Source organism: Cygnus atratus, chromosome 1 (genome assembly GCF_013377495.2).
Source record: "Cygnus atratus isolate AKBS03 ecotype Queensland, Australia chromosome 1, CAtr_DNAZoo_HiC_assembly, whole genome shotgun sequence".
In the NCBI taxonomy this organism is placed as follows: domain Eukaryota; kingdom Metazoa; phylum Chordata; class Aves; order Anseriformes; family Anatidae; genus Cygnus; species Cygnus atratus.
In genome coordinates, this window is record NC_066362.1 from 178,138,121 (window position 1) to 178,282,299 (window position 144,179).

The 144,179-nt window shown below is 43.3% G+C and overlaps 1 protein-coding gene and 1 long non-coding RNA gene across 12 annotated transcripts; one reads left to right on the forward strand and one right to left on the reverse strand.

Annotated features, from left to right (window-relative positions):
* Positions 1 to 2,379: 2,379 nt before the first annotated feature.
* On the reverse strand, positions 2,380 to 90,068 carry TSC22D1 (TSC22 domain family member 1). 11 transcript variants are annotated; one of them, XR_004779753.2, is made up of 7 exons: positions 89,491 to 89,995; positions 86,086 to 88,943; positions 60,031 to 60,137; positions 56,505 to 56,932; positions 55,847 to 55,942; positions 53,185 to 53,444; positions 50,177 to 52,194 (listed from the first exon to the last, which is right to left on the reverse strand). XR_004779753.2 is itself a non-coding variant. In XM_035553287.1 (4 exons), the coding sequence occupies exons 2-4, from the start codon at positions 88,908 to 88,910 to the stop codon at positions 3,578 to 3,580; spliced, it is 3,141 nt and encodes a 1,046-aa protein (XP_035409180.1). In that variant the 5' UTR covers positions 88,911 to 88,943; positions 89,491 to 90,068; the 3' UTR covers positions 2,380 to 3,577. The 11 variants fall into 11 exon arrangements, 8 of the variants coding, with proteins under 8 accessions (XP_035409180.1, XP_035409185.1, XP_035409182.1 ...); XR_004779752.2 differs by having other exon boundaries at positions 50,183 to 53,444; XR_004779754.2 differs by having other exon boundaries at positions 50,232 to 53,376.
* A 125-nt stretch (positions 90,069 to 90,193) lies between these two features.
* LOC118251313 (uncharacterized) lies at positions 90,194 to 111,413 on the forward strand. The gene is made up of 4 exons (XR_004779758.2): positions 90,194 to 90,890; positions 105,030 to 105,279; positions 106,795 to 107,106; positions 110,021 to 111,413. It is a non-coding gene; the product is annotated as an uncharacterized LOC118251313 (long non-coding RNA).
* The last annotated feature ends 32,766 nt before the right edge of the window (positions 111,414 to 144,179 follow it).

A 144,179-nucleotide genomic window follows, 5' to 3' on the forward strand; every position in this document is an offset into this window, starting at 1 on the left:
TCTCCAGTTGAAAGTCGGGAAAGCCGCCTTCCAGGCATTGATTTATTCCATAAGAATTAGGGAGAGGCATCTCTAAGACCCTGTGCTTACTGCGCTGCTGCTAGGAGGTTTCATCTGGATGCTCTCCGGACAGTTTTCAGATGCATAATAGAAGCCTATTTCTCTTTCCCAGCTATTTACAAAACCCTCATTTTGGACAAGCTGGACTTGCCTTAGAATTATTTGCCAGTCTCTCTTTTTTTTTTTTTTAAAGCAATTAGGGAAAAATAGCAAGTTGTGCTCTGCGATAATTCGCTTACATCAGTTCATCATGTTGCTGTTAAAAATAAAGCAAGTGTGCGGCTAAACGTCAAGAAGGTAAATGACAAACAGTTTGAATATAGCCTGAAGAGTTACTGAACGGCAGATAGGCAGAGATTAGAAAGCCTGACAGATTACATTTAATTTGATTCTCACTGTGGATGAAAGCCCGAGCATTTCAGAATTCTTACAAAAAAAAAAAATCTAGTGGGAAAAGAAAAAAAGGGTACTCTTGGCTACTGAAACCATTGGATTTAAAGTGCTCTGAAAAACGATTTGTTATAGAACAAAAGCAAAAATCAAAACAATTCATTCCAGAAGTATGACAGCACAAGAAGCTGAAAAGTCTACCCTTTGTTTTGGTCTCAAGTGAAATTTCGGTCAATTTCAGTCTGTTTCACAGAGGGAGCCTTCAGTTTTGACAGAGTGATTGCTAAAATAACCTCAGCAACAAAGTTTCTCTGCCTAACTTTAGCAATTTAATAAACAGCTCCAAAAGCTGGATCCATGGTTTTAAAGCGATTAAAACAATACTTCACCAAGGAATAAACGACAGGATTTGCCAACACTGAAGACAGCGTACTAAAATTATCAACGTATTACCTAACCTAAAGCCTTCAAATTTCCAGACGCTGTCTTAAAGAACAGTTCGAAAAACAACCCTGGATTTAAGAACATGCTCAGGCTGTTCTCTAAACAAAGAAAAAGAAATCAATCCAGAGGTCAACCTCGTTTTTAAACATAAAACAATTCTTTGCAAATTTGGGTGAGCGAAGTGGGTGAAAAAGCTTATCTGCATGTTAACGTTGGCTTTTTATACACTCAACATCACGGCCTGGAAGTGCTAAAGAGACATTCAGAATATAAAGGCAACTGGAGACAATTAAGCCACTTACAAAGCACCAAAATTAGCATTCCTTTTGTCAGGCCCAGATAATTCAAGTGCTGTTCTGCCACAAAGGCTATCATCAATTTCTAATTTTAGCTTAATCCATTAAAAAAAAAAAAAAAAAGCATCTAGCTTTTCTCTCTGTTGTTTCCTCATTAAGGATACTTTTAAATTATATACTGAAACCTTGAGAATGCAAACTACAAATTAAAGTTCACATTCCCACAGGGACACAGGCACTTGCTTTGATATACTAATCCCAGCAAGGGGAACTAACGCAGCTACTTGTGCCGTAACGCAGCCCAGCGGTGCCTGAACTGCTGCATGATCTGAACCCAAAAGCAAGATTTAGTTCTCTCAGTTCCAATTCACAGAAAGACAAGTCTCTCCCGCCTTTGAGCCCACAGCCTTCTTGTTTCCTCTGCTACACATATTTATTCACAGTAACGTTGTTACCCAGGAACTGTACCTCCTGATATTCACTACGTGGTATCCTGGAAAAGACTCCGTAACAACTTTGTAATTAACCTCTACATTTTAAGTCAAATTCCTGCACTCAATTTTTAGGATGGTGCTTTCAATGGCAAAGTACTGTCCTACCAGTCTGTAAAAGACTAACCATTCCATACTTCATTTCATCAGTTGGGAATACTGTAGTACCCAGGATCCACAATAAAACTGCAAACCTCTTTGCTACCCCAGTTGCAGGCTACAGTCTTGCTGTTACCTATAAGCCTTTCGCCAGTAGCTTTGTAGGTTTTGGTTCAGTTATATTTTAATCATGATTACTGAAGAGGAAATAAACATTTTTTCCAAACTGAAAGTGCTTTTATCTTCATGAAGAACTTGGAAATTCTCCTCCACAATCCCACAAGGCACAATTAATACCGAGTTTGCACAATTTCAACTTGCAGAAAAGCAATCGAGGTAAGAGCTGTGGGTGTGAAAGCGAGGTATTCTTGGCCATCCAACATTTCAGCCCAGTCTAAGCACCAAAAGCGCCAGAGAGCATGTCGCTGCGGCTCACTGCTGGGTCTGTGCTCCTGCTCTTCTGCTCACAAGGTACAGAAAGCACCCGGTGGTGCTCCTGGCAATTCCACCCCACTTCCTCATCTCTCCGCTCACGCAGAGCCCAATTGCAACATGTTGAAGTGACCGCAGCTGACATTATTACAATATGCAAACAGTGATTTATCAACATTGTATGCTTTATTGAAAGTTGACAAGTGCAACAGTTAAATACATTGACGTGTTACAACTGTTTAGAGAACATGCACAAAAACATATGCATACTACTATACAGATCATATGCAAAAATCCATACTGGGAAATCCTTTTTTTTTTTTTTTTTTTTTTTTTTTTAAATTCTTTGCTAGCAGGGTTTGATAATAATTTTTGGAGTGGTTTTTCCTGTCTTAAACCAAACTACAATGAACAAAGATTTACTTCAAGATAATCAGCAGCCAGGGAACTTCAGAAGTTACACAAACAGCATAAATCTGCCAAATTCTGAACAGTTGCGTAGGTGCATTCTTATTTATGTAGCATTAAAAAAAAAAAAAAAAGACTTTCCAAACTTTTTCAGATCAGCCAATGAAACAACTAAACTTCAATCTGTACAACCTAAATAGTTACAGTTTTTCTATTTTACAAAGTAATTACACTAAATACACAAATATACAAGTAGGCAAATAACCTTCATTGTAATTATCCTATGACCCAACTGTGTGTCACCTACCTGCCTTCTATATATAATACAGCTTTATGCACCTGTCCACTGCTGCAGAAAACGGTGCAAGTATTTGCACTTAAGGTTTCAGGTGACAATTAAGTGTTAAACACTGAGTTTACCTTTCTCCCTCTTCCTCTCAGATCCTATGCACCAGTCCTCACTTTGGAACCCCAGTGCTCTATTGGGATTGAGCCATCGCCTTTCTTTTTTTAAACTCCAGTCTATTTCTTCACACGTTCCAAGCTTGAAAAGCACTTGTATCGGTAGCATCACTGGATGAGTGGAAGATTTAAAAACAAACCAAAAAAAAAAAAATATTCAGGCATGCAGCTTCGTTCCTCAGCCATTTGCAGAAGCTGCTCCAGTCCCCAGTGTACTTGTGCTAATTTTCTGGAAGAAGTTTATTTTATTAAACCAACCTAAGAACAAAGACTCCTTCAAGCCAAAGGGGGAAGGGAGGGAAGAGAGGGAGAGATGGGCGCGTAACATGGTGGTGTGTGGGCGGGAAGCCTCTCGTAGTGATGCGTGCAGGGCACGGAGTCCTCAGTCCGGGCTGCGACACACGCTGAAATGGATGTCGGGCGGATTCCCGCTATAGTCCTCCTCGCTCCGGACAGTCCAGGGGCCGGCGGTCACGACGGCGACGCCAGGGGCGGCTACGCTGAAGGCCCCGATCCCTGTGACGCCGGCTGGGCGGGCTGCTGCTGCTGCGTCGTCCCTTGGGACTGCGAGGAGGACGGCGGGGACCCCGTCTGCAGCTGCGCCTGGAACTGGGCGAGCTGCTCGGGGCTGGCGAGCGTCTTCAGCAGCGTGTTCTCCTGCTCCAGCTGCGAGTTCTTCTCGATCAGCTCCTTGATCTGCTCCTTCAGCACCTCCACCTCCTCCCGCACGGCGTACATCAGGTGGCTCTTCACCAGGTCCTGCGGGGTGAGACCCAGGGGACGTCAGGGCACGGCCACACACGTGCGCCGGGTGGCGCGCCGCGGGCCACGCCCCCCTCCGTCAGGCCACGCCCCTCCTCCCTCAGGCCACGCCCCCGCCGCTCAGGCCACGCCCCCCCGCCGCGCCGGCTGCAGCCAGTTCTGGGCGCAGGTTGCCGCATTTCCCTCCCCTGCCGCCGGCCGGCCGCGGCCGCGGGTGACGTCAGGGCGCGGCGCGGCCAATGAGCGGCCGAGTTATTTATAGCCGGTTGTTAAAGGCTCGCACTTTGCCTAGCAACAGCCGGCTGGCGGAGCCCTCCCGGGAGAGCGGCGGCTCCCGGCACCGCTCCAGCAACAAAGGGAGAGGGCGGCCGGCACCGACACGGCTCGGGCCACACCGGGACGGGACGGGACCCCCCCCCCCCCCCCCGCGGGGAACCGCCGGTTCCGAGCCCCCCCCCCCCCGGATTGCCCAGGCCGGGCACGGGGGGCTGCGCCCGTTTGTACGGCGCGGGATGCCCCGGGAGAGAAAAAAAAAAAATAAGTGAAAAAGCAGCAAAAAACGAGGAAATAAGGCAAAACGCCGCGTCCTGCCCCAACCCACCGGCACGGAGCCGTCGCGCCCTGCCCGGCCGCGGTGAGAGACAGCCCCGCGGTGAGCCCCGGTGGGCAAAGCCCCCAGCCCCAGCAAACCCTGAACACGAAACCCTCAACACGAAGCCCCGCCGCCGGCCCCGCCGCCTCCCGGTGTCGTTCAGGGCTCCCGGCGCGGTACCTACCATCGCTTGCTCGATCTTGTTGTCGATCGCTACCACGCTCGCACCGGAGGAGCTGCGAGAAAAAGGAAAAAAAAAAAAAAAAAAAAAAGAAAGAGGAGAACATAAAAATCAAAATAAAGATCAGAGGGCGTCGGGGCGGCTGGATCCCTCCCGAGCCCCGGCGGGATGCTGGGGCTGCAGCGCTGCGAGCGGGGCGGCCGCCCCCGGGCTTCCCCCCCCCGGGCACGGCGGGGGGACGGCGCTGGGCTGGGGGGCGGCGGCCCCGCTCCCTGCCCCTGTCCCGGTCCTGATCCCAATCCCGGTGCCGGAGGGGGCAGGCGGGCAGCGGTGCGGCTGGGCACGGACAAAGGATGCGGCCCCGGGGGTCGTGCCGCCCCCCTACCCCCCACCCCCAGGCAGAGCCCCCCTCTCTCTCTCTCTTTACCTACTGTCGAGCCTCAGGGAGGAGCTGTCGGTGCCCAGCAGGGACGAGAGGAAGGAGATGGAGAAATGCCGCAGCTGATAGACCCCGAGATCCATCGCCACCGCTCTACAACATCGGGCGCTCATGCGAGCGCGGCCGGCAGCGCTCCCCGCGACAACGGCCACACGGGGGGACGGAGGGGGACGGGGGACACACGCGGGGACGGGGGCTACCGGGGGGGGGGTCCGGGGCTGGCCGGCGCCGGGCGAGCCGCGGGGCGAGCTGCGGGGCCGCGCCGCACAAAACCCGGCCATCCCGGCCCCCCCCAGCATTTATGCGCCGCCGCCGCCGCCCATTGGCTGCGCCGCCGGCTGGCCCCGCCCCCTTCCTGCATCTCATTAAGCCCCCCCCCTCCTCCTCCGAGCACCCCCCCCGGACCCCGCCGCCCCCCTCCGACCACCCCCCCAGAGAGGGGGGGGGGGTGGGGATGGGTGGGGGGGGGGGGTGCGCAGCCCCTGCCCCCCCCCGTCACTTTAAAATGAGACTCAGGGAGGTTGGGGGGGGGGGGGGGTTTCAAGACCCCCCCCCCCCCCCAGGCAAGGCTGACCCCCTCCCCCTCAATAAAAAAATTCGGTAGGAAATGGTGCAATTCACCAAAACCAACTTAAAAACGCGGGGAAGCGGCGGGCAGGAGCCCGGCCCCGTTGCCTCGCCGACACCGCCACCTGCCGGCCCCCATGCGGTGTGTGTGTGTGTGTGTGTGTGTGTGTGTGTACGGGGGGGGGGGGGCACCCCAAATCCACCCCAAAACGCAGCCCCAGGGAGCCAGCACCATGCCCCGCAGGGCCCTGCAGCAGGCAGCCCGGAGCACGAAGCCTGCCCAGCCCCACACGTGTCCCCGGGGGGGAGCAGGAAGGCACGGGGTAATCACCTTAGGGCTAAACATAGCGCCCGCGTCCCCGCAGCATCCTTCTTAGCCCGCTTCTCCTGTCCCCGGCCGCCAGCCCTCCATTCACACGGCCGGCGGCCTAATCCTATTCACGAGAGGTCACAGCTGACAACACCCCTGGGACGGCGCGGGGTGCTCGTCCCGAAGGGCACCGCTCTCCTCCTGCCCTTCAGGTACCCATTTCCCAAAAAAAAAAACAAAAAAAAAAACAAAACAAAAAACACCGACACAACCAAAGCAAACCACCTGCAAATTCACCAGCAGGGAAAGTGGAAGCAACGCATTACGACACGCACACCAGGCTCCAGCTTCCCACCTTGCCCCCGACACCCCGCACACCTCACAAGCGGTCCCAAGCAGCTCATCACCTGCACGGGAATCCCTACCGGCCCCTGGCCCAGGCTCGATCTAAAAATTAATGTTTTATGGAGGGCTGGGCTTGAGAATCAGGAACGCCTCAAATGGCTCCTCACCAGGGCAGCTACGCGGGGTGCCAGGATGAATAAAAGTGCAGCTGGACACCAGCTCGAGGGGCAACGGCGGTCCCCTGAGGCCCTGACTCCAAAAGATAGGTTGGGTATAAAAAGGGGAGCAGCCCCGTTCTCCTGTATTTAGATCCATACGGATCCATATAAAATAACTCACGTGAAGATGGCAAACCTGTGGGCTCGGACAGACATACCCTCGAAACGCCTGCTGTGCTGTTGCAGGACGTGCACCTGTATTTTTTACACGTGCAAATGAAAATCAAGTCATGGACGCATTCTAGGACTGCTGTTGCTGTCCTAATGACTGATAATTATGAAATCAGCAGAATGGTGACATTTAATAATAACAAAAAAAATGCTATCATCCTCTAAATCAACAAATAACACTGCCCTCTTCCAATCTATATTAATAAATGTCCATGAATAAGAGAGAGGATCCCAAGCCCAATCCCCACTGAAGTCCTTAACCATATTCCACCAACTTCAGTGTGGGCTTTCAGCAAATTCCTCCGCTTATTTTTAGCTGCCTACGAGCCCGGGTTGCGATTCAACAGAAAGCTGTCAGCTGCGTAAGCAGGACTGCGCATTAACATGCACCCTACGAAAAAAAGAAAGCTCGAAGTGTCCCTCTACGGCTGGGAGAGCGGTGAGCTCTCAGATCTGGGAAACAGAAAGCATGCCGTGCGCTACTTCCATCCCAAAATCTGGTGGAAGAGGAACGGGCCACCGCTCATCGTGGTGATTGCTGAGGTTCTTGCCTCAGCTCCCCTCCACCTGCCTGCCAAGGGCAGGCGTAATGCCATATTTAAAGGCCGTTTTTCCCCCCTATTGCTGTCGTTTACACATGAAATAAAGCAATCTGTAGAAGAGCCAAGGAGAACACTCCTCCAAACACCCCTTCTCCTCGCTTGCTCATCGATTTGTCTCCTCCGCTGCACTAGGAGGTGGCTGTTTGGGCTCGCTCAGCTCCCCTCCAGCTCTAGGAGGGGGTCAGGAGGATGACTTTGTTACTCAAAGAGGGGTTACTGAGCAGTGAGCGGGGTAATACAGGGCTAAGCAAGCAGCTCGCAAGCACTATTCAGAAATAAATCAGATGCTTACATCGAAACACATACCAGAGCCGGCAACTTTTTAGCGAGCTTTGGCTTTTGTGGTGTTTGAGATCTGAAATGCCGTTTCTCCCATTAAATAATTTCCTCTTGTCTCAATTTAATCCCGCTAAGCGCTCCTCTTTGAAGTGCTTTTCATCTTAAGCACATAATGACATAAGCTGCAGCACAGAATCGTTTTGTCTCTACGCGAGTCTGCTTCGGCACATTTCTGTGTGCTTGTTAAAAAAAAAAAATATCGCTTTATCTATTAAGTACCTCGTCAAGGTGGGCTTCCTTCAGGTGCCAGCACGGGAAGCCCTGGACAAGCATCTCCCGAAGTTGAAATGAATCTTATCTTTGGACCAGGTTGCACCAAGAGACCACACCAGAACTCATACTGGGAGACGGTGACTTCCGTCCCAGCCGCTTTCATCTCACACACTACAGACCCCGCTCCTGTGGATTACAGTTTTCAGCTGTAACAATGGCACAATTCATAAGGTTTTTTCAAAAAAAACCAACTTAATTGCTCAAGAAAAGGACTACAGAAACTGGATTCTAAGACACCCAACTCTGTGCTTCACTTGGAACATGAAAATGGTCAGTAAGTGACAAACTCTGCCTTAACAGTCAACGGCTCAAAGCTAGAGGTATCCTATAGGCATCGACAGCTATTTTCCCGGCATCAAACTTCTGTCAAACTGCTCAAACCTAACAGCCTGAAGAAACAACTCTGGCTGCACTTGAAATCAAAGGGCTGAAGGGTTACTTATTTCAATAGGCAGTGTTTTCTTTTTTTCCTCATTTCAATGAAGGCAAAAGGTAGAGAGAAACTGTATGATAATTTCTTTCCCCTCGGTAAGTCAGATTTTTCTATATACAGTAAGGACCAAGAGAAAAGCAAAAGCATAAGTTAGGAACACAGAATCTCAGCCACCTTCCTCCTCCAGCTTCAAACCTGTAGCCCTGATCTTTGTCTAAAGACCCCAAGCCAACGAGAACCCATTGCCCAGCTCCAAGGACTGACACCTTTTTTTATTTCTTGTCTGACTTCTGCGGATTTGTCTGCACGCCTCTTCTAAATCAACAGCACAATATCTATTACCAAGCCGTTTCGGGGTCTCGCCAACTGTGTCCTCCATCTCTCACAAAGCAACAAAATTATTTGCATCTATTAGTTTTGTTTGTGACGAGGAAGTCGTATTTATGCCTGTGAAAAACAATAAAGGGAAAGCCATGCAAGATGCAGTACACTAGCAGTGTTATTTTTTTTGCCGGATGTGAAAACAGAACTAAATATGCAGAGGACAGAACACAAGCACCCTACCGGGGCTCTGGCAATAGCCTGGCAGAAGCCGTAATTGCACCACACACACAGGTACCACGCTGTGCATTCGGCACGGGAAGCAGAGCGACGCGTTTAAAAGCAAGGAGATAACCGGGTAAGATCAGAAGACAGCCAAGGAGTGGTTCTCGCTGGCCCCTCTGAAGATATCCTCCCTCTTTTTTTTTTTTTTTTTACAGCGAACTAATTGTTAAGTCAACTCCAGTTGTTTTAATAAGAGAATTATAGCAAATCTACTCGTTTTAATGCTGATAAAATTAAAGATAAGGTCTGTATGGAGTACCCGGATATTAGCAAGCACAGAGAGAATCCCCTCTTACCGGTCAGAGAGCACTCCGCAAGGAAATCCGAGCCATCTTAAAGCAGTTGTGATGTTCGGGACATTTCTTTCCCTTAGCTCATCCTTAGATGACTATCTAGCGATGCGGTTGGGATGAAGGACCCTGCTCTGCGCACATCCGTCGGGTTAAGTTTCAAAGTCCCCTCTCGGAGTCGAGCAAGGTTTATCATAGCTCGAATCCTGAAATTGCATCCAGATGCTGCACCACCTAAATTTAAGGACTTGCACATTTGCAGTAACATCTAGTCGGGGAATCACAGGCTTCCCAGATTTCACAATCCAAGCTTAAAATGACAAAGTGTAAAATATTTGCCTTAATGAAAAAAATCCTCCTCGGTATCCCGTAAACTGCTTTTAACCAAAGACTGCGAGCAGGAAGAGATCCACCAAATGTGTCAGTACCCTAGAAGTTTTAAATGAGACCCAGGAATTGATTCGTATTTCTCACACGCACCAAAAAAGCTGCACACCACCTCACTCTGTGTGCTGTTGCTATCCCCTGGATGGCAGGGGAGAAAAACATTTAGTGCCATAAAACAGCGTATGTGGAAAAGCGACAAAATGTCACAACTTTAGGTCTCACTACCCACCCCAAGCATGGAGCTGAAATTCATTTTTCCTCTCTGGGAAATTGTTTAAATCATTCTAGATTTAACTCATAAAAAGAGCATTCTATTCCCTGGTCTTAAGTGCAGCTTTCATGTGCCATGCTTTTCTCAAAGCCGAGGAGAACACCTTGGAGTAAAAGCCACTTACGTTAAAATTTAATCCCACTTGTTCTCCTGACTGCGCAAGAGTGTTGTTTTTTTTTTCAACCATCTACTCCAAAATTAAATGAAGAAGGAAGGAAAGAGAGTCACCGGAGCATTTCGAGTTACACCTAACATAACAAAAGAAACACAGCGAGTATAGGAAGTGGTTTGGCACGGTGACGCAGCAAGCATTTGGGAAGCCCGAGTTCTGCACTAACCGGCATCTCTGCCCCAGAGGGCAGACGCCAGGATGGTGGCACACACACACCCCCCTCACCTTGCACAGCACGCAGCAGGATTTCATCATCAAATTAAAAAAAAAAAAGGTGATTTAACCCAGGACTGAGAGTCACCTTACTATTTTTTTCAACTCTCAATATCTTATGTGTCCCTAAGGCTGCCAAAGTCACCCAGCTACAACCAAGTCACACGAAGAGGGAGCGCTGGGTCTTACCTACTGGTGCTGAGCACGTGTGGGGCATGGTAGACCTTAAATCCTCCCCATCTGCCCTGTCCTCAGCCCCCTGTAAAGCCTGTGCCCCTCATGCATTTTTTCACTACTAATCTTTTCCTTCCCCCCCTGCCCTTTTATTTGTGCCCCCAAAACTGTACTGGGAAACTGGATGAGTTAATTTAACCACACGAGAAATTGTTCAGCACAACAGCAGGCGTATACTTCTCACCACACAGTGCTTTTCCTCTGTTTTTCCTCTTCAACTCAACGCATGAAAGCAAGCCTGTATTTCAGACAGAAGCATATCACACCAGAAGCCAGAACCAAACTGATAGGAGCAAAAAGTCCATACACTGCAATTAAAAAGCATCATCCTATGGTCTTCAGGAAGCTTCAAAAGAAGTTCTCTACTCCAGCTCCTACAGAAATGATTAAAAACAGTCAATGACGGTCAAAGGAGAAAAACGTGGGAACACAAGACCAACCTAAGATCACAGTGCCAGGGTGTAGTGCCCAGGACATGGAATCCCATCAGCCACAGACGAGGATGTAGGTAAGCCCCTACCCTACATCTGATGCAACATACCACTACCACTTTCGTGTGCAGAGCCATTTTTACGGCCATCCTGGTGAGTAATAATAAGCCCAGGACACTGCAACTTGGTTTCGTGTGTACTAGAATCCAGGAGGCCCAACCTGCAGGTGTGTATCTTCGACCTTCTTGAGGCCAGAGGTGGTTTTAGGGGCACTTACAGCTTTTCCTGCAACCTTTTTGCCGACTTTTCTGGATGCATCCCCTGGAGACAGTAAGGTGAGTTCAGTGTCACTTTCCTCCCTCAGCAGGTAACTGGATGCAAGTCTGATCAGCGTGCCTGTTCCTCACCCAGAACTTCAGTGTCTGTGCAGTCACAGCCAAAGGGCTTCAAAGGTGTCAGCAATATCCCTGGACAACTGAGGGAGTGTTTCAAATCAAGTCCCCTGTATCTCCTGGCTCTACGGCATGTACGTTAACCAAACCCCTTCATTTCTGAGCATTCAGGGCACTACTTCAGCTGTGCCTGGACTTACAGCTCATCATCTTTAGGTAACTTCCTAAAAAATTTGGAGAAAATTCAAGAGCTGCTATTCCATCCAAGCAGAAGCACAGGCTGTGTTCACTGTGGTGTATGTAAAGCTATGCTTACACCCGAGCGAAGGCTTTCATTTACAGGAACCAAAATCCACCTACCTCCAGTTATTCAGGAAGCAAGGGGGGAATTTCCAGAACCATGCAAGAACGTGACCCGATTTAGCAGGGTTATTGCACACTGCGGGGCATCCTGAAGCCTCCCTCCCTGACCAACCACCAAGTCAGGCGTTTGCTGGACGATGCCTTCATCGTGCCCAGCCTGTGCTTTTGCTTTCCCTTCCCGTGGAAAGGAGGAGGAGAGGAATCTGATCTACGCCCATGCCTCGAGCCAAGTGAGCCTGAGAAGCGGGTGGCACAGCTGAAGCCTGGAGCAGAGAAGTTCTCCTGGGCTCCTTGCTCTGGGCAGAGCTTCTGTGACTTAGAAACACACGTCCGCACAGAGCACTTCCATGTGAAATATGTTGAAATTTGCCTTGCTCAAGGAAGAAATTGTAAAGCCATACAGATGTGATGCTTGGTGTAAAGACTATGAACGGAGGTGTGCTTGAAAACTACTTAAAATTACCTAAAGATAGCTGAATAGGTATTTCAATCCGATCCAACTTCGCCTTAAGGCTCTGAAAGATGTACTACCCACTTTAACACAGCTGCTCTTTCCTGCAGCCCTGCCACACTGCAAACCAGAGAGCAGCCAGCACGCAGATGTGCAAGCTCAGCACATTTTGAACATGTCCCTGGAGCACCTTCCAGGCCAGAGACTGCAAACGGCTGGCAGAGCTCCATGTCATTTACAGGGGGGAAAAAAAAAAAGCCAAAGACCTTGTTCTCCTTTAAGCGGGGTCCAGCCTTCCCCAGCACCCTGCTACCACTCTAAAGGAGCTTTAGGGCTTTCTTTAGGGCTTTCTGTGAAGCCCTCGTTCTCCACAGGACTGCATCTCACCCTGAGACTGTTGGACCTGCGCTGGCCACGCCGAGCAGACAGCGCTGACATTTAGCCACCCTTGAGCCAGACGCTGCAAACAGCGGAAGATGTACTCTTCATCTCCTAATGCACAGCCTGCGAGGATTACAGCACGTTATTTCATAGCTGTTCAATACAAGGGTAATCATCTTTATGGGGAGCTGGCTGAGCTTATGAATGGGGCCCTGGTTATGACGCAGTCCAGTCCGTTCCCTCACACTGATGACGATTTCCTGGTGGATATCTACCTGAAATACATTTCGTAAGCTATTCCAAGAGCCTTTCGTACAAAGCAAGGTCTGAAGTCATTTACAGGCTGCACCAGGAACATAACGCTTCTTCAAAACTATTATCTAATCCTCCAGACACCACTGTCACCAAGATGACGCCTTGAGCCTTCACAGCTGAAAAAACAACCCTGGAAACAAAACAAAAACCCCACAAACCCCAACCCCGAGCAATTCCAGCAGCAGAAGCGTGAGATCAGTAACCTGTTTAGCAACGCATGGGAGTCCCAAACAGCTCCCAGGTACATTTCCTCATTCTCAGGCGAGGTGTTAGCCCAGGTGCCCAGCAGCAGTCGCACTGAGCTGCCACACCACAACCAATTTGGAAGGAGAAAGGGCCTCCGCAGCCATCCCGGGCTTAAAGTCCCTCCTCCAGGGAAGCACGGTGGCAGTGCCCCACCAAGCAAGGGACAGGCCACCTCTTCCAGAAACACCCCTGGGCAGCCTGCCACGGCGGAGGCATCGTCTGCTCTGACCCGGTACAGAGCAGGGGAATTCCTCTGACTCTTCCCGGCTGCTACCGATTACCGGAGGCCCTGGGCAGGTAAGAGGTAACATCAGTCAGCAGGTCAAGCACAAGCGATGGTGACAAGTTATAAACCAAAACATCGGTAAGTGAACGTTTGAGTCACAGGGTAGCGCTGGTGCGGCCGAGCCAGGCTCCTGCCTTCAGCCAGTTTGCCCGAACCTGTTCCTCAGCCCCGTTTCTGTAGCGCTGAGCGCTGTAAAGCAGGCCGCTGACAAACCAAAGCGGGCAGAAAACAACCACTGAATGGGTTCAGATATCGGAGGAATTTACTTGTACTGATGGACTGAGAGATGTCAGTGTACTCGAAACAGTCCGTGAAAGGACTGAGACCTGTTTAACTGGAGGAACAGTTACCTTTAAAGGAGAAAAGGCTGGGTGCTGTCAATTTTTTATTTCACTCAGAGCACATCTATTTAGTATTTTCTTAATGATGAATCAAAGCCTACCTTTTAAAAATAGTAGGAATGACTAGCCCACAAATCTAGTGGGCTTTCCATCCCTTGGTATCATCAGATAGAGCCCATCATCAGAGTGACTGGATGCCCTTCGTTAAGGTACCCTTAAACCAAGCTGAAGGTCTTCGAGTCCAGGACAGGATAACCTAAACACAAGGAAGTTTTTGTCCCTGCCTTCAGTATTGGTCACGTATTTTAAGCAACTACGACACACTTCAGCAAGCCAAGAATTTGGCACTCGCCCCCAGTACTCCTTTCTTCCAGCTGATGCCATAACCAACAGGCTGAAGCATCTTCTGGCTTTTTTTTTTTTTTATTCCTTCTCTTTTCCCAGAGCCAGGTCGTCTCCATTTCCAATCACGTCTCAGGAAGAAATACAGAGGACACCACAGCACTGTTCTTTCAGTATCAGGATGGAGAGGCATTGATATGCAACAGATCTCAAGCAGACAACTGCCTGCCTGCAGTTTGACTGCAAAGGAAGCAGGAGCTCATGCACACCCATATTGTCCCTATTTCCAGCTGCCCAGGAGCATGCAGGAATGCGGGGTCACTTTTCCAAAGCACTGTGGAAGAGCTCAAGTGCCTAGAATCCAGATCTTGGACTTCATTCATAGAATCATAGGATGGTTTGGGTTGGAAGGGACCTTAAAGACCACCCAGTTCCCACCCCCTGCCATGGGCAGGGACACCTCCTACTAGATCAGGTTGCTCAAAGTCCCACCCAGCCTTGATGGACATTCTGGCAGCTAAGCTTAAAATGAAAAAGTGTAAAACATTTAACTATTAAAAGTAAAAGCCCTTCTCAGTCCCCTGTAAACTGCCACTGACCGAGGACTGCACGTGGGGGAGTGAGAGGGGATGAACAACTGTGTGTTAGCATCCTGAAAGTCTGAAATGAGACTTCTGACCTGGGATTCGTTTTTCTTTCCTACAGAACGCTGCACACAGCTTCACTCGCCCTGCAAAGGCACCATCTCTCTAACCTGGAGAAGGCCAAATGCTTCGTTGGATTTGGCCTGTGCATTCAGTAGGGTCAGTCTGGGAAGGAAAATACAACCATGTGCAATATTAGCCAAGAACAGCTGCAAAAGCAGTTAAGGGTTTCTCCTTCACTTGTAACCCCTGGTGACGTGACAGTCATTCAATCTTAATTTAGAGAACAGCAACTAGAGCAAAACCGGCATCTCTGCAAGAGACACTGAAGGAAAAAAAAAGCAAATAAGAAGCAAACAGGAAGCAGCCTGCTGAAAACGTGCAGCAGAGAGCACCCAAACTCTCAGTATAAAGCTAACATGCAAATTGTGTTTTACGAGCAGAGGTGCTGCATCATACTGCTGCGTATCAGTAAAATTAGTTACAGCCAAACACCGTGACAACGCCAAAAGCTTAAAGAAAAAATTCACACACACCTCTACTCCATCACACGTTTTCACTACACTATGCAATACACTAATTCCTGGTAGGAAACTCTTCTCAGTATTACACTTCTTGTCCAGTAAGACATGACGACAGAGGTTATGGCTGTATACACACACTGCTCGAGTATGAAATACCTGTTGTCATCATTTTGAATCGCTATTATAGACGATTTCCATTACACTGGGTCCGCAGGTGTTAAGTTATACTGCGTCAGTTCACCTGAACACTCACGTGAAAGTTCAAGTGTATATTCAGAAACTCTCAGCCACCGAAGAGAATTTGAAAAGATTAAGTTTCTTTTAAGTTTTCAATGCATGAACTGAAAGTTTTTAAAAAGACACCATTCACAGAGGAAAGCTATTCTCCACAGGCACTAACAGACATATGACAAGGTAAAACGTACTAATAACTATTTGACAAAGAGTTATTTTAGGGCAAGATTTTTGTTTTAAGGGTGTGGTATAACAAAAGCACCAGTTCAGAGATCCGAAGCTATGAGGAACACGTCCCGTGTTTCCTGCCACTGAAGGCTATTTGTCTTTTGTGCACAGACCGATAACTAAGCAGCATCCAAAGTAGGGCATTTCCCCCCCTCTATCATGGATTTTCAATCAGCTCGGTAAAATAACTGTTCCCATTCACCAAATTACATGGTATTTCTTCTAAACACTAGGGGAAACAGATCAAAGTAAAGTGTGCATTGTGTATTTCCCTGTTTATGTGCAAAATTAGGTTAATGCATGCAGCTTGCAGAAGACCTAGTTGTATTTCATCACCTTTCCAAACGTTCAGCAAGGCTGAATAACTACACTTTGAATGCGTGTCAAGGTGGAAGATGCTATATCCTATTTCTGAAAAACATTTGAACACACAAAGTTGTTTGATAACATGATTCAAATCATGTTCAAATTCTCGTTTTTGGTTCAGCAGTACCTCACCTAAGTTTCAGAATGACTCCAGTAACACGTTTTTGAAAAGAGAAAAGAAAAAGCATGAATGGAAAACGTTTTATAATAGGGATTATTTTAAATATCGCAGTAAAGATTTTTTCAAGACACGTAGACTTTTAGTGAATGAGTAAACCACTCTGCATGACACAGTACTCTCAACCAGTATTACACTCGTAGCTTGAAATAGCCTGAAATGGTTTTAACAAGTGCCAAGTACTTGGGTTTAGGAGAAGCATTTAAGTACTTGCTCAAACAAAATAGTTTAAGAAACCCTTATAATAACAACACAGAGAGACGAGTAAACCAAGCATCGAAAAATTTAAACTTTCTAAATACCTCTTTAGGTGCTGTTCCAGTTCCAAGAATAACACTTTCATGGTTATTCCGTCAGAGCCCCGTTTCTGGAGAAATGTCACTTTCATTGATGTATCTATTTAGTACCTGCTGATTAGTTCCCCCAGACCGAGAGCCTGAAGAAATACCTTTCAATCCTTGGCAGCCGTGAGATTAGCATTAGCATTCCACTATTAACCGCGAGCCCTGAACTCCGCAGCACTTTCAAGAATCACAAAGCCTTGCCCGTTAAAGATTATCCACTTGCTCCTATTCAAAGTTTGCAGAGTTTAATAGTGGCTGGTCACGATCAACAAAAACAAGAAGGGCAAACGGTGACGACACCGAAGATCTTGGAATCACATGGTTTTCTGTTACATAAAGCATCAAGAGAGATTAAAATCTTCACGATTAGGTTTTCAAATCTCAAACAAGCGCATCTGCTTTCAGCAGCGCCTGTTTCTCTAATTCAGACTGCTCCCGCTTTTTGTGAAGCAGGGGATCATTGCTAACAGGTAGCTAATTCTGCCTAAGGCCAGCTGAGTTGTACTATTCCTCAGATCAGAGTCCCAGCACTTAGTGACAGCTGTAATTAGACACAGAACCAATGGCACTGGGTTAGCCCCCAAAAAATTTACACAGGCAAATCCTACCCCTGCCTGCTATCACCACAAGCACTGGTGACGAGTTACAGACATGATTGATTCATTTGAGCCTTCTCCTGCAGGCCAGATGAAGGTAACTCGTCTGTCCTCCTGAGCCCTGTCTCAATTCAAAGTTCACCTGAATGCCGTGTGTTCCTCCTCCCAAACACGTATCACCATAGGGAATTGTGCACTGTGGTATGCATACAACACATCTGATTAACTACAAGCCTACTCGCACAGGTCCCACCACCCAAGACCAATTCAACGTGTTCCTTACTCTATTAGGGTGAAAGCTTTCAGTGCAAACCCAAGTTTACTACCTACAGTGTGCTGTAGAGAAGCAAACAGGATTCACCTTCCTAGTCCATACGTGATCCGGACAGGCAGAGAAACCCCCTCCCCACGGCAGTGGGATATCAAAGCACCACTGCAAGAACCCCAGCCACACAGGGGGGCACGGGCATTGAGGTTACACACTCCCAACGGGCCAAGATCATAAAAATGCAGAAATAAAACCAGAAATTTAACCTAGCAAATATTCCTTGGGTGTATCTCTGACTGTTAAAGCAGTATCAGATGCATTTTCTCCGGTAGGATTCACCTTACAAGACTAAATAGGAAAGAAAAAGCAGAAGGGCCAAGCAAGGTGGCTCAGTGAACATCTATCTGTTATTCAGCTGCATTTCTGTTGCACCTTGCTATGACACTGATGTGACTGATGGCAGCAGAACCAGGTATTGCAGGATAAAAAGAAAATCTAGTCCGGCTCAGGGGAAGGAAGGCACAGGGCAGCAGAAAACCAGCCCCACCTATTTGAATCGACCAGTCAAACATCACATGAAGGGAGTATTTTGGCTAGGAGTCAGGAAGCAAACGGACAGAAATAATGCAATTTCGGGCAGAGGGGGAGTAGCTGCCCACTCCCAGAGCCAAGGGGGAGTTCAGATAATTTAGGCTGGGTATCAGAGCTGCCGTGTGAAGCACTGCATAGTGAGAGGCTTCGTACAAGAACAATTTCTAACAAATCCTACTGATAGCATCACCTTATCTATCACTTATCCTACAGCCTCCCTTGGCATCCTGTACACTCCACAGCTGACTGTAGGATTGCCATCAGTGGCAGCGAGGCTTGACTGAACCTATATCCCACAGAGCTGCACCAACACACGATGGCTTCAGATTTTAAGCTGCCCTTCCCGCAAACCTCTTTAACGTCCTTTTTGCCATCTGTGCTGCCTGTGTTCCCCTCTCTAAAGCTGCACCATTGACATCAGCGAGGAAGACAGCCTTTCTCCTTAGCTACTGTGCATACAGTGGTCACAGATGTCCTGCAGGGTGCTTGAGCCAACGAACACACGAGTATGTTGGCATGGGAAAGGACAAAAGCAGCGATGTTAACCTTTTACTTGGACAGTCTCTGCTTCCTCCTTTCCTATTCCAAGATGAGCCCCGTACAGGAGCTCCATCAGCTAGGGGCTGCGCCGAGGCAGTTAAGAACGAGGCCCAGTAAGTATGCACATCTCACCTACAGCATCACTCAGCTCCAGCGCTGCTCTGACTCAAATCTGGGATTCCTTTATAGTCAGAAGGATGATTAAATGTTAGATTACACAGGGAAAAAAAATTTCAGAGACCAATCTTTAAGCACTAAATATAATTTATGAAAGATAAATAACCATATGTACTATCAACTCATGCCCACACACAAATTAAAAGATACTGTAAAAAAAAGTTATCTTTCCATCCTCCTCCTCACAAGCTTATGCCAAAATCCTTGTAATTTGCTCTGATTATTAAAAGAAGTCATGACAGAGCCAGTCTGAAAAAGAAAGGTATGTGTATATATATATATATATATGCACATATGATGCAGCACTACTGAATACATTCAGCTGCTCTGTCTGGCAGAGAAGCAAGTATGCTGCTGGACTCACAAAGAGAAGCTCCCATCTCTGATAACACTGCGCCTTTCCTCATGCCTCAGCCCCAGTTCTGGCAACAACTTTGCAGTAAAAGCAGGCTTTAACACTCACAAGCTTTATTTAATGCTAATTCTCCAGTTATTATAAGTAAAGCTGTTTCCATACCACCGATCCAAAAGCGCATATTCATAACTCCAATGCATCCCCTTTTTATTTGGGGTGTTTGTGCCCCAGAGGAGTTCTATCAGTTTAATTTGTCACCTTCAAGAAAAACAGCCAAGGATTTGCTTTGTCAGTTACTAGGCTGAGACCAAATTAATTTTTAAAACACAACCACTTCAGAGGCAGGTATTCCGATAACTGCGTGATTTTGCTTGCAACCATGCCCATAAATGTGCCGGTTCTGGTTACAAAGCGTTCAAGTAATTAAAAATATTGCTCAGTTATGTGTAGGTCAACAACTTAGAGGTAATAGAAACCACAACTAAATTGTAAGTCAACTGGATGAACTAAGTGATGGAACATTTTTATTGCTTTGAAAAATAGCCTCTAGCTGCAACTGAAAAAAAGCCTGAAGTACAAGGATCTTCTTTCTTCTGCTGTCACATTCAAGAACTCAGCACCGAGCTATGCTTTCCTTCCTTTGTCCTGAACCATTCTGGCTGTTATATAAAGTGACAGATTGCGCACAGATGAATTATCACCGTGGGTACACTAGGATGTCAGATATGGATAAGTTTTAACATTTAATGAAACAAAAAAAAAAAACAAGATTTCATGCATCATCGCATCAGGGTACCTAGCTTAACCCCACCTCAAAAGCTGGGATGCCCAACGGGGGAGGGGGAGACCACTGCGAGACATTTAACTTGCTGTACCCCCCAACAGCTTTGTTTTTAAAAATAATAAAAAAAAACAACACAGAAATACACCAGCTTAGATTCAATCTAAGTGAATTAACCTGGTACCCAGCCAACAACATTTACTGCTCGTGTCAGTCTGAATGAAGTTCAGCACTCGAGCACCAGCTCCTGAGCACGTCACGCACCACCGAGGGAGCTGCCGCACCTCCGCGGAGTAAACACTTGGCAGGTTCATTTTCCGTGTACTAGAGGACTTCAGAGACAGCTTGAATAATCTCAACTTTTAACACAGGAAAAAGGCAAAAAATGAAAGGCAAGCCAATCTTTAGACTACAGACATAATAAGCCCTTCGGTAAAAATGCCTATTTTGCTATGAAGCAGCAACCTAAGTTAAAATTCTGGTGTGAATACCGGTGCTTGATGGAGCAGAACGTACACCAAAGCACTCAAGCCCTTTGCGAAGTTTCAAATTCCCAAGTTTGCAATCCTTCATATATTTCAGAGTTAAAAAAAATTACTAGAACAGAGATTTAAGACACTGGTACAATAACAGTCTCCAAAGACTACTACTTCAGAAGTTAAAAAACCACCCAATTTATATGCATTCACAGTGCTTACTGTTAGGGGAGACGCTCCAGACACCCTCTGCATTGTAACTTATGTATTTTTTATGCTTTGTTCCCACCCCCACCAACACACACACACACACACCTTGATCAATCTTTACGGTGCACTTGGCAAGGAGTGTTTCGCAAGGCTGCTCAGCAGAGACAGCAGCACGCGAAAACAAACCTGATCTCAGAAAATATTCATTAGAACTCAGCAGTGAAGCAATGCGTGCTGAAATATCAAAGGAAGTGAAACCGACAAGAAGGGGTGAAAAGAACTACAAGAAGCCGTACACAGACATTTGCACCATAAGGAAAACCGAAGCACCGAAGTGAAAGACAAGTATGTAGATGCCAAGCCTGGGAGGTGCCTCATCCCAAACGCTATAGCAGCAGAAGACACAGCTGGACATTTGCAGGACCTTTGCGATCTTTGTATTTTGGGCTGATGTTATAAATCTATCTTCTCTAGCTGCAATTTCTTTCAGCTCACCATTAAGCAACTCAAAAAAAAGACCATGTCTTTAGCTATGAACATCCCAGTTGTGCATCTTTGGAATATTGTTTGAAATCCCTCCCAATCATCACCAAGCAATACAGAAGGTAAGCTTTTCAGTGACAAATGAGCGTTACAATTGCACATCATTAACCTGCTGTTCTACATTTGCTTTATATTTTCATCAGAAATACCCATCTAGCCCAGGAAGTGGGCTCCAGGACAACCTAAAAAAGGCAGGCAGGCAAGTTTAACTTGCCTGCAGCATCCTCCTACCTGCCAATCTGCAGCTCCTGCACAAGAAGAGATACCTTAATGCTTAACTCGAGAGAATTTTCTTCTAAGAACTGGTTTAGTTGGTTTCTTTTAAAGAAATTACTCAGGTCACATAGCTGAGACTTTGTAAAACTCTGGCTAGTTAATTCTGATGAGGCAGTTTTGAAGCATCAACCACCCTGGCTGCTAAAGAGAGATGAATTCGAATCTCTGGAGCAGATCCAGGAGTGATTTCTTATTTAGAGATTTGGAAGACACCACAAGCATGACAGGGCAGCTGCAGGGAACCAGTCTCCTCCAAGAACCACAGTGTGCAACGTGAGTGAACGTTTTACCTGCCGCTAAAGGGAAATCACTGAGCTTCTAGCATTTCATCACAGACAAGAACAAAAGGCCTCCAAGCGTGTTCAGAGTGGAACTGTGTCAGTATGACCGATTTATGGCTTTTTACACTGTGGAGATGAGTAAAACCAGAGGCGTTCAGGAAGAAGAGCCTCATCTCTCTTCAGCTTCTCCAGGTAAGACACCTTTCCCCTGGCCACGCTACGCTGTCTTCTTCTAAAAAGCACCATTCCCTTTCTTTGCTATAGCACCTGTGAAATCCAAACGAGGAGAATGTGATTAACAAGGAACCTGATTAACGTGGACTCACACAGCACACTAACAGCGGCTCAGCACTTTTTGCTGCAAGGGGTTGTCAGTTTATTTCGTGTGTTACATCAGCTGAATACAAAACAAGTAACTAAGGATTCCTGGATACCAGCTGGACTGCAGGGGAAGGCATCCTCCCCCAGCACTCACGTACATTTGGTTCTTAAGAAAACTTCAGAGCGTGATGAAATTGCCAGTCATACAACCCATGAAATAGAGCCTCAAGGTCAACGGTAGATTAATTTCAACAAATACGGCACTAAGCAGGACACAAACCTTTCTATTCAGAAGGGCAGCTCCCTGAGGGAGCAGTGGTTGTACCCTCCATACCCAAAACCTTCACAGAACTACTAAACAAATCGGCATCCTGCCCAAACTGAGGTGCATCACTAGGCGGACTAGCAGTAACCGGTAACAAGTATTCCTGAACACCAAAAGCTCCTCATTAATACAGGAACTTTATGAGACTAAATCATATCTGATATTGCTTGGGCATTCAGTGATACCCACAAAAGCTTACAACACCGTAGTCCTAACTGAAGTTGGAGAAATAAGAGACAGTAAGAGCTTTTAAACTTTTCAAGAAAAAGGATTGACAATTAAAAGCTTTTTTTTGCTCAACATTTTCACAGGGCGGGAACCATCAGCAGCCTCCCCACAGCACTTTGCCATCCCGACCCCCTTCTTCATTTAGGGCAGAGGCTCTGCAAGGTGAGATGCAGCTGAAACGACTCCCTGAGGTCTAAACCAGAGTCAGTCTGGCTTCTCACCGGTGCCTCCAGGAACTGAAGGCTGCTGGTGCTGAGGCTGCTCAGCTCCTGGATGACAGGACGAGGGGGAATGGGCGAAAGTTGCGACAGGGGAGGTTTAGGTTGGATGTTAGGAAGTACTTCTTTACCGAAAGGGTTATTAAGCATTGGAACGGGCTGCCCAGGGAGGTGGTGGAGTCGCCATCCCTGGAGGTCTTTAAAAGACGTTTAGATGTAGAGCTTAGCGATATGGTTTAGTGGAGTACTTAGTGTTAGGTCGGAGGTTGGACTCGATGATCTTGAGGTCTCTTCCAACCTAGAAATCTGTGTCTGTGTCTGGCAGGGACCGCAGCAGGGACTTGCCCCACGCACGCAGAAGGAAGAAGGGCGTAACTCGCTGCTGAAACGGGAACTGCAGCATCTGACACGTGTTTTGCACAGAAACCCTTCTCACATAAATAACTTCCATGGTGGCTATGAAACTCACTAAAACATGCTGATTTCCACAAAGGTACAGACAAGTTCCTAGATAAAGGGATTTCACAGGACAACAGCAGCAACAAAACACCCCAGGCAGCAAAGTCAACACCTTGCCATTTGGAGCCACTGACATACAGCAAGTTTTTTCCCCCCCCATGATGAATGATTAAGCCCCAGTAGTTCATGTGTCACCAATACCCTACCCCTAACCAATACCCTACCCCTAAGCGTTTGTTACTTCAGCAGGCATCAGGAGACAGCACTAATCCCGTACCTTCTTATTTTTACCGTGAACATTTAATTCTTATGCAGTTCTTACCCTGTATTTATTTCGGTATTTTTGGAAATTGAATGCATTCAGCACTGTTTATTTCACAAGGACTAAAAGTCACAACCTTCAATTTTCTGATCTGGCTACGTAACAAAAGCAAGCCGTTCTGAAATTAGCTTCTTCTGACAAACCATTTTCTTCAAACACCTTCTGACTGTATATGTATTTCTTCCCCTATCAGTAAGGAGCACAGAACTGAAGAAAGTCCAGATGTACCAAAATGGCCCGCTTTTAAACCTGAAATTGTGACTTTGGCTCCACAGCCAGCAATTATCAACCCTTTTTCTTGAAAAGAATTGCTCAAATCGGGTAAATAAGAGCTACGGAGGTTATTCTGGGAAGCTAAACACGTAAAGGTTTGAAAGGGTATTACTGTATCTCAGAGGATGAGAGATTATTTTTATATACACTTATTAATGAGACTGAGAAATAAAAGGATGTATTTATAATGAAATCAAGTATTAAGTAACAGAATCATAAGAAAACCACCTAACTACAGACCTGGAGACTAGAAAAAACGTGTCAGTGAACTAAAGACAGACATAACAATGGAATAGAAAGAAGAAGAAAACAGAAATGAAACGGCAAGTGGATGCGGGGAAAGAACAGGGAGAAAAAGTAGCCAGAGAAAATAGCAAGGAGAACAAGGCATTAAAGACAGAAGGGTCAGGAACTGCATGTGGGAGTGAAGAGGATAAAGGAATTATGAGCTAAAAATATCCAAAAGAAAGGTAATAGCAGATTTTTTTTTGGTACCTTTAATACAACATCTGAAAAATAGAAAGAACATTTCTGGAAACTCCGGATTTTTCGGGGAAAGGCAAAACATAGGAAGGGAAGGATTAAGAAACCAAATCTATGGTAAGTGGTTGCTAAAGCCCTGCAATTTCCCTTGGCAGACCGGCACTTCCGATTCATTACCCAGTGCCATGACACCGCTGTCTTAGGATGACAGCTTTTGGAAAAGGTGAAAATAATGAAAACAGAAGTGTCCAACTCTTTTCTCTATATAAGTATGCAGAAATATCCAGCCTATTATGACTCTTCCCTTAGTTCATGCTCTAAACGCAGTAGATTAGAGAAACGCTTAAGGTACCCGCAGTATAACAGCTGTGTTAGCCAGGATCTTTGAATTGCTCGGCCTACCCCACTGGAACAGGTGAATGTGGCAGTGCTAGGGTAGCTCATCCCAAAACAGCTCACACAGCTCTGACCACGCTGCCCGCATTTCATCACCATGCACAAAACCCTCTCTCCCCACGCTATTCCTGCTGCCAGGAGCACTGCAGTAGCAGCCCTGGGTTCCACTGCTACAGCTGCTGTCCTTCGGTGGAGGTGAGTTAAACAGCGTGGCAATTAGAAGTAAAAAGCCTGCCTACACCTGCCCTTCCATGATCACAACTGAGTCAGTCACAGCAAGCACGGGGATTTTCAAGAGAACGGCTCTGCGTGAGCTCCAAATAATACAGCATCATTTTCGTTCCACAGGGAGGGAGGGAGCGAGCAGGCGTTAGAGTGGGGAGGACAGGCGGGCAGGCAAAGCTCGCTTACTGACACATTCACATTTCATTCTTAGTTAATGATAGCCAACGCTTGATAATGCTCAACAAAAAGAACACCAGAAGAGGTAAGGATTATAGGTTCCAAATGCGCTCCAGAAGTCTGTACTTTTGGCTTCTGAATATCAATTTATCAAGTTACAAGAACCAAGAGTTCTTGTTTCCAAGATGCCTGAAAAAAATCGAAGTTTATTACTTTCTCCTTCAGTGAGCAGTTCAATATCCCATTAAACATTTGTGGTGAGCCCTGTTGGTACATACGTACAGACCTAAGTCCAAGGATGTAATCTGCTCAGGCATTCATGTCAACAGGCTTTCCACTGACAGAAGCTGAACTCCATGTTTTAATAAGAGCCACGAACACAGCTAACAAGACAAGTTAAATTACATTCTTTTCCTCTCACCCCGTTAATGTATTCCACTATTGTATTTCACAACGGGCTCCAATTAATTGCTGCGAAAAGTTCTCCTACTTCATCCTGCCCACATGTTCCTGCCTTCCCCTTCGCATCGGATCTGACGGAAGAACTAATCTACCGAAGATTACCTGCTATATACCATGCGGACAATACAAAAGTGAAGGCAGAAATGAGGGGCTGACAGAGGGGAAAGAGGGAATATATTATTAACATTATTAATTCTAGGCTAATTTCCCCTTCCTCACACGTACGCACACCAACCACGCTATCAGGGTAAAGTCCTCCAGAACACACTAGACATGAAGCACTAGCACCAGAAAGCAAGCATGGATGATTTTTTGTCTATTTATGTGTAAGGAGGATTCGGGGGTGGGTCAGGAAGAATAAGAAAAGCAGATAAGGAAGGAAATATTTAGGACATTCTCCCGGCTAATCCTCTCTTCTAACGATACCCGCCATTGCAGGGGGATTGCCCTGTCCCAGTCTGCAGCTGAGTGTGTGCAACATCTGATTAAAGATTCATTGCGTGCTGCCAAGCAAAGGGTATGCTCAGTAAATATTGATATAAACAGACTGATATTTACCTGTGTCAGAAGATTATCAGAACAGTTGAAGAACCACATTCCAAAGAAGATAAGCAGGCAAACAGGCAGAAAAAAACAGCAGAAAAGAGAAAAAAACAAAAGTTATAGTCAAAGCTATAATATTGAAGAGAAACATAACAGCAAGCACAATTAACATGAAGCCTGTTGAATACTTCAGGGTTATTTGACAAGTGACTGAATCATCTGCACCTAGGAACAAAGAGGTATTGGCACTGACATTATCCAATTTTTACTCAAAAAATATAGTTAAGTCAGATTTGTCAGCTATGATACTGTTCAGTCCATTCAAAGGAACCCTTCAAGATAAGCCCATTGTTAAAAGGGAACAAAAAAGTCTGCTTGCAATATTACTGAAATAAGTCTGTGTACCGTGTGTCAAGGTGTTTCCTCGAGGTGTTTCCCAAAGCTTCCTTTAGCATAGGCAAGGTTCGGTGTCTAGAGGGCAGAACCCAGCCTAAGGCACTTTGTCCCTACCTCTCTCCCCACTAGAGAGAGAAGCAGCCCAACAAAATTAATCTCCCTGCACCAAAGCTGGCTTTTAGGAATATCTTCCCCTCCAATAAAGCAGTTTTTTCAGTGTCCAGCATAATCTAAACTCTGAAAGGGAAGACCTTAACAGACAAAAAAAACACCAAAAAATCAGTTCAATGGACTGAGTGAAAACTTTGGAAGGCAAAAGCCATTAGGCACAGCACCTAATGGCACTCCAGCAGGTAGCTACAGATTGTGCCACAGAAGTCACAGGTTTTCTCCTCCTATGCTTTGTTCTCCTCATTTCTAGTCCATCCACTTCTTCCCCACAGCATTTCTGTCCTTTCCCCCTTGATTTAGTAGACTGTGGCATACTAAATTTTCTAGGTCTTCTTCACATCCCAGAAGACACATTTGGTAACCACCTTACAAGCTTAAAGGAAACAAAAGACAAAGAGCTGAGGGTGAGGGCAATGGATACCAAGTGTACATAGTTCATCTGAGCTACTGATGTCACTAAAGAATGGAGAAAGTGTTTTTTTTTTTTTTTTTTTTTTTTAAACTAGCACACTGTATGAAAAGTTGGGACAGCCCACAAGAACAGATCTATCTGGTACCTTTAACAAAAGCCACAGGTAACAGGTAAAAAGAAATATCACTACTTGTTATCCTACACTGCAGACTAACCCTAAAACCATTTTAGGTTCAGATCTTTTACACTCAGCTCAGCAGCTCAGCAGTTCCAAAAAGCGCTCACAATTTTTTTTTTTTTATTTTTTTAAGGGCAACAGGAATTAGTGGAATAGAAGGATTCTGATTTTTAAATATCTGGACCTTTGTTACATTGCAGAACAAAAGCTATTTGAAGAATCTGGAACCTTACAGTCTTCATTCTGTTTCATCACTTGTCTCAACTATTTCCCTGACAACCTGAATTAAGAGGAAATTAGAGAGCTTTCAGTCTCAAATTGCTGCTCATGTGGTAAAGAAAGCTTTTACTAGAATTAAATGCTATTCCACAAAACACATCCTCACTTTTTTTTTTTTTTTAAGTGAGGCTGCTCATGCTGACTTGAGCCTCCCTGCATTCACCGGTCAGGTTGCTGCTTTTCTCCTTCAAGGCCCATATTATGTAATAGCTCAGCTGCCTACAAAATTATATACCGCCATACAAAAAGCATGAAAAAAAGTCTTTTTTTGCTACGCGCTCCTCTAAGTGTATAAAAACCAACTTTATTTTTATTCTTTACTTCTGCATCAGCTTGATCGCGTAGCAAGACGAAATTGTCACTGATACCAGCGGACAGAAAATAACTCAGCTTTTAAAATAAACTACCCTTTTACCACATGCACAACGTTTGAGGCAAACCGAGGAGGTAACACGCATATTTTTATGCTTCCTCACAGCACACTGCGCACAAAAATGGGAATCAGCAGTGCACAAGGCTTATGTAACCAGAAAGTCCCCAGCCTTGCTGCAGCACGGCTGAATGCTGTCCACTGAGCCTGCCCCTGAAGGCCTCCTTACAGCGCGCAATTAACTTCTACAGTCATGCTAGGGCAGCAAAGGCTTCTTGTTTCCAGCTGGGAACTCGAACAAGATAAAGAGGTGTTAAGTATAGATAACACAATTCACCTATTTTTTTCCCCCCAAGCATCATATAATTTGGGAGTGTTATTCAACTGCAACAATAATTAAGACTGCCCAATTAAGAGCAGCACACCTAAGAGAGTTCTGTTGAAATATGATACACTACTGATAGCACAGCCTCGGCTAAAAATAACCTGGTCCTGACGTTACTGAAGCCCTTTCTACCTTCCCTACCTCTTCTGCTTCCCCCCTGGGCTTGGAGAGACATCCGCTCCTCTCAGTGGTGACTTCTCACTGGGGGCTTAGCTCTGAATGACTTCAAAGTTAAAAGCTAAGTATAAATGAAATTTAAAATTGAAAGTCCTGAAGCTGGACTCTGAGGAATCATTCCACAGAACGGCGAAACAATCACCATCATACATACAAGCAAAATAGCCAGATTTGCTGCAGAGAAAAAGCAACATTAATGCCATTAGCTACCTCCTCCAGGTCCCTGAATAGAAGCCCAGGTATAAGGTCACCTGAAAGCTCCAGCATCCTGAGCAGCACGTCACCAGATTGCCACATGCTGGACCATGTATCCCTGAAGGTGACAGGGGCGCATTGCTCCCCACCAAACCCCGCTGCTGTCTTCAGTGCACGCAGGCACGGGTGACTGCTGACCGAAACCAGCACGGCTCCTCCCAGCTGTCAGATGCTCTTCGGCCTTAATCCTGTTTCTACCAAAATACATCATTTAAGCGTAAAACCTGAAACAACGGCTCAGAAAGCTAATAAAGCTGCTCTGAGGGACGAGGCCGCAGGGTTTTGGTTTATTTTCCACCGCAGCTCCGAGGCCGGGGGAGCAGGGCCCAGGCGCGGCCCAACCCCGCCACCTGGCGGCCGCGGCCGGGGGAGCCGGGGCCGCCAGGGAGCGCTCGGGGACCGGCCTCGCCTGGTGCCTGGCGCCCCTCCGCGGCCAGCCCCCGCCAGGTGGGAGGCACACAAATATTTATATTATAATATATATATTTATATATATATACATATACATACATATATATATATATATGAATAAAAATCCGCCTTAGCAGGAGGTAAGGAGAAGGGAGAGGCGAGGCTCAAGCCCCTCGGGTATCCTGGTCACCTCACAGCTCGCCGCGCCCGGCCCCTGACACTGCCGCCAGCCCCTCGCTGCCACCTCACACAGCCCACTGAAGCTGGCTCAATAGCAGAGGGAAAACACACAGAGAATATCCCAGTGGAAAACTGGCAGGAGAAAACCTGAGGAAGCGTTTAGGTGCCCGTTGGGGTGCCCCTGTGACTGAGCCCCTCTCGGTAAGGCACCGAGAAATAGGATGTGGGTGGCTGCAGGGCTCAGGTACGCTTTCCTACACTTTCAGGACTGTAAAACAGCTCAGGGACCAGAAATGCGGTGGCTTTCAGAGTAAATGTTTAAGGAGGAGCCCCCACAAACGTCCCCCTGGCTCTAAGGTTAGGAAGCCATGGCAGCTTCGAGTCCTAGGGGCTGACTTGCACAGAGGCGCAAGGAGAGTGATCTGAAACAGGCTGGGAGCTCACAAGGTTTTTCTTGGGTGAGTTGAACAAAGGTAACAAAATCCTTCCTTCCCTCAATCCTCTGATCCGTGACAGGCAAGGGGAGCAAGATACTGGTGCTGATGAAAGGAAAAAAGAGCATTTCATTTTATGGAGGCATAACCGAGTACGAGAGACCTTGTTCTCTTCCCCTTTCGAAATACTGGTGACAACATTTAAAACTAATTTTTTTCCCCCACTGCAAAGCCAATGTCCCTTCTAGACTAAAGTAACACTTAGACTAACTAAACTCCTCCAAACATATTACCTTCTATTGCTAGGAGGTCATTAGCTTACCCACAACAAAACACATGCCCACGGTGTTGCAGCTTTATTGAGAAGTGACCCTTATCCTTTGAGCCAGATTCACAAGATACGACAAAAATAACAACTCGTCATTTTAACAGAGGATGCCAAAGGGTCACTGTGCTCCCCGTCAGCACACCTGCACTTGTTCTCTGGCAGTTACCTCTGAGCAAATATTAAGGCTGCAAGATGTCATGCACTGGGACCCTGAATTCCTGCCACTATTCCCAGGGACGGAATAACTCTGAGCTGAACCCAGCTTGTGAAAATAAACACAGGTACGTACACACACAGGGCTGGTATGTCAGAACAGCCAGATTTTAGGGAATCTTAATTTCTGAGTGTCTACTGCTAAAATACCAGAATGCACTTTTACAACCAGATTTCACGTTTCTTAAAAAAAACACTTCCTTACAAAAAGCAGCATGCTTAAAAGAAGTACTCCAACACACAATCATTTCCACCATGCTGGTATCTATTCAGTGTTTCTCCCTTTACAAACACTGAAACGGTTGCGGGTATTGGTCTCCCCTCCCCTTGTTTTTTTTTCCCTGTTTATTTGTTTTAATAGAGCATCAGCCAACATGGCAAAGACTTGTTCTTCAACTGCCAAAAGCATCACTCGTGCAAAAGTGATGTCAGCACTGCTTTGTTAGGAAGCTGGCCTTCTCTCTGAAGAGGCAGAACACACACATTGCCAGGTCAAGCATTAATGGCAACTATTGCTAGTTTACTCAGCCCAGCAGGGTGACAGCTCGTAAGACAAGGCAGCATCATTAAAGATGATCTGGGATCACCTCAAACTGAATCACCCCACTCACTTCTGGAGATCCATATGCCCAGGAATCCAATTCACAAAATGCAAATGACTGAGGACATCACAGAGGTAACAATACACAACACGATCAAAACAAGACCTGATGGGGCTCCTGTACCCCCTTCTAAGCTGACTCACCTCTACACGCACAGAACATGGTATTCTGCAGAAAGCACTGCCCACAAGATTGTGAACTCGATGGAAAACAGGCATTTTATAAAATCTACACTTCCAGATTTAGTAATCAACTGTCATAACAGAATTTTGACACAAGAGTCTGAATCTTTTGTTATTGTGCCAAGCTACAGTTTTGTCTACTATTGTATTTCCAATACTGCATGTAGATTCCATGGGTTTTCTGGTCAAGACTGTATTTATCATTTTAATTATTAAATCAATATTTTATTCAATTATTTCAATGAATTGCCTTAGCTTCCCTAAGTACTCAAGTAGCTGAGTGCTCTGCTACCATCTGCTTTGGATGAAGTTACAAGAACACTCTGAAAAAAGACCTCAGCTGGGATACACTGGAAAACATGGGGCACAGGGAACAGGAATACTGAAGTACAAATATTCTTAATTGACCAAATAAATGCCTTTTGCTGGAGGCTTGACAAGTCAGAGAACTGAAGTTTATACCTTCAATGTATGGGAACAAGTAATGACATGGCAGACCAATTTAAAAAAACAATCATGGAAATTAGCTGAAATGTAGGCCTTTGAAACCACTAAGTGAAGTGCAATGTAGCACAAAGTAGTCTGGTACCACCAACCAAAGAATAACAAAAAAATTAGCTTGGAAAGGTTCTCTATCTAGACCAACCTCCTGCTCAGATGAGGGTTAACTTCAACATTACATCAGGCTGCTCATGGCCTTCTGAAGCAATTCAACAAGGCAAGACAGAACTCAGAATTCACAAGCACTACTGCCCCGGCAAGACCACCACAACGCTCAAGAGCACTCAACAGAAGAATGGTGCAGACCTTACAAAGGCCTTGCAATTTAGATCAGCAAAGGCCTCATGCTTGCGATCGCCCTCCAGGAACTAAAACAGAGTAAGTGATTTTCTGAAGCAGCAGAAAGAAAAATAAAACATAAGATGAACTTGCAACTGGTTCCCGAAATATTTTAACTCCAGGATATGAGAAGCAGGAGAGACTGTATGGCCCACGAAAACCAGTTCCAGGAGTACAGCAGACAACTCCTCAGAACATACCTTATATTAAGTTATATTTTAAAAATTACGTCACCTATTTGGCTTCTACACTCCTGGTTGGAAGCCAAGCCACAATCGCAGCTCTCCAACAGCAGTAGCCTTCAGTATGTGGCACACAGTTCCTTATACCAGCTGAAGCTCAGGCTAGCCTGAAAAATGAAAGCACAACCAACCCTTCTCCCTTCCTGGTTGTTTTTAAGGAGGAAAGCCACATTCCCTCGTTCTTCCACTGGTGAGGGCAAATAAGGCAACAGCTGAAGAGAACAAGAAGCTCAGCCCATGAAACCTTTTCAGACGGGTACAAATTGGATCTGAACTGCAGACAAAAATCAAAGTGAAAGATGACAGTGAAAGGAGTACCAAATACATCCATCATACAGAAGGTACTTGGTTGTACTGTACTGTCCCAGGTGACACCTTGCTTGTGTGCCTTACAAATGTAAATCCAACCACGTTCCAGCTCCAAACCACCCAGAAACCCCAAGAACTGAAGACAATATCACCATATCACCATCATGCTAATAAGGTCCAATTACATACGTAGGAACAACCGTCACAAACAGTTTTCTGGGGTGCAGACAGCATTAAAAGGAGGCTATGTTCAAACTGGCAAGAGATCCTATCAAAAAAGCAACCCCAAAAACTGAACCAAAACATTAATGCTCTAAAGACTGCTGCAGACTTAAGACTAAGTAGAATCCAATAAAAAAAAAGTCTGATTAGCAGGTAACTATAGGTAAAATTAAGAAAAACAAGGCAGGCACAGATAAGATCGCTTTGGCCTTCGCTTTACATTCAAAGACTGCCAATGAATCTGCATGAATTTCATACACTTCGTGAAAGCAGCCATTTTACCATCACAAGACTTGCACAAAGTCCAACAACTGCGTAACTTGGGACTACTTTGCTCATATTCTGCAACTAGGTGAACCACTGATTCAGTCCAAATGCGTAGATTAAGGCTGCCTGAATTAAACCACCGTTAACAGTCTGTTCAAGTGTGAAGATACATATTTAATGAAGGTACTCAGAATATTTACTACATATTTAACTCAGAAGGTACTGCTTTCTACAGTCACTTCTGGAACCTGAAAAGAAAATAAAGCAGAAAAGAAGAACAGAAACATTGAAAATTAAGATGTATGGATGAATGATTACTAATACCTATAGAGAAAAAGCACAGAAGAAGGCAGGGTAGATGCTACATTATTAAGAGTACAAGACAAATCCCCAGCTAATTTATAACCTTGTATCACCCCATTTATCATTATTCTCAAACTGCCTATGTTAAGCAACAACAACTGAGTATTTTTGAAGTCCATTAAGATCCAGGTACGGTTTGAATGCCAAATGCTCTTGCCTGCACTGACAGACAACAGTAACCACATGCTTAACTGAAGTATTTTTCTATAGTTTGAGAGTTAGAGGAGAATGATGTTTCCACAGTTTCAGTAACCTGATGGTCAGAAAAGTTATGATGGAAGGATATTTTTAATGCCAGAAACTGTACTCCAGACTGAACTCTAACAGCAAGGTTAAAGACATGCTAGAAATGTTTGCAATACATGTTTGCAGAGGTTAAGAATAGCCCAAAGATAAGCAGTTGCCTAAACTTGGCAGTTATGAACTGGGACTCTACACAGGCACAAAACATTCTTGTGATGCTCAGACTCCTTTGTTCTCAAACACTAACTGTCCCGGCTCCAAAGCCACACAAAAGTTTAATGAGGTGACAATCCCCTGTTGTAACAAAGTTTTGAGAGATTCAGGTCACAAAGGGAAAATAAAAGAGTCTTTTGACACAAGAGGAACTCACTGAAGAGACTGAGATAACAGGTGCTGGGAGCTGGGTTTTTCCCCCCCAACAAGATCAAAATTCCCCCCGAACATTAAAACAGAAGGCACATACACAATTTTTCTGATACCAAGTATATTTGACCCTTGAGTCTTGGGAAGGACTTAAAAACCTCTGATTAACCCCTTCTTTTCAGGGCAGACACCCCTCTCAATTTCTTTTCCCAAAGCTCTCTGGAGCTAAAATCATCACGAAGCAGCCTTACCTTTATGTGCAAACTGAATTAAAACCGCATTTCGAGGTGATGGCTTGGTAGAGAGTAACAGTGCATGTAACATTGGCCACAGCGATGCCTGCCTTTCATCAACGTGACTGGCACACTGACTCTGTCAACATTAAAAGCACAGAACTTCCCAGAGCATTTGTGGAAAATATCAACTTTTACAAGCCTAGCTTTTTTTTTTTGTTTGTTTTTTAAAAATCTCTAATGCTATCTATACCATTTCTCCTGAAGCTACTGTAATCCTACAGCTACTGGAAAAAAAACATTAAGTCATAGAACCAATTAAAGAATTACCTCTGCCCAAAACGACATCCACTTTATTTACAGTGAAACGTGCAGTTTTATTTGACATTCCCCTTTCAAAAGTAAAGTATACTTAAATCTGGGCTGTACTAGTACAAGCAAGCCTTATTTCAACTTAAAATTTGATCTAAAAACATCCATAAACACCCTGAATACAGACACACTAGCAATAATTTAAGTAATTGTACCTGCCTGTTCTTTATTCATTTTATCACCATGTAGCTTAACATCTAAAGGGCCACTTAGTTCAAATGTTCCCATATTAGAAAGCCGTACTGAATCATTTTTCAATCAACTCTAATTCAACAGGGACTCCTCCCTAGAATTGGTGACCACTCTCTGAAAGCACACCATGCACAAGTAACTGGACAGTCTGCACCTAGGTTAGTCAGACGCAATAAAATGCTTTTATTTTTCCTTTTTTTCTTTGTACATTCTTTGGAGGAAGTAACCAGGTTTCCATTAGTTTTAAAAGGAAACCCAGGAACAACAACAGGCTTTTTTGAAAACCAAAAATGATCTCTGAAAACAAAGAGGATTCTATATTCAGTAGAACAGTCCTGCTTTGCATCAAAATACGAGTCCATTAGATCATCATTACATTGCACAATCATCAAGAAAATGGAACTTCCAGATAATAAGTGGCATATGCAGACAACAATCTGGGTATTTCCTCACCGTGTGCAAGAGACAAAAGTTAAATGATCAAAAATTTCAGAGGCTGTACCTCAAAAACTGTCTCACGTATGGCACCCAGAAGAAACCGAAGACTTCATTCTCCTCTAAAAGAGCTCCATCTCAGAGTTAAGGTGGCTGTGGGTACCACCACAGATAGTGGTTTAGTTACTGGAAATAAAACATGGCATCTAGTTTAAACTAGATGGAAGACTTGTTTTATTCCTCATTATCTGTCCAAATCTGACTCTCAAATAATAACTAGCTATAATCCTTACAGATTAGCTAATAAACATGCCTACAGAAAACACCAGAATTAGGAAAATAGACAGCAAAGTTGGAAAGGCAGAGCTGTAAAAACATTCAAAAGACACCAAGAAGAGGAAACCATCATTGACACAAGATATTTAAAATTATGTTTCCAGAAAAAAAATCTCAAACTTTTGTTCTTTTCTTACCCTAAAGAACATAAAAAGAGAGCATCTCATTTAGCTTCCTCCCCCACACCCTGTATCATGGGATACAAGTTTCATGTTTTCATCTAGATAATTACTACTTTAATCTTTCTGAATAGTCTCATCCATTTCCAGCTGAAATTGATTCATTTATTAACTTAAGATGGAAGGATTTGGGCTTCGAGTCATTAAGTATTTCAGAAATATAGGTTAGCCTATCTATAATTAGCATTCCTGATGATTTAAGCATGGTCTGATGATTACTAAATTCATCATCTTTAAATAAACACTTCTGACTCAGCAACAGTAGAATAGAGACATTTTCATCAACTAATTTAGCTTAAGATTTTTTGGCAAGCAAGAATAGGAAAGAACTGATAGCTTTTTATATAAGATCAGCGAAGGCAGGAATAGGCACGCAAGTATGTTAGCAAGGAACAGGGAAAATATTATCATGGAAAGGAATCCAGAATCATCGCAGACAATTGTTCCCATACTCCGATGTTTTGCATTTTAAAGTGAGTAATCAGTAAGCAGACACTACATAGGCAAAAAAAAGTCCTTATCTAAATATTCAGGTAAGGGATCTACCCTTTTTTTTTTTTATGATTAAATGCTAACATGCCTTAGAAGTCAAGTTCTATCTTGTAGAAGCTATAACACAATATACAATGGAAAATACTTATTTTGGTACTTAGTGGTCAAAGAGGATGAGGCTAATGACTTCTGAATTAAAGATTTAATCCTATAATGGAACCACAGTGCTCAGTTGCTGAGGATGAGCAGGATTCATCTCAGCAAGTCACCTGCTAAGCAAGTCAGGAAACAATATAAAATTTAAAAGTGCCATGTACCCATATGGGAAGAACGGATAGAACAAAGACTCAAAGGACATGTACCCACGAAGATCCTCAGCAAACAGCCAAAAAAATCTGTTCCCAGAATTAGTTCAGTAGTTCAGAACTGGGACGTTCCCACACCTCTCAGAGATCCACCCCATATAAAGGCCAGATAGAGAACTCCACAAGACAGCTGAAGCACAAGATCATCTTATTTACAACACACTGTGCCACACAAGGCCAAATACCACGCTTTCTAAACACCCACAGAAAGGTTTTTCCCAGATGCGTGTGAACCTTCCCATCGGTGTATTGATAATACACATACACCCCGATAATTGCAGAAGACGAGCCACTCAGCGTATCAAGCTCTGAAGTCTGTTTTGTCTACAGACTCCTTGGAAACTCGGTTTGCATAACACATTCTTTCCAAAAGTCTCCTCTGCTGAAATAAATATATTTTTTTCTTTTCTTGAAGATAAGGCAGTTCACTTTTAGTTTCTAACTTTCAATTATTTTTTTCCATCTAAAACGGAGCAGATGGCCCTTCCATTTCTACATGGCATGCAAACACACGCAGCCACCCTACAGATTCTACCTGAAGGCAATTCTTCCCAGATTCAGGATCCCTCTCAGCTCTTGTGTGTCCTATCGATTTCTTTATTCCACACTAAGATATCGGAGACCTTTAACTCTCTTTTCTGGTATTACATCAGTCTCCAGCTACTAGGCTGCATACCATTCCTCAAATAGTACGAGCCATTCAGTTTTTGCTTGTTTGTTTTTTTACCAGTACATACACACGAAGCAAACACCATTCCCCTTTTTTCTACATCAGTTCGCACAAAATAGCTGGGACTCTAAAATGGTGCTTTAGTGTCTATCTTGAGTTTCTCCAGAGGACTCTGCTTTAAAAATAAAAAAAGGACTTCCTGAAGGTGACAAGTGCATCTGTACCAGGTACGAGGATATGGCTGCCTACAATAGCAACCTATTTACACAGTCCCTGTGACATTTTCAAACAGCCTTGCAGCAAAACATGTGAGGCTCCACGCAGCACAACAGCATCAAACATTTATTCACGGTACCTTTCCACTTTTCCTGGTTTTTGTCTGACGTTCCTATTTCCTCCAGCCAAATAGGTGGCTGAGAGAATTCACCAAAGCAAAACGTTTGAAAAGCTGTCAACTTGTGTAACATTAAACAATATCGCTAAGAACAGTTTAAGTATTTAGGCCTTATGAATAGTGGCTTTTGTTCAGATTAAGTTTTTGATGCCGTTAGGGTGATGCTTATTGCAGGTTAAATATGATTTGCAACCTGCACTAAGTCAGAATAGAAGACTAGCCCAGAAACTGCAGACACTTGATTGCATGCTGCTCCCACCTGGATTTCTGTATTTTTCCATGGGGGAAAGTGCACAGGGAAAAGTCTTCAAGGCCAAATTTGGGACCCTGAATTTTACCTAAGCAGTTTAAAAAATGAGTTTAAAAATAACAAGCTTTAACAATAACAACCAAGTGACAATATGGTACCAAACAGACCTCATTAACAGTTTGAAAAGCCACACAGAGGTCTAGCAGGGGAATGATGCTGCTGAACACAGCATGCCCATTTGAAGTGTTATTCTAAAGCAGGTTTTGAACATATGTAATTTATAACTAACTTTGTTTTCCAAATGGTGTCACCTCTGACTTTCTAAAAGCCACAGTGTCCGCAAATCCTTGCATTAAAATCGTTTTCCATTTTTCTACTTGTGTAATATTTAAAACACTACCACATTCCTTACTCTCTATGCTTTTTACCAGCACGGTCTATCTGAAAAGCATAGTCAGTACCTTCTGAAGTGGTCTCAGACATTCAGTCTGAGATTTAAAAGGCAAGAGACACCGAGCATCTCCTCTCAGACCCGCGTCCCTCCACGAGGAGCTGCTGACTCCAGCAGCTTGACACTAGCTGCTGGCACTCAGAGCCCCATACACACACAGGAGGCGGCCCTGTACCCAAGGAAGCAATTGAAAATGGTTTAACGAGAAGACAGGCCAGACTGCACTGACCAGGACACTGCGTGGCCAAACACACAGTCCAGCCACCCGCTTACACACAACCAGCCCACTTTCTCCCTTTAAATTCCCCAGCTGTCCCCAAAATCACCCTGATCCCTCCCTTTCCCCACCTTTGGTCCTTCCCCTCAGCACCCTATGCCGAGTCGTGTGCACCCCAAAACTTCTCCCCATGTCCCACAGGGACTCCCTCCCGCGGTGACCCCACCTGCCCTTCCCAGCCCCATTTACTCATCGTGTGGCTGCCACCCAGGTCCCTGGGGCTGACATCTCCGGTGGCAGCCCTGGCAGGACCCAAGTCAGGGGGCTCCTGCCTCCCACGAGGTTCCTGGGGTTCCCCTGCCTGCTGCTATGCCCTTGGGTTTCTCTGCGTGTGTGGACACAAGCCCTTCAGTGACATAACTCACCACCCATACATTTCCAGCCTGCACATCCAAAGCCATTCCCTGAGTATTTATCAAAGTCCTGAAAATAACATTTCGAAGTTCACAGCTGAGGCGTTCGGAAAGTCATCATGTTCGCCACTTGCCTCGAGCTGGTGGCGGCAGCAGATTAAAAAACACAAGCACATCATTTATCAGATTCACCTACTCGAGTTGTTGCTCTTAAGTGTCAGGTGCTTACCCATGTGTAATCCCAATAAGCGTTTTCCAACAGTTATCAGGACACTTAGGTAATACAAAAAGCACCGCATACCTCGTTGACCATATCACGTTATATTTGCTCTATAAACACTCAGGACTGTTAATGTTATTGCTAAGCAACTGGGCTATCTACCAGGCACTATTTGCATAGCGCTGTCTATCAGCGAACAAATGATTTTGAGCTGTTTTAATTCACAACAGAATTACACGTGTAGCTAACGCCAGGCAGATGTTTGGTTTTTAAGCTTTTGAGAAATTACCTAAATCTGACGACAAAAAAAACTCATTCACCACTAGTATTTAAAAGATTGGAACCATAAAAAGATGGAAAAATATGGGAGGTTTGCGTTGCATGGGAGACGACAGTTGAAGTTTTAATTATACAGCAGCCCTGCAAGGCAGGTAAAACAAAACTAAGACGACGTTACCTGGAATTTGCAAAGTACCATTTTATGCCTAGAATGCAAGACATGTCTCGCTTTCCCTACTAGCTTTCCTCATGGTTATAACCACTGCAAAGATGCAAATCTGCTCATGCACAAAAGGAAGAAAAAAGGTACTTAGAAAATGGAAGAGGAACAGACAAAGAGGAAGCAGGGCAGTGCTGCTCATGTTACAGCTGAGAAGCTGTTCCCTTCCATCACCTCCCACTTACTACTTTCTCCAGTATCCCTAATTCTGTCCTTCCCCACCCCAACACCTGAGGTGATGGCTGTGTTCCAAATCCCTCTTCATTTCCATGTTTTGTTCTGAAAAGCAGAGATAACCAATATAAAAAAATGCAAATCAATAACTTCAGTGTTCCCAAATTATTCAGTCCCAATGACATACTTAACACCTGGCGATACAGCTACTATTACTGAATTACACACACTAATGCTCCTTCCCCAAGTTTCACTGATGTGCAAGAAATTCTACCAAAATCCATATTCTGGGAGCAATGAGCTTGGCCAGACAAGCTGAACGAGGCAGCACCCTCAACATCTGTAGGGGCAAACAAGCCAAGCTCTTACAGTGCTTACACAGCGAGCAAAGTCTTCATGGTCGAATTTTAGCCCTGAAGATCAGACGTAGCAAACAAGCTGTGCTCTTGTCACCGCGATGATAAATTGAAACCCTGTCGGTCACAGCGAGGGAAAGGTCAAAGAGACACTAAGAGTCAGTGTAGCATTTTAAATGCCCCATTTTTCTGCGCCGAAGTATCGCCGCTGATGAATGGTGCAAGCAGCCGCACACTGGCTGAGCAGCACCGGGAGGAGCTCACATGTTCCTCTTATTGTCAGGTCAAAACAGTGGGTAATTTTAGAACTACTCCCTGAAAGAGGCATTTAAAATAGACAGCTGAATGACAGGGATCTGGAGCAGTGGGTGAGACTGCAGAAATTCTGATTACCAAGCGTCTGGAATTGAATGCTCTACTAGCGAGAGATTAACCCAAATATTAGTTAGGCAGGTTTTCTAAGCACGGAGCTTCGGAAAGTCTATGGCCGCCCACACAGCCATATGCTGCGATCCTATCAGACGTTCCCGATGCAAGCTGCCTGATTTTTCAGTTTGATCTTCCCCTCATCATGACGGATTTGTCACCTGTCGTGGTACCGGGGAAGCTGTGGCACCACTGTTGGCAGCCTAGAGCTCAACACGGAAACAAGTGCAAAGACTCCCGCACAAGAGGATATAGAACAGAGACCGTGCAAGAGGATATACAGCAGATTTAAGCCACTTTTGTGCAAACGCTGACCTGTCAGCATTGTTTCTGGGACGGTTTTAGGGCTGAGAACATCTTTTTTGGGTTAAACAGGGGAGAGGGAGCTCTAGTTCACTTGTAAAGTCAGCATTGTAACAGCTGAGGTGGGGGGGAGGAAAGCGGTGAGAAAGATGTCATACCCACCAAGTCGAAGTGGGTAGCCAAACAGTATTACTACCCTTTTAAAAAAGGGGAAAAAAAAGGGTTTTAAAGTTCTAAAACATATGGCTAACAGCAAGAATCACAGCTAGGCAGAGTAAGGCTGAGAAGAAAGGACAACTCCCTACTTCTCCAGCCTTAAAATGTCCTCTAAAACATTGCATGTTGAGTTTTAAAAAGCTCCCAGTAGAATTAACCCCCTACTTTCAAAAGTTTTATGAAATACACACATTTTGTATTAATATTATGACAGTACCTGGAGCCATACAGGGCTGAAGCCTGCTACCAATGCGCTACAAGTCAAGTCTGTATTTTCACAGGTGAAAATGTCAAACATTACAAAAACTACTTTTACTTACTCTGAACTTTTCCAGAGAGTGGGGGATACAGGAAGAAATAATACAAGGCAGACAAGACCCTTTTAAACGCATTAAGCATGCTCACTGAGATCAGCAGCCACAGGTCTTGGAATCATCATTAAAAAAAACAGATTTTTCAATAATAGCAGTAAGAAGGGAAACAACGCACATGCCATCAGTGTCAGTTGAGAATTACTCACGCTGATGAGGTTCAGGGATAATTTCGGTATTAGAAAGCAATCATGTCAAATTTGTACCGGTTTAATTCCATTACCAAAGCAGTATTAAATTTGGTCCAACTTGTCGAGAGCTGGCACATCCACCTATGACAGAACTCGGATATGACAGTAATAGCATGAATGCATGAAAAGAAGCCGTTCAAGAAGGTACCTGGATATTTACAGAGCAGTTACGCACAGCCTGAAATTCTCAGAATTAAATAGTACAGGAAGAGTTATGAGAACTTCATCAGTTTCACTGCTGCTGATTAGAGAAACATGAACTTAAAAACCCCTAGCAAACCACCATCGTTTCACCACTCAGGTCACAGAAGAGATGACTAACGCAACATGGCCAAGCATCCCATACACTTGTCAACTTTTTTTTTTTTAATTATTCTGTGTGCAGCTTCTCCTTTCGCATGAAATCAGAAGCACAGTGCTTAGTCCAAAGTGCACGTATAACACAAAAACAAAAGTCTTTAAGGCTCAAAGACCTAGTCTCACTTATACTTTCAGTCTTATTTTAAAAGACGATGAGAAAGATGACTTCAGTAAATTGCGGTTCCTTTATTGCAACAACTAATTTGCTAAGAAGTTTTCTTCGGTCTACATCACATCAAAGTAAGCTCTAGAAAAAGGACTGGTGAAGAACAAAAAACTCCAGCCTCGGCTGTGTCCGTGCAATTAAAAAGTTACAGCCAAGCCGTGTAAGATGTTCTCCGAGTAATGTCTCCGCAGAGGCAGAAAGCATGTATTTTTGCATGCTAAGCACCATCTGCAAGCAATAAGCTTCCCTATCTTCCCCTGGCCTCCAGGAACGTGAATAATAACCTTTCACACAGAATATACACAGCTAGGGAGGGGAAGATAAGCCTGGCGTACTTGTGTTTACTCCACCAAATCCTGCACAATCCTTGCAGAGTTCTTAGGAAAAGCCTCCCTGGGAAACCTGTCTCGCTTCTCCTTGCGCACGTCCCGGCTTCATCTCTCTTTTCTGACACACTGAAACAAATAAAGGTTTCGGTATGAAACAAAAGCTGTAACAAGCCACAGGAAGACAGGAGAGCCCCAGGATCTCCAGCCGTGATGTCAGCACAACCCTTCCAAGCAGCACGGGCAGGAGGACCGCTCAGCACAGCATCGGGGGAAAAGAGCTGCCCTTTGCACTGCCCTTCTTCTGAGCCAGCGATGCCAGAGAAGCACGTGCTTAGAGTCAGCAGGTACCCCGTAATCTGGGTGGCCAACACAAGTCAGCTCTGCCTACCAGAAGTACCAACGTGCCCTCCAAGAGCACATCAGCTGGGAGTATAAAGTGAGACGGGTTCCTGAAGAAGGCAAGACACCACGAGTTGGTGGCAGCGGTAGACAGAACCCGTTAATCCCCGAGGAGCACGATGCCCGTGAGAAGGTTCAGCAGATACGATGCACTGACGGGTCCTGTGCTAAAGCCGCACGGAGAAGGAGAGGTTTAGCTGCTCTTGTGCCCTCCCCACCAACAGGAAATTAAAGTGGTATTAACGAATCCTCTTGAGCTCTTAGATGAAGGAGAGATCCTTTTATGAAAATCTTTTTATAGATGGCTTCAGGACTCAAAAGCATCTCCTCAAAATAGAGGTCTGGAATTGAGGCTGTTGTAAATACAATAAAAAATAGGAGAGCCGCTTCAGCGTGCAAATCCACTTCTAAAGCAAAAGCATCTCAATATTTTCACTTTTTTCCCCTCCAGTGGGACCTTGGGTCTTATATACTACTATGGCTGTGACTGAGAAATACTCAGGCCAATATATTTGAACTTTAGAAACTGCTAAAAACAATTAAGTTGCAGGTCAGATAATTCATTTCATTGCCATTGTTAGCAGGCACGATTCAACCTTCCTCAAGTCCTAGCCCGCTTTATTCCAAGTTTTGCTGAGCCACCCTTCAGGTACTAGGTACTCAAGTACTAAGCCACTAAGATAATGAAACCTCTTATATATAAAAAGAAATGTACGAATCCTTGTTCTGAACCGAGCTTGCACACTTTTCAATATTCCTTAACAAGTGTTTCATCTCTAGTGAGGTATCTGCTTTTCATCGCCGCAACAGTTACCATGAGCAAGCTGATCCAGCACTGCTATTTAAGCTTCACTGTTTTAGATAGATGCAGAACTGCAAAATACCAGCCACCACAAAGGGGTTAAAAATCCACACTGCTGACATACGCCATGTCTTTCACTTAAAACGCAAACCAGTGGCCACCAAAACCATGTTAAGACTATTTAAAAATGAAAGAATTAAGTGACTTAATGCCTTGTTAATCAGTCTGCGCTCGGCATTTAAACCTTGTCAGGGCAAGAGCATTGAGGTCAAGTCAAAAAAGCAGCACGCAGGAGCGACAGATGGCAAAAAAAAGGCTTCCTACAGCCGTGTCTAATGACAAAGGAGTACCACTGCTGCAGGAACAGATCATCGCTCCTTGCAGGGACAAGACCACTAGATTAAACATCAGTGCAGAGAGTCTTTAAGGACTATGGACACGACGCATAGTTACAGTGTGAAATGATGGTAATTTTAAAGGCCTTATCTATTTAATGATTAGGTGCTGGTTTTGACGGAATTTCAAGTCGGAAGAAATTTAAAGAAATTTAAGTTGAATCCTCAAAGCTGCTTACCGAAGTGATATTCTGCACCAGCACTACATGTGTAGCTTGGACACAAAATATACCTGATGCTCCAATATGCTCTCACAGGAGCCTGAAGTCGATATAAATTCACGCTTAGCTTATTGAACACTTAAGTGTACACACAGGAAAGGTTTTGAAGCTGTAGGAAGCAGTCATCTCTCCCACAATGTCCTCACTTTAAAAATAGTAACCCACAGCCTTCCCCACAAACTGAGGAGTAACTCCAAGAGGAGTCCTCCTAGAATTTATCTCAGCCTGCTTTCTGCAAGCAATCACGTTAGTTGATTTAGTGTAAGTTTAGTGTGAGCTTTTGTTGGATCTACCTTTCATTTTAAAGGCCAGTATGAGCATCTAGTGCTATGAAGCAGCTCTTTAAGACATCAACTCTTTAAGACATCTTAAGGTGAAGACTTTATCACTTTTCTTTCACCCTTCAATGTGTCTCCCACAACACACAGTATCATCTCCAAAACTCTTCTTCAGTGTAAAAACAAAATACACCATAGTATTACTCAACAACAGATCCCTTTGTAACCCGCTATATACATATCAGTGTACATTCCCACACACATCCCTGAATAATATTCATGGATTAAAAATGGACTGTTTTGTTCTGTAGACAAGAGCATACAATTTTACATAAAACACTACAGGTATATATTTAGTCCCTTTACCTGTATGAATATTTTAATTTGGCAAAAGTGAACTCATCACTAAAGCTGTCACAAACAGCGCGGTAGGGAAAAATATGTATTAACACTTGTAAATATTTAGCTAAAAATCTATCTTTAAAGGAGTAAGAAAGTACTACTAACAGTCAAAAATAAGGTCAGCAGGATGAACAGTCAAACTAGGTAACAAGGGGACAGGGCTTATAAGCAGAAGATCTTCACTAACAAAGCTCCAGAATATTCACTAACTATTCCTTTTACAGAAGCTCAGCTATGGGGAAAAATGAAAAATCCCCAATCTTTGAAGATACTTACTCTTAGTCACATTAAAAAGAAATGTTCTATCTTATTTTACTTTATATTATACCTCTCTAACACCACCTTAATGGGATTTTTTCTTAATGAAACCCCTGCATGACAGCCTGCCATACCATCTGACCCAAGCCAGAACTGTGAGGGAACAATTTTCAACTCTAGGTACAAGGAAAGGCAAGCTTAGGTGGTGAGCAGATAAAAACCCTTGCATTATAAACCACGTAATTAAATATTTGTGATGAAACAACATCCATAGGACTCATTTATTAAGCAAGGCCTCCTCCTTTTTGGCATCAAGTAAAAAAGGGAAAAATGACATCCTACAGTACTTCACGCAGACTAAGTATAACTGTAGATTTGAGGGGGAGAGGTGGGAACAGCATCCACAATACATCATAGTCACTAATTCTGAGGAAAAAGGTAAATTCCTGAATTTTGAGATACGTTGAGGGTTGTTTTTTTTTTAGTATCACAATTACTGTATAAGTTAGATCATTGATCATACTGAAAACGATTAACTTTCTAGAGTTATCCAGTCACTGAGGATTCACTGAGAAGTGTGGGGAGTTTAGCAGGTAGAGAAAAACCTCTTCATTAGGAATGAGGAATGGCAAAAGAAACTGGGGACTGAGGCAGTTTTATTTTAATTCCTTTTAGCTAGAGCTGAAGAAAGTTCCTTCAGGCCAGAAGACAACTCGCAGACAGCCAGTCACTACACCATCTACTCCAGTGCAGTCACCTAAAGAGTTTTTCCAAGGAGTGTCCTGAGGATAACCGAGCATCACATGTCAGTCAAACTGGGGAGACTACTCACTGAACCAAGGCCTGGCACATGTGTGGCTCTCAAGCATCTTCAATTTACAATTCTGTACTCTATGCAAAGAAACGTGCAAACTGAACAAATACAAACAGCTTGTCAAGTCACAACATCCTGCATCTATTTCAGCATTTATAAAGAAGTTCTGCTCTCTACCTTAAAGTGCACCACACTGCAGAGTAAGGCTGATTTTGAAGCAGCAGGCACTCCGCGAGGGGAAAAATCAGATGGCAGTTCAGGGGAACGAAATGTGGCAATACAAACCATTCCCTGCTTAAGTGTACAAGCAAGTGGAGATCCTAGATTTATCTCACTGATCTACATATGGTGTTGAAGCTCTTAAGAAAATGTTTAACTTTAAGCAAAGTCATAAGGAATGGGCAGGAGCACAGCCCTCCTATCATTATTATGTCGCCACCAGGTTTAGAATGAAAAAAGTCTCTTAAGGAGACAAAGTTAATCTGAAGCGGTAACTTGAGTCCAACTACAGGCAGGAATCTGGGTGTTACGATTACCTGGAAAGACAAACAACAGGCCCTGCAGCTGCAGAACTGCCACGCTGGAAGCACAAGGGGATACTCGAGTCCTCCAAGCAGTTTTCTCCAAAAACACAACAGGGGGATTGATACAGGGAGGAAGTTTGTTTCCTTGATTTTTTTTTTGAGCATTTATTCTCCGGACAAGTGTAGTACTACTGTTCATCATTCCTATTTGCAGAATTGATTTAATAAGAATAGAAACAACAATTCTCAACTAGTTAAAGGAAGTAATTCAACACTTGTTTAGAGTACCCTTAATGAGGGGGATAGATGGAAAAGGTCTGCCAAGTGCAAATATAGAAGACAGCTAAAAATAATTACATTAAATTTAGCATTAACATAGAACATACTTAAAAGGTATCATTAATATAAACATAAAATGAATAGAAGTGTCAGGACAGAACGCAGCTCGTGGAACACTCCTCAGTACACTACAAAAAAGCATTGTTCCCCAAAATACTCGAAAACTAGTACAAGTTTGTTCTATGAGAGTCTTCATTCTTACGTCCCTATTAAATTTTTTAACCTATTTCTAATCCCAACCAGATCCAACAGAGGGCTACAGCTTCCAAAGTTAACGTAAATTCTTAAAAAGTTGCATAAGTCCAGAAGCCCTCTCAACTTGTGCCTACTTTCTCCTTAAAAAAACGCAGCATTGACTCTATAGTTTTAGACACCATTAGGTCACAAACAGTCAGTGACAAAGGCGTAATGAAGCTGCAAATCAGAGCTCACACTTTAGACACCACAAAACCTAACCACAGAAGCAACAGAGTCACAGGAACCCAGGCTTTGCTAGTTTCAAGCTTTTTTTCCCCCCCTGCCCTCCTGTAAGCAACAACTGCTGCAAGTTATTTTCTGCCTGACAAGGGAGAGCTCCTACAGTAGTTGATTGCATATTTAAATTCCTGTGCTATTCCACTACCCAGCTTAGCCAAAACTTCTCTGAAATGACCCAGAAGCATCCCGTCCTTACACAGAAGCTTATGCTGAAGTTACCTGTTCATTTGTTCTCATGCACTTCAACCTGGTTTCATCTCTTTTACACATTCAAAAAAGATTTTGCAAATTAATTTCTCCTGCTTTCTCATCTAATGCAAAGTACTACCACAAATCAGGAAGACATTTTAAAAGGTGTTTCAAGTTTCACTGTTCTGTGAAGTTCTACCCAAAAGAGCAGCAGCAGGTGTGTAAAAACCCCCATTAATCACTTCAGGGGATGTTTTCAACTCAGGGCTCACATGAGTTCAATGTAACTTCCAGCTTCTTAGAGATTTGTATTTTTGTATTTCACATTCAAATGCCACTTCACTTTTTTTTTTTCCACACTCAACTGTGCTTCCTAACCTTTCACAATACCCTCCCCTCCCTGGTCAATGCCAGGGTAGATAACTGCGTGACAGCACAAGCAATGAGAGCAGAATTCGACTGCTACCTCAAGGAGCTGGGATTTCCTGACTGTATGCCTTAAGCCTTCCCCTGTCCATAGGGAATTAAGCTTCGGAAAAATAGGCGATCTCTAATCTGTCAGTAATTTCTGTAAAATTACACCTCCAGAGAGCCTTCCCATTCTTTCTGTAGCCCATGCAACAAGTCCATAACAGTGTATTTTACTTTGCATTTTTAAAAAAATTCCTACCCACAAGAAGCTAAATGTTTGCAAACTTCTACCGCCTAGACAGTCAAATCAATTTTAATCAGGGTAACATCCTGAAAAAGTTCAAAAATACTAAGTAATCTTCTGTAGTTTATATCAGCATTGAAGCCATAAGAAAAAAAGCCACCCTGAGTCACATACCTCTCTAGCCATTTGTACAAACTTTTACAATCAACTGGAATAAATAAAATTATTTCTCCCCATAAAGGTAATACCCATTTGAACATGACAGATTTCTTCATTTACTATTCTGTAACAGAAGGCCCAAACCCACATACTTTCCTGATATCTGCTTGGTACTCAGGAAGAGCAGAAACATCAGTTTCCTTCTCTCGTGAGAGAGGAACAGCCACCCACTTATTAGAGTGGAACACAGAAATGAAACAATACAGGACAGTTTGACAGAACACTAATTTCATATTTCACTCAAAAAAAAGCGTTGGTAGTGATGCGGAAAGTATCACTGCCAGTAGTGAAAGAAACCAACTTAATATTGTCTTCAACACTTTTTTTTTTTAAATAGTTGATGTTTAATGCCTTCAATGCCATTTAGACAATCCAGCTTCTTAAGCAGCCAAACCCAGTAATCCCTGAAACAACCCGTCAACTCACCTCACTTTGTTGATAACAACCTGAATCATTTATGGGCCTGGCTTAGGAGCTGTGCAGCTGCCAATTCTTCATAAAGTCCATGCAAGAAACAAAACTGGAACAGTTCACCTGTTTGTTAGCACTGCTGTTCAGAGAACACCTTTCTCCAATTTTAAAAAAGCCCTTTTTTCAGTTAACCCCCAAATCACACACATTCTTTCAGGAATCAGTAACGTGTTTGGCTAATCAAGGTATCTATCTCCTTTCCTCAAGAAGAAAAAAAGCTAAAAAAAAAATATTTTCGTCATTTCTACTCAAATCCCAGTGCCCTGCAGACAGGGATAGAGAAGTGATATAGAGAACCTAACCCAACTTACAGTACACTACTGCTGATGGAACCAGTCTTTGACTTTCAGAAGTTCACCATAAACTGCTGATGGTTTTGTAACCCCCCCCCCCCCCCCTTCACTGTAAAAGTGAGGACAAACACCCCTGAATCTATACTGCTTATTCTCATTTTGTTTATAGAAGGACCACACTTTTGGTGCTTCCTTTAAAAAAAAAAAACTCTGAACTGACAAAGCATCTCATCTCACAAAAAAATAGGTTTAAAAAACAGTTAGTTCTGGCAGACGTAGTATTTAGCACTGTTTTCCCTGGAATTTCTCAAACTTTACAGAAGGCTCCATCATCTTCAAAACATCCCATAACAGAGAAAGTTGCAACATAAGCCACAAAGGGTGGAGAGGTGTGAAGAAAGCAAATCTTTCAGGTTAAACAAGATAGCTTTTCTTGGACAGGAGAAAAGATGTCAGCAGCCAGGATTTTATTGACTGGGTATGAAACAGGAGGGGCTGGCATCTGGTAAAGGAGATGTAAAGAACTACATGCAGTGAGTTACGTAGCTCTAATGCTCACGGAATCTTAAAGAGAGCAGAAAGGAAAAACAGGAGCAAGTTTATCTTGTGAAATTGTTAGTATTTGGGATTCAAAACCTAAAATCATACCATGCTTTTCCATGTTTCCTGACATTCTGGAGACAATCAGAAGAGAGTCACTCAATACTCATACAATTAAGTTAAGTACAATATAAACAGGAAGAAAATGGTTTTACACATCTTTATTATTTAATAACACAAAGGTAGGAGTTATTGCTCTAAAGGCGTATCAAGAATCCAGGATCCCAGCTGCAAAACCCAGAGCACGATAATGATACGCTAACAATGCTGATACACAAGTATCAAAACACTGACTTTATAAAAGCAACAGTCTTTTGTCTTTTTTTTTTAATTGTTACTACAGAGAGGAGGGGGACAAGTGAAGTCATTTTAGGTCTCCCAAGAGACAGCAACTGAGACAATAACATTAGAAAGTTCTCAGTGCCCCTGTTATTTCACCGTAAGCATTTCGTGTTCACAAGTATTTCATGGTCTTAAATTTACCTTACTCTACAGAACACAGTGACCAAGAACTGTGGCTGAGGTAAGTGTACCTATTAGGGAAGGCACAAAACATCATCAGACCTTAAACAGACCACAAGTTAGAAAAGCACAGGTATTTTCAACTAAAAGCACCGCTGGCAGAGATCTCAAGCCACAGATGTTAGTATTTATTTCTAAGACTCACAGATCTTCCGCTTCTAACTTCCAGATTACTCCTGTTATGCACACAATTCATGTCCAAAGGTCTGTACCTGTAACAACTACTCAGAGTCACCATACACATATGCACACGTTTCCACATTTTTTTTTAAATTAAAAACCATTGAATTTGATACATTAAACTGATTTCTTTAAACTTTAAAGTGCAGAAGTGTGACTGTGGTTGCATAGTTTAACACATGCATCAGTTTTCTAAAAATATCACATCATAAATTTAGCATTTTACTTGATAACCACAGAAGAAGCAAGACAAAGTAGTCTGATATTCATGGCAAAAAAGTTGTAAAGCCATCCACCAGAGCCAAATTTCAAGAAGTCCAATGAAAATGGCTCACTACATAAGTATGCACTTAAACAGCACCATCTGAACAATTATTTTTAGAATGTACCAAGACTGCAATGCATTCCAGCATAATAAGAAGTCACAACTGCCATGAAGCAGTAGCCTCGGGGCTACATTAAGACAGTTCAACAATTTAAATATGCTGGTGAATTTAATGAAAGTTCTAGGCATTAGTTAAAAACAATGTTTTCATGGTGACTGATTTCAGAAATTAACTGGATTCAAGCACGAGCGTCTACTTTCCTCCAAGTGCCAGAAGCAGAAAACAGGAAAATCAGAGTGCTCTTTACCTACTGCCAGAGGGTCCGGTCCACCCTCCTGCCACCCCTTCTCACACACAGCTTCAGAGCAAAGCTTCCCCCTCTCCTAATCTGAACATTAAAAGTCACTCTTATTGTTCAAAAGTCATTTCCTATAGTGAAAAGAACAGAAGTACATGGGCATGCGTGTGTTTGTCACTCCTGCCAAACATAAGGTTTTTATTTGAGATCCTGCAAGACATTTAATTTAAGTTCGACTGCAGAATCCCCTTAGGGGAAGACAATTAGAGCTTTCTGCTTTCTAACAAATAACTTTTCAATCCTCAAATAATTTTTAAAGAAAAATATGTTTTTCTACTTCCACAGCTCTCAGCACTTCCAATATACCTTTTATCTACAGAAAACCATAGGAAACCTCAAAAGATGCAGTACTTTTCACAATGCCATTGACATTTTTGGCTTTTTTTTTTTTTTAAACAAAATTGAAGAGGTGGAAAGCCTAATTAAATGTCATTTCCATAAGAATCTTCATTATGCGCTTTATCATCATTTAAACGGGCTATAAGTAGAAGAGGCTTTACAAATGTATCAGTCCGAACCACAGCAGAACCCTGTTTCACAGATTTCACGTGGCATCTCCCACACAGGGGTCAGCAAGATCTGATCACATTGTTAGACCTGTTAACTCTTAAACTTGGATTTATTGATTTCATCTTCATTAGATAGCAAGGTGCCAGGTTTAGTTGTTTTATAAAAAAAAACAAAAAAAACAGCTTTATGACATTGTAACAACAGGACCATGGGAGGCCAAACAAGTTTCCTAAGGAATCCCCTGTTAGAAGTAATTCTCTGCCTATGCTTCCATATCTAGGGTGGCTCTGTGTGATGTAAAAGGAGTCATTTCTTTCCCAATCCCATTTTTGCCAGCAGATCCTGCTTAAGGAAGGCCAAGATCCAAACCCAGTCATCTTCCAGCAACATAAATGGTTCTTAAGATCTTCTGCTGAAGTCTTGTGACGCAGTATAAAGGTTAGAAGGTGTCCTGAAGCGATTTGGAGGGAATGAAGAGGGAGAGAAGAGTCACAAGATGCACCAAAAGTAATAATGCACGTAACATAGTTCCAAATGACTTCACTCAGCATCAAAGAGGAACTGGTAAAATCTCCTTAGAATTATATTGCCACTTTTCAGGTGACACCTTTTGCTAAAAAAATCTAAAGGAAATTGGGAATAAATTTCCCGTGTCAGCAGTGACATAGCTGGAGAAAAAGAAAGGTCTGACTTTGGGCTACTGATGTTTGCACGGAAGAGGCTGTTGCTCTGCACAGCGTGAAGCAAGGAAGGCAGAATTTACCTGAACTGATTGGACTGATAGCCCATATCTGGGCCTTAGGAACTGCTGATTGAGTGGCTTAGCAGCACATCCCCTTCCTTTCTCAGAGCATTCCAGTCAGTTTCCTTCACATGGAGAAAGAAACAGGACAAACCCAGCAGCCACAGACTCCTCTGAAGGAAGAACATATTTACACGTTTAGAACTGGGGAACACTGTCACTGCTGGGAACCAAGGAGGATTTCAAACCCACCTGGTCGCCTCTACCTTTACTGCACATCCAAAGCTAACTAACATTGGTGTAAAGAGACAGGGAGGAGATGAAAATGATGTGGCTATGGGCCTTGTACAATCAATCACTGGCTTTACCTAGGCCCTAGCCACCAAATTCTACTTGACTTAGCTTCCTGTATAGAAGAGGGTCAGACGAAGAGTGCCATTAGAGCCTCAAAGAGCTCCAGTGCAAATGTGACCCCATGAACAGGAAGCTTATGCAGAGGTATAAAAACATTCTTTCCGAGTACCCAGGATATTTTTTCTCCTCTCTCTCTCCCCCACGTTTTTCGTTAAGCTGCTCACACTTTCTCTCTCTCAGCCTAGAGAAGTGGAAGACAACATCAACAAAAAAAAGCATAGAGAAACAGCATAAAGTCCATCCTTCACACCTGAGTGGATGGCGGTTCAAAGGGGCCCTACCTACCTGCAACCCTGTTGTTTGCTTCAAGAACTCTGTTTGCCCAAGGAAAAAGAGACGAGCAAATCCTGGAAGCAGATCCTTCCCCAAAGGAAGTTTCTTTCTGAGTCTGCAACCTGGAGCTTTTGCTTGAGACTCAGTCCTCTGAGCGGATTCTTTCTTCAAACTTTCACACTGGTTCTTTACTTTTGTGGGCAGCTGGAAAAAGAATGAAGCCGTAGGCTGAGGCAGGGACTCCATACTTCCAGGGTAGGGAGGCAGAAAGACTGGAGGGGAAGGAAAAGTGCTAGTTGGTAACTTCTTGGAAAATGATCTGCATTCCCTCATTTTCGGCCACACAGAGACATACACATAGTCACTGTAATAGGGGAGGATGACCAGAGATGAGTACTAGACATGCAGTTTTTTCATGCTCTGATGCAAAAAAAAAAAAAACCCAAGGTGTTGAACTGTGAACTTTCGAGACTGTTAAGACATCTACCAATAGATGAGATCAATAAGATGCTTTGTCCAGAAAGTTCTCTCAGTTTGTTACAAGGAGATGTAGGTGGGGAAAAGTGTGATTTTATTTCTGGGGGGAAAAAAAATCCAAATTTCTCCTCTGTTCACTCAAGAGAATTAAAAATGGCATCTATTGCAATGCAGTGAACAACTCCCCATGATCACAGACAGGAAGTCTCTTTAAGAAGAATTATACTTACCTGAATGTTTCCCTTACCAATGACTCCCTAACTCTTTACTTCCAGCTCCTCTGTAAAAGGCCTTATTCCAATCTCAAGTTCTCTATCCTTTTGCAAAATCAGATCGATCAAACACTGACAGCAGTTTAACTCTCCTGTCTCAACGTAGATACATTAGGATATAGCTGTGGAAAGCTGAGAAACTATCCAAGTTACTGACTGGGCTTCTGGATTTGTAGAATATTTCCTCTTTTTTTTTCTCCTGAGAATCTAGGAGTTGTTTTTTTTAACTTATTTTAATACAAACTATCAATGCACAAGAGCAGAAATTTTCCTCTTCAAGAATTCTGAAGACCGACAGACTCCAGTGAAGTTTTATCAGTAGCAAGGAGCCAGCATCCAACAGAACAGTACAGAATGGGACTTAAAGCACAATTATACATACAGTCGTGTACATGTTTACTGGCTATTACCCACTGCAGTAACTTCTGCACAACAGCAGCAGTCTGGTATTTGCATATGCGTAGCTGTTGATCCATATACCTCAGATGAGATGTTACCATTTTCTCAGCAGCGCTCTCAGGGCAGCAGGTAAAGCACAGTCCAAAAGTTAACCAAGAAGATGCATTTGATGCAATTTCTCCTATAATTAATTTGGGGGCAGTTTTGGTGGCTTTCTCCCTCCATTCTCTCCTTTAGACCCTACACCTAACAAAAGCACTTTGTATAGTTCGGTATCTTGAGTGTCCTTCAGTTATAAGCTTTCCCATCCTCACTTGATGCTGCTCCAGGTAACAGAGAGAAGCTGGAATGAAACCTAAGTTTCATCATTCAAACCACTGCAATAATACATTGTTAAAAAGGCACCTTTAACTTTTGCTGTTAGGGTAAAACAGGAACGCTTCGTATGTTTTTTACACAGATGACTGAAAGCCATCAGTAACAGGACCTGATATCCTGCACTAATTGAAACAAAAAAAATCAGCAAATCAGTTCCAAAGAAACTACTTGGGCACACAAAAAGATGTTCAGCCTCTTGATTCCTGAGGACAAACAAACAGGACAATACTACTTCAATTTAAGGTATAAGGTTTTGCTCTAAACAGACTATTTTATAGAAAAAAATGAAGATTCACCATCCTTTAGTGGAATTTCATGACATTTGCTTAGATATTTTCCTCTGAACATCATGAGACCAAGATGTGTTTCTATACTTTTCAATTTGACAAAATACTGACTTTTTGATTATTTAATATCAACTCAAAAGGTTAGGGATTCAGGTCGAGTCTTTTCATCCCGCATGCCTGTTTCTATGAAAAAGGGTCTTTCTGTATGCAAAGAACTGACCAAAACATACATAAATGTAATTGGCCATTAGATGTCTCTGGGATGATGTTTATGTTCTCCACTTCCAGTAAGGCAGATGATACAAGATAAAAGAAAAAAATATAAGAAACAGGATGTGTTCAAGGAAAGAATTTCTGCTGATATCTACTAGCTGGCTAAAAAAATGATCACAAAAGGACAATACAACTAGAAGCATGTATCTTCTCAGGTACCCTTGTGATTATAAAGTTCTTTCTTATTAGATAATTTGCAAATACTCTCGACTCTGCAACTTTTCAGCTACCAGTACCTGCTACCTGATAATACCTGCTTACTTGACAATACCTATCACACAACCACAATGCCATACACAGCATTCCATGCTTAGTTTCAGGTGATAGGTGTCGTTGCCTAAAATGCTATTAAACACTTCCTCAGCTGATATTCCTTCTCAGCTCAAAGCAATAGAACATATCAGAGCAAATCAACCCAGATGAAGCAGTGAGACCCAGCTTAGTATAGATTGCTTTCAAACAGCAATTTGTCTAGTGTCTCTGTAATATTAAGAAAAGGCTGCCTTTGAGAGGTCCTCTATAATGAGGGAAAGATCCTATTCACTGGAAAAAAAAGACTCCAGACCATACTGCCCGTTATGAAATCACCTATTCAGGCTTCAGTGGGTGTGGAGAAGAAGATTACTTGGTCATATTCTATTCATGTAGCAGTTCTGTAGAGGAGACAAAGATCCAACACAAAACCTGAGGAAAAAAAGCATCCATGAGAACTTGGTACACTGGTATTTTCCTCGTGAAAATAGAAATAGATAAGCAGCAAAACAGTTTGTGAGATCATTCTGAAACACGCTGTTAGGAATAACTTGTTTTTAAGTTCCTTTCTTTGCATCAAGGTCATACTATTTCTCCTTTTTTAAAAGGGGGGAGAACCCTTTATTTCCACTTTTTATCCTTTCATACATCTTTCTTCCCTTGTAGACTTGTTTTGAACACTAAAGAATTAGAAAATTGGTCATGTTTGTGTTCTAGCTATGAAAAATACTAGCCTGATTTCTATATGCAGATACGTATTTCAGGCTGAAACAACTAAACACTCCTTTGTTCTAAGATTTAGAAGAGCAGAAAGACCTGAAACAGGTCATCCAAAAGTACCTGGATTCCTCTTAGGGGAATTTTGGGAGAGGATTTTTTTTTTTGCCTCTTCAGAAGTGATTCCTGCTACAGAGACTGGGTGTTCGGCCAGCTTAAGGAATTGAACAGACAACAGCTCTTCTCTCAGTCACTGTACTGTAGTTTGCTGATTTACCTCAAGTGCAGGCTGTGATGGGATCCATCTAGTTGGAGCAGGGAAAAAGTCTGGCTCTGATGACAAGAACAGCATATGCAGATGATCTTCAGATAAAGATGAGGTCAGGAAGGCCCTGGTATGTCTGCTTCTGAGCATACAGAAGACATTAAGGAATCTTACAATAGACGCTTTCATCTCCTTTGTGGGAAGAAAGGGATCAACGCAGTGTCTTTGTCTTTCCATAGTGACCTGACAGTCGATAGAAATGCTGGGAGCAAAGCTCCCTTTAGTGTTTTTTTCTACGTTCTCTACACAGCAGGTTTTACTGCCACTAAGTAGATCAAGAGACAGTGAAGACTGATCCCCATTTTTCTGCAGTGTGGTTCTGCTCCATAGCCAGTAAAGAAAAGTCTAAACGACTGTGAGTAAATTCTGTGGAAGACCATCTGCAAAATAAGCAAAAAACTGAATCTGTGCATTTGGTAAGTGGTACAGAGTACAAGCAGCAACACTTATTTTTTCTTTTCTGTAATACTGCAGCTCCAACTAGTACAGGATCCAAGTGAAAGAACATGGAAACAAAAAGCAAACTGCTGCAACTGATTCACAATTCCTGCAGCTAGTTTAACTTTCTCAGCCCCTCAAACTGAAGTCTTGTAGCACCATGCAATTATTTCAGATTTGGAGTGCTAATCTGCAGCTGCAAAACCAAAACTTTCTAGGTTGAGAAGCATCTGTTACCCTGATGCCATTCACTGGTTTAGTCGTACCTCTAGAAATGTGCAGGCTGAAAACCCACTGCAGGATTTATGCACCAGCAGCTGGCTGAACTGTTATTTAAAATAAACATTACAAGAACAACAAATTTTAGTAAAGCACCTTCCTCCTGGAAGTTAGCACCAACATGACATGGATATTGAAGTATCAACAACAGTGATGTAAAGCTAACTGCTTACACTTCAAGCCACTGACACAAAATGTTTCCCAAAATTCGATCTATTTTGGTTTCAGGGAGTGGAAGAGGAGCAGGGAACTGAGGGGACAGAAAGGAAGAAGTCATTGAACATTACAATAGCCACATCAGGAAACATTATCAAATCTCAGGAAAGAGAAAAGACAGCAAAACTACAGATCGAAGTATTGATTTAAAAAATTAAGTGTCATGCAAGCCATCATTAAAAGCTAAACTTGCAGGCAACTGGGATGGCAGGAATCTTGACTTGCTGAATTTCAAAATGTCTTTGAAAGCATTTGGCCTCTTTCCAGAAATGTTTTGTGCTGAGCTTCTTGAACAGCCTACTACACCTTCGCAGGCCACAGATCTGTCTAGATTATCATACAAGGAGTTAGGACCTACTTGAGATCCACGTGGGTACTGCTCACTGAAAGACCTTTCCTATTTCCCGTTTAGGAGTGTTAAAAAAAACTACGGCTTCTCCAAATTCAGCAGGACAGGATTCCAAAGTTGTATAAAGCTGCCACAGAACGATACATTTGAGAAATACAGACAGTACTTCTTCAAGCTTATGTAACAGCAGGAAAATACTAGGGGCATAAAACTCAACAATTGGTTGATTATAGAAAAATACTGCCTTGTAAGAATAAATTCCATTAATAGATGCATCCATTTTATGAAATTAAATAAATGGGTACTTGTTAAACAATGTTATTTCCATTTTAAGAACACTTAAATATTCTTTCAATGTAAACAGTTTATCAGCATGCTTTGTTTCTTGTCAACTTTGTATGCCAAGTACTGTTGATAGCAAACCTTTTATGGCCTAATTAAAACACATTTTAAATCAGATTAACAGACTTTACTGGCACTAACAAATTTCTGCCAGAAAGACAGACCTTCATTCAGCCTTTGATTGGAAGGCTTATCTCTATAAGATTGGAAATCTTATGCTCTGAACAACGAGGCAGAGTACATGAGCTGATACGCAGTGTTTTTAAGAAATAACATCGTTTACGATGTCAGGTTGTTTAGCTTTTTCTCCCTTAAAAAAAGCCAACAATAGTGACAAAGGTTACAGTACTCCCAGTACTTACACGCACCTTGAACTTCAAGAAATTACACAAAACCAGCAGTTTCTTAACATTGAGAGGTTTTGTGCTTTCTTTTTCAGCTCTAAATAGATGTTTACTTGATTGAATTTGATTCCATGTACATGCAGTTAGCTTCTATACATTTCTTACAGATTTTTTTAAAGCCTTTTTTTTTTTTTTAAAAAAAGAGATTTTGCTCAGAGTTCTCAATCTTCACGTAATTCCTACAGTTCTCTGCTGAGAGTCTATCTGTAGAAACTAGAAGTTGAAATACTACACATGAGCAATGTTAGGAATGACCCCAATACAGCTCCAGAGCCACACCGGACTGGATGCCAGTGCTGTGTTTTGGCAGATTGTTGGGTGGTTGTTTTTTTTTTTGTTGTCTTTCTTCCACAAACTGAATTTTCAGGTGAAAACAGCTCAAAGCTTTTCTCTGTAGGTTCTAACCCTTGCTCATCTCCACAAACTCTCCTCTGATGCCTATGGTCTCTGGAGAACTCAAATACAGCAAAAATATCCCTTTCACAGAAGTATTTACTCAAATATATAGAGATTTAATGGGCTTATGTTAGTAAATGACAACATGGATGAACTGGAAAAAATGAAACCTAGACAATTAATTTGCTTTTTTTTTTTTTTTTTTTTTTTTTGAAGTCCTCAGTTTTAACAAGTGCTACTCTGGAAAGTACTCAAAACACACATTTCAGAATTCAACCCTTGCTATGTTTCTTTCCATATCAAATATTAATTTCAACATCTTTTATATTAAAATAAGTTACGAATTCTTGTCCTTCCTAATTTAGCACGTAATCTGACCAACAGGCTTGATCATTTCCTCAGCTATAGGAACTCTATGGCCAAAACTGGACTGTCTCCTCCAAACTTACTCTTCCTGCTGAGGCACAAAGTGATGTCAAATGCTATTGTAGGCTGCGTTAGTTCTCCACCACTATGAAGTGGCATGATGCAACTAAGGCTTATTTTTGTCTAACGTGAGCTGGTGAAAGTGGAGACAGAAACCAATTTAGAGTCATGACTTGCAAATGATGCACAAGCGCACCACGATACTTGTGCAACAGGAAGTCTGGCCATTGGGTTCAAAACTCAACTAAAGAATTCCCGTGGCAGTTCTGTTTTACATTTTTATTATTTTTGCCTACTAAGTAGTAACAGTACATGAAAAATGCATTCTAGATTATCTTGTACTGCTGCCACCACACAAAAAACACTGACTTTTTAAGTTTGCTGACTTAATAGTTTTCCTTACTGAACCACTGCCCCAAGTTCACCCATATTTTAGTATCAAATTAAAATTGCATGACTCTTCCCAAACATCATTTGAAGACAGACTGCCGCGAGTTTTATAGGCGAATACTCTGAAGTCAGCTGAGGTAAAGGACACCTGAAATGTTATTTGGCTCTGCTTAAGTAGAGCTGAGATTGCACTGAGCTCCCCTGTATCTTTATTCCATGCAAGCACCTTCACACCTACCTGCTTAGGTCAGCCAGAACTCCCAGCTTTTGCACTAGACACAATTAACTTTGGCAGTGCCTCTTCACAGGCATACCAGTGTGCAATGTTTGACTGCCATTCTGTATCTGTTGAAATATTAGCACTTGGTTTAGGTTGTGTTAAAGGAAAAAACTGCAGCAAGTCATACATAATGATAAAATAGATAAAAGCACAAAGATCTATTTCTAGCCCAGACTTAGTGGCTTGCACAAAATTATTCAGAACAGGGAAAAGAAACACCATACATCCAAACCAAATAGAAACTTACCCCACTAACTGATCTGGGGTGTTTAACCATACCCTGAATCTCACAGGACCCTCTCTTTCCTTCATTTAAATAAAGACTTCACTGACAAAAGTAGGTGCAATCCAGGACAGATAAAAAGAGCCTCCCACACAAATATGCAATAGACTAAGAACCCTTTTGATAGAAAACACCATTTGAATCATTACTGAACACCTCTACGTATGATCAATACATACAACATGCAAAGCTTATTTTGAAAGCAAGCCTGACAACTATATACAGCAGAAATTATTGACATGACGGGTTTTTTAGCATGGCATTAGTTGCCTGATCTGTGCAAAAATGTAAAAATCACCATTTCCTCAAAATAGCTGTTATATTTAATAAGATGCTTCTGCCTGTAAGTTCCTAAGATCAGCTCTCCTATAAAAGACCAGCGAGGCTCCTTTCCTTCCCTTCCATCACATTTTCTTTTTAAGGCAAGATTCTAAAATTAGTTTGCAGCAGGACCAGAGAGAGGTCTGCCTTACAGTTATCAGATCTTAGCCTCATGGTATATGTGAACAAACCAGTATATTTTCATCTGAGGGGCTTCCTAGCTACCAAAGAAAAATAAAAGCCAAAAATCTCACAAGCATTATTTCTACATGCAGGAAAGGCTGTAACAAAAGTATCTTACACATTCTCAAATTATTATTTAACTAGAACTCCGTCTTCGAGTCAACCAAAAATACAAAAAGGAAAGCACAGAACACATGACAAAGCCTGACATAGCCAGCTTAAGGAAAACTGCAACACTGATGCCTAATAAAGTAAAAGTCACTGTTTGCATGTGCTCAAAATCCCTTCTCTAGAGGCTGTAAAGTTAAGCATTACATAGAATTCAACTGAGAATGAGTTTGCATTAAGTGTAGTTACTCTTCCAAATAGCTGTTTTCCCAAGTTTTAAGTAATTCTTTGTCATAGTTTAATAGCTGCACAACTGAAATCCCTATAAGCATTTTGCAAACTGGACTAGAGTTTTATACAGCATAACTGTTTTTTTCCTCTCCTCCCTTTTTGGCTGGGCAACGATTACGTTGAGTATCTTTTACACAAACAATTCTATATATTAGCATCAAGTAACTCTCTATTCCTTTATTTCCTAAGTGTTTTTATTGTAGACTTCAGTCCAAAGGAAAAATTCTTCAGAGAGAACTGCCAAGTTCATATTTCAAGATGCAGCTTACTGCAACACTCTGCTTTTCCTAGCTCTGGCAATCTTTCAATGTCCTGTGTGGTGTTTTTTTTTCAAGTCATCAGGGAATTGCCTTTTACCAGTCAAGTTCTTGCACTCTAGCTTATAAAACACAACATGCATATATATTTAAGCAGCCTGGATGACAGAAGAATCATTGATGGTACCCAATAAAATACATTCTAATCATACTTGCATAGGCAACTGCACAACTTTGTTGGAGAGAAGCTGTACGAAGTATTTTGGTGAGCACTAAGTGGCATGTTGCAATGCACCATTAAAACATTCTTTATGACACGAACTGAACACAACTTTAAGAAATATGGAATATTCAAGCCTGTGCTAAGCAGAAGTCTTTTTTCCATCAGTGTAGCTTATGACTCAACATTCTGCTTCACCAATTCTTCTCTTGTACATTTAAAATATGTAGACAGAAAAAAGGGCATTAGGAAAAACAAAAGCAGTAACAAAGTATTGATAGCCTGTCACTACCACAAGCAAATAAGAATGTCTTCATACTTACTGCATTATTTTTTTTTTTTTCACAAAAAACACGCAGTGAAACACATTCTGAATTCAACAAAACAACAAGAGGGATGATTCCAATCTCCAAAGTGGGGGAAGAGAGAACTGGGAGATGGAGAGGAGAGGTGGGGAGGGTGGTACTCCACAACTGCAACAGAACCACTTAAACACCCTTTAGCAGCTTGTACATTGGCAGATAATTGTCAGAGCAAGTAATTTAAACATGACGACCCCAGTCTTTAAGGAAAGGAATCATTAAAAGGATCTCTCAGATTTTTGAGCTCTACAAAACCTGAAGCTGCTTAACTTCAGCAAAATAACATCGATTATACACTAAAAGAGCACACCAACATATGACGACTCTTACCCCTGCTTATTAAGTTGCAGTTAAAGAAACCATGAACTGTAAGCATTCTAAAAGGAAAGTCAAGAGAGAAAGAATAAATGCCTTAAAATTCTTTTCACTACAGAAAACTGGTCTTCTTTCCCCGTGCACTCCCCAGCATGCATTAACACAACACAAATTCCTTCCCTCTTCTTTGTCACTTAAGACCCACCATAACAAAAGCCTGCCTATCTCAGTAGCGTCCTAAATACTAATGTAAAACAAAATTTGTAAAATAATGCAATAATGTAAAATGCAATAATAATGTAAAACAAGTCTATTTAGCAGCCAGCAATCAGAAAAGTTAATATCATCTGACTCCCCTGCTTTCAATCTACCGTAAACTAAATTATACTACTGTCTGTTAATTTGGAGCATAAATATATAGTGTAAATCGTCTGAGGTAACAAGCAGGACATCACAGAAAAGGATGTCAGTTTTGAGTAACCCATATGGACTAGCCATAAAGCACACCTTTAAAGGGGAGGAACCTAAGTCACTGTGAGGAAGACAAATTCAAGCAAGCTTGTCAATCCACGTCAGAACTGCAGCTAACTTTAAATATAAAAAACACTTTTTTCTTTAGGAAAAGTAGGCTCATAGCTGTTTGAACTATTAGCCCTTCTACATATTTTATTAGAATTACTCGTTTTATTTAGCCAACGACTAAACATTACTAGAAGGTGATTTAGTTCACACACACAGTTTAAAACCCCATGAACTTGCAAATTACTAGTTACCACACTTAAATGGTTTGAAGGGATAAACCATTCCAGATTCCGCAAGATTACTGCCCATGTCGTTCTACCACAATTTTTATAGGGCCTTAAAAAAAAGAGGACAAAGTGTTTCTGCTGCATCTTCCCTACAAGACAACTTTTGAATCGATGGTTCAATGTAAATCCAGTTTGACACCTCCCCTGTTGGAGCAGCGAGGCAGCACATCCTGAGCTCAGAGAGCAGCAGCACCATGTCTTTTTCAGGCAGCCACTAAAAGGGAAATTACAGGGGGAGAGGAAGAGGAAAGAGATACAAGAACTTAATGTATCAGGGGCAAAGGGAAGGGAAGAGCAGCATGGCAATAGGAAAGGGATAACTGCAGTGCCAGAGTAAAAGGGATTTCCGATAGGAAGTCCTAGAAGGGCTACCTATTTGTGTTTTAACTCTAATACTCATGGAATATATTGTTTGTTTCTCAAATAACAAACAAAAACACCTGGGGAGGGGGGAAAACAGATACACGGAAGTCAAATCTTTCAGCTTTGGTTCCTACATCCTACACTCCCCCTGAAGCAGAGCCACTGGCTGAACTTCCCTGACTTGCATGCTGCAGGAGCAGCACTAACTTTCTGCGTTTATTAAGCCATTTGCAGGACCAGAGCCCACATTATGGGTATAACACTTAGGCTTGAACATTAACCTGAATATTGCATCAGCTATGCTATTTTTAAGTACAATTCAGCTTTTCTTTCGTGACCTGATGCAAGCCTCAGTGTTTTTGTTTCCAAAAAAAACTGTTCAAGTGTAGTTTGTTCAACATTTGTCTTACTTGCCAAATATTTAAGAGCCATTCTAATTTCACACAGCAACATCAACTAGCAGAAACGTTTATTAAAAGCAGTGACTGCTGTGCTTGACAAGAGAGCAGCTAATATTAAATTTATCCTTCTAAATAAACTAAAAAGTTTTGTCAGCTTTAACTTCCATTTTACTACGTTAGGCTGCATGAATGATAATATCAATGAAAAGAAGAATTCATCATGAAAAGAAGAATTTGGGAGTCTCAGGACTTCAGCTGAAATGCAATAAAAAAATGCATGGTTTTGCTGAGTTTTCTCCAATTTCTAAGCTGCACATCTAAAAAAGGGCATTCATTTCTTCCCTCACTGTTCAGATACAGTCTGGTTTGTTGGGTGATTTAACTCAACTGAGGCCACAATCACTGGTTTGTTTTTCAAGCTGACTTTATTCTTAGACTTACTTTCATTTTTATGTTACGTTCATGACAACATCTGAAGTCTAAGAGATTCCTCATCCATAACACTGGTATCTTAAAAAGGCATCACAGAAAGCCAGGGTTATCATTTGTGAAACTCCTGCTGCCACAGTGCTATAATGAGACCCCAAAATACAGGGCCTGGCTCAGTTATCTGCTCTCTCCTATTTTAATATTTAGCATTCTAGCATTTTCTAAAAGCTTCACAGAAGCTCATGAAAAAGTAGTCAGGCTCTAGACAGGGTGTATGAAGAGGCATGCAGTTGCCAATTCCTCCACCTTTGTTTTGCCTTGAGTTATCTGCCAAAGGCATTTAGCAATTTAACAAACAGGCAAAGAAATAGTTTGAACAAGGATTCAACAGCATATTCCGTTTTCTTGGCTCCATTACACCCACTCTGGTCTGCTCACTGGCCAAAGTGAAACCACAAAAAACCTAACAAGTTCTCAATTACTGGTGTAACTCAAGTCTGAGCATGTCATTTTCACCCAGTTATGCCACATTCTCTACAAGTTCGGGAGACACAAAAGGAGAACAGTGATGAACAGAGGCTTCTGATGCTGGAATATCTGCAATCAATAGGTCAAAAATACCCTATGTTAGGTCTAGTGATCACCCTAGGACTTACCTAGATGAATTCAGCAAGCCCAAAGGATCTGCCCCTCTGCTCCTACAGCTGACTTACACATCCCTAGCTGCAGCTTCCTCTGGGAGGAATTTCAGTGTCTGCACAGGCTGACAGCTGTCCAGAAACTTGCAGGCTGCTGCCTGAAGCAGCAGGGTAACAGCATACCGCAAAGGAAAAAACAGAATTGGCACACAGAGAGAGGCAGGTCAACAGGTTCCCCTTCAATACTGTCAAACTTTACAGAGCTTTACTTCAGGCTTCTGTTCTCTCCTCTGTAAGCATCAGTGAAAAGGAATTTGGAATGTAAAAAAATAAAACCAAGGCTCTTCTTCCCCACCCCACCCCCAGATGCCTCCCCCAAAAAGTCAGCATAAAAACACGTTAGAAATCCCAAGGCGTTGAGCTCAAGACAGCTTTGCTGACTGCGCTGTGGATTCCAAGACCAAAGGAGCCAGGAAGGGGGGCAAGACATGGCTCTAAGGATACAAAGGGTCAAACAGGCAAGCACCAGCTATAGATAGCAGAATAAACTTATTTTCCATATGGTCCTTCAAGAAAGCTTAGTTTACAGAAAGCTAGATGCTTTCTCTCTCTAACTGAGAGTAGTCAACTAAATTACCAATAACAACCAATGCCAGAACCATGCGCTTGTCAGATAAAATACTACAGTACATTTACCATACCTCCTTTCCCCTCCCAAAACATCCCATTTGAAACCTTCAAATAAAGCAAACCAACAGGTCAGAAAGGCAAAAATACAGGTAACAGAGAAAGGTAAAGAATGACCTTAGGAAGGAAGCAAGCAGTCTGACACAAGCCAACCACTGGAATTTACAGCAGTACCTAATTCAAGTTCCTTAAAAAGGTTTCAGTGCAGGTGTGTGTCAGGAATAAGTTATAGGTGCTCTAGAGAAAACAAGAATTAACTGCAAACTGAAGGGGAATACTACAAGTCAGACTTGCAGTCTACACATAGAACTAAGGTATTTGAGACTTCCAGTTTCAGCCTGATGAAGGAAGAATGCCATCTCTGTTTCAGGGAAGCACAGCCTTCATCAGTTCCTGTTTTAACAGGACAGGTCCCATTTTTGTTCATTTCTTTTCATAAGACAAAAAACGTCACGCCATGCATTCTTGTCCCATATGCAATATATTTTAAAGGATGTTTTATAAAGAATAAGAAGTCTGAATTTATCACAGAATCACCAAATAGTTGTGATTGGAAGGGAGGTCAAAGCAGGGTCAGCTAGCAGAAAGAAATAATAAGCTACAACGGGAACAATAAGCTACAAGATATTCCAGGGTACTGCCTCCTGAGACGGAAACAAGCAGGGCTGGGAGCTAGCCACCTCTCCCCACCTTCCCCTCCTCCTGCTCATTAAGGATGGGTAACAGTGGCATTTGTACTTTATCACTGAAAACAGAAGCTGTCCGTAAGGGACCTGTATACAAACCTTTGGAAAAGCAGGCTTTTTCTTTACAGGAACAACCCCACTCACAGTGGAGCACCGCGTGCCACAAGGCCATTTGTATAAGTAACTATATTTAACGTATCATTCGGACACCTCATTATCAAATCAGTAAACTTTCTTGTTTATATACGTGTCACAACTTGGTATTTCCCAATTTAGGGGAAGCCTTTTTCTATTTGTTGAGAACCTCTTCCAGGCAATACGCTGTACCTTAACTGATGGGAAGAGTCTATTATTGATTCCTAATTAAAATTCCACATACAGCAAAACCAGGGCATCACACAAAAAGCCTTCATCTTACAACTTTAGTTTCAAGGGTGTAAAAGGTATAGTGAAAACTAACTCCTTCTCCAGCTAATACAAACCTGAAGCTTATCAGTAACTTTTTTTTAACTGATAACTACTTGTTTTGAAACTAGAGAGCCAAGAGACAGCTACAGACAACGTCTGAACCTTTTTATCAGTGTGACTTAACCCAGAAAAACACCAAAAGACAAGAGAATCGTGAGCTGAAGCTTCAAAAGACCCAGTTCCAAAAAGAGCAAAGATAGTAATATTCAAGGACATTATTTTTATTGACTTCAGGTGAATTTCATCAGGATGGCTTGGGATACCCTGGTTTTAATGAGTACATACCACGACTACTAAATAAACTAAAAGAACCGGAAGCAAGTAATGTAACCCCTCTTGAAGCACGACTATTAATAATAATGCATCATGCTGAAGTGTTGTGTTTTTAATTACTATCAACTCAAACCCATAAGCAGAATTAAATGAGTTATATAAATATTACTAAATCACTCCTCCCTAGTTGTTAAGTAAACATTTATAGTCACTTGGGACCCTTTAAAGACAGTGATTTATTTAAACTGGGCCAAAGACTGAAATTAACATGAGCATTTTATGTTCTGTTTTTATATTATATATCATCATGCTTTAACTATACATCAAAGATTTGGAGTCAATGCCATGAAGTCTGTTTTAGCTTTTATAAACTAATAGCCACATCAATGACAGAAAACATGATACTGTAAACATGGAAGAAGAACTGTAATATGACTCATGAACAGTCCCACTGACTTCAATGAAAGCTCTTTACATGTACGATTTAAGCTAAAGCTACATTACTAAAATCTTCATTTTTAAGACAAGCTTTTTATATCCTTAAGTGTTAACTAAATGTAGAGTGAATAGTAATGAGAAACTACTCAAAAAAAAGTCAAAATTGTGAAAAAATGAGGAGCCTCAAGGGAAAGACATCCAAATTCTTACTTCTGTGGTTCGCTGGTGCAAAAGGTAAGCAAGAGGCTCAAAGAACAAATATAATCAACTCAGTGTTAAATTACAGCAATTCACATTTTCTCCCTTTCTGTTAATGTTCACTTAGTCAAAAGCAAAACCATAAATAAGCAGTTGCAGTACAAAATCTCAATGAATTAGCTATAAAGCAAATTCCAGTAGAAAATTCTTCCCTGGCTACATCATTCTTCCTTTTCCTCTGTAGAAAAACGGGTTCTACATAACTAGAAATAATAAGCATTTGTCAGAGTCCTTGAAATTCCTCCTGCCTAGACACAGCACAGAAATAACCGTCTTATCATAAACCCTAAATATGCGAACAATCCTCTTCCCGAATTTACGCAGGATTGCAAGAACGATCTAGTATCAATTAAAGTTAAGCAACAGATTTGTTTGTTGATCTCCTTTTCCAACCCAAGCTTTCGTGCATTAAACCTCAGGTGCTGGGATTTTAATTAAGTAGGGTTTTTACATAGCTAATTATTTGAATCAATTATATTAAACTTAAAAGGACAAAAACTGTTAGTACAAACAAAGAATTTAACAGCTTGTTTTGATGCTGGAACATGATGTAAGGCTCTTTTGTGCAGCAACTAAAAAGCTTAAATAATCTGGGAGATCAGATGGTCCAAACCAAAATAGAAAATGCTGTACACAATAACCTGAATCAGGTTCAACAGTCCTTAGAACAGCTCATGTTTTCCATATAAGTTTCAAACAATCCCCCAAAAATTTGCATTTCAGCCCCACTCCACTGAATAATACACGTACTAATACGATCACTGAAATTCTACTTGTACACTTTTCCATCCAATTACTCCTAAAGCTTCTGAATTTTACCAGTCTATTCATTAAATTAAGTCACATACCAGCAAGAGTAACAGGTTTTCCAGCAGAGCCATATAATATACAAGTGCTTCTATTTCCCTTTACATTCTTTGAGGGCACTGACATCAGCAGTCACTGTTTTCAAAGGTCTTTACACAGTATAAGAATTATGCTCTGAGCTGGTCTGGCTTCCTTATTTTTTCCCCTCTTAGCTTTGTCTTCATCCTCATTCTACTGACATAGTCATTTTTTTCCTTAAAAAAGCTTCCGTGTCATTGTGGTATATAGTTTTAAAAAAGCATCTAAGCCATACCATTTCACCAAACCAAAATATTTAAAGACCCAGATTCTAGAAACTGTGATCCTTCATTGTTTTCTTCCCTTAGTCTCAAGCCTACAACAGCACAATCATTTCCCAAATGCAAACAGTTGTGACAATTCTTCTCAAAGGAAAACAAAGCCAACACTTTTCAACTTACAACTGAGAAGTGTTATCAGGAGCACCTTGCCTTAAGTCCTCATCCAGCAGGAGTAATATTCCATCCGTCTCCACAGCCAGCACTGCGTTCTTCCAGCAATGCTATCTGATGAAACTGTAACCGACTGCGCAAAAGGACCTTCTGCAAAAGCCACCTATTGAAGTTACTGGCACTAAGTTATTAGCCTAATGAGGTGTATAAACTTATCCAGCCCAGCAGACAGCGTCCTACAGAAGCACTTGGCTCCAGGTGGCAGCAACTGATTCTGTGCTATAAAAAGTACTTTGAATAATTTAGCCCATTATTACTCTTGGACATCTTCAGACTTCCCCCAGGATGTTTTACAGAGATAAGCAAACTCGTACTAGACAAAAAGGGGTCACATACAGTTTCTCGAGAGTAAAGCCATATGCAAGTTTATAAATTTCTTGCATCCTTCTCCCCAGTCCTCTGCACCTAGTTTATCTTGCAGGAATGTATCGTGTTCACATCTGTCACTCTTCGTGTGGATACAAGCAAGTCATAAGCACTCGCCTAAGAATTATGGTTATTTATTTCTGAATATTTAAATTCACAGAGCGGAATCACAGAATCATTTAGGTTGGAAAAGACCTCCATGATCTTCACATCCAACCGTTAACCTAGCACTGCCAAGTCTACCACTAAACCATGTCCCTAAGCACCACACCTCCACATCTTTTGAATACCTCCAGGGATGGTGACTCAACCACTTCTCTGGGCAGCCTGTACCAATGCTTCACATCCCCTTCAGTGAAGTTTTTCCTAATATCCAACCTAAACCTCGCTGGAGCGAACTGAGGCCATTTCCTCTTGTCCTGTTGTTTGTTGCCTGGGAGAAGAGACCCATCCGTACCTCACTATATCCTCCTTTGAGGCAGTTGTAGAGAGCAATGAGGTCTCCTCAAGCCTCCTCTTCTTCAGGCTAAACAAATCCAGCTCCCTCAGCTGCTCCTCATGGGACTTGTTCTCTTGACCCTTCACCAGCTTCACTTCCATTTCCTGAGAAAACTGTACAATTACTTTTAACACATTATCCTTCCCATAACAGCATTTTACATCACCTACATAATATGATGTAAATTTCAAGACTATCCAGAAGGAGGAAGAAATAAATTTCCTGAACAGTAAGGTGTAAATAGAACACTTGGTTAACAGAGTTCTAGTTAGCTTTGTATACTTTCTAATCATATACTCAAGAATTTATGAGTGCTTTAAGTTAAGAATGCTTTTTAATTTTAAGACAAGCATTAACTCCCTTCAGTACTACCCAATGCTGCAGCTAGCAGGGGACATTTGAAATGTTTTGATTCTGATACTTAGAAAACGTTACAATAACTTACTGGCTTTAGTAACTGGGATTAATTTTTTAAAAAGTCTTTTAAAAAGTTTTGAACTTTTTATATTTAAAACAAGATCATTAGGCTTCCAGTATTTCTAAATTTATTACTCATTTTACTGCTAACTTGCAAAGTAACTGCATTGTTTTTGTATAACCCACATCCCACCGCATTAAAATTGAATCAAACACCTCCGAACACCAAATACAACTCCTGAGAAGTCTGCAAACTCCTCCAGTTTATGAAGTAGGATTCCTGGGAGAGGTAAAATCCAATACAATACTAATATGCAGCCGAGAGCCACAATACAAAGAGGGAATGGCAGACATGGTAGCTGGGGCTCATCTTAACCCAAGTTCTGACTCAGGACCACACCACAATAGTACTCCCTTCGGGAGCACATTCAGGTCTCGTTCAAGCACAAATGCATTAAGCAGAACATTATTTGCCCAGAATGACTGCTGAATGGATTAAAAATAAATACAACACAATGGAAAGAAAGCTATTCTCAATAGAGCTAGGTGTTCTAAATAAAGTCATAAAAAGCTTAAGTAGATTACTTGTCTCCTCTAGGGTTTAGTGACCTCTGACATCTGCTGATCTGCAGAGCATCTGATAACACCAGCAATTCTAGAAATTTGCAAGTCCTGAAAAACGTGTTTCAGAAGTTATTAGTAAAGTCCAATTCCTCCTCAGTGTTACTTGCTAGAATAAAGCATAACAAGGACATATGTATCTTTCCGCATGGAACAGCGTAACTGCATTTGAGAGAGGCAGCCCCGTGATGAAGAAGTGCTTTGACAAATGTGTATCAGATCTCACAGATTCTCAAAACGACCATTAGTGCTCTTGTTGCAACAGCAACCATGCAGTCGTGAATGGAGTGGAGCTGTCCTGTCCTTTTTCACTGTGAAGACAGTTCTCAGCAGCTTTGGTACCAGCACTCACCTGACAGAATTGGGAGGGGAAGCACAAGAAGCATTTCACATCTTTTATTCAGAGACCTTCGCAGGCAGCAGTAAAATTAAGAACCTGGTAATTTTTAATGCTTGCTACTTGCTTATTTATTCATTAGCAACAGCTAATGGAGTTGTTCACAGAAGCTTTGAGAGAGGGTATCATAAGAGAAGGCATCTTTCGTCCTGTGGGGGAATGTAGAACTACTAAGGATGACTTCGGTAGGAGCAAGAAAGGCGGCTGCTAAAGGATTTCCCTCCTCCTGCTGTGTAGCAGGGGACAAATGGCATGGCTCGGTTCTATCACATAACCACTAAACACATTTATGTAAAGATGAATTTGCCTAGAAAGGCCTACAGCGTATGCTGATAAGGCAACCAAGCATTTGCAAAACATGCAAGTAGGAAAAACAGAAGCATGCAACTGTTGAAGCTCATTTCTTTTGACCCTACTGATACAGCTACTGCTTCACTTCAGCGCCGTTAGCCACCCTACATGCACTCCTATAACAGAGTTATTTTTGTGTTGCCAATAAGAACTGTTTCTATGAAGAGACTCTTCACAGGGTTTTAAACTTTGCAGTAGTTTTAAGTAGGCATGAAATTTCAAAATTTCAGCGAAACTAAACATCAGAAGCTGCCTTATGAAACCAAGTTTAACACGTAAAGCATTTTTCTTCTTCGTTTACAGGGCTCTTGGATATTTGCCAATGGGGCTCTAATGTCAGTGCTGTAGCATCCAAAGGGCTATTTTAAGCCGTTGCTGTGCTGACCATTACATTTTTCAAGCACGAGAACAGCTTCCTGAAAAATAACGATTGTGAATGAATGTTTTTGTTGTTAATGACACTGTAAATATCTTGCTTCATGCTTACGTGACATCTTTCAAAATGCAGCTCGAATTAAGAACATGGTAGTAATTACACCTTTCCCTACCTCTCAACTTTTGTTATTCCACAAAGAAACATCCTCGCTTTCCAGCTTTTAGCAGCCCATGTGATCAATTGTGATCACTCACGCTTCTATAAACAGTTTGGGGTATAGCCTTCTTCTGTACCTCTTTTTCCATTTGACTCCCATCAGTTCCTTCTCCTGCCCTCATACTTCCAAACTATTTTCAACAAAAGTTTTTAAAAAAGGTATGAAGAAGCATCCTGTCTTCAATAAATGCCAGCACCAGATAACTCAGAAGCTGCTGCAGAAGGAAGCTATGGGTAACCTGTCTCAGAAAAAATACGTTTACCTGCACACTTACTGGTACCAGGTCTTGATCTAAACTAGTTTTCATTTATAACCTAAAATACAAAACAAGTATGTGTTATAGCTTTAGGCTCCTTCTGAGTCACGGTCTCAACCAGTAGTGAGATGGAGGTTTACCATTCAGCTTTAGAGATTGGTGTTTCTTGTTTTAGGTATTACTTTGCCATTTTATTTTGAATTCTTTCTAATCGCAGTAGATCATACTTAGTCATTAACTAAAATACAACACTAACTGAATTCTACAATGTCCTAGTAAAGGCTACAGCAACACACCAGGCCTTAACTCATTAGTTTTTTTTATTTTCAAAGGCTTGAGTTCGGAGCAAGCAAGCCTACTCCAAGAGAAGACAAAGGACTTCAGGTTAAATAAGCGAGACTCTCTAGGAAAACGAAGGGAAAATACAAAAGCAGGTCTTCCCACAGTGTGACATGGCGAACTAGCAGCACACAAACATGATATGGTTAATCACAAACACTATCCTTTATCTTACCCCTTCCACCACTTCTAGTCACCAGAGAGACTAGTTTTTCTGAACCCAAGTCATTATTCTTCCAGCGTTCTGAAGCAAAAACAGGAGATGCTGAACCAAACTCCAACAGAAAAAGCACAACACAGCGTCAGAAAATAAGAACTGCAAGAAACTATTCCAGGCTTAAAAACAGGATGATGAGGAATGAGGACTTCATTTTTCTTAATGAGATGCCTCAAGCAGCATAACCTAGCTCTGCAAGTGTTAAACTTTGCCATCGTTATCAGGGAAAGAGCAGAATAAAGTTTCCAAGCCAGTATTTAGGTAAGTATTCACAGCGATACAGAGAAGCTTCAATACAACAGTTCACATCAATCATTACCTACAACTCTTGAAGGCGATGGCTACAGCAATTAAAACAGCCACTTCCAAGAACATGGCATCCCCAAAACACTAGGACATACTTAGTCAGACTGTACAAAACCTACAGTAGGTGGCCAAAAGCTTGTCATCTTCTTCCTATTGCAGAGAGCCTGTGTCCATAAAGTACTGAGAGGGACTCGTCCTTCCAAAGAAATGATACTGAAGATAAGAAAAGCATGGCTGTTTCTAGATGCCTTCCTTGTACAAAGCTGAAGGTTCAGAAATCTCCATTGCACAAACCTCTCCAGAACATGAACTGAGAGTTTCCAAGCTCTCCACCTCACGTGCCATATGCAGCTCCCCTCTTCAGTGGATGCCTCCTCTACAAGTGTTGTTATCGATTACTCAATTAGATGGAATAACACAAGTCTGCCTTCAAGACAACCAAGACACCACGCCAACAGCAGCCATCCTGCCATTATGCCTTAGTTTCAGACAATTTTTGTATTTAGTTTTCAGAAAAGCCAAGATGCAAGAGACTGCCTTAATTTTCATGTTTCATGGTCCGTGTCTGTGCAATCTTAATGCAACCCACTAACACACTTACAGACAAATACTGCCTATCTTTTGAGACACTGCACTTCAAACCATTACTTACCCATCTGAGATTAAAAACAACCTTTGTTAGTACCCAAGGACAGTCTCGCAGGAACTGGTCACATTCACTGACAGACACTATAATTAAATAGTATTTAGCCATGGCTAGATTTTCTTTCATTAAGAAAAAAAGGCTACTTACTTTTACCAGCAATTATGTTTGGTACATTTCTTTCGTGGTCACTTTAGGCAGACTAGATGACCTATGGTAATTACTTCTTCTAACTCTTATTTCTGAAGCGAAACGTTTCCAGCACTTTTTTTTTTTTTTAAATATAATCATCCCTCTTCATTAGAGGCAGACAACATATGCCAGTGGCTGAACACAAACAACTGATAAGCACAAGTTGAAATATCCAGCGTTTGCCAGTCACATCAGAAGTATTTTGCACGGGGACAAATAATTTCATTAACTTCTTTATACACTTTATCCTAAGATATTAAATTTATATTTGGCATAAGAAGTGTTACAGAAAAATACTATTAAGCTATAAAATAACTTCAGTGCAAGTATATCCTGACGTACAGACTGGTAAGTCACTGAATTGAATATGTTAATTGAAAACATTGATGTTTTGGAGAAAAATGAATTGGAAGTTACTTTATTTCTTTTCCTATCTTGACATTCCTATAAAAATAGAGGTTCATACAGTGTGATTTTCCATTATGCTTACATTCTACGATGGGTGTTCAGGAAAGCAAAAGTTCTTAGTAGACTGGATAGGATTTAAGAAGTTCTAGCAACTAAAGATCTACATACACATACTACGATTCACTACAGAAGATTAAAACTTGCATTTGAACATTTCTGAACACAGACCTCGGTGTCAAGCTATCCATGCCAAATTGTGCAAAGCTACATGGCAATGTTATCAGACAAACGCAGCCTGCGTCACTGTTCCATTTTGAGAAGGCAATTTTAAAGAGTACCTATAATTTCAGTGAATTGCAGGTATTTTTAAAAGCCGAAGTGGAATAAGAAAGAAAAGATGTTTGGGATTTTGATTAACTGCCTGTGTCTTACATTGATCTTCAGTCTATATTTGAATATAATATACACAGGCCATTTAACAGAGATATCCCAATATCCAATGTACTTGTTGCTGTACATTTTAAGAATGAATATAAATATAGATAAATAATACACTATATATAGATATATAGTAGTAGTACGCTAGATACTTATATTTTTTTATGTTCCTGAAATATCAAGGGTAGTTTAGACTACCTTGTTTGGAGGCTGGACTAAGAAGGATCTCCTCCTAAAAATAATTTTAAAAAACATAATAAAAAGCTTCCTTATACATTTCTTCAATTAAGAGGTACTAAGATGGAAGGTTGCATGGCTTTCTTAAACATTATTTAGTTTCAACACATTGTTTAGTCTCAACACAGTCTTCTACGTGAAAATATATATGAACAATTACAGCAGAATTTCAATGTCCCTTAAAAAATTCTTTGGAGAGCTGTTTGTGACACCTTCAGAGAAAACACTTTCATCCAATAGCTTCACAGGCACTAAAATTCCATGTTTAAAGTATTTTAAGCATTTTGACAGCAAATATGCACATTAAAGATTCTCAGCGAGCAGATTCTCACAGTCAGACAAATGCAAAAAAAGATAACTACTGCTAGCCACAACTGTCTGCTATAACAACGTTAATATTTATTTTTCCACTTCCACAGATCTCAGTATTCTTCAGAAGCCAAAAATATCCTCATGCAAGTCATCAACTGCCATTTACATGTTAATTTCCAGTGAAATGAAAAGACTGCTCAATTACACTGCTGTGCTCCAGCACAAGCAAGCAGCACTAAGAATACACACATCCCAAGAGCCAAGTCAGTGAAACCTCAGAGAAGAGGCTAACCTATGCTTTCATGACAAAATGGTGACTCAGGTTTCGGTGCAGCAGCGTTGTAGAGCCTCCTTCGTTCCTAACAGGATGCACCTCTACAGGAATACACAGATTACTATCCTGCCTTGCTGCTCTGTTTTCATAAACCACTGAAAACTTGTTAGATTTTTCACGTTTTAAAGGACTGCTATCTTAAAATCATTTCAAAAATAGCACAGAAATCAGACAGCAAGTCTTTCAGGACCATCATATCCCTGCTCTTGGTTATAAAGCAGGGAAAGCAGAACCCCAACTCCTGACTAGGCCCTTTGGCTACTATCCCTCTCTCCTCTAAGAGGCTGAGTTGCCAACAACTGCGTATACTTGGCTCAAACACATACAGGCCTGACACCATTTCATGCCGACTGAAATCCCCTTCCCCTCTAAGAAAAGAAAGAAGGAAACCAAAAAACCACCATCATAAACATTTCACACCTCCTTTACTCCCTCGTCTCTCTCCAATCAAATCCACGCTCGGGAACTCCTCTTTTACAAGCCGTTAGAGTTGGAAAAAGCCCTAACAACTTGGAAAGAAAGAAGAGAACATGGAAGCACATGCACATCCTGCCCCATTCCCTGGGCACTTATGAGTAACTTGCCATTTCACCTAATTTAGGATATTAGGCCTACTAAAGAAACACTTGGCAGCACAATGCACTGATCCATTCTTAACATAATAACCTCATTCAATAGATTAAAGAGGTGCATTTATACCTTAAATTCATTTGAGTAGTACAGTAAATTATTTAACAAGTACTTAAAATATTAACTCATGGTTCATTTTATTTTCACTTGGTCTTATTTTTGTGTGAATGCAAGAAGTGAAACACCAACAGCAGCAATTGCTTCTCTTCTCACCAGCAGTTTTTGTGGATTTTTTTTCTTTAAAAAGAAGTGAGATGTATGTATTCTCATGGACATATACATAAACACACACACGTACACAGATAAGCAACATTCAGAATTTTCAGTCCAAAAAAAGTGAATCAAAAAGTTCTAACATTTCAAGTTAAGGTCAGGTCAATATTTTCACTGAACAGCTTGCAACATAAGCCATAATGCCGAATAGAAACTAATTACTACTCCAGAATCCTTCCTTGCCAGATTTCAGAGATGCTCAGAGTTCGTGAGGATCCAGCATTGCAAGTGACATCACGGGACAACGACAATTAATACCTCCTTAAATTCATGGTACCACCAACCGACTTCCTCAGAGAAATAAATAATCTCTTCACATGATACACCAGCACACTATTGGATGTGTGTATACACAACAGTCTCATAAAGCTACCAAGCTGAAAATAATCTCTCAGGAAATCGACAGAAGCTAATTTTTTGACGAAACTTATCCCAATTCAGTTGCGATACATGCCAAACAGTTCATGTATAATTTAAATCCTGCCTGGGAAGTTTTTGTTTCATCTTCTTTGAAAAGAGAGATTTCTAAACTGCGGTCACAAGAGCAGTCCAAACAACCACACATGAGTTATTGGGCTTTATCACGCTCTTGATTAGCTGTAAGAGCACTAAATATTTAGAAACACAAGCTTAGCATGGTTAAGTTTTGAACTGATTTCTTGCATGTAAGTTATGACCGCCAGCAATCATCTCTCTTTCATCCATACACAATTGTGACAGAGTTGGGTGAAGGGCAGGTCAGGGGAAGCTTAAAAGCGTAAAAGTTCTCTCTCATCTTGACAGGGATTTCATCCCTCTCCAGTGCATAGGGAGTTCAAAGTCGCTGGAAGAACATTAAAAGGTATTTCTATACCACGCATTTGTTTACAGCTATGTAATGGAAAAAGCCATTCCTAAACCAAGCACAAAACTCATCACAGGTACCAAGCACCAAGCTCCACAACGTAGCAGCATATGGAACGACAAGGGTGCTGACTAGGTACATCAGCACTGAAGATTAATGCTTGGTACCAATAACGAGCACTGCTACTGACCAACGACAATCGATTACAGATTTAAAAAATAAAATAAATCAATGCTTGCAAAAAAAATGGCCTAAGCTACATGTAGTTTGAACCTTCAGATCTTCCAGGAATGAAGCAAGTGTAAGGCTCAGGATACAGAAATAAGCATATACTAACAGCACTCTCAGAGCTACATTACAATATACATTTTTACTAAAGAGCTATTATTTAAGGCACAAAGACACTAAGACTGTTGTTGAACGCCTATCTGCATTTTCAGCTGCTTTAAGTTCTGTCCCTAATACTTAGCGCAGCACTTTCACACTGTTGCTTAAGCAACTGACGCAGAAGTCCAAATCTGCATTACACATGAAGAAAACATGAGTTGCTGCTGGATATCCATGCTAATTTAAACACCAACAACAGAAAGAAGGCTGGACAACTCGCACACAAGCTCCAACAGTTTGCCTGGCCAAGTGGTTTAGCACATTTAAACAGCACGTTAGAAAACTCCCTACAAACAACTTCCAGTTCATATCAGATTTCTAGTTCCTTACTAGAAATAGCATCTACATCTTTTTAACAGGTCCATTTCTAACTTTCAGTTAAACCTAAACCTACAGGAGATCTTCCTGAGTCTGTTTTTGCAAATTATAAGTGTAATTCTCCAATATAGATGAGAATGTAACGAATATAGAACAGATAACCAAGACATCCCTCATTTTATTAAAATATGATGCAGTTTTCTGAGAATTTCCCTCAGAAAAAACAATCATACCCACATCTCTTGTGCTTCGTGGATTACAGGCAGCTTCTCAGAAAGTGTTAAATTCCTAATCCCCGGTGATAATAAAAACCTCAAAGTGCTCTACTTCCTACTCTATTCTTCTACTGCACTTTCAGAATTCCGCACCATTGCAGTATGTACAATACCTGTAACCCCCAGCAAGGAAGGTTAAAATAAAGAGCAGTTTGTTTAGGTAACAGTTCTACGTTGGACAAAGAAAAATTGCTTTGACTCTTCTGGACTATTGCTGGCCCTGCACTGCAAGGAAAAAAATACAAACTGGGGTGAGAACTTCAAGCTTGAATGCCTGCAATACTTAGCTATACATCCTGACTGTCAAAGGTACTCAATATATGAAGTCTCATCAATACCATGCACCTCATAACAGTATAATAAACGCTTACTTAAAAAAAGAAAAAACATTTTAAAATCCCACAGAAGCACACACCAGGCTAAGTTAATTACTAACTCAACAATAAAAGGTTAAATTACCGATAGCATTAAAACAGCTTAGATGAAGTTAAAACCACTAAGTTAAAGACTGTGGAGTAGGAAAAAAATCATGAGTCATATCTGAAATACAAAAATCGAAAGTGTTTGCTCAGAGAAAAATGGTAAGTAAGCCTAAAGAGTCACAGCACACTACCTAATCAAGTGTTTGTGAATTAGGATGCAAGTATAAATATTTTCATAAAATGGAAGGGGTTCAGCTATTAAAGCACAATGCTGTATTTCAGCTGTGATGAGTCATTCTTAATCTCTGCAGCACCAAAGTGAGAAACCCTCATTTAGTAGGTACCAACAAGTCATTTAGCCCACAAGGTAGCTAACAATGATAAAACAGCCAGAATATCACGGCGAGAGTCACACATTTGCATGTATAAGATCACTAGGGTTGACAGGCAATCTCTGCCCGTCAAACACTAGGAACTACTCGATCTCTCGGTGAAGTCTGGCTTCAATAGAAGATGGAGACTTTTGCACAGGACTGCACCACAAAGCAAATCCTGCTTCAAACGCTGCTAATTCACACCAGGTGTTTGGAAGCTTGCACAACATGGGCTGATAAGGGTTTCTACCCCACAACTGACTACAGCGTAAATAGTATCTTTGTTAGTTAATTCCCCAGTACAGACCAAGAGTTAAATTTTTGTAAGACAGTAAAGCCATAAGGACAAGATGCCCCGGTTTGATGCCATATATTAATTACACTGTGTTTCCATCATTCAATTCGTAACTCTGTACATGTTTCAGAATAGGCTAAAATAAACCGAGGGATATCTCCAGTCACTCAAGAGGTCTTTCCGTCTTACCTTTAGGTTACGGTTTCTTGTACAATCACACTGAGAATAAACTAGTTCCTTATTTACAGTGATTGTTACCATGAAATAATTTACTTAATAATCTTGCCCATAATCTATGCTCTGTAAAGCATGCTTTTGCTTAATATCATTGCCTTTGGTGGCCCAAGTGCAGTAAATGACAGGTATAGGCCCATTTTTTAAGCAACTATCAATATTTGTTCAAGTAAATACATATTACACACACAGCACATTTCATTCTCATAAATTAATCAAGAAGAGAAGAGAACGAGGGCATAAAAATCAATGAGGACAAAGACACAGCATTCTTTTCGATTCTTATGGTTTACCTACACTGAACTGCAGACCCAGATCACAAACTATTCCAAAAAGTCATACCAAGAACACACCTGCTATTACTATACTGATATTTGGGCGTCCATAATTTCTTCTTCTAGTACTGTATACAAGCAGCACTATTTACAGCTGATCTACTTCCTAAGCCTTTTCAGATCTAATACCATATATTCATTATTATCCTTTGCAAAGTGAAGAGCATTATTAAAGCTCTCTTCATAGCATAGGTGTGCTATCCACATGTCTTTTACTTGTGTTTAAACAAGGTACATTTTAATGGCTCCCTCCCACCCACAGAACTCTGCTTACCAGGAAGCATTACAGGCATTGCTCTGTTGTGGCATTGCCTAGGCCACGGTGACTTGTGGAGGCCGAACCACTTCACTACCAATGCAGACTGACTGGCAGATTCCAATTTCCAATTTAACCTGTAGTTTAAGGAATGCAAATCCTGAGAAAGCAAAGAGTGCTTTTCAGCAATGAACACTTAACCTTTTGTTTGTCCGTTTTCACACATGCAGATATTTAGCCTGCTTACACACTGACGATTCCAAAGAGCAGCCAAAACTATAGTGCTAATGAACATTTTCTGGAAATCCCATTAAAACCCATCTGCTCTTCCTGTCTTTAATGAACACAATACCATGCATGCAGAAAACGCATCCACAAAAGACACCGGGAAGAGGTCCATCCAAACAGATATCACCACTTTTTGCCTGCATTGAGTTCACCCTTACTGCAACTACACAGTGCTGGCAAAGCAGCTGCTGTCATTACAGAGGGAGAAATGTGCTAACTATCCCAAGCTGTGGTTTGGGATAACCACAGCCCCAGTGTCACAAAACCCGACTGACGAGTTACAGTGAACCAAGGCTGCTGCAGACACGGGACAGCAGCACTCTTGTGCCTACAGCTGGCCAGCAGACACACAAGGTGCAGACCCTGAATTCCTCCTCCTTCACTTAGAGCAGAGAACTAACCAAGTCAATTCTGCCAGCGGTAGGCATTTTCTTGCCTCAGATGAAAAAAAAAAAAAAAAAGCTGAACTTGTCAGCACCACACAGCAGTAACTGCATTTTCTTCACCAAAGCACTCTTCACTCGCGCAATCTGTCATTAACAAGGAGGGTAACTATTTTTTTTTTCCAAGTTCCATAAATAGCCAAACTGAAAATACGAACAGACTTTTTAAAAAGTCAATATTCAGGAATTCAAGTTGTGTCATTTTCAAATGACACAACTCTAAAGCAAGCTTAACCTCTGAATAATGGAAGACGGTGACATTGCCACTAGGCTGCACCTAAAAAAAATAACGACCATAAATCCATGCTGAGCCACCACAAATGCTTTGTTGTGAAGCATCTTCTAAAGGTTATCTTCCTCCTTTTGCTCAAATTTACAGAAGCAAACTTCAAAGCAAATGAAGAAGTCCATATAAACTCTGAACAGCATGCAAAAAAGCAGTTATTGCATTAAAAATAACATTTAATTGAAACTTCCAGTTGTGCTTCAGTATGTTCGTTCATGCTGCCTACTAACAGCTTCAGCAAGAACCCAACTGCATCTGTAAAAACCTGACCAACCTTCCTACTTGTGCATATGAAACCTCATCCAGTTTCCAGTGTACTCTCGCTTTACAAGCCACTACTAGTTACTACTAGTAGAGATTCTACTACTAGAGATTCTTAAAATTCTGTTCACAGGTCTTTCAATTCTCATGCTCAGCTTTAAAATTCCAGTTGCTCCACGGATTTAGCAGGCCAGAACACATGGTATACAGAAAACATTTCCTCCAAAAATTTCTTTTGCTGTCTCTTCTGCTGTAAGGATGTCTTTTACTAAAAAAATTCTCTCAAAGAGAATTACAGGAGAGATTGTCAGATAATAAAGAATACTTCAAATACCTATGCCAATTTTATGTGTTTATCATCTCTTCCTCCTTCCTCTTTTGCTTCACTGCTAGATGAAATGCACAAACAGGTGAAAACAACTTGCATCAGGTGAAAGAATGAAAGCAACTCTACAGGAAATGTCAAGGACAGGGAGACAGTTATTAGTTCTCACATCTTTCATTCATAAAATCTGCTTTTGAGTAATGGTACTCAAATTCAGTTTTTTAAATTAATTTACAATAGCCCTTAGAAATGGTATAAATATGTTGATTTTTAGTTTTTGTTTAAGTTACCTCTGATTTGGAATATTTATATCTATCTGTACAAATTCTTACTGCAAGTGCCTATAACATAACAAAGCATTGTCTATAAAGATGTAAAATTGATATATTTTGCAACACTAAGTATAAATACTCAAAAGAACTTGCTGCGATATAAGTATGTTTTCATACTTAAAGGTTTCAGAAGCATCGAAATAAAAAAATCCCCTTCTACAGTTCTAGAGATTAAATACTGAGCTGAAAAGACCAATGTCTAAAATGGATACAATTCAGTAACAGAACTGAATAAATTGAGGTAACCACTGCAAATTTAAGGGTGTAACTCTATAAGAATCATATATTAAAACGAGTTCATACTACGGTTCAAACTAATAAAAACAAGGTATAACATCCAAAAAACTGGCTGGCATTTTTGTAGATTGAAACATCAGAAGAGAAGTCTACCAATATGTAAACATCTATGGCATACCTGACAGGCTGAAGAGATATTAGTCGGAAGAATTTATTATTATAAATACAGAACCTGACTGTATTATTTGTATCCTCCTTATTAAAGTTTGTAAATTAATTTTCCATAGGACGTCCTGCCAAGCAGATCATTTTTAATATCTCTTCGAGTCATAACGGTGATTAAAAAACCTGATCCATACTGGGGAAATAAAGGTTGCTGTTTTCAAAGCAGATACGCCCCACGCTGCCTAGATTTAAAAGGCCATGCCCTGATAACAGGCATCAAAAGAACTGTAAACAGCATCCTAAAAATGAGAGCTGAAGACTTAAAGATACCGGTATGTCTTTAAGTGCAATTATATTCGGGTTTAACGAAAGCTGGGAGTTAATCTAAACAAGGTATTACATAGGTCAGATGTTTCTTCAAAGGCACACTAAATGGAATTTTACAGCTTCTTCACTGGCCCAATTATGTCAGTGCTTGCTTGCTTTCCTCCCCTACCTTTTCCCTTGCCAGGTTTAGAACCACTTGGGATGTATTGATATAATTTTAAATGAGATATATGGGTGCACGAGGGAGAAGGAGCAATCAGGATTTCACATGCACGCACTTACATGTATTTATTTATAGTATAGCTCCTCCTTTAATGTTTACGTACTCTTACAACATACTACAACCTTACCTCTTGTAAAACAGGGAATAATCTAACGAAGAGGCAAAAAAACCTCTCAAGAGTACTCTAGTTACAAACATTCAATGGCCAGGGAAGTAAATGAGGAGCCAGAGAGAGTAACAGCACGCCCTGCGCTACCTGTAGGGAGTGACAAGATCTGAGGTCCAGACCAAAAGAAATTCCACGGTCAAGACAATACGATGCCTTGCCCTGAGACTCCCTGGGAGCAGAAACAGAAGCAATCTCACCAAGTTTTCAGTTTTACAGGCAAATATACAGGGAGAAGCTCCACCATAAATTATCCAAGCAAACTGATCACCCCTGCTATGCAAAACACACAATTATTTTTGGTCTCCATTTAATAGTCATATCCTGCTCTATGTAAAGCATCTAAATGATTTTCCAACTGCAGCTAAACAAAAGTATAGCCTACCTGGAGATGACAGATAGAACAAAGACACAACGTGCATGGGAGAAGAAAGGATATGATCTTTAGCTGGCCAAATAACAGAGGAAGAAGGCATTTCTGGCTATTGTTACCCTGAGGGATTTAAACATGCTGGGAAAAGCTACCAATCATGACAAACAGCTAACATATGCTCTTAAAATCAGGGTACAATCACGTGCTAGATGTGATTTTCCAAAACACTGAGTATCAATGAGCTTAAAATTCTCTTACTTAGCTAGGATCTCCTGAAAGCTTAGGGATTTTTTTTTGCCCCATTGGTTGGTTAAAAAAAAAAAAAAAAAAAAAACAGGATCAGTGTCCGAGTTTAGAAAGATCGAAGGAAGGAAGAGCAAATAAAAAGTTTGAGAAAATTGACTGCTAGTAGCACAACAGTGACACTGGGAGCTTTAACACCTCCATCTGTCTTCTACCACCTTCACGTATTTATTGACTAAAAAACATGATCAGAATCAAACAGTGTTGGAACTTGTCTTCCAGCACTCCTCGAAGACAAGCTGCTACTCATTATAGCTCTCTGGCATCTTAGAAAGATGTGATGAAAGCCACTAAGACAGTCAACACCTCATGATCAACATAATCAGAGACTGCTGATAGAGTTAGTATTTTCAATATTAAGAAGCCAGCCTCTCCCAGCAACCTTTTTTTTTTTTTTAAAATAGAGTTTGGCCACTGATATTTCTCTTATTTTCTGCCTCCCATCCCCACCTTGTAAATATTCGGTGTTTTATTTTGTCTTCCTCCCCAAGTCTCAGCTTTTTTTTTCTAGTGCTCTTTTCTGTCCTCCCCCCATTTTCAAGGTATGTTACTTATTTTAAAGTTATCTACTTCCCCCATTAGCGTAGTTTCTTCTTAGACACGAAGTTCCCTGGGAAACCACCACAGCCTTCCTGTCCATTTCTAAATGCGTATCACCAGAGGTCCTCAATAGCTAGGAATTTCCAGATATAATGAACATTAGACAATTGCACTGTAAAACTGCTGTGAAGATGGCTTTACCCTGCGCACCCAAGGGCCTTCTGCAACTGACACAGCTTCTTTGCACACATCATCAACGCAATGAGAATATTCACTAGCACACACCATTAAGATCAAGCAGTCTTCATTTCTTTGAAAAAGTGGAGGTGGGAGAACATGTGTAGCTTATTACTCCGACTGCACAAAATAGGTGCACCAGATTCAAAGGCTCGCTGCCCCTCCACAGGCCTGAGCGGCTCTCACAAAGGATTAATGCTTTGAAGCAAAACCACCAAGACCAAAAGTGCCCCAAGTTCAATTTGAAGAGCCACAACAGTGCTGCTGAATCTCCCTTTTCCCACCATACTGATTTGCCTAAAGCATCTCTTGGCTGTCAAAGAGAAGGCTTCTATATATACAGCACAGACTCACAACTGGTTCAACCTGAGCGAAGTCAATACTTGAAAAGAAAAGCTGAGGCAGGATGAAGTCTCGGCTTGTGGAGAAAAAGTCATCCACCGAAGAATAAATATTAATTATTTCAGTATAATAAATAATCTAAACTACAATCACCACTAGCGTACCCACATTCCACAGTATTCTTTTGTCTTCCTCTATACAATGGGAATATACACACTGTCACAGATTGTTAAACACAATTTACCCACGCAGTAGTTTCGGAGCATAATCAATACAACCCACCCCCTCAAGAGAAAAACAAGCGTTTTAATGTAATACCTACACGCGCTGGGACCTGAGAAACGGTATTTCTAATTAGACAAAGACACGGCGCCGCTTCACCTCACAGAACAGCTGGGAAAAGAGCTGCAAGTCAGCGCGTATCAAACTATCGGACGTATCTTTTAAATGAAGTTCCAGGCAGCCTTACCTCTCATCCTCACCATCTACGAGGGGCGTCGTCAGCGGCAGCACCTTCAGCGGGAAGAGGGAAGCAGAGGATGGCACGCTGCTGCTAGTGCCGTCGGAGACGGCTGGCGCTCCGACGCCGCTCTCGCCACTGGCAGCTTGAGGTAAACCAACGAGGGAAGGTTCTGTGGGGCGTCTGCCATCTTCGATTTGGCTTCCGACTGACTGAGCTAGTGATTGTGCGGGGAACTGGGCAGAGCTTAGCGGTATCTGCTGCGGCACACTCTGTGCCACCGGCATACCTATACTTGTTGATATCAACGGAGGCTGACTAACGCTCGGAGCCAAATTCCCGTTCTGCACAGCCGAAGCCTGCGCTATGTTCTGTGGCTGTCCCAAACCTATAGAGGCAGAAGGTATGCCAGGAGGCACAGCTGAACCAGCTTGACTCGGTGCAGGAACAGTACTAGCAGAAGGTATAGGGCTAACTGCAGGCAGCTGCTGGCCGGTCATTCCTTGGACCACCGACTCCACCGCTTGCGCCTGCGGCTGCACAGGTAACAAAGCGTTTTGTTGAGCAATGACCATTTGCTGGGGAAGGCCCGAAGCGCCGGCCTGTAACCCCTGCTGCATTATTCCTGTCTGCACAGGCTGCACCACTTGTGAAGATGGAGGAGCAGCTGTCGACGGCATGACCGGAGGTGGGATTTGGTTTGCAGCAGGCGGTGGTTGCACCACAGCGGCTACGCTTCCTTGCTGCCCGACGCTCAGCATTTGGCCGCCGGTACCTACGCCTGGTAGGGCTGCTGGAGCGTGCGCGACAGGCTGAGCTGGGGCAGCAGCGGGGTGTGCTTGTACCGCAGGCTGCATGCTCTGGGCCTGGGCGACAGGAACCGGCGGCCCCGCTCCTACTGCGGCAGAACTGGGCTGCATAGCAGGCGCCGGGGGCTGGAGGATCTGCTGATGCTGGATGTACTCCGGCATGGCCCCTGTAACAGAGTTTTGGTTCACCGGCTTAACGTGACCTGCGGCCATCTGCGTAGGAACCGTTTGTTGCTGCTGCTGCTGTCCGTACTGCAACTGCTGCTGTTGTACAACCGGCAACGTCTGCACGGGCTGCGCCGGCTGAGGGTACGGCAGCTGCTGCTGAGCCATGCTCTGAATGGCAGGCTGCTGGTGGCCCAGAGACGGGGTTACACCTAGGATATTAACCGGGGCTGGCTGAACCCCAGGAACAGTGGTTAGACTGGCCTGTGCAGGAGGCTGGACCCCTGGCTTCTGCTGCGGATAGTTTACCTCTTGAGAATGCAGCTGGACTTGTGCAAGCTGTGATTGAGAAACACTCTGTGGTATACTAGATGCTGGAATTGCCGGAGGAGCAGCGCTGCTAAAATCCATCTGCTGTGGACCCACACCTTGAAACGCTTGCTGCTGTACCACAGTAGGTGCTCCCATTTCTCCACTTCCCACACTTTCTGTATAGTGACTCAGTGTGCTTACATTGCTGCTAACAGAACTCCCACTGGTGCTCTCCCTTTCAGAAGTCACTTCAAGCGGGTTTTGTTTTATCGTCTCTACTGCTTTGTTTACTGCTACTCCTTCTGAAACTGCAGCAGTGCTTTCTTTATCATAGAATTCAGTGCATGTCCATCTACCTTTTTTGAAAGGTTCGGAACTAGAATCTAATTTTACAACTCTAAACCTTGATGTGCCAGATGCAGGCTGCTGCTGGCTTGATCCCACTGCCACTCCTGCAGTTGGATTAGTAACGTTGTTAATGACACTAGAGGAAGCACTCGTACCATTGCCAACACCACTCAAGATATTCACATTAACATTGCTGCTAGTTCCAGGCAAAGCATTTACATTACCAGTACTTGTGATGTTGCTTAAATTTATAGTACCAAGCATGCTGCTTGCCACACTAGAGCTACCACCGCCCATATTATTTAAGGTACTAGTTCCAGAAGCAGGACTTACACCTAAATTGCCAGGAGTGCTCGTAGTGCGGATATTAGACGCGACAGATGCGGGGGAACCAGTGGATGATGCAGCAGAACCCGGTGCAGTTGATATAACATTGTCAGAGCTTCCAGTTGTTGATAGTTTTCTAAACGATGGACTGGGTGGTGGTCCTCCAGAAATCGGGGTACTGCCCACCCCAGGATGCGATGGATGATGGTGTCCGTGGTGGTGGTGGTGAAGATGATGGTGGTGGTGAACATGATGGGGGTGAACACTTCCATTGATCACAACGCCCTGCTGTGGATGATGAGGCAGAGAAGGGTGCTGCTGAGGAAGGTGAGGCTGGTTTGGAGAAACAGCCCCAGGAGTCTCTGCCTCTTGGAAGTTATTTAAAGTCTCTTCAGAGGAGCTCCTCTCAGGTTCTCCTAAGTCAGTGGCCCTGGATAAAGAAACATCCAAGATTTCTGAAGAGGACAGGTCTTCAGTGTGGGACTCATCCAGGTCATCGTAGCTTTCGGTATCTTCGGCTATGCTGTTATTAGAGCTCATGCTAGCCGATATTTGAGCAGGGGTCACGCTGGTAATCTGGAAGCCACTTTTCTTTTTCATTTGAGCTCCAGTCTGCGCGAGAGGCTGTGGCTGGAGCTGAGACTGCGAGAGGAGGTTCAGGCTTTGTGGAGGAGGGGGTGTCGGCTGTGGACCCGCCGACGAAGATGCTGCAGGAGATGGAGGCGGCGGCTGGACCAGCAAGGGCGGCTGATAATCCTCGGCAGAGAGGGCAGCGCTCCCGACGCCGGTACCTGGTGCAGTGGGAGCAGTAACGCAGCTGCTGCCGCTGCTACTGCTGCTGCCCCTTCTAGGAAACATCGCCGGGTGCGCCATCTTCCTAGCACTAATGTCTGCGGCTGAGTCAGGCTGGTGCATTGTATCGGGCGGATTTTAAGAGTGCAGTCCCCCGGTATGGAGAGAGACAGACACACAGACACACACACACACAGTTAGCTCGGCAGCAGGGCACGGACACCGCGCACAACCCCCCCCACACCCCATACCCCCCCCCCCCAAGCTCCCGCAGCGCAGGGGCTGAGCCGCCTCGGCACCGCCGCTCGCCTCCCCCTCTCCTCCTCCTCCTCCACAGGGAGGGGGCGAGCACCGGCCCTCCGCCGCCCCTGAATGTGACACTTCCACCCCTCCGCCGCCCGCTTTCCCCCTCATACCCCCCCCCCACACACACACACCCCCTTTTCCTCAGCCACCCCCAAACTCCCCTGGCCCCTCCAGCCGCGCCTCCCCCGGGGCAGGAGGCAATGCCCGCCTCAGCCCGGCCGGCGGCGGGGCCGAGCCCCTTCCCTTCCCCTCATGGAAGCCGGCAACCGGCAGAACCGCCCTCCGCCGGCAGGCCCGGCGCCCCTCGCCATCGGGGGAGGAGGAGGAGGAGGAGGAGGAAGGCGCGGATACGTACGGGACTGGCGCACGGCAGGGAGGCAGCGGCAGGCTGAGCCGGGCAGGGACATCCCCGTCAGTGGCAGCCATGGAGCTGAATCATTTTGGGGAGCCGAGAGACGGAAGGAGGAGGGAAGAAAAGCGGCAGCCCGGCGAGGGAGTCCATGAAAAGGAGGGAGGGAGGCCGGGGGAGCCAGGCAGGCAGGCAGCCGCTCTCTCCTCCCTCCGTGTCTGGCTGTCTCTGGAGGAGGCTCCGCTCCACACGCTCTTCCTTCCCCCTCCGCCTCCTCCCCCTTTATAACAGGCGGCACCCGCTCTTCCTCCGCAGAGCCGCGTCCTCCTCCCGCTGCGTTCTGCCTTCCTTTTCCCTTCTTCCCTTCCTCCTTTCCCTTCCCTCCCGGCTCTCCCCCGGCCCCTCGCGGAGCCCGGCGGGGAGGAGGGCGCAGCGCGGGGCCGCAGGGGGGAGGGCAGAGCTGGCCCGAGGGGAGGGCAGCCCGCAGACAACGTAAGATGGCGGCGGCCGCCGCGCATGCGCGCCCAGCCCGGCAGACATAAAGCCCGGCTGGCCCGGGACGACGGAAATCGGCTCGGCTCGCCTGGCGGAAATTGCCGAGCGCCGCCGAGCCCTCGCCGGGGGGGGGCGGCGCGGCCTTCCCGAGCGGGGAGGGGGCTTCGGAGGGGACGCGAAATGGCGGCTCCCCCCCCGCCAGCCCGCCCCGCGCCCCAGGTGCCGCGGTCCCGCAGCATGACTGTGCCTCACATGACCCGCCGCCTCCCTCCCCCTCCTCGGCTCCGCCGCGGATTTATTCACGTTATTCACCACCTTCGTCTTCATCCCCTCCCTCGGTCTAGAATATTCCTGTCGCCCTCCTCCTCCTGCCGTGCGCGGGGAAGCCGGCGGCGCCTCGCCCGTCCCTTTGTGCCGCCGGGGGTCCCCTCACACCCCGAAATGGCCGCCGCCCCCCGGCCCTCACCCCCCTCAGGGGTCTCCATGTCCCCTAGGGTGGCAGGAGGTCCCAGGGCTGCCACCACTCGCTGAGGTGGTGTGGGCGCATCGAGGAGCTTGAGAAGGAATGTACTGAAGCACTCTTTCAAAAAATTGTTAACCTTCACAAGTATTTTTTCTATCATTAAGTGAAATTGAGGTCAAGTCCACTGCTCTTCTCTTGCTGTTTCAGTACTGGCGTTTTGTCAGGGAGGAAAGACCTCGTGGCCCTCCTCAGACGTAGTGAAGCTCGATACAGCCCTCAGCCATCTCCATCCCCTCGTGGCTTCAGCTGTCCCGTGGCCAAATCTTGGCTTCTCAACCTGGCGTGGCTGCTCTCTGATCCCTGAAGGCTCTCGGTGCTCATGCGTTGGCCAGGAGATTTTCCATAGCATCTACAAACCTGTTAGCATGCCTTGGGGAGCATCCAGCAGGTAGGTGGGTATCTCACTGCAACACAAACCCAACAAATTCACACCACAGTCATTGCTCCACCTCTCCTGTCCTAAGGACTCCCACCAGGAGCACTTTCAGAGCTTGCTAAATTGGCTGTCCTGCTTTCCTACAGAGGGGGAAAGGTTCACACCTTCTCCTCCATTTCTCCAGGTGGATGAAGTGTGCACCTATACCAGGAGGGGTGCTTGTGTATCCCATTTTCTGGCAGCACATCCTCATCTCCTAACGTAGTCTGTCATGAGCTGGTGGAGATGTCTCAGTCACCTCTTTGAAATTATTGTGGTTTTTGTGGAACAATAAAACGTTTGCAGGGCTTGACTGACTCGGACTAATTCTATAGCTTATTTACAAAAGCCACTGCTTAGGACAATCAACAGGACACGTGGGGGAAGCAAAAAAAAAAAAAAAAGAAGATTTTGGTGTTTACTGCAGTGAATATGTAAATATGGTGTGAAGAGTAGTAGAGCTTTAACAGGAGAATTTGGGAGAGTCCAAGCTACTATATCATAGCTGAGTCATTAGAGTTCTTTTGGGAGATGTAAATGTGAGTTCCTTCAGGCAGAGAGGAGACTTGAGTCTCCCATGTTCAGTGTGTGGTGTTTAATCACTGAGGTACTAAAAATGCTGTTTTTCTAGCTCCGTTTTGTGAAAAGGGTGAGGTTTCAAGGTCACGCACAGTGGGAGTTTTTGCTGCCTGTGCCTGAATCTCAGCCTTCCATCTTGTCTCACCCTGTTAACTAGATTATCCATCTCTCAGTCAGTGTGAGGGACAGGGGTAGCTTTGAGAAAATCCTGATTTTTGCATCCTAATTGCTTTTATGTGTGGAATGCAGACATTCAGCTCAGGTCTCTAGGTACCTGAAATGTAGACTTGCAACCGTTGCTCCTTCCATGGCTCTAGCCCACTGCCTGTATACAGACAGTGCTGAGCACTGTGAAGCGATTGGCATGTAATTAAATAAGATTCTGCCTGTTACGAGAACTAGGCAATATTATGTTTTAAAGCTGATAATCAGAACATATTGAAGACCATGCTACCTGAACGTGTTGTGAGCCCCATACCAGAAGGCATCTTCATGTGACCCTCACAGATTTCAGGAAAGTGTCACAAAGATGCCCATGATTTGTCTACATGGAAATTGATGCAACGCTGAGGCCTTATATGTGTCTTTGATGAGATACTCATATGCTGAATGCTAAATGTGTGTAAACATTTTTGGGATGAGAGCCTGAGGTTGCAAGCCAACTTCCATTATAAATTCCTGTTCTGTCTGCTTATAACTTTCCCAGAACAATTTCCTTGAGGAATTAAGCCTTCTATGATTAGTCCCAGCACAAAGATGATTTTTTGAATGTTTGAACAAAGGCCAACTACTTCTAAAGCACATAGTCTAGGAAGAGGGATGAATCTGTTTTTAACCTTAAAAATCTCTATATAAGTAACTCAGAAAGAATTTTGTATGCACCTAATAGGCATCAATCAGCTTGAAAACGAATTTAAAAAGTAGTATGGTAATTGGTTAAATGTCTGGTTTAGTACACTCCAACTAAATAAATTACATTCATTTCAAGTAGTTGGTAAGATACCTGTCATCCTCTTGGGCTATACACTTCTTAGGAGTGTATGTGAAAAATCTTTAGATTAGTTCCACACAGTTCTTCCCCAAGGGAAACTGGAGAAAAAATATGTAATTTAGATAAGTCGTAACTTACTCGCATAATGCGGTCACTAGTCAGTTAACAATCCAAACGATGGTCTAGGCTCCACAAAGCACATCTGAAGTAGCCTGATTGAAATATATTTTAAATACTGTTAATAAATATTAATGTCGTCATAGATATTTTTTTTCTTTGCTTACACCTTTTCACTGGCCATATGCTTACACTTTTTTTTCTTTTTTTTTTTTTTTTGGAAGCCTCAGTCTAAGAATGGAATTCTTGAATTAAAGATTTTAATTCCTTTTCATATCCATCAAGATTGATGAAATTAAAATTAAACTGTTGAAATTGATAATTTGTTTGGTATAAATGTTATTTAGTTGTTCAAAGTGGGAAAAGAACCTTCAACGTATACCTAGTTTAAAACACACCAAATATTTCAAAATTGGGCAATGACAAAATTAACCACCTTCATGTAGGGTGTGTTGGACTGTAAGGGAAATTGCTCCATAGTTATTCCAAACAAGTTCACCTCCTGTTTTATAATGAACTGTATCAATCTACTGGCTGGATACAGAGGTGCTTCTGTCATCACTGTCTGGATCCAGCACCTTATCCACTGTGGTCACTGCTCATGGCTACAGGGCAGTCCTACAATGGCTTCATGAACTCTTGGGGTCTCGGTTCGAGACGGAAGGGTTGCCAGCATAGAGGAATCCCCTTGGATTACATCTCGTACACGCATGCTTTCTGAACAGGCAAGTACAGATGGGATTGATGGAGCCCTTGCTGCCAGGTAGGGAGAGCGTGTGTCTGGAAGAACTCTGTTTCAACCTTAAAATCTTGTACTTCAGGTTAGTGCAAGAGAACAAGATCTTCACAGTATAGATATTTAGAGATCTGCCTTCCAAATTTGTAGTACTTCTTCAGACAGGAAACAAGCCTTATTGCCATCACAGATTCGCCAGGGATTCCAGAAGAAGTAGTATTTTAGTATTTTCTTTCTCTGGCTCCTTTACTATGAGACACAGTTGTATACATCCAGCCTACTATATGCAGTAGTTTGTATTTTTGTATACAGTAATTATAAAGCCAACAAACGGGAGTACTGTTGGTTTTTCACTCAAGACAAAGTCAGAATCAAGGGGGATCAATCTGACAGGTGTTTTAAATCCTGTGTGACTGCTCATAAATATTTTTTGATTTTTTGACTTTAATGAAAAGAAATTTTTATGATACGAAGCTGCCATTGTTACTTTAGACAGAAGGCTTTCCTGTGTTCATTAATATTGCTGACTGTAGTCTCTGTTGATTTGCAAAGGTGTATGCAATTATTTTCTGCCTTCTTAGAGAAGTATTCATAAGAAAACTCACCTTCCAGCTCTGAAAAAGTGGTAATTCTGCCTCTGTGTTTTCTTAGAAAGTTCAAGTCAAGTCTTGATCTTCCTTTCTTGTTTTGTTTTTAGTTGGCTGGTTAGTTGGTTGATTGGGTTTACTGACTGATTCCAAAACGCCTACTGAGACATTTTTCAGTCCTTATTTTAATTCTTATGAAATACTGTCAAACCTTATGGAAGGGGAAATTTTCTCACAAGTTTCTATTAAATGCTCGCAGAAACTGATAATCTTAGCAATCTTAAAAAAAAATGTTTTTCTTTACATTAGTCAGTTCTACTTCAATGCCAATTTTCTCAAAATCGTACATTTCTAGATCGTCTGGAGAAGTCATTTTAAAATATTCCTATACCTGCACTTGGGGAATGTGGCCAAGTAGGTAGTCTTTCTCTCTCTGTTTTTTCTTGGTAAGGATTGCATTCAAATTCAGAGTTTATGAAAGACTTGTAGAAACTTTTACCATCACTTTAAACTGTATAGACTATATTTATATAGACTACGTACATAGCAATGTAGTACAGAAGCCATGGTTAAAAGTAAACCCTCCACCATTCCTTGACAGATGCGTTATCAACCAAACCAACACCACGGTTTTATCAATATCATCTTTTTCTCCTTTATTTTCCATTTTCAACTGCATTTTGTAGACAATTGATGAAATTGCATCTCATAGCAGAGCCAAGTTCTGGAAAGGCTTTCTCAGGTACCTCAACCTCTCATTGTAATAGATGCAGTTCCATTGTAGTCTGAGATCATGTATTTAATTGTTTGTAGAGTACAGGTCTTAGATTGTTAACTATTAGATCTTTGATTAGTCAGCCAAGTGGTATATATAATTAAGCTGAAGATCAAACAAAATGATGATCAAATCATTGAAAAATGGTCCAGTTGTTAAATAGACCTTCCCTTTTTTTACCTCTGGAAAATATGAGCAAAGTGAGAAGTCAAACAGTTTTTTTTAGATTAGCTTTAGTTTTTACGGATTAATCAGAAAGATTTTTCACGGGACTCTTTAATAGTATTGGAAACCTGAGCTCTTTTGGGTTGTAGTTCTCAGTCACAGGGACTGCGTGGAATTGTTTTCTTTCTGCAGATCCTAACCCTGATAGAGGAAAGCACTCAGGAAAACGCTTTGTTTAAGAACGAACTTCTCTCCATTGATTACACTAGGAATTCTGTGGTGTATAAAAGTTCTGCAATTTATGTGTCTTCTTCAATGGTCAGGGTGAGTGGGTCCATTCTGATGAGGCAGAAATCTTTAAAATGTTAGACTAGGAGTAAATAAATAGATTTCTGGATTTATTTTTTTTTCCTGAACCACCAGCCTTGTCTGAATACAGAATTCTTTGCAAAAGCAGACTGTGCAGCTAGTTAGTTTTTAACACATCCACATAATTTTTGTCACTATATAATAATACAGGAACTGGAGGCAAATAGTCTGTCCTAGCTGTAAAGGGTACAGAGAAGTTCTCTTGAACCCATTCGATTTTCTGAATCTCGTGTATCTTAATTTTCATCTCCCTTTCTACTGTGTCAACGGTATTTCTTCCCATCTAAAACATATTCTGTGGAAGCAAATATTTGTTTGCGCATATCTAAAATTTTCTATTGGACAGTGCCTGAGCAAACTTAAACTTTGCTTTGTATATGCCTTAGTCGTAGTATAACTGGATTGCTTACTGAAAGCAAGCACAGACTGGTCATGAGCACAGCAGAAGTAAACATAACTTTTATGAGTAGTCACTTGGTAATTTTCCCATAATTCTAATAATAAAAATCACCTATTTCTCTAGAGTTATTTCACTACTAAAGGACATACAAGCCTGTTCACAGTAATAGTAAACAGTGTATATAATTCCTCCACTTACCTGAGGTCTTCAGTTTGTTTACCTGTTTTATAATTGTTTGGGCATCTTCTCTTTGACTACCTCTGCATTTTAAATTGCTCTCTGTGACACTTTTGCTCCTGCACACACTCACTGACAGGCATTGAAAAGCTGAATTAAAAGGTCCTGTAGCAAAATTCAGTAAGAAACAGGTTTGGAAATTCTGATTCAAGCACCAGGAAAAATTGCCTCTTCCCATTTCAGTAGAACAAAAGATATGAAAAAAAAAATGTCCTGACAATTTAAACATTGTAGTCAGAGGCTTAACTTAAGTCATGTGGATAGTCCCTTTGACTGGTAACTTTTAGTCACTAAACCCCTAAAAACTTAACATAAAATATGTAAATATTTGTAGACTCAGAAGACAAGAAGATGAGGTATGTGCTAAGGTGTGGTCTTTTGTAGCTTTAGGATTATGTTGATCTTTAGTTGGTAACAGTGTTGAGTCCTTTTCAAGTTACTCCATACACTGCTAGACCACAGATTCTTCAATATTTTTTTTGAAAGATGCTGGCTTTTTTGTCTTATATAAACTTTATGCATGAGCTTAACAACCAGCCCTGCAATATTTCACTGCTTTAGGATCAAGTCACACTACCTCATTGCCAGTTTTACCACTCATAAGGGCATTTTAACTGCTGTTAGTAAGAGGCTCAAAAATTATCCATTTTAAATTGTATTACACAAAAAAATGCTTTTGTTTATTAGAATGTGCTTTATTTCTGCTCAGACTTAATGCCTCTGTTAGTAGTTCAGCATGGAAGCACTGATGAGAATTTGAAACCCATCAGCATTATTTGCCATGTCTCTCTGCAAAGTGAATTCTTAGATAATAAATGAGCAAAGGCTCAAATAGTGTCAAAACACGCCTCTAACTGTGCTGATCGAGTAGCCCATCCTACTTAAATGAGGGGCAGTATGTCAGTGTGCCTGTCCTGTGGGACAAAATATAGCGATAGCTTAGCTGAGGGAAACAATTCTTTTTTAGGTCATGAATAGGAGAAGTTAATAAAAATTTGTTAATACAAATGAATTTACAGACTTGAAGATGGGAGGTAGTATGGAAACCAGACAGGAAATAACACAGGGACTTAATATTTCCAGAAGAAAAAAAAAAAAGTGCAATTGCTTAGTTCACGCATTTAGTAAATATGAAATTAAATGTGATTTTGTAATATAAAATGGATGCAAAGAAACATTTTTAAGGACGTTTTGATGACATTTGCAAAGATGCTCTTGCTGGTATACCTAGGAATTGTAATAATTTAAAGATATTATGGTACCAGAAGCGTACTGAAAAAACAGTAATGGTCCAGAGAAATGCAAAAAAAAATGATGTTTAAGTCAAATGAGTTTCAGTCTGGGGATAATGTGTGTTTGTTTTGCAAGTGTCTGCAGGTCGAGGCATTAAACCACAAGATAATAATCTCTGGCTGTTGAAAGGAGAGGGGAGATACGTTGAAGCAATAAGGCATTTCAGACCCAGATTCAGTTCCCTCCACCCCCTGCCAGTGAAGTACCCAATTTAGAAGTGTTGCTGTAAAATTTCTGGTAGGGAACATGAACCTTCACCTGCAACTTCTACGTCTTCTGGAGCTGCTCATTTTTATCCATTGACTGGTAGACGAGCCCGGGGTTATTAGGTGTTTCATGTGTGTGTCTCAGTAGGGACTAGATTAAGGTGGGAGGTATGTGAGCCAATGGCATGAGAAAAAGAATATTTTATTTGAACATTGGGACAAACAGTTTTGAACGTACATGGGACACTAACAGTGAAATATAGCCTGTGAGAATGTGATAGAAAATCAATTACACGGACACTCAAAATCAGGCAGAATGAAATACTTTAATAAGTGCCTGTAAAGAGTAATCCTACACTGACCAAGAGAGGTCTCGTATCATCTGTAAGATTAGTCGTACCATTAAAATATACAATACTCTTATCTGGGAAAGAACAATAATCTATAATTTAAGGCTCTTACGTGATCCTAGGATTACAGTGACAGGTAAGTATCCAGTGCAGGAAATAATGCATAATATAATTTCCTAGCATAATAATACTGGGGAATAAAATCACATTCTTTGTACACACGCACACACATACAAATATATAAATATGTACACATTATAAATATATTAAAATGTGTTTTCATATTGCATATATCGATATATCTACTTTTTATTTCCTAACTGCTATTTTTATTTCCTAACTTAGTGGTGCTTTCAGCATTTGCTAATTGTCGCTTCTGCAGCTTCCCTGCAGTCAGATACCGTAAGCTGAGGCTGCTCTGAGTCAGAATCAGACTCTCCTGGACATCTGAGAGCTCCTTCGCATGTTTTTTGTCTTCATTCATCCAAAACTGGACAGCTCACTACCATCCACATAAACAAGACCTCCCAAAGCAAACTCTACCAAGTAGATGAAAACAGATTTGTAGGCTGAGCCTGGCTTCAGTGACCTTCTCTGCTTTTCTTTGCTGTGCGTCTGCTGCGTTTCCATGCGGTGATGCTTCATGTTGATTTAAAAACTGTTTAAGACCAAAGCTGCGTTCTACAAACTTCTTTGTTGTTCAGCTTTTATTTACTGTCCTTACATACCTTTAACCTGTCATTTGTGTCATTTGCCATGTTCCTGAACATACTGAAATGTTACTTGCTTTGCTGTTTGTTTGTTTTTTTCTCATTTGTCTTCAATCCTATTTTTCAGTTCTCTTTTCCTTTAACTCTTTCTCATTTTTAATGCTTAGATTATTTTCTTTCTCTGTAAAACTTCCCCTTAGTTTAATTCACCTCTAGCACATGTACTCATAGCTGCCCCTGCTTTCAAAATACTGCTTTCAGACTTCCAGTTAGACCAGCTTCTTCTCAGATAGGGTCACAGAGAGGTTATGCTGCCTCTCGGCTTCTCAGCTAATCCTCTGAGGCCTAGAAACAGGTTTTTCTAGCAGAATAAATAACTCTGCTGAGCCATTACACTCGTTACAAAGTGTTAAATAGCTGATTTCAGTGTTTTTGTAGACAATGATGAGCGAATACTGCATTTTGTTTCTTTTTTTAGCCTGCTTTCCTAAGGAAACAAAGCTTACACAACTGTTCTGCCTGGCTGTCCATCTGCTTGTCTGTCAGCCTCTCTTTAATAACTTTGAACCTGTTGGCTGATTTCAGGCTGGGATACAGAGAGATCACAAAGGTATGCTCGCCCTGAAGTTCGTGCAGTTGTACAGTTTGGCAGAGGGCAAAGTCCTAACACCCCGCTCTCATGGGAGAACAGGCATCCCCGCAGCTATTCGGGGCAGCAGCAGCCACCGTGTCGCAGTCCAGACTGTTGGCTCTGGCCAGCCACTGCACGTCTCTCTCCTGGGGACAAGAGTTTCAAGAGGGGGGATAAACCTTCCCCTGACAAAGTGGGAAGGAAGGAGACCTGCTTTGTATGGGGGACAAGTCTGTAGGCCATCGAGCTTCATTGCTGCTGCTGCTGGAATATGTGTTTATGACAAAGAAGAAAGTGCGCAAAAAGTTTTCTTTATAGGAGTCTCTTTTCTTGGAGAGAGTGTGTGCGTGTAATAGACTCGCTCTGTGTGTTTGTGTATTCATTTTTCAGCTGGACGGCTCAGTCTTGGATCTGGGTCACTAGGTGCCACTGAAATATGAACACGAGATGTTAATAATACTGCAACAGGAGTGTTAGACTCTGTTCTTTAGTACCCAAGAGAAGTTGCCTACTGCTCGCAATTTTCAGAGTCCTTCCGGGCATTCAAGTTTCCAGCTCCTCTGTCTGTTAATCTTCTGCTCAGCATTGAAACAATTTTCAGCTGTTTATTCTTACAGCAGGCTAGTCTCCAGATATCCAGTATCCAGATATTCAGTATTTGTCCTCTGTCTCCCTTTGTGCTGTGGAAGATGAGACTTTGCAGCTGCTGGTTAACAGATTTCATAGTCTAAGATTTTAACATCTTCGTGCTTTAGCTCTGGAGGTCATGGTCTGAATTCTCAGTCCTGACCACAAATAGCAAATATGATAAATCATCCGATTCACGTGTTAAGTGATAAAGATTCATTTAATTACAGTGTCTGAAACACCAATCACGGTGGCAACTAATATAAACAAACTAGAGAACAAAATATGAACAGCTAAATGAATGCTAAAAAAAAAACAACTCATGCATCTGGCATCCAGGGCTGAGAGTTGCTATATTATATCTGAAATGGGTTGCTAGTGGGAGTGAATTCTAAATAAGGTGCCATCAGCTAAACAAGTCATTTTGTCAGCAACAGATCTAACGAGGCCCATTTCCTGTGGATTTGCACGTCATACTTGGCTTCTCCGTCGTCTAATATAGAACCAACCTTGATCCAAGCTTTTCTTGTGGATGGGCTACACCTAACCCATTTCCTGCAGAGTTTCTCTGCCAGTTTACTAAATTACAAAGTCCCAGGGAACATTTCTGGCCACTAGAGTTTGGTTGTCCATCCTGTTGAATTGCCCGCATGGTGCTTGGCATGCTGCTGGCCTGTGTCTACCAGCAGTCTCCCAAATGATTCCTGAACACAATTTGGGAGCAAGCTTAGGCCATTTCCAGCGAGCAGTTCACATTTGGCCCACCCTCTTTTGGAGAGCAAGAGCATTTAGGAGTACATGGCACAGGCTGTTCACTGCCAGCTACCCTTAGTGCCAGAGAGTGGTGCTGGGAATATTTAAGGTTGGGGTATAGACGTAGTCTCTGGTCCCTAACAGGAGATACTCCTTTTCCTCAGGACTACTGATACGCTAATTGGGCTTTTATTCATTAATTAACTGCCTGTTTATACAGACCTGTTGGAAATAAGTGTGTTAGAAATCTCTGCTCTGCTGCCAGATTTGGCTGGAATTGATTGAAAGCTTCACAGTTATTAGAAGGTGATGGACAGTGATGGGAAGGGAAATTCACAGACACCCAAATGTGCACAGCCATTTGTGTATGTACATGTTCTTGCATACAGGATGCAATCACAAACCTCTCATATGGAAATCGGGCTAGAAATACGGTGGACAGTCATAACATGGTCAAACCTGGCAGAGTACGCTCCGTTACCAATCTATTTTGATGGGGCTTAAGGTGAGCTTCAGTTTCTCAGGGCATCTTGCCCTTTGAAGCTCTGTGTTTGGTCAGGCCCCTTGAATTTTATCAGTTGAACTGAATTATAAGCAGAAAGAAGGCCACAGAGAACTAACACGTGCCTTTGAACACATACAACGTTTAACTATGTTGTGTAGCAAGCAATCTTTATGACTGTGAGTATGTGTAGATGTGCATGAGCAACTATTAAACCAGCCTGGGGACTCTTACAAGTGTAGTAATCTGAAGCTCAGCATTGAAGAGTAGAAGACACTTGAATGGTGGGATCATTTCTTGTTTGGTGAGCCTGTCCTGGGCTATGTTAGCATATGCAGGGTGGTGAACACGAAGTTAGGTGAAGGATGTCGCAATATGCCTGAACAACCTGCACTGAAACATTGCCATCCGTCTGCACAGTCTAAAGCTTGTGCTGTTGTTGCTGTCCATTTCCAGCCCAAAGTACCCTCCTGCCTTCTGAAGGTGCAAAGGAAATCTTGAAAATATGACCCACTGCAAACTTGCACGGCAAATCTTCCCAAGTCTGCAGGCTGCTGAACCAAAAGTTTCAAGCAGCAAGAAAATAGCTTGTATTTTCTGTAACATGAAAACCAGAATCCTCAAAAGGAGGGTTTAAGAGGTCAACAACATTAGCTGGTTCACATCTGGTCTTTTCAGTAGGTATAGTTTATTCTCACAGTCTGAACCTGCTTCTCACACTGCCCCTGGTACACCCTCCCTCCTTTCATCTGGCTCCCCCAGTGCCTGTTGATATGTCACCAGCTGGGACTGGTTTATTTGTCATGCCCAAGGAAAAGAAAAAACATGTCAACATGGTGACTTTTCACCTGCCTTCTGAGCAATTTCTAAACAATTTGCTCTTGAAAAAGGAAATATTCATCATGAATTTCCATAAGCAACCATGAAAATCCAGATTTCTCGTGACTGAGATGGTGATTTTTATTTTTATTTTTATTTAAAAAACAACCTCTGTCAATAAACAACATCAGATCAAAGTGACAGTCTTAAAGATTGGATGGTGCAGCTAGCATGGGTACAAGACATTACAGGCTGTCAAGATTAAAGACAATTTTTCCATTACAAGGGCAGGCTAAAACCAAGACCTTGCAACTACAGAAGAACCTAAACATTATAGTAGGCTAGCTGCTAGAAATATCTCATTGACTGAATGTTAATGCATCTGTGGGATTTTCAGGAGTGAGCTTTGAGGGCAGCAGAAAATGGAATGGAGTTTAATCTGGAAGGAGACATGAAAATGATGTCTTTCTCTGTTAGAATCAAAGCCAAGGAGAATTTGGACGCATTCCATTACTTAGGACTGACTCAGCCTCTTTTTTGAATTTAGTGTAGTGTCAATTGCAGAGATGCCAACAAAGCTATCCATCAAAATGCTTGGAGGAAAAAGCACAGGTGCTCTCCTGCTCCAGCTATTTATAGGAAAGGCTCGCAATCACATGTGATACAAATGCCCCGATTGAGTTTTTACATTCCAGAGCCCTAAATCCATCTCTCTGGCTGAAAACACAGCTCAAAAATTATAATTGGCTATCAGTTGTTGCTGTTTAGCAAAACTGAAAAAAGAATCGGGTAAGGCATTAAATTTAGCTACAGGGGACTAAGAAAGTAGCAGTAAATTTGGGAAACTTTGTAGGAAGCATACTGGTTTGGGAGAAAGTTACTAAGGCACAGGAGAATTTGCAAAGTATGTTAGCATATAATAATATTTTATTTCAAAAATTACATCCAGTCTTCAGCATATTTAGGATGCAGAAAATGCTCTGGCTCCTAGATACAGGCTAGGACCTGGATCAGCACATCTTTTACTAAACATCCTAGAAATTTTCCATTTCTTCTGCTGTTTGTGGAAATTTCAGGTAACCCAATATTTTTTCTAGGATGATTGGTGTTGCGGTGGGCTTTTGAAATTACTCATAATTTGTTAGGTTTTCAAGCCAAAAATTTGTAGTAAGTATGAGAAATGTCTGTGATTAAATCAGAAGCATTTTCAGTCTATCAAAGGAATTATTTAGACCTTTGCATATTTACGTGAACATGTTTCTTCTCTTCTCAACATGACTGCTGTTGTCTCAGTTGCCATAATAATTGTTTCAGTATATTTTTAACCAGTTCTTTAAATAAGCCAAAGCAGATTGCAAAGGCGGCAACAAATAAAATAATTTCAGATTCTTACCTCTTTCAGGAGTCTACCCGGAGTTCTGCTAAAACTGATGTGAAACACGTTGACCTACTTTGGCAAAGATCACCACAAAGTCCCAGAGGACTCAAAGTCTGTCTGTTCTGTTCTTTGTATATTCTTTGAGCCAGTAATTTGTTAGAAAGCCACATAATCAGTTGCTACATTTCCAGAGGACAAAAAGTGCATATTTAGAGGGGAAAAAAAAAAAAGAAAAGAAAAAAAATAGGCTCCACTCTTTCTCTGTGAGGGCTTTTGTTTGTTCACATGTACCAGACTCTATGCAGACTACCTGCTCATTTTAGTAGAAAAGACAGCAAAAACAAATGGTGTGGGCAACGAATCTCAGGATATTGATAATTTTGTGGGAATCCCAGACATCTTAGAGCCTCTGCCTCAGCTGAGCCAAAGAAATCATGTCCTAGTAGTACTCCATCCTGTCTTGTGCAAAGCCCCATCTTTCAGAAAGACACTTGAATAGCTTCAGGGAGCTAACAAGGTGGCTATGCCTATACTCAAGTTTTGGTGGCAATACACCTCAGACAGTGCTTAGTCCTGTGCCTCTTGTTTCCAGTGTGCTCAGTAACTAGAATCGTTACTGTTGGGAAATTAAGAAGATCAGCCTCCCACCAATGAAGGGGGCTCTTTTCTGTGGAGCACAAGTGCCCTTGCCAGTGGGGTGCCCAGCTGCATTGTCCTAGTGTTGTGACCATTTTAAAAAAGTGCTGTGACCACTTTACTCCTTTTGTTCAGCGGTATGGTAGAAAGCCCTACATCTAACATATTACTTCTTAAACCTACTTTCCAAAAGTCTTGAAATTTGGATAGTTGTCTTTCATGAATGCCTGTTTTCCCATTATCTTCTCCAAACCCCAGCAATTATTTCTGAGCTATGTGTGATTTCTGCCATATTTGACAAAAAGGTAGAGGTCCCAAATATCTTTGGTTTGAACAGGCTTTATGCAAGTAGAAGAGAAATGGCAGAGTGCAGCACTCAGTCCTGATTTAACATGGGGATGGAGAGAGGAGTGTAAAGGAAAGAGAGGGATGCTGTGGATCACAGAATCACAAAAACTCTACAGCCATATAAACTCCCAAATTTCACAGATGCAGCAGGAAGACACACAACCACAAGGAACTGGGCTTTCCTAGCCCTGTTGCAGACCGATTTGCAACCCTTCACTGCAGCAGCTGTGGAGGGTGGCCGTACAGCCATAACTAACACAATAGCATGTGTTGTGGTGGCTTTATAGTGCTGACGTAAGGTAGGTGGGGAGGTGACACGCCAAGCCCCACACCTACCGTAACGTCATATGCGGTGTCTATGGAAGGCCAGCACTAGTCTCCCACAAATCCAGGGGCTGTCAAAACGCTCCGTGTGTAATTCTGTTTAAGATAAGCAGTGTGTACATTGCTGCGATGATATCAGAAGTCCTCGGGGCAAGTCATGCCATCTGGGAAGGGCAATCTCGGGTGAGTTTAACTTCTGGAATGGGAAAGTAAGCCCGGCACTGCCATCCCACATCCAGACCATTTTTAAAACTTATGTTCCTGCAAAGATAGCACAGGTTTCCTTAGGTTGTTTAGTAGAAGAAAGGATCCTGTGAACTTCACTGGCACACGGTGAAACCCTGATACAGTCAGGTGCAATGGCAATTGTGGAAGGTTGGGGTACCAAACAAAAGAGCCCCCCAGAAACCAGCTGCTCACTAGTCTGGGCTTATTCTCTTGCCATCAACCTGACACTTCAGAGAAAGTTTAAGCAACAGCCTGGGCAGAAGTGGCTATCAAACATGCTTTAAGTTTCTGTATGTTTTTTGTTGTTGTTTGCTTGCTTGCTTCATTTGCTTTTATGCATTGCTTCCATAGCAATGATTCCAACACACAACGAAAGGTGCAAACCTTTGCTTTGCTGTGGTGAAACTAGCTGCTTCCATTTGGAGAGCGTCCAACGTGTCCAGAACGGATCCGAGTAAATCTGACGGGGTGTGACACACGTTGTTTTCCCTGGTGGAAGCGAGCCAAGCAAGGAGGCATTCGCAGACAGAGCCTGTGGGTACCTTCAACCCTCGAGGAGTTTGGCAATCCCAAGAGCCTGGGCACGTCTCTTCTTGGAAAGGTCAGTTTGAGAGCTGGCCTTCATTTCTGCTGGGAGAGCTGTGCCGAAGTCTGCCTGGCTGAGCTAGCGTGAGGGGCAAGCAGTAAGATGTCCCACGGCTCTAAGAAATAAATATTGGCATACCATATGTATCTCGAAATATACAGACCAAGAAACACATGGTTCTGAAAAAAGTACTAATACGTTGGTTTCTGGAAGTGCTGAAATAGCACAACTTCTCGAATAAAAGCCTGGCACAACTGAAATCAGTGGGAGTTTTGTCTGTGACTTTAAAAAAAAAAAAGTGATTTCACCATAAACTGGTTTATAGCTTTCACTAGGTAGGGACTACAAAGCGAAACCACATCCCCGTGCGCAAGATAGGTATTTGCCAACTGGGTTTGGGTCGGCTTAGAAAGGAATAAAATTTGCTCTGTTCTTTCCTTTCAGTCCTCTAATTAATTTGTGCTTAGCTCCACACTGCCTTCTTTTGCTGCGAAGAGCAGACATTAAATTGGGATTGTATGTGTTGACAGTCCTGGCTCGAGCCTTCACACGGGTTGGCTGAGATTTAACAATACATTTTTTCCCATGGTATTTTCTGTCACATATTTTTTAAACAAGCGCTATTCTGTCAGCTACAGAGGGCAGGAAGAAAAGATGTACTGTAAAGCAGCAAACAAAAGGCAATTTCAGGTTTAGCGTTTGCAAGATTGTATGATTATATTGGCAACTCTCCTTCTCTGTAATGTCTTTATGAAATGTATAGTCTGTTTGCTGTGCTATCCGGAGGAATAAAGGAAATTAAGGAACACTTCATTAAAAAGAATGACTCAATTTACCTTTGGCCACAGAAGCATAAGCTCTGCTGACATTTTACAGAGTCACTGCCAACAGATCTGGACTTTGGCTTCCATCTGGAGGAAATGGGCACCTGAAAACGAGCCCAACTGGGCACCTACCCTGTGCCACACTGGCTGCGAAACCCCCAGCTCCAGCTGGAAGTGTGCAGCACCGCGTGGTGTGTCACAGGGCAAATACTTGAACGGTACCATCACCGTGGTACTACATGGTCAGGAGCAATCTGATACAATAGCCCCTTTTTCCACGAGGAGACCAGCCTTATAGAGCAATTGCTGTTGACTCCGTCGGTTTGGGATCATTCCCTTTGGAATCAGTGATAAAATTCCTCGTCTTGAGCAGGAGCAGCATGGGGCCATGAAGCCACTGGGCTAAAACCCTACACGCTGCTTTGAAAGTTAAGGAAGCGTTAAGGTCGGAATAATAACTTCCATGAAGTGTGACAAAAACCAATGCAATTTGCACCGTCCAGCTATTCGGCTTGTACATGCAGATTATCAGAACCTGGTTATCACATTTAGTAATCCCAGCTTGGCACTGGCTGAAAAAGTGCTTTACAAAACATACAGCCCAGGGCAGGAGACTCCATAAAGTCAATGTTTTTATTGCTTTTTTTTAATTGATATAACAACTCGCTTGTCATGTAGCCTTTCTTTTCTTTCTTCTCATTTAAAGACAGGGGAAAGAGAAGTAGATGATACGAGATGATAACTTAATGCAACGATTGCTGGTTGTCTGCAGAGAAGCATAAACGTGACCCAGGGTCTGGAGTAAAGCCAAGAAAACTGCTGAGAAGACAGATCCTTGTTATCACGTGCTGCGGGTCATTGGGGACCCACTGCAGAGCCCAGCTGTGCTGTGGGCTCTGTTTCTGCAGGAACCAGTGTCTCCCTGTGTAGACGCCACGTTATGAGACACCAGGAGTCAGTACTTGGCAGCTCCTCAGTTGGGAGAAAGATTCTTGCAATCAAAAACTGTAGGCATGAGGTGAGTTTGTTTGTTAGTTTGTTTGTGTAAAAAAAAAAATAAAAAAAAAAAAAAAACAGAATGGGGGAGAGGATAGAAGAATCATCCTAAAAGAAGAACCTAGACTCCTCCTACTGCAAAGACTTACCAGAAACAAAACAAAAACAGAAAGAGCGGGAATAGAAAGTGCTGACCTTTCCTAGACCAAAAGGTCTCTCTGTTGGGGTGGTGGGGCTGCAGCTCTTGCTGCTGGTCCATTACCTCACATGCTGCTCTGATTGCTGGTGCCATCAGCACTTGGCTTGAGATGAAGGGAGGAGAGAGAAGGAAGGGGGGATTTTCCTTGCTGAAGCTTGCCAGAGTGCCCCCTATATTCCTGTTCTGCAATCCCAGTAAAGACCATTTCTTCCAGAAGAGCTTGCAGAAGAAATATTCCCAGAAGAAATTATTTCCAGAAGAAAGTCTGGGCTTATCCACAGGCAGTGGCTTCTAGGGTTGGACTCCTTCCTGGACAGGGAGGTGAGAGCTTTCAGGTTTTACAAGCTAATGCAGCAGAAGACCTGGTTAAACACAAATGATGAGGAAAGCTTGGTGGGGTGGGTCAGAAGGAAGAACAAACTTCTAAAACACATGGGGCAAGGCCTCACTGGCACCTTGGCCGGCTGCAAGGTGCAGCACACGCAGCTGGACTCCCCTTACAGAGGTGACATACCAAAATAGTTTTTTTGAGAGGATTTGCACAAGCTGGACAGACGTATTTTATTTATCTAATAATGCTGGTATTTGTACCCAACTGCCATAGGCCACGGAGTACGAAATGCTGAGGCACTTTACTCAGGGCTCATCGCAGCAGTGAGGCCATGCAGGCCGGTTACGTTTTTACGTGCTAGGAGCCTGCTGACTGTAGGATGTATTGAGTTTCAGTGAACATAATGAAATGTTATAAGGTACGAGCCTGGACCGACAGAGCCTTTTGAAGCAGACATCCCTTCAGCAGGAGGATTCGGGCTGCCAACAGGCGTGGTGGCACAGGGCCTTTTTATGCTCACCTAAACCCTGAGATAAATTACCTCGTTATTGCTTTTTCCCCAGGCACAGCAGACAGTTCTTATTGGGTATGTCTCTGAGCTGAATTAGGTTGGTACTTTGCCAGCCCTGGTCACAGACCTTTAGCGAAGACATCTCATGCTCTTGCCTGTATGGAAATGTGCTTCATAAGTGGGTGATCATTACTGAAATACATTTGATAATAGAGGAGTTATCACTCAAACACCAGGCTCAATAAAGATAACTGAACAAGCATGGTTATGGCATTGGTGTGAATAGGAAAACATATCTGTGGCAGGTTTCTCTCTTTCTATTTAAGGTTATAAAATATGAGAAGTAATCAACATTTATTTTCCATACCAGAAGTAAAATAGCTTAAATAGTAGTATTCATTATTTTAAATGAGCAATCAAACAAGCAAAAAAGCACCTTTTTCATGCTTTATTAAAAAACAAATAAACAACTATCTGTTATTTATGGTCCCACCAGCATTATGTATTATCTGACCATGCAGCACAGCTTGGCTCTAAAAGCTAAATTTTAAGAGGAATACTTCTACTTAAGAGGAATACAGTCTAGAAGGGTTCATACCCATAGTGTCCACATCCCAGCAGACTACAGTCTCTGGCCTTGCTGTATATGAGCCGTGCTGCCACATAGGGTCAGGGAAACAAGATGATAACACACCTGGAGGATGGCTCTGAAGGTGCAGCGTTTAGGAGCAAAGGATCTCAGGTTTTGTGTTCTACCCAACATTAAATGCAGGTGCTGCCCTGGGACTGAGGACTTGAACCTCACTCTCTCCTTTTCTGTGCTTTCCCTGCTCACCAGTGTTGGTAAGAGTGTACCTCCATGAGTTACACCATTTCACATATATCAGCAACAAAAAGACTTTCTTGTGGTCATTAATTACAATAGAGCCCAAACAGTTAATATTTTGGGGGGCAACTTCCTTTAAACTAGAAGGTGGACTTATTGAATTATACTTCTCCTAATTCCAGCTCCCAAGAAATGCACATTCAGTTCTCGATTTGGGGAAGCAAACAGCTTTGTTGTACCCTAAGCACCAGCCAGAGGTTAATCCATGATGTGGACCAGAGTATTTTCCATTTGCATTGGCATACTCCTGGAATTACTCTGTTAAGATGCAGCAACTTACAGTAGAGCTCTATGCTCACAGTTTTTAAGCAATATCTGCCTCCATCCCAGCATTTCTCTTTTCCCAGCAAACGTAATAGAAGCACCGTTCTGCACGAGCCTGTCTATCCTCCCTGCCAGCTTGGGGTCCAGCCCGCCGCTCGCTGCAGCCGCTGGGAAGTTTTCCACGACTTGAGGACGGGCTGGAGCTGGCTCGCACTCTGCTCCTTTAAAGCTGCAAACTGGTTGAGCTAGCACAACCAGCGCTTTGCAGACAACTCAGCAATTACGGGATCATATAACTACAGTAAGAGGCTGAGCTGCAAATTACTGTAATTATGAATATTTCTGTTGCAAGGCAAATTTACAGCCAGATATGTCATGTCAAAATTATTTCATTTTGTGGGTAATTCTAATTTTGCAATACATTTCTAGAACTTCATTTTCCTGTTAAACAGCATATTAATTTGAAGAGTCTATTACAGCGGTTATAGTGGATTATTGTTAGAATTCAGAGGCAGATTATGAAATGCAAACATGCTCCATGGCAGGCTAAATCCTGATCCCAGACAGAATAGCTGAGATGGGAACGGCGATTAATATCATCATAAGGGTGTTGGGCAGTGTCTCAGGAGAGGCTCGGTTCCCTGCCAGGGGACTATTTTTTAAGTACATCTTCCCATATCCCAAACCTTGCATTCAGACTCCTTCTGGAGTTCACCCAGGCATTGCTAACGATGATGTCTTGCAGGGGACGTGGTGTGAAGGAGCTCTTGGCCTCTCCCGGCCCCATCCGTGACTGACACGGGGCAAATGCAGCGATTTAACCCGGCTCTCCCTCCCGCACCGGCTGCCAGTGGAAAGAGCCGTGACTCGGGGCTGACCGGGTCACCGCCAAAAGAAGGAACGACCTTGTCAACTTTATCATCGTATCTAGTTACGTGGCGCGGGAAGAGGCCAAAATCACCCCCTCCCCTTGCCGGTTTGCTCATTAGTGGTTCACAGGACAGGCTTGACCCTTGTTTCCCCTGCAGACGCCTCTGCCACGGACCGAAGCGGGTCTGAGGCTCGCGTGGCATGCAGGGCCAAGCCCTGGGGCATGCTCCTGGCTGGGCCCAGGTGGAGCTGGTGACCAGGGTGGTTTTCTTGGGGAAGAGCTGCAGGCGAGATGCCTCAGCCAGGTCACCAAGCTGCTGAGATGAAAGCGAGAGGGGCTGCAGCCGTTCTGCCCCCCGAGATGGTGGTTTGGGGTGCTTCTGCCCTGTGTTATTCCCTGCCAGTTCACAGCTGTTCCCTGCAGTGTGTGTGGTATTCGCAGATTATTGTCACATAAATATTTCCCTCTCCAGGCGAACACAGATAAAGCCTCTGTGATCCAGGCTTTCATCTGCCACTGCTAGGCAACCAGGCTCTCCATTCCCAAACACTGAAAAGTCCAAGGCGCTTCACAGCGGAGCTGGAAGTGGCCACTACAGGGTCCTTCTTGCCCGCACAGACACTTTCCAAGAGCTGTTTTGTTCCAGCAGCAAAATCAGGAGACCCTCTCCAAGAACGAGCCTCGCAAGCAGGTGCCTGGGAGAGAGAGCTCTGCCAAGTGCAGTGGTGACTGGGTAGACATGATTTTTTGGACCCTGTAAGGGTTTAATGAAGAGCAGAGAGTAAAATGGTATATTAAAATATTGACATATGGGTAACTCCCGCGTTACACCCTAGTCAAAGCACTTAGCAGCAGAACTGCATAGAGTCTGGCATTGCAAAGGACCATCCCCTCCAAAGAGGACAATTCCCATCAGACCTTACAGTCCCCTTCGTGAGGTATCAGTTATTTATCCTGTGCACTCCAAAAGTCAGCGGGTCCTTCTGATACGCGAGAAGACTGCTAAACAAGCTGCTGATCAGGCCGGTGAGATGTCAGTCTTCCCCCATGGGATGCTGTCTGTGATTTCATCCAGGAGCTGGGCAAGGAGAAAAGGTGCTGGTCCTCACAGATTTTCCTTCTGATGCTCACCTGCACGGCCAGCTTCTCCAGGGCATCCTTCCCCTGCCGAGCAGCTCCACTCAAACGTAACTGCTGTCCTTCTTCCTCACGTACGGCAAACTAGATTAAATTCCTCATGAAATTAACTAGCGATCTCTCACAATTAAACTCATAATTAATGTAAATAGTCAATTTAATATATACCCAAGAGGAGATGTTTATTTAAATGCACTCTTACTGGTCATTTATATTCTATTGCATTACATTAGGCTGGAAGATCCATCTGTTATTAAGCTTGCCCGAGACTCCTCATTAAATAAAATTGTAACAGGAGGTACAATGCAGATTTTTTTTCATGCCAATTATCTGCCCCAAGAAAGATATCCAACTATTTTAGTTACCTGTAACAGTGAAAATAGAAAAAATACAGGTGATTTCTTGTGAAATAAATGTTCCCTATATTACCTTTGAACACGTGAGGGGAAAACCTATGCATTTGTCAAGTTTCAGATGTGAAAATGAGATTGATTTTCTTGCTCTTGTCTCAGACCTCACATTTGCACTGGACTACTCCAAGTAAGGGGCAAATATCATGGTAACTATTTTAGTTGTACAAAAATTACTCGTGTCAGGATATGTCCACAACACAGTATGTGTTTACACTGGGGGAGTGCTTCTGCATTTTAGAAGCTTCTGCATTTTCAGTGCTTCTGAAATGCATCCCCCTGTCATCCCCACTGACCATGCTATGGTCCACACAACGGAGTTGTCTCAGGGGCACCAGCTGGATCCCCTGATGATGAAGCTAAACCAAAAGATGGGCCCTGGAGACACACCTATGTGCAAATGGGATGAGACTAGAGCAAGACCGAAGTGACCCCTGCCAGTAAATGTCAAATTTTCAGCACCTCTTCTGCCTTTCACAATCTGCTCCTCATGCACTGCACCACTTGCTGAAGTGTCCATGGCATAAATCAGTGTTCATTGTCCAAGCTCACCTGCTCTCCATGGAGATGTCCGAATACCTCCTGGATAACTCACTTAGAAAAATCACTTCTTTGCAGCTCGGGTCAGAAGAAATCACTCCACCCCTGGGCATGCATCTGTCTGTCTTTCTATCTATCTGTTTACCAATGAACCTATCATCCAGGACCATACCAACCTACCATCTAAGACCATGCCTATGGAGGCAGCTTAACCTGCTTTCAGACTCCAAAAAAAGCACTTTTGCACATTATTTATCTGCAAGTAAACTCTCTGTTCTGAAAAGTGGAGTCACAGCTCCCAAGTCCAGGCCCTCTTGCATCCCGAGACTGCACAGAAACCTGCTCCTGGCATGGCACAGCATGTTGTGTAGGCATAAAAGTAGCCAGAACTCGGGACTTGAGCAGAAACACTTCCTAATGATGCTGTGTGCACTGGAAAGTAATTTCTGGAACCCAAACTATGTAAATAAAGTCTTCGTGTGACCTCTTTCTCCCCTCTCAGTTCCCAACCTTATAAATAACTCTTACTTCCACCTTCAGATTTTTTCCAGAGCTCTGCTGAGGCTTTTGGTCTGCCTATTTTTAGCTTTGCATTTATTGACAGTGGTTTCCTCCTTGTCTGCCTATTCAGGCTGCAGCCTAGAGAATGCAGAGGTTATTCTCTTTCCCCAAATTGGCTTTCCATGGACAGATCTGTAAAGTTTCTGAAGACAAAAAGAGAGGTCACCGTTTCTTTCCTTCACACCTGGCATACACTTCCTCTGTGAGCCACCACGGGACTCACAGACTGGCTGCCTCCAAAAACTTCCCGAGACATGAGAACATGCTCCTTGATACCCAGGTACAACCAGTCCTCTCTGGGGAAGGCAGCAAGGAAGACGTTAATGCGCATAACGAGGAGTAGGAGGGCAGGATGTATTTGAGATAACTCCAGTCGAAAAAAAAAAAAAAAGATATTATCACTAATGGCTGAAAATGTGTAGGAAAACTGCTAGAATAATAGCAGGTATTTTTTCTTGTTTCTCAGCAGACAGAATCAAATAACTAACTTCATACTATGCATGTTAACTAGGTATAAATTGCTGTTAGTTGGGCAAATTTCTTGCTGTGTGGTTGGAGGTAGTGCGTGATAGCCCGCGTGGGATCATGCAGGTTTAGCGTGCTTTAAAAGTGCAAAGGGTATATTCACACAGCTAACAGAGCCTGAGAAAAGACACAGACAGAACCCATAAAATGTGTCTTTTTCTGAATACCATTAATCAAAAGGAGGTTAAAAACCCCAAGGAGTCTTAGCAGCAGATTTTTTTTTATGGCGGTAGTTCTTCCGTGTGGGGTAATAATGCAGAAAAAATGGAAAATGATGATAGCATCAATTTAAGCCATAAAAAAAAAAAAAAAGATAATTGTTTGATGAACCTACTCATTTATATGAACTGTTCTGTTTGCTCGGTGCTTTGCTTCAGGCACAAAAGTTTAGACAAATCCAACACGAGGGCTAAAACGACAGAAGTTGTAAATTGTTGTAAAAATTGATTTTACAGAGGTACGTGCTGTAAGGCCCGATTTTCAGAGACATGCTTAAAGTAGGACACATGATTAAAGAACTTGCTGAATCAGAGACTTTGTGCACAAAAGACCAGTTATGCAGCTAACTGGCTGTGCAAATAGGCAGCGTGGTTTCCTTATGCAGTTGTAACTGCATACAGAAAAGCTACTTGTTCATCGCTGCTACAACTTGCATGAGCACTAATTGGGAAAATATGGTGTTTAGTATGGCCGTAGATGCACGGATTTTCCACTGTGAGTTGGATTTTGGCTTCCACCTTTTCTCTACCAGTAAGATCTGCTTTGAAAAGCCAGCAGGACAGTTGCAGTCTGTGGTAGATTGATCCTCCAAGACTTGAAGTGACTCAGACACTTGATCTGAGGAGTAATTGATAGCAGCAGAAGGTAGCTATCCAGTCCTTGGACCTGGATATGGTGAGGACGATGGTGATAGCACAGCTCGTGGGTGTGCTCCATGGCTGTGTCTTACCAACAGCGGAGCACCAGGATGGGTTTTGTCCCAGGGCCTGGTGGAGAACGTGCTCCAGCCTCTCTCAGCTCCCTGTTTTGTTTCTTTTCTAATCCTCAGTTTCTTGTTCCAGTCTCTCAACCTTTCCAGCCTTTGCTATATGCCAGCTTGTGAGCTCTTTACCCTTCGCCTGGCCTCTCCTCCCAGTCCTTGGTGCGGTCTCTGCACCACCCCAGCCTGCAGGGCCGCTGGCCTTGCTCCAGTCACAGCCTCTGTTCTTCTGGAAGGTCTCTGCCTCCTCCCCTTGAGAAGCTCCTTGGTGGCACCTTAGCCACCTTCTCACGCACAGATGGGACTCTGACAGTAAATGGATTAATACGATGAGTGACACAGAAGGAACACGAGGAAAGGAACAGACCTACCTCTGAAAACAACTTGGATGGTGTATGGTCAATGGGGTGTTGGGCTATGCATTGAGCAGGATGAAAAACCACACGCTGGGCAGCTGTTCACTTGGTGGGCACCATCCTTTCTGTGCTAGCAAAGAGGCAAGGCTGGGTGACTGGTGTGGGGATGGGGTATTGACAGTGGCTGGAGGATGTCACAGCGATCTGACTTTGGGGCCGTTTAAAGGATGAAGTTAGAAATCAAGTCAGCAGGGAGAGGTCGTGCCCATGTAACCTAAGACGGGAGGTGTGAATACTCCTTCGTAAGTGATCACACAGTCAATGAAGAGATTTCAGAGTCCACTTTCCTACGGGCTCTTCCTGGGTGTACCCCACTTTGCAACTCCATGTTCCTGTAGCATGGTTTTGTGTGTGCATGCACAGCATTGTATAGATTCAAAGCAACAGCTCCTACCACACCCTCGAATGAATAGCTTGGACAGACGATAAGGCAGATGTGTAAGACATTTGCGGTATGAAATGCTACTGAATAAGCAAGCAGCTGTATACTGATCTGGCTTCATTTTCCAGATGGTCACAGCAAGCAGCATCCTGCAGAGAGCATTATAATGGTCAAGTCCTGAGCTGACAAAGGCTGAGTAAGTGTAATAATATCTGTGACTTGAAAGAAAGGATTGTACAATTCCTGCCAAGAACAGATGGCAAGATAGTGTTCTTAGCCACAACTGATACCGACCTACTAGCAGGAACCACAGATCTTTATTGCAAACATATCTTATGACAATTGATGCAATCCCTTAATCAAAGAGCCTTGACTGTTCCTCTGGTTAATTCCCTCATCCAATTGACATTACCAGGCAGTGTCTGGTATAAGGCTTAGCCACATAAGCAGCTCCTAGATTCCTATCTCTTGAGGATGCTGGCTCGTATCGTGCATTACATCAGCCCGGTCAGATTAGATAGAGAAAGGTGCTTTATTCAGACTCCCTATCAGAACTGCCTCACGTAGAAGCTGTGATCCTAAAGGATAAAAGGACTGATGAGTGATCCAGATCCCAGACCTCATGGCATCAAGAGACGTTCTTGGGGCACATAAATCAGGCAGATCCTCTTCTGAAAGTCCCTAACAGGGCCACAGCGCCTACTTGTCTCATACATCTCAACACAATCCGTGGCTAAGACTTTCCATGAGGGTCCCCCTGGGAAAACCACGTGAGTCCAACGTCTTGATGAGCTCAGAGTAGGCACTCAACCAGTGTTGCAGGTCAGGTGGTGAAGGGCAACTTGATCAGCTCTTACAAACTGCTTCCATCCATGGACTCGTGCCCTTCATCCAGGCAAGGGAAACTATTTCAGCAGCCATTAGCCAGCTGGAGCAAAGTTGCCTCCTAATTAGCCTTCACTTCAGTCTGAGCTGTACCTTTAAATACATGATAATATATAACAATTAAAAATATTCTTTAATATGAATGTTAAAAGGTACTGGTTAGAACACGCTAAGTAATGCATTTTAGAATAATACCTTTTGTCTTAAACTAAACAAGTACTCCGTAGCCGTAAGGAAACCACCCCCAGTGCTTCATTCTCCATTCATTCTAGCTTTCCGTTTGGCTATATGTGCACTCTCCTTTCTTTTCCCACGAGATCTTCCATATTTATACTTGCTTTGGGAAGCTGTTGCCCTCCAGCCTACCATACGTAATACCCAGCCTGTGAAATCGTGTTTGCCCTTGACCATTCACCCTGAAGCCAGCAAAGAAAGATGTGAAAGGTGAGGAGGGAAGGGAAGAAGGAATGTCTTTTAAAGAGATGCACCAGTGCAGCTTTAAAAGCCAACCTCTACCTGCTGTTTCCAAGTCCACGAGATAGGACATGCACTTTGAAATGGGGATGGGAAAAACAGTCCTCCCCAAAGGGAAAGAAGGATCCCCATTCAGAGGGAATGCCAGGCTGTCCCAGTCTGAACCTACCCCTAAAAATATGCTTCAGCCAACCTCCGAGCATCCTCCCAGAACCCAGAACATGCTGGAGAGATGCTGGTGGCCCCAGGGAGAGCCCAGGGCTGCTGTCTGCTCTGGGGTCCAGCTCTCCATGCCCAGAGCAATGCCAGGCTGGGGGTGTAACTCCTTCATGCTGTGCCTGTCTGAAGGACACCATCAAACTGACCCACTCAGCAAAGCAATCTTTTATGGCATCAAGGAACACGCATTCATTTCCAAACCCCACAAATTTAAAAGCAAAAGCCGCATCCGAAATGCCAATTGCACTTTTAAGAGGGATGGCTGCTCCTCTTCCATCTGTGTTGCTTTTTGTCTTTTCTGCCATGCATTTATACAAACAGTCAGGGCTGGGGGGGATGGGGGGGAGGGGGTCATCATTGCTATTGTTTTCTTTTCAGATTAAAACCTTATCCTTGCAGATCAGGCAAAACATCGGCTCAAACACTCTCGGCGCCATCGGACTCCAAATCCGCCTCTGAGGCTGCGGACAGGGCATTCGCCTTCCCGTTTCTGTGGCTCAGCGGAGGCTTGGGTTCCCAAAAACCCCAGTGCCTCTCTTTGATCGCCTGCTCTCTGCTTTATTAAGATGCACAGACAATACTGCTGCAAACACCAGTGGGGATAGAAAGAGCCTGCACATACCAGCTGAAAAATAACAAAGTGACATTCACTCAGAAAATGAAACATAATACAACTGGGGAAAAAGCAGCTGAAACGCAGATGTTCAAGGGGACGAGAAACCTAGAAAGTCAGAGCTCTGGAGGAGAGCTGGGGGTGACAGGAAGCGAAGGATGCACCAAAAGGAAACGCTGCAGATGGTTTTGGCCCGGTGTTACGTGTCCCCCTGCAGAGACAGGGTGGTGGTGGTGGTACACGCTGGAGCTTCTTGCTCCTGCACGATGCCAAGACCATAAAGTTGGGTGAGGCTTCTCCATGCTGGAGCCAAGCTGCAGTCTGCTTCCCCTGGGGCTCTTCTGGATTACACACCTTCACTCCAGCAATCCAAGCACGTCTCTTTTATCCTTCTCAAAGGGTGCAAAGAGAGCTTAACTGGTCAAAAATGGTCAGGGAAAGACGTCTTCCTCTGTCACCTGCTTCTCTCTCCTACCCACGAAACCCAGACCGTGTGCGTAGGGCCTGCAGAGCTCTTACACGCTCCCTGGGGATAATTTATCACACCCAAATCTTCTGGTGAAATAAGGCTGCTGCTGAACCCTTATGACAGCTGCAGGAGTTAGAAAACATCAATGAATCCTAGCCTCAAGAAACTGCTTTGCTTTCTTCTGTGCAGCTGAGGCGCACGCAGAGGGTAAGGAGCCTCATTTCCCAGGCCTACTTTAGCTCATTGCACAAGAGTATGCTTGAGACATAATAGGAAAAAAATGAAAAGCAGTACTAAAAGGTAAGTGAAATGCACACTCCGTCTCTCTCTTGCACCCGGAATGCAATATAAAACGAAGAAGAGATTTTACACAGATCTTCTTTTAATTTCTCTTTGCTGGAAGCTCAGCCTCCTTTTCCTTGGACTGTCCTTGCAGGTTCCCTCTGTTCATAGCTAAGGATCTCATGTGACACAAGGCACTCCCTGTGCCCACATGTCTGGATGTCTTCCCTAACATCTTTAACTTGCAAGGGCTTTACAACAGCTCCGCTTACAGCCCTTCGTCTACATCTTTTGGAGCATTTCCCCATCCTGCTGCTGGTGTCCCTACAGCTGTGTGCCCATGCAGAGGGCTCTTGCTCATTTCAGAGAAGTTTTTGAATTGTTTCCCATCCTCATCTACTTCTAAAAGCAGAATGAGAAGTGTTATGTATAAATATGGTTTAAGGATGTTGGTGTAACTACCTTTGATCTCATCTTTTTTCATACTTTTCCAGAGGAGCCCGGATAATGTTTTCTGGTGGGTGTTTGCTGAGACTGTCAATTTTTTCGTTGCGTGGTTCTGTTTTCTGGATAAAGGCAAGAGAGATCCGTGATTTTCCCAAACTATTTTGATTTGCAGACATCTATCCAGGAGAGGTAGCAGCGCTGAAATAAAGAATTCAAGCCTACTAAGGGCTTGCTAGCCTTTGCTGCTTTCCATGAACTCTTTCAAAGCCATTCCCATGTCCAGGAAAGCACTGGGCTTGACTCTGTTTTGAAAAAAATATATATATATATCTGAAGACAGCTCCATGTTAATAAATGTCCAGGCCCAAGACGTTTGAAGGAACAATGTCTTCTTTCAGATTCCCACCATGGTGATCTCGCGTCCGGCTGTGCGGGGGTCTGAGCATCGCATGGCCCAGATTCCTTCCCTGACTTGCAATTGTTCTGCTGTGTGACCTATCTCCGTCATCGCTCCCCATAGCCCTGATTGCTGTCGCCCTCAAGTCCTGGGAAAGGCACTTAACCTCCCCGAGGTTCAGTTGTGACCTCTTTAAAAGAAATTGCTCCAGAGCCTCACGCGAGGAGCCCTCTGAAAGCTGGGAATGAGCTGCTTTTGCTCGTTAGCGGGAGCTGGAAGGAGTTAAAAGGGGAGCAAGGAACAGCAGATGACCCTGATAATGCTTTCTGAAGTCTGAATTGGGCCAGGCTGCGGTGTCCCGCTACCTGACCTGCCTGTTTCCTGAGCCCATGGCAGCTGCACATCTCCCCGCCGCGGTGGCTGGCAGGGTCCCAAGCGCGCACGAGGCATTTCGGCTCCTTGCCCTGTGTTCTCACACCCAGATGTTCGCGGGGAACATACCGAACATTTTCATAGCTTTTTTTTTTCGTTCGTCCTGAGGCTTCGCTGGACAAGCCAAGTTCTTCCCAGCCCTCCTGGTGCTGAATAAGCCCACCTTCTGGTGCGCTATTTCATCGTGTGAATTCGGCCCCAATTGTCCGCCCTGAAAATTTCAGAATTGCTGAATGAATTCCTTCCTCAACATGAAGGAAGTTCTCTCCTTTGTTTAAGGACCGTGGCACATTACAGCAAGTTTCCTGTTAAAATGCCTCTCTCATCCCAGTAACCCTTTGTGTTCTCCAAAACTCGTCTCACGAGCCGTGGAAGGAATGCAGTCTTACGTGTAATGCTTTTGAGCATTTCGTTAGTAACAACTCATTCCTCTCCAAAGAACAGGCTAAATGCAAACAGCAATTACCCTAAAATCATTTTCTACCAATAGTCTCAATTTCTGCATTTTATTGTGTCACATACAGATGTGCTTCTGCTTTGCTCTTGAAGAATGAGATGAATCGGCTCAGGGAGAGGAAGCATGGGTTTAATTTTAGCTCTTTGGTACATTTTGAAACTAAATGCAATTGCTTTTATCGTGATTCCTCATGCTCAGACTATTATTGTTTATTCACCATGTAGGAAGCCTTCCATAATGTGAATATACAGTGGTACATGACATAGACAGAATATTTCCTGAGAAGCGATCAATAACAATTTGTTAACACTATCACACTCTTTAAATGTCCTCATTTTTAAGAAGTCATCAATTATGTGATCAAGAAGTTCTCATTTATTTCCTAAATACCATTTACAGTAACAAGATGGTGATTTACATGTTTCTGTATGACAAAATAAATATAGAAAATAATTCAGCTTTGCTCGCATCCCTTCTATGTGTGCTATTTGGCTCACTGCACAGTATCATCAAAATGTTTTCCGATAATTCCATTTCTGGAACTATAAGTGAATGAGACCCCTGAATTTCTGAGAGTGTCAGCAAATTTTTGCTGTACAAGCAAAGGAAAAAATAACAATAATTACATTAAGTGTCACTGAAACACAAAATTGTCAAAACAAGAGCGAAATCTTGAACAGAGATACAGTTTGGAGGGGGGACATAATGGTGCTGCTGAAAGACAAGTAGCCAACATATATATGCAAGACTTTTCTATTTCGATTATCTTTCTCTTACTCTTTCCCACTTTGTTATCCAGCTTCAGTGAATGTTAAGGATGCAGCCAGTCCCATCATACATGCTGATATAGTATTAGGTGAAAGGTACCCGCAATATCACTGGGAAAAAAAATAATAAAATAAAATAAAATAAAATAACAAATAAATTTGCTTCCCACTTGAAATACAATGAAAATGTTGCATTAGTGAATAAGCTGGTGGCTTATAAATATGTGCTTCTTAGCATTAAGAGGTAGAAGAAACATGCAGCATAAAACAACTTGAGGTCAATAAGGTATTATATTGCAGCTTATGGATGAAATTAAGTCTCAGGCTCACAGTTTTTAAATGGTGGTGCACTTAATAAAATATGCTTATTTTTTTAAGTTATATTGCCTATTATGTTTCAAAGGCAGAAAGACTCAAGTTTTAGAGCATCTCATTTCAGCTTGCAATCTGCGTATTCTCTGCTTTTCCACTTTCATCCTGATTTTTGATAGCACTTTTGAGAAGACAATTAAAAGATCTGAATTAGCTGAAGGTGAGCGTTATGACCAGAAAGCTCGCTGAAGGAAGGTCTTTAAAATGACAAGATGGATGAGAAGCGATACGGATGCATGCTAGCATTATTATTCTTTCCATTAGGCCATTTACTGCTCTTGATCTGTGACAGAACTCCCACTGATGTCGAATGAGGATGTACGCATTGATCCAGGGGGAAGAAAAGGCTCTTGCAGGAGGAGTATATTTTTTTTTCTTTCTCCCTCTGTGACAGAGAATTGATCAAAGTATCAGCTCTTGGGCTGCAGCGTTTGTCACGGCAAACTTGAGGCCTGATCCAGCTTGAGGCCTGATCCAACTTGAGGCCTCCACCAGCCTTCACTCATTCTGATGAGAAAAAACATGGCCACCACGGTGGTGGATGGCTGAAGCTGCCAGGATGGAAGCGCTCAGGGTCTGGATGTGGCCCTCGGGAGGCTGTGGTGATGGGCACTGCAGGGCCTGGCGAGGAGGTGGCACGGCAGCCGGCAGCCACCACCAGGAAGGGCAGGCTCCTCGTGCCACACTCTGGGATGCAGCAGCAAGGAGCATCGTGGCCTGTTGCACAGACTACACGACCCAAAACATATCAGATATCCCGAGATCTTTAACCACCAGTCCAGAAGGCTTGCATGGACTGGAAATCTGGCAGTATTCAGCATTGGGCATGGCCAAAAGGGCAAGGTGGGAGCTCAACCACACCCCATGCAGCCCTCAAGTTCCGGAGGTTTCCAGGCCCAGCAAACTCTGGCCATTTTGCCCTCCAAGTAAAGTCTGATTTATACTCATCCCCCACATGTATAGCATTTGTTTATTTCTGTAATATATTAAAATACAGCAACATTCCATACTTGGGGGGGAGCTTAGAGGGAGAGTAATGACTTACACATGTACTGTGCTACGTTGGATGTCTTCCAGTATCATAAATAAGAAGGAAAGCAAGATTTTACAGCTCAGCCATTAATGAGAACAGTCCGCTATCACATATGGAAAAATACTTTAGTCAGTAAAAGCTGAGACAACACTGATGGCATTTAGCTGTCCGGCATGAATCATCTTCATAGAATAAATTCCAAGATAAAATAGTATATCTTTAGTTGATTTGTAACCTCTTTGCAGTCAGATGCAAATAAAATGTTGGCATTGGTATGTTCTGAAACTGGCTAGCACAGCTCTAGAAATAAAATAATTAAACTGTTATTAATTATTAAAAATAATTTACTGGACAAGCACACTGTTTCAAGTCTTAAACCTTCCAGGTATTCTTTTGTGTTACCTGCAGGTGCTTTTTTCCCCCCTCCCCATGCTAGGTGGTTTGCAGAACGGAAAACTGAATGAACTCTGCAGGTGAGTCCTAAGGAAGGCATTTAAGCACTGAAGTGAAAATAGTCTGTAAGGCAGAAATGGAGATTCGAGAGCCATTCACCTCCCAGATGTGAGTTACACCAATGCCTCCATCTGCCACCCCCAGGGAGTGAAGCACCATACTTTTTCACATTTTTTGCTGCTAACAGAAGCGTTTTCCAACCTCTCCCATGAAATTCCTCTCCAGGCTTGTTTATGGCCCTCACTCTCCAGGACACCGATTATCTTTGTCTGCCGTCTCACACAGCACTGAACCTGCTCTGAAAGCCTGCAGGCACCCACAGCTGCTGAGCTGGGAGCTTTATATATGAAGCAGGCTCCCTCCATGGAGATGTGTGCCTCTGAGGGGTGTTTTGGGTCTGAACCATGCCTGAAAGTGCCTCTTTCTCCCGTGCATCTCCATGATATGCTCACTGCTAGCTGGGGAGAGCCTGGCCAGCAGTGCCTACGTGGGCTATAAGTGCCTGAGCACCTGTGTGGATCCGAGCCCTTTGACCTTCCCAAATGAGCTGGTTGGGCTTCATGCCTGCCTACACATGCAACGCTGTTAGTAAAATAAGAGCTCACAGTCATCGATACTTTCTGCAGCTAGTCATTAACGTTGCTTGCATGTGTTTGCCCATGCCTCGGGAGAATCAAAGGACAAGTTTTGCATAAAAATATTAGCACAGCCATTGTCAGTAAACTGCCAATTTTTCTTAGCATTCAGTGCATGCCTTTAAATATTCTCCAAGCTGTGCCCAAGCTGTGGCCAATGTGTGAGCAGGTGCCAGCACACTCCTCTGAGTGCAGTAACTTGCACCACAATAAATGTAAGCAAAGTCTGAGATCAGGTTGCACCTGTGGCTCAGCCTTTTCTCACTAATTTAATCTTACAAAGATATTTTATTTCCTTTTCTTTAAATATTAAAGAGAAAAAAAAAAAAGTAGGTAGTGGTGTGCTGTGAAGTGCTTGTACTAGGAAATAACATGTAGCTTTTAGAACCTGAAAAATCTGAATTCTTCCCTGGGCTTCCACGAGGAGCTGGTTTCATACCCTGCAAGAACTGATCTTCAGTCTGCAGCGAACAGCAGAGCAGGCCTTGTGCTCCTTACCCACTAAGTGTGTTTTGGTGATACCTCAGGGACTTTGAGCAACCTGGTCTGGTGGGAGGTGTCCTTGCCCATGGCAGGGGGGTTGGAATTAGATGATCTTTAAGGTCCCTTCCAACCCAAACCATTCTGTGATTCTGCGATTCTATGGCTCCAGGCCTGGGGCCTTTTTTCATTAAGCTTGAAGAATGTGTGAGGTCAACTGTTCATTTGCTGGGGTATCTAGGCTCTTGGGTTCCCTAAATGGTGGAAAAATCCAGAGAACATGGGCAGAATGGAACAGTTTGCTTGGAGATTTGAGCTTTATATAGCACAAAAGCAGTTCTCAGACATGAGCTGACCTTAATAGCCCATTTTCATCCTTTTTCACATGATCTATTTAGCCCAGCTGGGTCCTACATGTAGGAATGAACTTGTGGCTGTGTGTCTAACCTGCACCTTGGACGAAGCACCCCAAATCAGAGGGTGGCGCATGTAACAGGACATTCCCTCTGTGCAAAGACCTAGATGTGTGGGGAGTAACAGCAGATGGTGGAAGCAAAGAAAGGGAAGAGACACAGCAACAAATCAAAGATACTCCTGCACAGCAAGTACCAACCCTCCATTTGTTCTGAGTCCATCAGATCAGGAGAAGGGCTGTTCTGCCATGGACGGAAACCGTGGGCTCTCAATAGAGATTCTGGGAGCAGTCACTATACCCAGGGCAGAAGCTCTCAGCAAAGCCACGCTGAGTATTGCTAAGTAAGCACGATAAATATGGGAGAAGGTCTGATTCTGGAGAGCTATATGGGTGAGAAAAAGCAGGAACAGAAACAGAAAGGTTAAACATATAGACAAAAATAAATGGGTCAGTGTATTGGGCCAAACCATCTAATTCAATACAAACTCGTCTGAACCCACGCCAGGAGACTGCAGCGTAGTGAACCTGATATATCAGTGAGGACAGGCATGCGCTCAGCCACAACCCAAAAAAGATCATTCTTTTTCCCAAATAGAACCATAGAACCATAGAATCATTAAGGTTGGAAAAGACCTTCAAGATCATCTGGTCCAACCATCCCCCTACCACCAATGTCACCCATTAAATGATGTCCCTAATAGCTGCTTATGCTAAACAGAAGATTTACAACAGCATTCTAGCCCTGCCATACTCACTGAGATTTTCATCTGCACAGGGACTGTAGCATATTTTGGGTATCTGAAGCCTCTCAGTTCCTTTTCGGTTCACAGCTTTGCTCAGCAATGGTCTTAGTAAGAAGCACGCAACAATCCATTTGCTTGGATACATAATTACATTCTGACAAGATTTCCTTATAAAGCCATATTATTGATTAAATTAAAAGTATTTTTCTATAGAGTCATTGCTATATGTTATGCCAGACCTCAGATTTATTTTGGATACTGCCAGCAGGAAACTTTGTTAATGGAATAGAAAAGGGAATTGCACAAATTCTTACTTTATACTATAGAAAAAGATTTGCATCCAAACCATATTGGATTTCAGAGAGATTCAAGCACTTCACCTCTTTTTGTTCTTTATGAACAAATACCAGGAAGGAGCAAATTACCTTCTTGACATGATGGAGCAGAAATTGCTGGATCGTTTTTATACCGTCAACGCCACGAGGAAATGTCAAGTAAATCAGTCAAAATACTCCAAAGGAATTGCTGCCTGTGAATCAGTCTGCTGGATACTCAGCCCTCCCGCATTCCACTTGGTGAGGATGTAGGGGCTTGGGATTGACAGGGAAGTATGTTTTTCACCCAGCCATTTTTCTCACAAATGTTGCCTAGCTAATTCATCGCGTAATTTCTACCCCTCTCTAGCCTCTGCAATTTGTTAGGTGCCTGAATGCTTTCCTTCTTTGATTAAGAGCACAAACTTTGGGAGACAAATACAATATTCCCTTTGTTTTTGTGCAGCACCACACGCAAGAATAGGACTCAATAGGTAATTAGAATAATGATGTTAATGGTCTAGCAAACAGGATGAGCTCTTGACTGTCATCTCGAAGTATCACTTGCATTAGCTATCAAGGGGGTACTGCAGAGTAGAGGTCATTGTCTCTGCAGGTGATCAGCAATTTAACAATAGTACATTACACTTTTCTTTCCATCTCCACGATATCTAGGCATGTGGTATATTTTTCATGAATCTCATTGGGGTGGCTACAAATCTGTCTTTCAGATCATTCAGATAACAGAGATGTCTTGGTCTACCAGGAATATATTCTTTTCTCCAGCCAAGTAATAGGTGAGGTGATAACAAGGATTCTTTTAGGGTCTTTGATCTGTAATCCATTCAATACAATTTATACCTCTTCCTTAGTGAGAATCATGGCTATAATACCAAAAGGGATGGCTTCTGTCACATCTCTGATGGCATTTGCTGTTTCTCATGGGATTGGCGGTTTGAATCATTTTACATTTTACATAGTGGAGGAGAAGAGGGAAAACTTCACACAGGGATAAACGCACCCAAAAGGAATGATTATTTTGAATTCCTGACCACAGTGGCTTCATCTGTAAAGTTAATGCTTGATAGGACCTGCCCCGGTTATCACGATCTGAATGTAAGGTGGGTGAAAAATTAGCTGGATTGCCAGAGTCAAAGGGTGGTGGTCAGTGGTGCAGAGTCCAGCTAGAGGAGTTTGTCAGGTTTTGATTCAGGACCCAACGACAGGGCGGATTGCCTCATCAGTGGGGTCACCAGTGAAACCAAACGGGGAGAGCAGTCACTAAGCTGAAGAGCAGGGCCGTCATGCACAAGGGCCTCCACAGGCTGGAGAAATGGTCCAACACTGATGAAGTCCAGCACAGAGGAAAGCAGACCTGGGGTCCTGGTGGCCAGCGAGGTGACCGTGAGCCAGCAGCACCTGGTGGCAGCAGCAGAGCTCACCATCCCCTTGGGCTGGCATGCAGCCAGCCCTCTCCCCTGCTTGTGCCCCACGTTGGGTGACCGGCCGCATTGCCCGTCGGCTGGGTTGCCACTTCCAAGTGTGATAAATATTTGCCCCGTCCACCGTGTGCTGCTCTGTGCGTGGCAATCCCCTTCCAGCTTGTCTAGGTGCGGTCTCCAGGCGGGCTGGGGTACGTGACTCGTCCCGGGACAGAAGGAGGAAAGGGAGCTGCAGCAAACTGCGCTCGCTCAGCCCGCAGATTCCTTCTGCACGAGCTAAGTTTGGGCACGGAGCTCTTAAATAAGCTCTTGAACTTTTCCATTCCCTTTTTGGGCTAGATTATCCGAGAGGCTGAGGCACATAACTACCTGGCTGCTCTCATCAGCAGGGGATGTTCAGCATCTTGCAGGCTCTTCGGGTACACATCTCGCACGTGGAGGGCAGGCCAGTTTTCAGCAGACATGGGAATTTGTGCCTATTGCTCATGTGTGAAACGGGGGGGGGGGGGGGAAAAACACAAAACACTTCTATTCATATCTACTACCAATGGGATGTCACAAAAAACATCAGACTAATGAGGCACTTTATAGCAAAACTCAGCCGAGACTTTTGTTGCAGACAAATCAGTCTCCGTTTTAACAATTCCCCGTGGCCTGTACATGCTCACGATTATGTGGGTATGAGTGCGGTCACTGACTCCAAACACTGCCGTCCATCTGAATACCCCAACTTGGAGGCATTCAGTCATAAACCCCGGGTCTGCTGAGAACCTGCAACTGTGAGTTGGTCACTTCTCACATGCAAATGCAGGGAAGTGGAAAGCATTCAAAGCCACTTGGGTATGCTTGCATAAACCTTTTATGGCATACACTAACAGTCTGCAATTAAGTGCAAGGAGGAAAAAATAGACTGACCCCATGATTCAACAGTGATGGTGTTTTATAGAGTATAAGGGCAGTTTCAAAACTGACCTTGAGATGTGGGTAAAGAAGTCACTCACTTTCCGCATACACTGAAGCAGGAGGTAAGACCCTGTCAGTCCGATTTAAGCACTTAGCCTGTGCCTAGGCACCAGGTGTATGGTTTTGTTTGATCAAATGGGCATTGTGGATGCCTACGTCTGGTTGTCTGGATTCACAGAGGAGAGAAATGAGCTTTCTTTAAGGCACGGTTGCCTTTGTACTAAGAGAGATGTGTGAAAGAGCTGAGGTGAATGGCTTTCTGAATGTGCCCAGTCTTGGCCATCAACTACAAAGGGTGGCTAGGTCAGGCACAGATGTCCTGGCAATAGATTTTATTAGGATACAGTTAAGAAAGATGAATCAGACCCGGGTCCTACAGTGTCAGCTCTTGAAGGGTTCCAGCACAGTGGTCTACACTTAGATGAGATGTCCCTCTTGCTCTCAGTGGGAACCTTCAGAGCAAATTCCTCCCTCTGTTAACTTTGGAGGACAGCTTCAATGGGTGCCTGTGATGCTGACACAAGCTAAGGGCCAGAAGGAGGCAGCCGGCTTCCCAGGCACTGCAAATCCAGAGTGACACAGGCAGGAGATCTCCATCAGCTGTTCCCTTGTATGAGGGGTTTAACTGAGCAAGGGAAGTTAGGAACCAGAAAAGGTCAGAATTGTAGCAGGAGTTATTGGAAAAGCGCTCTGTCAGCTGAGGACCCAGTCCCCTAAAGCATTTGCCACACATGTAGCCTTTATTTGTGGGGCTAAGCAGTTTCTTTGACTGTGTGCAAAGGACAGTGTTTGCTGGATTGGATCCGTGTTCATAGAAAGATTTACTGTACTCAGCAGTTTGTTACAGCATCCTCTTGAGTGCAATCATACAGTAAAAGTTGCAAAAATGGCTTCTCCTCTAAAGCCTTGCCTTCACGGCATGCCAGAAATGTTGCCTTTTCAGATGGGACGTTCCAAGGTTGATTGCGATCCAAAGGTCACTGCTGAAAAGTCAGGGCAAAATGCTTTCAGCTGGTGATGAACAGCGATTGTCCCTGCATGTGCATGAAATTCACTCCTTTGCAACTTCCTCCACCATCCTCTGGAGTATGTGCCACGGGACAATGTGGCAAAGCTACGGGATGGGGTAACATGAACCACCAGGATGAGCCATGCTCTCAAAACCCTGTTGCATTTATAAGCATTGCTGTGAACCCAGGACCAAAGCTGAAGTGACAGGGAAATTAAAGTTCTAGACATTTTTCATTTTTTCCTGGTAAGGTTGAATATGAGGCATTGGCTTGTCTGACAGCATGAACTTTAAGAGGACATTGGGTACAAAGTGTCTATCAGCCTTACACCCTTCCCATGGAAATCAGAAGTCATTCTAAAAAAGACTTAAAAATGGCTTAAATCCTTTAAGCACCTAGAAGACTTAATAAGGATTTAAGTTGGCTTTAATGCTTACATTGTGCTACCTTAAAGATTTGAGAAAGCTTAAATGCTTATGTACCTTAAGAAGTTAGGGTAACAATCGTTTTGTCTGCACAAAGCCCAAATAATCAGGATTTATTGGGTGAAACCCTTCAGGGAGGTCTTCAAACCATCTCTTTCATTATTAAAATCACAGAAAAAAAAAAAAAGGCTGATTCTGGCAGGGAGCTCTGGAGGCCCTCGTCCCCAAGCCTCGCTCCAGCAGGGCCCCCCAGCGCAGGGTGCCCAGGACCCCGTCCAGGCGCCTTGTGCCGCTCTCCCAGGAGGAGACCCCACAGCCTCTCTGGGCAGCCCGTGGTAGCACCTGCTAGAGGTGTGCTCTGTAAGGGTGACCTGAAAGTGCCAGCTCTTGGTTTTGCCCCTCTACCTAAACATCCACTACTTTTGCCTTGCACCCACTGTCTCAGTATTCAAGGTTTATCCCATCCAAGTGTGTGCGTTGCTGAGAGGTCAGGAAAAGCTTTTATCTCCATGTGGTGTTTTGCAGGACTGAAGAACCATTTGGCTGAAAGGCTTGCCCAAGAAGATATAGGAATGGACACTTGAACCAAGGTCTCCAGGCCACCAGGCCCTTGGATGTTGGATCAGTCCAGCCACAGCACCTGAACTGGCTTTCCCGCATTAGTTTCTTCTCTATTTCAAGGGCAGCCCAAACTGCTGGCACACCTGGTGAACCCATCTATTTCCTTGCAGCCAAACCTATTTCCACTTCAGCCCCAGTCCTCTCTCCTCCCCCTCTCTATTTTTCTATAGAAAAGCCATGAAGGCAGTTTTTGCCATGTGGCTAGGGTAACCTCCAGCATCTTCTGAGAAGTCTCCTCCCATTCCCTCCAAGGAATCCCTCCTCGGGACCCATTCCTGCTGCCCAAGTTTGGGGTTGTAGTCTGGGTAAGTCCCACGTGCCTTCAAACTCTGAGGAATTTGCAGCAATTACAGAGGAAGCTCATTTCCAGAGTGAAATTCCACGAAATCTGCCAGCTAATGGTTGCGATCAGCCCAGAGAGCAGAGCTTACAGCACAAGATAGAAATACAGTGGGGTCCAGAAGGTACTGCTCTGGGAGTAATCACTGGCAATCGTCAGCGTGTCAGGTAATCACTGGCTTGCTCTTCTTGGAAATATCTTTTATATAAAACAATAAGCCTAGCCCCAAAGAGTGGGACAAGCTCTAGGCACAGGCAAAGCAGGCAGCTCCCCATGGGGAGGGAAGGGTCCAGGTCTGTGAACCTGCTCTTTCCAGAGGCCTGGGAAGCCAGAGACCACTCTGGAGTCTATGGAAGGAGAGGCTGGGGTATCACTCTTTGTGGGGGCACAACCTCCCCCAGCAGGAGTTGTTCTGACCAGCTCTGGTGTCCTACAGGCAGCTGCAGCAACCTCAGCTCTCCATCAGCCCTGATATTTTTCCCCTTGACATGGCAGGAGCCTCTGAGCTCAGCCTGGCCTTTGTCCCTGATCCTTGGGATGATATAACACTGCATAGTTTAACCTCAAATTAAAATTACAGGGCCAGATTCAGCTCTATCACCTGAGCACTTTGATCCCTACATTGCTCCTCCGCAGCATTTCTGCTTGAGGCCAGCAGAGCCACACCAGCTCAGCCCCAGGTGCACCCAGCACCCAGAAGTTCATCCATCAGCATTTTATTCCTCATCCTTGCCAGGCCAAGTGGGGGGACAGAGAAGCCCTTGGCCTTGTGCAGCCACTTTGCTGCTGACAGCAGACACCCCAAACCAGGGGCTGCCAGCATCGCTAGGGGCAGGCTGAGCCAACCCATTTAATTTGCACAGGGTTTGCTTTGCAAATGCTCTTTTGAATATGCTACTGAGAAATGCCCCGTTTCTCTGGCTTTTCTTCCAGGGCCCGGGACACGTCCTGTTTCCCAAACAGGCCCCGAACGGCGTTACCCAGCAAGCGTCAGCACCGTGAATAGTCGCAGCACAAATTCCTCGTGTCAGCTCTTCTGTAACTGATGTCCCCGCCGCGCCAAGCAGCGCCAGGACCTGCTGCTGCTCCCAGCCGAGCTTTCCAAGGTAGGACAATCGCCCTGGTATGTAAACGTGGTATTTACCAGCTTTCCATATTTAATGTTACAGCTAATATCTAAGAATGGTCATTAGCTATAATTGTTACGAAGATGTCTTTGTCTTTTCTATTAGTACCTCTGATATAACTAACTTTTCATGTCTCTCTTTTTTTTTTTTAATAGGCAGCTTCAAAGAAGCAACAAAGCGATGAGCACTTCTGTTCATACCAATGGCCTTATTTTGTGTGTTTTAACCTGGGAGATAGCCATCCACTGTGTGGGCTGGGTAACAGGTGATGTACGCTCAAGTAAATATATACACACTGAAGAGGAATGTGGAAACCCTTCTAGGGTTTATTTAACGTGGTATGGAGATACAAGGTTATTACTCTTCCAGAAAAACTAGAGAAACTAGCTCTGAACCTTCAGAAAAGAAAAAGGGGCTTTGAGTAGTTTACAAAAAATAAAGGCAAGAAGTGAGGCCTCTAAATATCTTTTATCACCTTCAAATACTGTGGCTAAGCTGCACGGGTTGGGATCCAGTTACACCCTGAACATTGCCTTTCATGCAAAACCCATCTCCCTATGCTTCAGGGCTCTAATTAGGGTGTTATGACCAAGAGAAAAAGAAAAAAAATCAGAGATGTGAGCAAGCATGGGTTCAGATAAGCTTTGAGTAAGATGGGAGAGGCAGTGAAGCGGAGAGCTAATGTCATCTCCCGGTAGGGGTCAAGAATTTAAGCCCAGAGTATGCAGGATGGGTGGGCCCAGAAGGAATGCCAGATGACTTTAAATAGCAGAAGGAGCTAATGTACAGACGAGCCGCCATGGGGGAGAACACAAGCAGCTCGTAGAGCAAGATTTCTGCCGTCTTTTTATAAAAAATGAGTTACAGAAGGCAGGGAAAAATACTGCGAGGTGAATGCAGAGGGGGCAGATTGTGCAGACTCCTTACCTCTGTCATTGGATGGGCTGTCTCCCGGAGCACGCTACCGTATGATTAGTTCTTGAATTAATTAGGAACATAATGAGCGGCCCATCCTCCCTGTGGTCAGTGCTCTGAACCTCATTAGCACCAGCGCACAGCCCATTAGCAGAGGACTTGCAACATCAAACCCTCCGTAGGTTGGCTGGTGAGCAGGACAGGATTTGGCAGCCTCTAGCAAGTGCATCCCCGGGGATAAAGACCTGCGCATGCGAAGGTCTGACAGCGTGGCACACAGGAAGGACCTCAGGGACCATCCAGGCCCATGGAGAATACCAAGCATTTTTTGCAGGCTTTCTTCTTTCTGTCATGCTGGAGAGTGCTGGCATCTCTTTGAACTGCTTGGTGCTCGCAGTCTCGGGATGTGTTGTTTACCAGAGGCCAACAAGAGAGAACTTGTAAATTGCTGATAGCCAAGCAAAAAAAAAAAAAAAAAAGGCATACAGTAACGTTTGGCTTTGCAGCTTATTTTCTGAGGAAGGTGGTTTGGGGTTGCATTTTCCCCCTGAATCTTCACACGTAACTACATTAGTATAATCTGAGTCATGTCTGCGTATTTACAAAGAAACAGATCCCCATGGAGTTTATGGATTTGTCATCCCAGCTCTGAATCCCTGAGAATGATCCTTCCAGACCATAATGAGATATTGTGTTTGCTTCTGGAGACAAAGCTTGTCTTTGGATGCCCGTCCAGCTTTTTCAGAGACGTGAATAAGAGTCATGTGTACGTAACCCTTCTGCCAGGGCTTTGGGCAGCAGTGAGGGCTGGGTTCAAGCACCAGGGCATCAGTGCAAAACCTCTAGCTTGAGCTCACACCTGGGAAAAACAGGCTAAGCTATCTGATGGTCAGTCATCTCTCTGCTTTCTCACGCAGGAGTCAGATGGGCAGCACAAAATATGCTTACTAAAGGGAGAAAAGAATAGTTGAACAAGATAAGTAAACAGTGTCACAATAATAAATTCCTAAACTGTATCGGTTTCAATTTCTCTTCCTTGGGGGTAAAGCTGCTTGGCAGCTTTCCTGCTGCTGCGTCACCTTCGCTGGTGGTTTGAGAGTTGGTCTTGCAAAGACATGAGCCTGTGCTCTGCAAACTTGTCTCCTGCTGCATGCTGCTCTGCTGAGGCTTTCTGTCACTGCAGCTCCTGGGAAACTGCACGGAGCACTGGGAGCTGATCTCAGAAGCTCTGAAGCCACGTCTACATGTCCCATACCCCTTTCAAGAAATGGTCACCAGTGGTCTCCTGCAATTGCTCTATCCAGAGCTGTACCTTCTCTTTGCAGCTCAGATGCTGAGAGCTGTGGGTTTAGGCTGAGGGAGCCACTCATCCCAGGCTCCTTCTGCAAGATTTTGTTGGCCATGCTTGCGCACATCAGTGCAATCACCAACTTTCCTGCATGTAATGCTATTTAAGCAGGCGCACCTCTCAGGCATAATAACGCAGCACATGCAAACCAAATATGCTCCAGTCTTGGCCTCTTTGTTTCATTTCACCTGGTTTTGGGCACTTTTGTCCAAAGGACAAGGAGAAGCTTTTAAAATTTATTTGGCTTTCTGTAGTATGTGTATTATGTGCACTGCATCTCCACCTTAGACTGGCTAAGCACGTAGGACCTGAGCTCACTAGCTGAATCAGTTGAGTTATTTGCATTCAAAAATGACAAGAAAGTGCAAGGATCCCAGAATCAGGTACTTTTGGAGCACAGTGTCCATGGGATTTATATTTTTCCCTAATCTTTGGCAATTACTGATTGGATCACCCCTTGAAGTGGCTCACAGACCATTTCTTTCTCTTGATGTTCCTGCTGGGCCTGTTAGTCATGTTACTGCCCACTGTCTGTGGAATCAGGCTGAAATATCAGTTCCAGCACTACCTTATGGAAATCACTCTCATGAATGAAGCACTTGCTGCTACTGTCTCAGGAGAAACAAGAAGTCAGATATCCATGGCCCTGGTCCTGTGTGCAGGCACAATGAGAAAACACTTGTTCAGTCATGGCAGTCAAAGTCTGCATTATTCTCCAAAAGTAGCGTTTCACTTTTGAATGTTTATACCTGCTGTCTTTCATTTCCATCTGATGTCACTTTGCTCTGGTGTTAAATAAAAGCAAATAATGTGTTCAGCTGAAATTCTCTGTGTTACTTCAGCTGACATGTTTTGTACTATCTCAAGTCATTCTGTCAGGTTCCTTCATATTTGCCATCACTCCCACCTGAGTCTTTTAATCTTTCAGTGTCTTCCATGCCTCAGATCTTTTTATTGCTCTTTCTATAACCCTTCAGGCCTTTTTGGCCTCATCACTGAAGTACCTCATGGATTTTTCTAGTTTCAGTTATCCTGGCCAAATTGATGTCCTCACCATATTTTGCCATTGCCTGGTTTGTCCTCTTCTCTACCTCAGTAGGAAGCATTTTCTCCAAGCCTTCCTTCATTCATGGAAACAGCCGAAGAGCTACCTATTTCTTTGAATTATCCTTTAAAAGTCTTCTTCAGCATCATGGCTGCAAAAATCGCTATGAACTCCTCTGGGGCTGCCATGTGCTGCCTGTTGTGCTGACCAGGATCTTCCTCCTGCTCTGCCCACCAGTACATCTGTAGCCATTTGCTGTCTTTGCCTTATTGAAAGTGAACTCTTGATTTACTCAATCATAGGCAATTTTTATCCAGGACAGAATTTTACCCACATCGTTATTCAGTTTTCTGAGGAGCACTTTTTAAATACCACTGAGTATGTAAATATATATTTTTAATTGCCTCTGCTGTTTACTGCAGGTGACCTAATAGGACCTAATCTGATGGGAGAGGCAGAGTCCATCCTTGCAGAAGCCCTGCTGCTGTCCTGCTGTACTCACCGAGCTGTTTTAAAGTAGCATTTCGGTTATCAGTTCAGCCAGTGCTTCCTGTTCCTGATTCGAGACTTCCCGGCCCACAGCGTTTATTTTAGAGACTGCTACAATCACTGTGCTTTGGAGGGTCTTAGCAGTCCGGAGGAAAATATCCCAAATCCTTTAGGATTTAGGGGGGATGTTTTTACTGGCAACTCAGCCTCACGTCGGTTCCAGTTCTTGCTCGTTTCATACACGGAGCAGGAAGGAGGAAAGAAAGGAGGTCTCTGTGTAACGAGCCTCCAAAGTGCTCAGGCTTTCAGGCTGGAAAACAACATCTGAAGTTCTGCCTCAAAGGCCATCCCCTGGGAGCACAGGGTCACGATGGAGAGCATTTCTGAAGGCAGAGGCGGCTGCCCAGAGAGCTTCTGCAGAAGCAGCATCTTCTGGTGATGATGGCCTGCAAGGACCCTGGCCAACATGGAGGTGACAAGACAACTGAAAAGTCACCATGCTTCACTGGAAAGATGGGCCACAGCTGCTTCATCCATTGTGTTCCCTCTTCCATGGCCCATGACAAACTCTTACCAGTTCCTCTTGCATTGCTTCTTCCAGCCCACCAGTTCCCCTCGAAAAAACACGCATCGTGATTTCTCGATGGGTGCACACAAAGGACGTAACATCCGGGAGGGAGAAGACTACTGAGTGTGGCTGGTGGTTATGTGCATCGGGACTCTGTACATAGGCACAAACACGGACATCTGTGTAACAGCTGGGATTGCCCAGCAGGAGACTCTCACACAGGATGGTTCAGCGCTGTGAAACACTCTAGGACAGGGCACAGTCCTGCTGAACACAGCACAAGGCATCTGAGGATGTTCCTGCTCTTCCTTTATCATTTCCTTTAACATAAAAATAGAGCCAAGACCACAGAGCACTGAAACAATCACTTCAACACACAATTGTCCATGGGTATGTGCAGCTGACACGATTGCCCTTATGCTGGGGTAATGACAGGATTTAGCCCTTCTTGTAAACTCTTGTTAAAACCTAAACCCATGTGCACATCCTGGTTATATGGTTGTTATAGTTCAGTATCTACTGTGCTTGTCTCATCTTGAAAGCCATTGTTTTTCCTCTGTCTTGTGAACAGTCTCTTCTGTTTTATAAGATACAGAGGAGTAGTAGAATGCATGCAAACTCCTCATTGCTGTAGTATTCAAAAGGTTTGGCTTTCCCGCATCCCAATAAATAACTAAAATGTTCCATCAGTCCAGTAGCATGGGGAGTGAGAACAATGTATGACCAGATAATTAAATGTCTTGTCTTTGAATGAGAAACAAAGTCATTCTCAATAGAGGCTGTTAAACCAGGCACCCTTGCTCATCTGACATACTTTCTGGCCTGTGTTTGGTGTCTGTGACAAGTGATTGTGTGGGGGGATTTTGCTGGATGCAAATGATGAAAAAAAACTTGTTTATTTTTCTGTTCAGACTTACTCATCCCAGATAGGACTTTTCCAGTCCTGTTGAGGACCATGGGTAATCATGTTAGAGACCATGGGTAACCCCGTTCAGCTCTGCCCTGGGTCCACACAAAGCAGAAACAAGACACAAGTGGCCCTGCATGGGCAGAGGCATGCCCTTGTGAGAAGGCAATGAGCCACTCTCCATCCCCTCTAGCTGTTGCAGGCCACAAAGAAGCATCTCCTGGCCTGGCTCTACCCTATAGGTGCCCCCACTGAGCAATGTTGAGTTGAACAGGAACAGGCTCCAGGGCTAAATGGGATACGTCAAGCGAGTCACTGTAATTTGAGAATGAATTACTTACATAAAATAAAAAACTCTTCTTCAGCTGGCCATTGTTATGACTTACATGTTTCGAGCAGATTTTTTTTATTATTATTTTACTTTATTTTATAAATGTAGTGCAACAAAATTGGTCAGACCAGGAGCTAAAATAATTAACCCCAAGAAGGTAAACTAGATACAGAAGGAAGAAGAGAAAATAGCTGTGTGGGAAGGACAGGTCCTTCACTTGGGTCCTGCACTTCACTTCACCTTGGGTCCTGCACTTTGGTCACAGCCCTGTGCAACATTACAGGTTTGGGGCACAGTGCCCCGAAAGTTGTGCAGAGGGAAAGGATCTGGGGTGTTGGTCAATACTCGCCTGAACATGAGATGGCAGTGTGCCCAGGTGGCCAAGAAGGCCAACAGCATCCTGGCTTGTATCAGGAATAGTGCAGCCAGCAGGACCAGGGAGGTGATCGTTCCCTTGTACTCTGCTCTGCACCTCAAGTGCTGTGTTCAGTTTTGGGCCCCTCACTACAAGAAGGACATCGAGGCCCTGGAACTTGTCCAGAGAAGGGCTATGAAGCTGGTGAAGGGCCTGGAACACAAGTCCTGTGAGGAGCGGCTGAGGGAACTGGGGCTGCTTAGTCTGGAGAAGAGGAGGCTCAAGGGAGACCTCATTGCTCTCTGCAACTACCTGAAAGGAAGGTGTGGGGAGCTGGGGGTTGGCCTCTTCTTGCAGATAACTACCGATAGGACTAGAGGGAATGGCCTCAAGTTGCGCCAGGGGAGGTTCAGGCTGGAAATGAGGAGACATTTCTTCTCAGAAAGAGCAGTCAGGCACTGGGACGGGTTGCCCAGGGAGGTGGTGGAGTCACCGTCCCTGGGGGTGTTCAAGGAGAGGTTGGACGTGGTGCTTAGGGACATGGTTCAGTGGGTGACACTGGTGGTAGGGGGATGGTTGGACCAGATGATCTTGGAGGTCTCTTCCAACCTTAATGGTTCTGTGGTTCTGTGATTCCATGACAGCTGTATTTCACTAATCTACTATAACTCTTTGCACATCTCAGCAAATTCAAGCAGATGTAGCATTTTGGCTTGGATATTTGTGAATGAACAGCACACACACACACACACACACAAAGGGCCATAAAAGAGTTAAATAGTGAGTTGGCAAAAACTGCTAATTACACTTTGCTTCCAGATGAGTGAAGACTGTAGGGAATTATGCAGGGACTTAACAACTCGTAGTCACCAGCGCAGCACAGTGCTAAGTGAAGTCCCCAAATGCCAAATACAGCCTGATGCACACTGAGAGGCACACTCATGCATACCTCACACAGGGCTTGACACTAATCAAAACCAGTCCCAAAACAAAAGCTGAGACTCATATTTTTTCTTTCATGCTGCCTCAAAAATTCCCATTATCCATGCAGCTATGTCCTACAAACCAAAAACTGAAAATGTTTTTTCAGTAATGCAATTTTTGTAAAAGGCAGCAGGGAATAGGCTGCTGGTATTGCTCAGTTCTGTCTCCGTGTGGTCCTGTATCTGAGTTTTTTTCACACCTTGAGCTTGGTGATTTTGCTTTGTGTGTCTACAGAGCCTGGCTGTAGGAGCCCTGCTCCATTGGCCGTGACTCCTGGCCAATGCGGAGATATAAATAAAACTGCATGAAATTCAACATGATTTGGGTATCCTTTTAAATATGATGTATAATCAACAGACCATCTTGGACCACCATGCCATAAGAAATCATTGGGATAGATGCTCTTCAGTAAGGATGAGAGGTTTAGAAATGAGAATATGATATCCTTTCTTTCTTAAAAAGTAATTTTTTTCTCTCATTTTTCCAAAGTCAGAAACCCTTTGTTAAGGGAAAGATAAGGAAACTTCACCTGAAATATTAATCCCTAATTGTCACTTTAAATATTTCTTGCATTTGCATTTGAAATATTCGTCTCTGATTGTGCTCAAAAATTGGACACTAGGGTCTACATGTCCTGGCTCTGCGTGATACAACAGCACCTCTTGTTCCTGTCAAAATCTGTTTGGCTGCATTCATCAGTTACACCAGACAGTTTACAATCCCCCTAAATTCCAAATTATCAAGTTATTTTCCAGGTATTTGAATCCCGTTTGCACCCGGAGCAATCAGGAGACTGGCGGCCATGAAGAGAATTTCTACCCAAGCTCCCATTTCCTCTCCAAGCCCTCTGCAACATTAGGAAAAGAGAGGGGAGGAAAAACCCCCAAACCCCTCATGGGATGCTGGATTCTCTGACCAACGGAGCGATGTGGTGCAACATCCCGGGCCCGAATGGAGAAGATCCCGTGACCCTGAGCAGCCCCACCATCCCGCGCCAGCTGCCTCGATGGGCAGAAGTGAGGCTGTCAATAAACACCCCAATGAAAGGAAGTTGTTGGGTTGTAATTAACATATGCCATTAGTATCTGTCGCTCTGGCCAGACGCAGCAGACAGGCTGAACCCATACATACAAATGAGTGTCTGCCCGAGCCGTGCGGAGGAGAGGGAGAGATGATTTCATTGTGAGCGTCTGGTGCTGTCAGCAGCTTTAAATCACGCTGGCACTTACCAGCGAAAACAGTAACGACCATTGTGTCCTGCAACAATAATACGGATTTTAAACCCTGCTTTATTTAATAAACATTTCTAAGCGCTTCTTTTCTCTCTTCTTTTCACCGGAGATGCTGAATTTAAAAGATATTTCAAGGCAAAAAGCTCTGTCCCACCAAGGATAACTTTTTGTGAGATTCGTTTTCGGGGCTCCCACACCTACCGCTCTTTTGCAACTCTTTCCAGCGCCGCTGCCAGCGGGAAAGGTGATGACGACTGTCCCGCGGGAAGCGTTATCAACCCGCTTCCTAAGAACATGATGAACAGCTTCTTAAAGGTCTGAAGCGAGCCCCCATCCACCCACCAGCTGGAATGTTTTCTGCCTAATTTGGGGTGGGAGCCGGGCAGCGGTGTGCTCGGGGCACTGGATGCGCTCATGCTCATCTTCCGAGGGTGAGATGGGGAAGGCTGCAGAGAGCAGACACCTCCTGACACCTGGGATACCCATGCACGCACACACCAAGGCAGCATCCTCCTGTCTCAGCAAGGTGTGCAGGATGCCTTCAGGTACAGGGCACACAGCCATCCCCAAAAATGGCATGCAGTAAATTAATTAAGTTAATGTATCACCAGATATTAGTCTCCCAAAGCGGTCACAATACTTGGGTTTGAGCTCTTTTATTTTTCTGAAGCCGTAACGATGCTGTTCTCTTTTCATTCCCAATAATTATCTTTGCACAGCTTTGCACAAATTCCTCTTTCTCTTAAGGGGTTGAAAGATGAAAATGCCCGGACAAGCCTCAGCCCATTGGCAATGCCTGAGACCTCCCCGTTAATTGCTATCGCTCTGTTCTCACTCCAAAGAGAAATGTCAGGAATTGAAGGCTTAGCAGCTTTTTATCCCCTCTAAAAATAAAGCCTTGGTGAATTGGAAAAATAATAATAATTTGCAACCCCTTAATATATTACTGCAAGTTAATTGCAATTATTTTTCTTCGCAGTTGCCTCAGCCTTCCTGTAGTTTTTTAAACATTTATTTACATAAGCGATTAGTTCAAGTAACATCACTACCAAAACCAGTAGATCCGGGGCTGCAAACATGATTCTGCTGAATTGCTAAACTGCAGCAAAAACCAACAAAGTCAGAAACATCTGGGCTGTGCTCCAAGACGCTGGATTTATGTGATCACATTCTGCATCTTGGTTCAGTTTGACAGAGTATTTTCCTACTTTCTGCATTAAAATAGCTTCAAAGGTCTCTGCAGGAGTTTCTGGTTGGAGGCATTTGAGATGGCAGATGATAATTAGACATTTCTATAGCGCAGAAATTATTCTCTTTGCATTTCCCCAGTTTGCAGGCAAAGCTGCGGTCAGAAACTGTCTGACTCATCCTCTCATCTTCCTACTTTTAAAACCCCACAGTTCTCCTATTTATTGGCAATTAAAAAAAAAAAAAAAAAAAAGAGCTTTACTACCTCAAAAAAAAATCCTGTTTTATTGTCCTGGCTTCCAGCTTTCCGCAGCCAAGCTGCTGCCACCTTCATTGGCATTAGTGTCTGGGGAGGCACTGCAGAAACCCATAGGATTCATCCCTGCGGTGGTGCACCCTTTTTAAGGACAGAGGCATCTGGGCAGTCCAACTCCCATCCGAGGGCACAGAGATGGATCAGCTGTCTTGGATGTGCCCAGCATTACAGGACGCTCAAAGGGCACCACCAGCTTCTGGCTCTACCTGAAGCTAGACAGAAGTGAGGGGGGGGCCGCACTCCATCCTGGGGCAAGTGGGGTGATGCAGCCTGTATGAACAGGCTTGATTTGGTGTTTCCACCCAAACTGTTTCACTGGAAGGACGTCTTCAGATGGAGGCCTCTGCTGCCAGATCTTTGGATGGAGAAACAGCCTTGTAATGCCAGGTCACAAAGCTGCTGCTTCTTGCCAAAAGACTGCAACAGCATCTTCTTTTTTTTTTTTTTTTGCTTTAGAGATAAGGTGAGCTGGGGAAATAGCACTGCAATGTTTGGTTGGTGGATGAGGCACCTGCAGCTGGAGCCCAGCTCTTCTGGAGTCTTCAGCCAGGCTGGAAATAGGTTTTGAATGACTTTTGTAGCATCAGGAAAAAAGGGATAGTCTTGCACTGTGAGTATTTTCCCCTGTATGAAGTCCACCTGCCTGTAACAGGGTTCCCAGGGAGAAAATTAGTGTTTTAAAACAAATTCCTAGATCAAGACCTAAATTTGAGGGCGCTTTATGGAAACTGGTTTCACTGGTTTCATTCACCAAATCTATTTTCTGGATGGTGTGCATTTTCTTTAACCTTTTGATGATGAACATACCCTAAGTATTTTGACTCAGGAAGCCGTTCCACCCCAAAGCAGTAGTTCAACCGCGGAGTTCAAAGGCACAAGAAGAAAAGGTTACCAGTGAGAAGTTCCATTAGGAAGTAGATTTAATCTTCCAATATGTATATTCATCAGTGCTAATGTATTTAGCGCAGTGCCTAGGGCAACCCATTGCGTTAGCTGGGGATACAGCTCCAGCCTTGTGCTTTTTGCTTTCTTGTAGGTGCAACACCCATCAGTAGGAGCTGAGGCTGCTCTGTCCTGCTGTCCCCTCCACCCATTTACACAGAAAAGGGAAGAAGAGGGGAGATTAAGGAAAAAGTTAAAAAAAAAAATCTCCCTCTACATTTTTTTTATTTATTTCAATGGGGGAAACTCAAAACTTATGGAGGTTGGTATAAGAAGCAGAGCAAGACAGAAATGAGGCAGTTTCAGTATTAACATCTTTTCTTTATTAAGCTTTTTGTTGCTTGAAGAAAAGCTGAAGACCGTTTTGATTTGTTTGCATTTTTATAAGACAATCGTGTATCCAGTTTCCAGCCTCTAAACCTCACAAATTAAGTGCAAGTATCACAGCGTGATGGATCTCATAAGATATCATCATCTTGGATCACAGGATTACATAAAAATCTTACATTTGATTTTTCTTAAAAATTTAACTTTTTTTCCTCCAAAGCTGTGACTCTGACAGATACAGAGAGAAAAATAAATTAGCACTTTTTTTTTTCAGAAAATGGGTACTTTTTAAAACCCATTTCCTAATTTTGAAGGGATGTGACTCACATTTTCTTGCATGCCTGGATGTGACGGTAGAGTTTGGTAGGACGCAAACATGAGTGTGGTGGCTTGAAAGCCCCAGTCCGTGTAAGAAGCAAAACAGCCTTAGCAGTTGCCCTCTTCCTCAGTGATGTGGCCTTCTGCAATTGAAGCATCTGGACATGTGAGTGTGCATATTTTTAAGAATGGCACCAACTTATTACCCCTGAACTCACTGTTCAATCTCTTCCCCTAACTACAGCTCCCATACAAATAATCCTACAGCTCTCGGAGGTCCCGTGTTTCTCCCAGGCTAAGAGTGTATTAAGAGTAAATTATTCCAAAGAGAAAGGTGAATTTTGTAACTGGTCTGAGCTTTATTTAGCTTATTTGTGTAGAAAGGTTTAATTTCTCGCTGCCATGTTGAAGAACCTCAGTACACCTTGACTTCTTCCATGGCGTGTGTGCTCATCAGTTCCAAAAACCTGACCTCTTTTGAGGATGTCGCAGGATGAGAGGTGAAAATCACTCATCGCCAACAAAAATGCCACCCTTAGGTGTTGTCTGTGCATGAGGACGATGAGGAGGGCACCCACTTGGGACAGAAGGACGTTGCTGGTGGCTGCAAAGCTCCTGTGCTGCTGGAAGTCATTCACCACTTGAGTCTTCCTGGGAAAGCAAGGGCAATCTAAATTTCTAATGTAGCAAAACAAGCAGAAAAAGGAAAAAAAATAAAATAAATAACCCACCTTCAAAGGCCCTTTTTATGCCTCATTAAAAAACTGAGAAAGACCCAAGTGAGGTCTCACCACTCAGTCCTTTTAATCTCCTTAGCACTGCTGTGGGCTTGCTTGTTTGCTTTTTTTTTCCCCTGTTTGTGACAGCGATAAGTGCTGACAGCCATGAGACGTTTCTGAGTCCCTGGTTCCACATTAAGCAGCACAGCCTGAGGAGCAGGAGCTGTGCCCCCCTCCGAATGCTCCTCTTCCCACCCAGTGACACCTTTTAGCTCATGCAGGCTGGAGATCAACTTTCTGCCCTGGACATTTACCCAGGTACTTAGCAGAATTCATTATTTTTGCAAGCTTTGGACACCTCCAGCAAGCTCAAAAGTGGTTGTGACACCACATCTGGGGAAAAAAAAAAAAAAAAAAAAAGGGGCAGTAAATTCTTTAAGTATTGTAGTGGTTGCTGGTGCTCAGCAGAAAAGGAAAACCTCCAATGGGCAGTCAGGAGGAGAGCTATAAATGTCATAGTTTGGCCACTATAATATCAAAGAGCCACTCTCTCCTACAACCTTTTTAAGTATATATCATTCAAAATTTATTTGTTTTTTCCAGCTTTTTTTTTTTTTGTGTGTGTGTGTATAGACCTGGTTTGACAGTTGCTTTCTTCCTCCTATTTTGGAATACGTTAGCTTCACAAAAGTTCATTTCTATGCAGAGACCAGATGCATCCTCTAATAACAATTACGTAGCACAGAGCAATAAACCTATTGTTTAGCCCAGTAAATCAGGCTGTTTAATCAAAGAAGGCAGATTGTTATTTCTTCACTGTACATTTGTAATGCTTTGTTTGACTTCTTATATGCTTGGGCATATATACATACATAGGCAAATATATATGTTTCTGTGCTTTGGGCACGGCAATCTGCAGCATGAGAAGAGCAGAGCCCCCATGCTGGTGAGGGGCTGCTGATCCATCACAAGATTATCCATCCAAGCAAGTCCTGGCCATGAGCTGCCTGAATCCCCATCCTGTGGTCCCAAGGTTAAGCAGCTCGAGGTTCAGTGATGCTGCCCAACTGAACACCTTAACAGAAACGCCCCCCAAGATATAAGAAAATATATCATCCTTAAGTGCATTTCCATAGGTTCACATCTCACTCCTGTATGGGCGGCTCTTCTTCTTGTAGGCTTCCAGCACTGGGATTAGCTCAGCTAAGCTTTTTCTTGCATAAATCTGCCTGTTGGCAGATAAACCACATGCAAGGGCTGCATCCTGCCAATAACTGCTTTTTT

What these genes read in the sequence shown, in the direction of transcription:
- TSC22D1 (XM_035553287.1), bottom strand. Translation starts at nt 88,910, where the DNA reads ATGGCGCACCCGGCGATGTTTCCTAGAAGGGGCAGCAGCAGTAGCAGC. An exon ending in GTAGATGGTGAGGATGAGAG is followed by an intron (nt 4,673 to 86,085) that starts GTAAGGCTGCCT and finishes TTTTTCTCGCAG; the next exon opens with CTCCTCCGGTGCGAGCGTGG. An exon ending in ACAAGATCGAGCAAGCGATG is followed by an intron (nt 3,842 to 4,620) that starts GTAGGTACCGCG and finishes CTCACCCCGCAG; the next exon opens with GACCTGGTGAAGAGCCACCT.